This window comes from Uloborus diversus, chromosome 5 (genome assembly GCF_026930045.1).
Source record: "Uloborus diversus isolate 005 chromosome 5, Udiv.v.3.1, whole genome shotgun sequence".
NCBI classification, from domain to species: domain Eukaryota; kingdom Metazoa; phylum Arthropoda; class Arachnida; order Araneae; family Uloboridae; genus Uloborus; species Uloborus diversus.
In genome coordinates this window covers 177802515-177946693 of record NC_072735.1, presented here as the reverse complement: position 1 = coordinate 177946693, position 144179 = coordinate 177802515, and the positions used below count along the sequence as shown (strand labels likewise).

General features: G+C 36.3%; 2 protein-coding genes across 2 annotated transcripts; both read left to right on the top strand.

Annotated features, from left to right (window-relative positions):
- The first annotated feature begins 16310 nt into the window (after nucleotides 1-16310).
- Nucleotides 16311-16880, top strand: LOC129223296 (nedd8-conjugating enzyme UbcE2M-like). Its single transcript, XM_054857862.1, has one exon. The coding sequence runs from the start codon at nucleotides 16311-16313 to the stop codon at nucleotides 16878-16880; it is 570 nt and encodes a 189-aa protein (XP_054713837.1).
- Nucleotides 16881-74710: 57830 nt separating this feature from the next.
- On the top strand, nucleotides 74711-143222 carry LOC129223394 (glutamine synthetase-like). The gene is made up of 9 exons (XM_054857986.1): nucleotides 74711-74769; nucleotides 80340-80419; nucleotides 86392-86741; nucleotides 124019-124211; nucleotides 126936-127097; nucleotides 129977-130123; nucleotides 139279-139606; nucleotides 140362-140654; nucleotides 143012-143222. The coding sequence occupies exons 1-8, from the start codon at nucleotides 74726-74728 to the stop codon at nucleotides 140648-140650; spliced, it is 1593 nt and encodes a 530-aa protein (XP_054713961.1). The 5' UTR covers nucleotides 74711-74725; the 3' UTR covers nucleotides 140651-140654; nucleotides 143012-143222.
- The last annotated feature ends 957 nt before the right edge of the window (nucleotides 143223-144179 follow it).

Sequence of the window (144179 nt, the reverse complement as noted above, 5' to 3'; positions counted from 1 at the left end):
TTTTAGCTTATTTATCATTGATTTTGCGGCGAAAAGCGTAAGCTTTCTGTTTTTCGCGCGACCAAGAAAAATTCTGCGGGAAGACGTCCCATTTAATCCAGCTAATCAGAGAACTGGACGAACAATTTTAGGTGAAAATTAAATGTAAAATGTTTCATTTAACTCTGCAGAAACTTTTACAGCACTCAAATGTGTATTTTTCATAATTTTTTTTACTTTAAATCTCCGATCACGTTTTGTCAACTTCGCCGGTTGACCTTTTTTACCTTGTTTTCGGTCCGATTCCTTTCTTTAAAGCATTTTAGGAAGCATTTTACTATACAAACAAATAAATTAACCAATTTAGAGACATTTCAAACCAATTTACCACTACTGTGGGAAAAAATTTCAAATTTTGAATGGTGTCGGCGGGTTTTTACGAATACCAGCCATTTTACAGTAATAAGCACAATATTAAGGAATAAATAAACAAACAATTAAAGCCAAATGACTCTTAAGGGTCAACACAATGCAAACATATTAATAAAATGGCATATGATAATTTTAATCATGAATTTATTCGAAAATATTTGAGTGTACGTTGACTTTTGTGGCGTGTTATTTCTTTGTCTTTCTGTTTTCTGACCCATTTCAAAAAGAAGATCCGTCAATATTTTGAAAAAACCATTGGGTTATATTTAGAAGCACATAGGAATGATGTGAAAAAATATTAAACTTCATATTCGAATTCAGTTGCGAGTTATATTGTTTTTTTTTTTTTTTTTTTTGAGAGCCACTGTAGTTGAAAATATGCGATTTAAAAACGAGCGAAATGAAAGACAATAAAGATATTCACAAATCATTAACGTGGGGTTTTCATATTTTCGTATAAGTTTCGTTTTTGTAATCATGATTTATGTAATGGGTTCGGTTTTACGATCGCAATTTTCGCAAAAATTTCGTTTGCGCTATCACTGTTTGTGTTAACTGCTGTTTGCATTCAGAATGCTCTTTAATTTCTTAATGCTTCTTTATCTTTAATTAAATTTTGCTCTTTAATTTCTTGTAGCCTTATTGCAATTTATTTTTTCAAGGGTTGTTTTGGGAACATTTGCTCCGTCTATCGGTCTAGCTTTATACTTTGAATGATCCCACTTAGATACCATACAGCCAAGATATGTCTATTTATCGGAGCGTCCTTACATAGTAGTGACATAAATACTATTTTTTTTAGAAAAATGAGATTATTTTAGAAACTATTTTTAGACTACTGAATATACCAAGCCTTGCCTTCAATCTTCGAGTTGAACTGAACCATTGCTTCGGTCACTCGTATGGTCAGTGCTGATTCTATATTACCACTTTGTTTGGCACTCTTGGCTTCCTTAAGAGGTTTTCCACCTCCAGCTCAGTCACTTCCTATGCCGGGCTGATGAGTGCTAATAAGCACGAAACTGTTGTCCTCGGCTGGAATGACTGAGCTGGCGGTGTATTTCATGTATTTTTAGACTATTTTTCTTATAGGCTACAAAAGCTGTCGCTTTTTGTAACGGAAGTCAGTGGCAGCCCTGTATCACGTGTGTTTATTAGATTTCTTAAAAGCACAAAGAAAAAAAAACAATAAAAATTTGCTGACGCGTGTTTCAAGGTCACAAGGAACCTTTTTTAAATTTAGTTCCTTGCAACCTCAAATAACGTCTAAAATGTTTACTTTCCATTGCTATGTGTACTTGTTTTTCAACTCTTTTTGCGATATCTCTAGCGAAGTTCGAAAGGTCATTTATTACGAAACAGCAAGAAAAAAAAACTTGGCGAATTAAATCAGCGTGAAACCGAATCCTTTCATTTTCATTTCCCTTATTACTATCATTATATCACAATTATGCTACGCTGTCTCAGAAATGAAAGACGGCGAATGGAAAACCAGCACACCGAGCTCTCTCATTACGATTTTTCTGATGTTCTTTAAATTGGCTCGAACACAAAGTAATCGTTAGGGCTATTTCGTTCTTTACTTTCGATGACTGAGTCAGAGGGGGGGGGGGATATCCTCTGGAAGTTTTTTATTCATCGTTTGTTTACTTTTACGGTTGACAGTTAACGAAAGTCTCCAGGCTTTTCTTGAATGCATAGGTGATTGCAACGTGCAATTAGTCTTCATAAAAAGAGGCTTTTTCTTGTGCATTGCAAAACAATTTTGTTATTCTTTTGGGGAAGACATTACATGCATATATGTTTGCATTTTTTTTTTTTTTTTTTTAAGTGTTTCTACGTATGAGTTAATAGGTCTACTGCGTCGTTTGAAGTTTCGTGGAACACAGCACCAATTCATAAATAGTAGCCGACGCGTGCGAAGCATTCTGTCTTGAGAGCGGCAATGATTTTTTGAGCAATCACGATTGCTTATTGTTCTCACTTGACCTTTCTTGACGTTGTGGTTCCTTTTTCAGTTTGGATCAGCGGCTCTGCAGCACCACCGCCCACCGCCTCTGCAGGCGGCTGTCCCCCGGTCGTGAGCTATCCGCTTTTCCTGGTCGGAGGCGTCCATGTCCGGTACACACACGCCTACGTGCATACACGCAGGTGTATGCACACACACAATCCTGCACATGCATGCACGCGCGCCTACGCACACACAACTATACACACGTAACCACCCAGGAGGAGGGACAAGCTTGGGGGACAGGAGCCTTTTCTAGAAATAATAACTGCAATGAATAGGATCCTGTCGCAACTCGTGATTGCGAAATACATAATTTGAATTCAAAATGTCAGAATTCAAATTAATTAATTTATTTATTTATTTTATTTTATTTTATTTTATTTTATTTATTTTTTTATTTTATTTATTTATTTATTTATTTATTTATTTTCGAAAAACAGTTACAATTTGAGTTTTTTTTATTTTTTGTTTTTCCATTAAAATAAAATATTTCGGCAAGTAAATAAAATAAGCCATTAAAACCAGAACTCAATGCAAATTGAATGTAGGAGAAGCAATGCTAAATACATATGAGGCAGTGAGAAGCAAAGGGATGTAAGTGGACATTTTCAAGTTTTGAGTAAAACGCATTTAAAGATCAGATCCTAGGTAGGCTTTCATTGAAATTTTTTTCTAAATCATGCTGTACAGCAGCAACTACCAGGGCTATTAGTACCATCTCTTGCCCCAAGACAGAGGAGAGGTTCACCTACCATGTGTACTGATTATCTCCAAATTTTAAATTTTGCCACTTACATCCCTTTGCTTCCCACTGCCTCATATAAAAAGTTCATTATACAGTCAAACTCGCTTATAACGAGTCCTGATTTAACGAGAACCCCGTTTTAGAGAGGAAATCAGAAACGGTGCAATATTAAGTCTATGGAAGCATAATTCGCTTTCAACGAGCAAACCCCGCTTAAAGCGAGCAATATTTTTGAGATTCATAAAATTTCTATTGACTTTCAGCTCAGCTTATCCTTTTTCGGTAAATTTTCTTTCACATTCCAAAGTCTACCAAAATTCGAGATCAATCATAAATTCTCAGAACAAGCAATGGCAGAACTTTTTCTACTTTGTGGAGTAAAGAATCATTTAAAAATTATGTGTGATGATTGATGAATATCCCTCAAAAACAATGAATAGACATTCACAGCGAAGTAATCAACTTATTTGGTTCTGTACAGTGATTAAAAAGAAAAAAAAAATTAATTTGAATTTTGTCATCTTGAATTCAAATTATGTTTTTCGCAATCACGAGTGTGTGTTTGAATGTGTGTGGGGGGGGGATGTGTATGTGTAGGCATGTGTGTTTGTGTCTGTGTGCAGTCATGAGTGTGTGGGTAGTTGTGTGTATGAGTTTGTGTGCGTGGGGGGCGGGGTATGTGTATGTGTGTGTGCAGGCATGAATGTGTGTGTATTTGTGTGTATGTGTAGGTGTCTGTATGTGTGTGTATATGTGTTTGTGTGTGCGTGTGTTTGTGTGTGTTGGTGCGTGTATGTATGCGTGTGTGTGTAGGATATGGACGCAACCTGGAGACGGTTTTCGCTAGAGGAGCAGCATCGTGAGGCCGGCCGACGCGGCGGGTGGTGCTGGCAGAGGGTGGCGGCCGCGCCGCTGGGAAAAATGATAGCACGCCAAAAACAGTCAAATGAAAGCAATAAGCAATCGTGATTGCTCAAAAAAAGCCACTATGATGAATTTTTATGATTTTTTCACGAACTCTCTTTTTACAAGCACTCTGTTACAAGGAGCAAATATCGTGGTACCTTTGGGCTCGTCAAGAGCGAGTTCTACTGTATTTACAGTTCCTGTAACTCTCTTAATACGATCACGTTTAATACGAAATCACGGCTAAAACGAACATTTTGTTCGTTAAGTTTGGTTTGCTATCAAATTACATTTAAAATGTCACGCATGATACGTATATTAAATTGAAAGTATCGGTTGAAACGAACAAAAATTTCTGACCTGTTTACTTAAAATGTAAATGAATACTGTAACTTTCTTTTTTGGAAAATATTCATTATTTTGTTGCTTTTGATTATGGTGTTTTATATTTACTTGGAAGTAATTCAAAATGGTTCCAAACTCTTTGTTTGCGAAAAACGTCCGTGGTAGTTTCAACTCCAAACAATTGTACTAAAAAGTACTAGAACAAAAGGTTCATGTTTATTTCAAAGCAGCCTACAACTCGCAGTTGAAGCACTCAGAAGCAAAGGGATAAAAGTGGACATTTTCAAATTTTGGGTAAAACGCGTTCAAATATCTGGTGCTAAGGCCCCTATATATACGAGCCGACGCATCAGCTTAAGATCAGCCTTTTTGGATCGGAGCGCGTGTTTGAGTGGTTGTCTTTTCTGGCGAGTTATCGCGTTTGGTGATTGTTCACTGCGAGCGATTATTAGCGGCACGTGAATTGTTCATTAAATAAAGTATTATTTTCGGCAAATTTGGAGAAATCCGAAACTTTATTATGGTAACCCTGTCAGTGCAACAATGAAAAATCCGATCCAAAAAGGCTAAACTTAAGCTGATGCGTCGGCCTGTCTATATAGCGGCTATATCTGGTGCTAGATAGACTTTTATTGAAAAGTTTTTCTAAATCATGCTGTATAGCAGCATCTACCAGGGCTACTAGTACTATCTTTTGCACCAAAACATAGAAGAGGTTCACCTACCGTTTGTACTGGTTGCCTCCAAATTTTTAATTTTGGTGTTTGAAGCCCTCTGCTTCTCATTGCCTCAACGGGGTTGTTTCCTTCGGTCAAAAGTACTACTTTTAGTCACTGAAATTGATAGAATAAGCAAAAAAAAAAAAAATATATATATATTGTAACGGATTCGGTGCGACTTCCACTTTCTTGAAATGAAAACACAGTTCTTGATAAAAACACAGGAAATTTATTTACACTATGTACAGGAAAGATCTTCAACAACTGCTAAATTATTCATCAGCAATTAAGCAATTATCACACAACACCGTAAACTCTACGTTTACACACGTATTTACTTCCAAATACGAAAACAACACAGCGAAATGCCTCGCTATAAACAGAGCAAAAATGCACTCAGTTCGAAAATCTCAATCGAAACTCAACTGTTTATCCATCGCTAACGGCTTAAATACACCGAAAAGAATTTTCTCAAATATTCCACACGCTTCTCGAAATGCGTTGACCGTTATCAAATTTTATCAATGAACAAAAAGGGAATAGGGGTCGTATATTTTAGCCATATGAAAAAGGGGTTGTATATTCATTACGGGAAACTATTTACAGGTTACGTTCCTACAATAATTACTATTTACAGAATTTGTAACATTGCCCCCTTCCTAAGGACTGCACGTCCCGGGCAGTACAATCCCCAGAAAGGGTGCCGAACTTCTATCACAAGTTCACAATTACACACATTAAATTATAACTAACAGATACAGAAAACACAATAATAACAAGAAATATTACTAAACATTAAAAGCAAAAATTATCTACAACTTTTATGTTATCAACCATGATTGTTTACGTAATACTCATGAACTATGGCCATAGTATGGGGCTAACCGATCATAATGTACAACCCTAGGTTTTGCATTAGGTGATTTTTGGATCCTCACTACGACGTCATTTAGTCGGTTAACGACTTTGTAGGGTCCATCCCAATGCGACTGCAATTTGGGTGACAGACCTTTCCGTCGGATGGGATTCCATAACCAAACCTTGTCGCCTTCGTTGAATTCATGTCCAGTAGACCTTGTGTCGTATCGGGTCTTCATCTTCTCCGCCGCGATGTTGATTCGCTCTCGTGCGAAGTTATGAACGTCTTCCAACCGGGCCTGGAGATCCTGAATGTACTCCTCAGGCGATGAAGGCGCATCCGGAGGACGACCGAAGACGAGATCACAAGGTAGCCGAAGCTCTCGTCCGAAGAGCATCTGAGATGGGGCAAATCCGGTAGTCTCGTGGACAGCACTTCGGTAGGCCAGCAGGAACAAAGGTAGCTTCTTGTCCCAATCCTGTTGATTTCTGGATACCATAAGCGAGAGATTGTTCAGGATTGTGCGGTTAAATCTCTCCACCATGCCGTCCGATTGTGGGTGTAGTGGTGTTGTCCTAGTTTTCTCAATTCCGAAAATTTGACATAGGTCCTTAAACACAGCAGAGATGAAATTCCTCCCTTGGTCGGAATGAATCTGCAAAGGTGTTCCATATCTCGAGATCCAATGTTGAACTAGAGTCTCTGCTACGGTGGTAGCCTCTTGATCTGGAATGGGATATGCTTCCGGCCATTTGGTGAAGTAGTCGATGGAAACAAGAATGTATTTGTTCCCATCAGCAGTTCTTGGTAGAGGACCCAGGATGTCGATCCCAATTCGTTCGAAAGGAACTCCAACGTTGTACAGATGCAGCTTCCCTCTGCTTCTCTTCTTCGGTCCTTTACGAGCAGCACAGGCGTCACAAGAATGGCACCACTTCTCCACGTCATCCTTCGCCTTGCTCCAGAAGAAGCGCTCCCGAACTTTATTGAGGGTTTTCAAGACACCAAAATGTCCTCCAGTCGCACTACTATGTATTTCTTTCAAAACATCTGAAATCCTTGATCGGGGAAGTAGTAACTGCCACCTAGATGCTTTACCGTCGTCAGATTCCCATTTCCGGTGTAGCACGCCGTTCCGTAAATGGAGTGAGTTCCATAAAGCCCAGTATCTTTTTGTTGCAGGACTGAAGATGGAAACGTCCTGCCAGCTAGGGCGTCGACTGTCACTTTCCATGAACTCTAAAATTGGTTTTATGTCGGGGTCTTCAAGTTGATCTTTTCGAACTTGGTCATCACTCCATGGATCAGGTTCTGATGATGTTGGAGTCACTGTCACCTGATAGGCGGTAGGGCTAGTCGTTCCATACTGTTTCTCGATTCGGGAACAATAGTGGCAGTTCTCAGGACAGGGTCTCCTGGATAAAGCGTCAGCATTACCGTGAGATAACCCTTTTCGATGCTTGATTTCCATGTCATATTCCTGGAGCCGCTGTATCCATCTGGCTATCTGACCTTCCGGATTTTTGAAGTTCAAAAGCCAAGTTAATGAGGCATGATCTGTCCGAAGCAGAAATTTTCGGCCGTAGAGGTAATGATGGAAGTGTTCTACAGCTTTCACTATGGCCAGTAACTCCTTTCTGGTGACGCAGTAATTTCGCTCCGACTTTGATAAGCATTTGCTCCAATAAGCGATGACATGTTCATTTCCGTCAATTTCTTGGGATAAAACAGCTCCAATTCCCTCGTTGCTCGCATCAGTGTCCAGGATGAAGGATTTTTCAGGCTGAGGATAGGCGAGGATAGGCGTTGATGTTAAAGCCTCCTTCAGTCGTAGAAATGCGTCTTCGCATTCTTTGGACCATTCAAACTTTTGCTTGCTCTCCGTCAGCTTATGCAAAGGTCGTGCAATGTTGGAAAAACCCTTCACAAACTTCCTGTAGTACGTGCAGAGCCCCAGGAAACTTCGCAACTGATGGATGTTTTCGGGACGACTCCAACTCCTGACCGCAGATACCTTCTCTGGATCGGTTTGCACACCCTCAGAAGAGATGATGTGACCAAGGTAGTTCACTTCCCGGCGGAACAAATTACATTTGGACGGGCTTAACTTCAGATTGGCTTCCTTAAGCTTTTGCAGCACCTTCCTAAGATTTGCCAGATGTTCTTCGAAGCTGCGTCCCACGATGATGATATCGTCTAAGTAGACCAGACAGGATTCGTAAGAGAGTCCTCTTAACACTGTCTCCATAAGACGCTCGAACGTAGCTGGTGCATTGCAGAGGCCGAAGGGCATCACTTTGAACTGCCATAAACCTTGTCCAGTTGTAAACGCTGTCTTCTCTCGGTCATCAGGGTGTATCTCAACCTGCCAGTAGCCGCTCTTCAAGTCCAGGGTCGAAAACCACTTGTGTCCGGAAAGAGTGTCCAAGGTGTCGTCTATCCGTGGAAGAGGGTAACTGTCTTTCTTGGTGATTTCATTCAGTCGTCGGTAATCGACACAAAATCTGGTGGAGCCATCTTTCTTTCGGACCAAGACGATGGGAGAGGCCCAAGGACTGGATGACGGTTCGATTACATCATTCTCCTTCATCTCTTTCAGAAGGGTTTCAACCTCTTCCTTCTTAGCGAACGGTAGTCGTCTTGGATGCTGTTTAATAGGGAGGTGTTCTCCAGTGTAAATCCTATGCTGCGTTAAATTCGTACGGCCAACATCCTCCGATGTAGATGAAAACAGATGCTTGAAGTCATCCACCAATTGTTCCGCAGCAGTTCTTTGGTCTTTCGTTAATGGTGCACTCCCAATTAACTTCGATGTCAAGGACTCAGAAGACACAGTCTCAGGGGAATTGATTCTTCTAATGATGCAGTTTACTGGAGTACAAGTTGCTAACACTTCACCTTTCCGGATATTCCTTGGCCTTTCACTCACGTTGGCGACTCTCACAGGAATTACATCCTTAGAAAGGTCCACAAGCGTAGATGCTACCAGCACTCCTTTTGGGTTATTGCTTAAGTTGGGGGATTCAATGAGTCCAAATCGAAAACTATTGCTTTCTTCAATGGAGCCGGGTATTAATGATTCTGACCTTGAGGGAATTGATAAATCTGTTTGGGCAATTATTTGATGAGCGGATTTTACATCACTTTCTGCGGGAAAGACGGCTATGTCTTCTCTTATCGAGTGCAGCTCATTAGTCTTGAAGTCGAGGTTGAAGTCATACTTCTTTAAAAAGTCCAATCCGAGAATGAAGGGGTCTGTGATAGCAGCAACGAATGCCGTATGACGGTAAGTGGCATTTCCAAACACAATTTCTAAGTTCACTTTACCTTCAATCTCGATCTTGTCACCTGTCACAGTTTGGAGGGTAACGCAGGGCGGCGTCCATAGAATGTTGAGTCCAAATTGACGAGCCACATCTGCTCTAATGATTGTAACATTGGCTCCAGTGTCAATAATCAGTTCGCAGGGAAACCCGTTTACATATGCGTAAACAAACAGTCCATTACTGCCGCCACTCGTCGATGAAATCTGGAAAACTTTAAGATGGGGCTCATTCCAATTTGGCGACCTCTGCCCCGCGAGATTGCCATGGCTTAGTTTTCCTGGACCTGGGAGGGAGAGGTGTTCTTCCCTCTGGTTTCTTGGCGAGCTTCACAGTTTCTACGTAAGTGACCCTCGCCGCCACATTTCCAGCACTTAAGTGATTGTCCATTTTGGTACTTGGGAGCCGAAGTCCTTTTGAGGATTCCTGCAATTTCTTTTATTTGCTTTTCCAGTTCAGCAAAGCGTGACGAAACCGGATCAGGCTCATCAGTTTTCACGCCGCGGATTGAATGGCGATCCTTGCGGGTTGCTTGCTGGGCGGCCTCCAACTTCATCGCATACACAACAGCAGAACTCAGGTCTTTGACATCCGCCATCCGTAGAGCTTTCTGGATTTCCGGATCTCGAACCCCGTCGATGGAGTAGTTGAGTGCCAGGTTGTCTCGAACATCCGCAGGAGAGTCGCAAAAAGCAAGATGAGACAGTCTCTCGACGTCCGCCGCTAGCTCTTGCAGGGTTTCCCCGGTTTTCTGGAAACGGGACTTCAACTGGAGTCGGCTGAAATCTTTCTGGCACTTCTCACCGAAGCGAAGCTCCAACGCAGATGTGAGGGCGGCGAAATCCAGGCGCTGGCTGTCCGGAAGGGTCTGAAGAGTGTCCGCTGCGTCACCTCTCAGGGATGCTGCAAGATGGCAGGCCTTGGTAGCAGAGTCCCATCCGTTCGCTTCCGCCACTATCATGAACTGAGTTTTGTAAACCTGCCACGAAGTTTTCCCATCAAATGTGGCAAGTTTAATGGACGGTCGAGCCACCGATGTGGGAGCGCCAAACTGTACAGAGCTGCTTTCCGCGGTCGCCAATCTCCTTTCCACGTCCTTAACGATCTCTTCTTTAAGTAGATGAAATCTTCTATCTTCTTCTTCAAATTTATTTTCTACAGCATTGAATCGGCTTTCAACGGTATCAAATTTTTCTTCAATAGCATCAACTCGATGCTCTATGTCATTAAATTTATTTTCCATCACAGTCTTTACCGAAATAAGGTCGTTTTTAATTTCTTCTTGGTTAGACGTTAAGTCCTTTTTCAGCACCGTTAAATCGCTTTTTAACTGGTCTTGATTTGCCAACATACTTGCAGTCAGATCACTTTTTAATTGGTCTTGATTAGCCGCCAATTCATTTTTAACAGAGTTGATTGCATCAAGCAGTTGTTTTAATTGTTCATCCATTGCGCGAGTAATCACCATAAAATTAAAGTCCAAATTCAAAAAGTTTTTATTAAAAAATGTCCAAAGTCACACTTACTGCAAGAAAGTCCTGAAGTAGCCCCACGTTGGGCGCCAAATTGTAACGGATTCGGTGCGACTTCCACTTTCTTGAAATGAAAACACAGTTCTTGATAAAAACACAGGAAATTTATTTACACTATGTACAGGAAAGATCTTCAACAACTGCTAAATTATTCATCAGCAATTAAGCAATTATCACACAACACCGTAAACTCTACGTGAACACACGTATTTACTTCCAAATACGAAAACAACACAGCGAAATGCCTCGCTATAAACAGAGCAAAAATGCACTCAGTTCGAAAATCTCAATCGAAACTCAACTGTTTATCCATCGCTAACGGCTTAAATACACCGAAAAGAATTTTCTCAAATATTCCACACGCTTCTCGAAATGCGTTGACCGTTATCAAATTTTATCAATGAACAAAAAGGGAATAGGGGTCGTATATTTTAGCCATATGAAAAAGGGGTTGTATATTCATTACGGGAAACTATTTACAGGTTACGTTCCTACAATAATTACTATTTACAGAATTTGTAACAATATATATATATATATATATATATAATAATAACATGGACCCAGAAAATACTTTCATTTTCCTAACAGTTTTTTTTTTTAATTACGTTTTTAAAATGTCCGATTTTTCAAACAAGGCGTGGTCTTGATGACGTCACAAATGATGCACTTTGGCGCATTTTTCTACCGCGTTTCCACGTTATGATAATCAAGAAACGAACTAAAATTGCGATCTACGCTTGCTATCAGCCATATCGTTGCCAGAACACATGAGTAAAGATGCGAATTCAATATTTTGCTCAGTGAATGGCAACACTAAACGGCATTTCATCATTTGTGATGTCATCGGCAGAAGCGTAAACAATGAAATCGCACCGGTTAAAGTAATTTTTTAAAAATATTAAATTTAAACAAATTATTTTAAAAATGGTCATATCCTATGTTTTTAAGCATGCTTTTTCAGAAAAAAAATATACTTTCAAAATTTTGGAAACGACCTCATTGTAGTTATTTTCAGAAATGGTTTCATTTATTTATATTTTTACTTACTAATGCACAAAATCAAAACTAACAATCTTTATTATTGCAATAATTTTTTTTTTTTTTTTTTTTTTTTTTTTTGCTATGACTAAAAAGCGTTCCTACTGCAAAACAGAATCTTAAGTGAAATCGAAAACGTGTTTGATAACGAAATGGAAAATGTGTTTTTAATTGCCTTCTTTTACAGCAGTTTCTCTTTTGATACCGAGTTCAATATTGAATAACATCAAAGAACGATGTTATCACCGGAAGCGCAATCTGCGATTCCTTTTTATGCGCCACCTATCTTAATTCCAGACTAGAAAAGCAAAATATTTTTGATCTAGAATATTCGCAAAATATGCGTTAAAAATTTGTCTGATAATATAAACACTCACCATTTGCTTTTAATAGTATTTTTATGCACAGCAGAATTGCTGCAAAACATATTTCTCCTGAGTAGTAAAATTTTCCAGAGTGCAGCTTTTTACTTCCTTTTACAAACGAGCTGATGTGTGCATCACATGACTTCCTTTTACTCCAATTTAATGTCATTTCCCCATTGTTGGCAGTTTTAATGTGATTCAAAAGTTTACTCTCTAAATATCACCAACAGTGGCCAAATTGAAACCAGATTAAAAAAAAAAAAGAAATTTAAAAAAGGTCACCAAATTTGTTACCAAGTTGGCGACCAAAAGACTCTGGCTATATATTGCCAAGTGTCCGCCAAATTATAACACCACGTGAGTTTACATCGAAATTAACAACGATTTCCCCCAAAAAAGGGGCAAAAGACCCCTTTTGGAGCATACGAATGCAACCAAAAACGAAGGTGCACAACTAGACCCCACTAGGAGTCTACGTACCAAATTTCGACTTTCTAGGACATTCCGTTCTTGAGTTATGCGATATACATACACACATACAGACGTCACGAGAAAACTCGTTGTAATTAACTCGGGGATCGTCAAAATGGATATTTCGGGTGTCTGTACGTTCCTAGACACATATTCACGTGTGGTCGGGTTGAAAAAAAAACTCAACATTCATTTGGGGCTGAGCAAAACGGAAATTAAGGCTGATTTTTGGGTGAAAATTTTTTCGCGAAAACAATACTTCCTTTTTTGTAAAAGGAAGTATTGTATTCGTAAAAAAGTTTTCACTCAAAAATCGACCTTAATTTCCATTTTACTCACCCTCGAATGAATATTGAGTTTTTTTTTTTTTTTCGACTCGACCACACGTGGATAAGTGCCTATAAGAACGTATAGACACGCGAAATATCCATAATGACGATTCCCGAGTTAATTACAACGAATTTTCTCGTGACGTCTGTATGTATGTATGTGCAGATGTGCGTATGTATGTCGCATAACTCAAGAACGGTAAGTCCTATAAAGTTGAAATTTGATACGTAGACTCCTAGTGGGGTCTAGTTGTGCATTCGGGTGTTTCTAAAGGGGTCTTTTGCTCCTTTTTTGGGGGAAATCATTGTTAATTTCGAAGTAAACTCAAGTGGTTTTTTATTTGGCGGTCAAAAATAATTTCATTTAGAAAAATAAACAAATAGAATTTTCTATTGCTACAAAACAAAGCGAAATTTCAAAATTAAAGTACTTTGGTTGTAACCCAAAGTACCATACCCAAAGGCCATGTTGTAAAACGAAGCAACGAGAAGTGTTTCTTGTATCGAGGATAGGTCATATTACAGTCCTTACATTTGTTGTATAGATGAGCATACTAAGGTTAACAATAGAGCTTCACACCAACACTCAGTTAAAACTCTAGAGTCGAAAATATTTGAGCACTTCACTCGCGCTTTGTGGCAAGCATGGTACTGTCTGACCATCTATTACATGGAAAGGCTAATATCCGGTTTATCGGCGGAAATGGACGTATCTATTAGTTTATAGGGCTCTTAGTTGGTTTGTTTCAAATGTGCACTTTTGCTTCTCTATTATTTAGCCTTAGTTTTGTAAAAATGAAAATTTGCTTACAGCAGCTTATTTTAAATCTAAAGTTATTAGATCCATATTCTTACAGCAAAAATTAATTGATTTATTTATTCACAACGAAGTTTTGAGCGTACCATTTTGCTTTTACGTTCCTGAACGAAATGAAAATATTTTTTTTTCTTTTTGTTGTTTCCATGGTAACTATTTTTGTTTCCCCTATTTTTTTCTTGAAAATGCAATAAATGAATAAGGTACTAGTGACATTACAAAACGCGTGCATAAAAATCCCATCGTTATTTTCCCTTCTCCCCTGCCAGATACATTCAGATGGAATCGTCTTTACTTGGCAGATTGCCGAATTACATACAATCCGTGGTCGAACAGTAATCCAAAGGTTTCGTGAAAGATAGTAAGCAGTTGGGAGAAAAGACTGGGAAAATGGAAAAGTTATTGTTTTCCGTTTTTATTAACTTTTGTTTAAACAGAAAGAGCTCAACTTTAATTTATTTTACCCGCACGGCTTTGCCCGTAGTAGAATATTAAAAGGTCATTTCGTTCGCCTGTATGAATTTCTCGCCAGTTTTCTATGTTAATTTGCTTCCCCATGTTACCGTTCCACGTTATGATGATTTCGTAATTTATTCGTCCACGTTATGATAATTTGCTCGGTAAAATGATCTTAAATCTGGAATAAAACGAGCTGATGTGTGCGTCACATGACTTCCTTTTACTCCAATTTAATGTCATTTCTCCATTATTGGCATTTTTAATGTGATTCAAAAGTTTACTCTCTAAATATCACCAACAGTGGCAAAATCAAAACCAGATTTAAAAAAAAAACCGCCAAATTTGTTGCCAAGTTGGCGAAAAAACTTGGCGACCAAAATACTCGCGATATATCGCCAAGTGTCCGCCAAATTGTAACACCACTTAAGTTTATGTCGAAATTAACAATGATTTCCCCTCAAACAGAGGCAAAAGACCCCTTTAGAAACACACGAATGCAACCAAAAGGAGAGATGCACAACTAGACCCCACTAGGAGTCTACGTACCAAATTTAACTTTATAGGACATACCGTTCTTGAGTTTTGAGACATACAGACGTCACGAGAAAAGTCGCTGTAATTAACTCGGGGGTCGTCAAAATGGAAATTTCGCGTGTCTGTACGTTCTTAGGCACTTATCCACGTGTGGTCGAGTCGAAAAAAAAACTCAACATTCATTCGGGGGTGAGTAAAATGGAAATTAAGGTCGATTTTTGAGTGAAAATTTTTTCGCGAATACAATACTTCCTTTTTTGTAAAAGGAAGTAAAAAGAACAAAATCGAATTTTTGAAAAATCTTTACGATCTGTTCACTCCCTATTTTGCGAACTAATTTTGTGCCAAATTTCATGAAAATCGGCCGAACAGTGTAGGCGCTATGTGCGTAACAGACGGAGATCCAGACTGTCTGCTGTATTATTAGTAACTAGTGGCACCCGCACGGCTTTGCTCGTAATAGAAAATTAAAAGGTCTTTTGGTTCGTCTGTATATTTACAAATCATGTATGATGAATTTCTCGCCAATTAGCTTGTGCCCATGTTACGGTTCCACGTTATGATAACTTGGTAATTTACTCGTCCATCATATGATAATTTTGCGAGGGAAAATGTTCTTAAAATTGGAATAGAAAAAGAACAAAATCGAATTTTCGAAAATTTGCTTCGAGATGCACACCCCCATGCTACAAACTAATTCTGTGCCAAATTTCAGAAAAATCGGCCGAACGGTCTAAGCGCTATGCACGTCACAGAGATTCTGACATATATCCACGCAGAGAAAGCTTTATTAGTGAAGAAGATAAAGATAACCTTATTAAGTTTCTAGCTTTACAACATTGTCGATCATAATACTAGGGAACTTATTATTACAAAAACCGGCTTCCCTACGTATTATATCGTTACCGTCGCAACACACGTTTACGTCGCCGTGTGTTGCAACGGTAACGATTAGAGCCGCTATATACATAGGCCGACGCATCAGCTTAAGTTTTAGCCATTTTGGATCTTATTTTTCATTGTTGCACTGTTAGGGTTACTACAGCAAAGTTTCGGATTTCGCCAAATTTGCCGAAAATAGTATTTTATTTAATAAACAGTTCACGTGCCGCTAATAATTGCTCACAGTGAACAATCACCAAACGCGATAACTGTCCAGAAAGACAACCACTCAAACACGCGCTCCGATCCAAAAAGGCTAATCTTAAGCTGATGCGTCGGCTCGTATATGTAGGGGCCTTAGTAACGATTATATCAAAGGTCTCGTTTCAAAATGCGCGGAATTTATGTGAACAAGAGCAGCCATTATTATTATCAGTTTGATTAATCTACCGTGGCCTCACGGATATCAATTGATTCTGTCCACTTCTACTACCACTCCGCTAGTTTCTACTTTCGCATTCACAATCAAACTGTCTGCATCCATTGAGGATATCTACCAACATGTTGAGATGGAAAACGAGTTGGAAGCAAAAAAGGAAAGACGACCACCAACGAACCAACACGCCCAACAAAAAGTCTTCCTGGTCTTACTTGCGGATCTCCAAAGACATCAACGACCTCAGTATCCCGATGACTTGTGCCATCGACTTTCCCACCGCCGATGACCTTTTCAATTTCAAACTCACCATAACCCCAGATGAAGGATTCTTCAAGGACTATGGCATCGCTTTCAGCTTCGCGGTTGGTCAAAACTACCCATACGAACCACCTAAAGTGAAGTGTCTGACCGAGATTTACCATCCGAACATCGACTTGGAGGGCAATGTGTGCCTGAACATCCTCAGGGAAGACTGGAAACCTGTACTCACCATCAATTCCATCGTATACGGGCTGCAGTTTCTTCTCCTGGAGCCCAACCCTGAAGATCCCCTGAATGAAACAGCAGCCACCCAGTTGAAAATGGACTCCAAGGGATTTGCTTCGAATGTCCGGAGAGTCATGGCGAAGGAGATCCGAGCTGCTGATGTTCGAGCACTGTCGCATTCTCTCAAGTTTCGCCAAGTGGATTAAGATCTCGTTCAGATACGTTTGCGTATACTTGTAAATTTGCAGACAAGTTCTTTGATTTTTTGGGAAAATACAACGATTAGAAATCAAATGGAAATATTTTCAATGCATTGTAAATTATAGAATGGTGTATCAATTGTAGAAATTGAAATTAAAAAAAAAAATTGATTTGAATTTTTGACATCTTGAATTTAAATTATGTTTTTCGCAATGACGAGCGTGTGTGTTTGTGTAGGCGCATGTGTGTGGGTGCGTAAGTGTATGTATGCATGTGTGTGAGTGAGTGTTGTGTACGTGCGTGTAGGTGTTCGTGTGTGTGTGTAGGCGTTCGTGTGTGTGTCTGTGTATGCGTTCGTGTGTGTGTGTGTAGGCGTTCGTGTGTGTGTGTGTAGGCGTTCGTGTTTGTGTGTAGGCGTGTGTGCTATCTTGACAGCAATGGAAAAACTTTTTAAAGCTATTGGCGGTGTTTTCAAGTATTTGGCAACCATGAAATTTAGAAATTGAAGTTATTGGGAAGAGTTCGAAAGTTTTGAATCTGGCGATCTCTTTCAATTGGCGTCAAAACTTTGGCACCTATGCATACGCAAAGGAAGTTTTTCTTTTGCAAACGTAAACGAAGGGTAAAACTTAGGGTTTATTTACTGACAAAGTTGAAAAGGGTTTAAAGGATTAACAAGATTTATGCAATTAAAAGAGAATAAAACGTTAAGGAAGTTTCTAGGAAATTAAAGTACGTATTTTCTAGCCACACAACCATTTTTCAAAACTAAAAAAAAAAATGTATGTACCTTGGAGTGATTAACGCCTGAATTGTATCAGCGCCTGTTTCCTTCTAGGTTCAATTTTTCACCGCCATCTTGAACACTCTAAGCTCTACGGCAGATCAATTTTTGCTTGATTCCGTTTATTACTTCTTCATATATTACTGACACAATTAAAGAGAAAAACGTTCCATGGTCCCACCCTACTTCGAGATATTGACATCAATATCAAATCAGCACCTGTACACTCAGATCTACATGTTCACCAATAATTTTTGTTTCATTCCACACTTAACTTCCTGAGATATAGCAGTCACGCATAACGAAGAAAGCGTTCGATTGCTCCAACCACCTGGCGCCAAAAAATAATGGGCACTAATTCACATACATATGCGTTACCAAATTTCGGTCGGTTTCATGCAGTAGATTCTGCTCCAGAGCGGCCAAAAAAAAAAAAAAAAAGACGGTCATACAGTTGTATATACATATTTGTATGTACATAGCCGCAGTCTTAATGAAAAGAGAGAGCAGAAGTTGTGCGCAAAAACCGCAGCCTTAATAGAGAGCAGAAGTAGTGCGCAAAGGTCACAGCCTTAACAGAGAACAGAAGTTGTGCGCTATCAACGATTTTCTTTGGCGCTATAGCCGCAACCTTAATCGAGAACAGAGTAGTGTGCTATAGCCGCAGCCTTTATAGAGAGCAGAAGTTGTGCGCTATTCGCAACTCCAGAGCTCGAATACGCTACCTTGCGGTGATTAACAATACTAAAGAAAAAGGTAAGACATCCCATTCCACGTGTTTTCTTTGTGGTAAATTACAGGCTTCAGACAGTTTATGGTGTAAAATAATTTCAGAAGAATAGAAGAGAAAGCTTCCCACAAACACGATGAAAAATTACTGTCATTTACTAAGCGTCAAAGCAAGTTATAAGTTACGGCATTTGTTTGTTTTACCTTTTTCATCCTCCATTAGACAGTGGCTGCAGCGCCACCTATAGTTTATTGGAGTTGCAAATAATCACAGCCTTAATAGAGAGCAGAAGTTTGGCGCGGGTTCAGCTTGTAATCACGTATTTGCTGTAAAATTAATTGAAAGTCGAAGTGAGGCATGGAAATCGTTGCAGGCGTTAAACCTCCGAGAGGACCCGATCCGCTAAATTGACTTCTCAACAGACTGCCATCATTTTCCGAGGGTTGGTCTTAAAATAAGACATACGTAGAGGCCACGCGTGTGTGTCGCAATGCGTTTTTTTCCTGGCGACGACATTGACCTGACTTGAAAACAGCTGATAGCTCAGACACCGGGCTGAGTTTGTGGAGAAAATAATTCTACAGGAGGTGATTTATACATCTAAATAATAGCTTGAAAAAGTATTCAAATAAAAGGTCTTTTCTTTTCTTTTTTTTTTTTTTTTTTTTTAAGAAAATGAATTTAAAAAGCTCACCCGCGTTTTTCCTGCGCAAATGTTTCACACGCGCACACTCACTCGTTTATTCTGCCGTGGGCAGGTAAACGGCAGTATCTGCAGAAATATGTTTTCGATACATTTGAAGAAACGAGTTTTGGATACAATTCTAACAATAGGAAAATTTAGGAATTTGACGTTTTTTTTTTCTTTTTTTTTTAGCGAAGACCAAAAAAGCAAGCTTGTACTGACAAAAATGCAAAACAAAAAAGAAAATACCTGCAAACGGCAGTGTTGTTATTCTAAAAAACAAAATGAAAACAAAGACAAAAAAAAAGATTTTTTTTTTCTGCCTATATAAATATAACAACACTGCAATGCACTATGTGATTCTGAACCGTCACCGTGTCCCCTACCCAAGCGCGGGTCCAGAGCGGGATAGGGTCATGACCCTCCCCCTTATGCGGTCAAATATAGCCTGAAGCTGCATTTTGGAAACTTTTATATCCAAAAATTCTCCCCTAGCCCATTATTTGCACCGACAGTTGCACTTTTTACCCCCTTTCCGATATTGACCCCCTCCAAAACCAGAAGCTGAATACACCTATGTCCCTACCCCTCTGAGTACTTCTGAAATGCGTAATTGAGAGATTGAAACACCCTATACCCATGTAGGGAAGATGCGGGTACTGAGACAAGGAGAATAGTGAGAGAACAGCAATATATTTTCTGTTTGGATATTTTCAGCCTGGTAAAACTTTTAAAAAGTCAGATTGACGTACTGTGTTCGTCAGTACACAGAGTTCGTACGCTCCTTCAAAACTCCTCCAATACTCCTTCATTTAGGAAAATTTCTTAAAGGGCCCTTCAAACTCCTTCTTTTTGGTTATAACTCCTTCTTTTTAACCGACTTCAAAAAGGAGGCGGTTATCAGTTCATACCGTATGTATGTTTTTTTTTTTTGTTTGTCCACTCACAGCGTCTCACCTAGTGGACCGATTTTGATGATTCTTCTTTTAATGGATAGGGGATGGCTCAACTTAGGTCCCATTACTTTGTTTGACCATATTTGTTCGTTAGAAAAAAAGTTATGGTCAAAAAACAGTAAATTTCATGCAATTTCCCTATTAAATGATTAAACATAAAACCCATTGTTTCAACAATTTGGTGCCATACAACAATAATATTAATAGTAATTGTGGTGATAATTTTGAATGGAGGCTTCTCTGAAGCAAGCATCAAGTTTCTTCAGTGTCATTGCTCTATAGTGGGGGTAAACGTGGAAGCGAGGTTTATGCAGTGATTAGGATCTGCTTAGCCTTCACAAGGTTAGGTTTGCTTCAACTATAGTAGTATTTTTATCGTTATATGCAGTGATTAGGATCTGCTTAGCCTTGCTACTAGGTTAGGTTTGCTTCAACTATAGTAGTATTTTTATCGTTATCAAGTATATGCCAATAACAGATGATTTGGGCTGAGTAAGGAGATACAGGATTGCACAAAAAGCAACTATGCTGTGAAATGTAAATTAGTTAGGGAAAACGTAATATTTAAATGGTTATAATTAAATTAACACACAAATGAATTCCAGCGAGGAACAAAGATAAATTTTTATTGTCAATCGCTTAAAGTTTAAGGCGTGTTTTTATTCTTTTAGTATGGAGCATTTTTATGAAAAAATAAAGTAAAGTTTCGTTATGGTAACTTCTTAATATTTCTGCAATACATTTACACTAAAAAGAATAAAATAAAAAAATTTTGGAAAAAAAATAGAACCCACTTCAAAAGACTTCAAAATTGCTCTAAAAAGTGAAAAATAATTTTATTCTTTAAACACCATCGATAATACTTTTAAACATAATTTTTGAAGTTGGCGCAAAAATGATCGGTAAAATCATTCACAGCCATAACTCAGTTACAACTATAAATTAAATCAGGCCCAGTTTCTTCACTACCACATGCATTACGCATTGATGATAGCATATTTGAGTAACGATATAAATGTTTCGTTCCTAACTTTGGATGATTTTTTGATAACAATATGAACGAAGCATGGTTACAATGGATTTTACTTTTTGTTTTTGCGCCAACTTCAAAAATTATGTTTAAAAGTATTATCGATGGTGTTTAAAGAATAAAATTATTTTTCACTTTTTAGAGCAATTTTGAAGTCTTTTGAAGTGGGTTCTATTTTTTTTCCAAAATTTTTTTTAGTTCAAGACCGTTTAATCTTCCCCCATGACAGTAACTTAAAATTCTTCAATTGACAACTAACTTCTTCACTAGGGTGATTTTAATGTAGTAATTTCGTATATATATTTTTTTTAAATAAAGATGTGATTTACAAATTGATCATAGTTAAGTCATAAAAGTTGAAGGTGAAAATATTATTAGATGACTAAGACATTTCATAAGTGAAGTAAAACATGCTTAAATAGTGCTTGGCTATTTTTTCAAGTTTTACGATTGTTGTTTTCCCCTCCACCACAGCAGCAAAAGTCAGGTTGTCTAATTATTATTTAAATATTTGAAAACACATGAATACTATAGTAAGTGATTGTGTCAAAAAAAATAATTACTTAGTAAATCGCAGTTATGATATAGTAAAAAGGGTTATCCACAAGTGGTGTCATGCCTTTAGGAAGAGACTGGTTCATGACATTGTGACAAGGAGAAGAGAGAGGGTGACAAAAAGTGACATCACACAGTTATTGTAACAATATGTTTATAAAAAATATGACATGTTACAAGAGGAGGAGTTAGGTGGAGTGTGACACTTTGATAAAGGGGAAAGGTGGTCAAATATGTTGGAAAAAAGTGCGACATCATTAAGGACAGCCCGTTAGTACTCCTTCAAATTCTTATTTTACTCCTTCAAAACTCCTCCAAAACACCTTCATTTTATTTCTAAAATTGAGTACGAACCCTGTGAACAACATTATATAAAAAAAGTTTGCTTTCAAGTATCATGTAAGAAAAAGAACTATGTCATTAGGGGAGAGTGTTGTACCTTGGGACACTTTTCATATTTTATTTTTTAACGTCAATTGTTTAAATCAAGTTTAAAATCTAAAAGTCACATTAAAATGCCACAACAAACTTCTATGCAATACATTTTTTAAAATTCAGTTTGAAAATAAAATATTGCCAGCCATTTAAAGTAAAAGTTCCAAGCTGTCCCAAGGTACAACATCCTATTGTGTCTTGGGACGCATCCTGTTGTACTATTGGAAAGTCTTCATGATTGAGGGAACAGCCATATACTTGAACCAATTTTGCACCAGAAAACAAAACAAAAAATATTTTTTCTGTGGTAGTGAATTAAATCATGAATAATTAATAATGAGTTATGAATTATTATCTAATATTAAATGTATTTAAAAGACTACATTGGATTGGAACATTGTTCCATGTTCCTAAACATATCTTAATTATTAAGAACCATGCATATGTTGTACCTTGGAACGTGTCCTAAGGTACAAAATATTCGACTGTCCCAAGGTACAATCACCACGCTGTTTTAGAAAAACCAAAATGATGGTCAATCAGGATGCACTATCATTATTTTCTCATAAGCAAAATATTTAAAGTACTACTCTTTCATAACAAAATAAAATTCAGTTGATTAAATTTACAAATACTAAGACGGAAAATGAATTAAAAATGAAGAAAATTGACCTTGGAGTGATAAAATTTTCTTTCTCTCACAAAATTGTCAATTTTGCTCATTTGATGCTGATTTTTACTATGGCACCATTTAGTGGTGAAGGTTACAAAAACATGGCTGCTAAAAATAGATTCTTAGAAATTAGCAGTGTCCCAAAGACCCAATGTACAAACGTCCCACGGTACAGCACTCTCCCCTATAGTTAGAACTCATCGAAGTAACATTGTCTTGTCGAAGTACTGTTTGTTGCCTTGTTTCTAAACTGTTAGATAAACTTTACAGACTGGTGTTCTTAATCTTACATTAACCTATTAACCAACCATTTTCAACTCCGGAAAAAAAAAGGGAAGAGGGTTATAAGTTTCACGTATCTGTGTGTCTGTCTGTGGCACTCTAACGCCTAAACGGAAGGACCGATTTTGAAAAGAAAAAAAAAATGTTCTAAAGGAGAGTTGATCGAGAGTGTTCTTAGTTAGGTTGCATCTTTGGATGACAATAATTAACGAAGATATTAATTAAAAACCTCTGAAAGGTTTTTCGCCATTTTTGCAGTGAAAAGATAGTTAAAATTTTTTAAATTTAATAAGAAAATAAGGAAAAAAAATTTTCGCGTCTGATGGAATGTGTTTGGAACTTCCATGTTTCATAGAATTCGAATTATAACGTTTTTTAAAAGCAGATTTTAATAACGGCTAAGCCTTTTATTCACGCGATTGATAACGGAACTCGTTTTTGGCCGACAAAGAAATAAAACGCAATGATTTAAAATTTTTATCTGTTGCCAGTTTCTATTTAATAACAAATGAAATACTTGACAATGATTTTCTTTACCTTTTCTTTTTCTTTATCTTTATCTTTACTAATAATAAAGCTGAAAGTCTCTCTGTCCGGGGATGTCTGTAGGATGTCTGGATCTCTGTGACGCGCATAGCGCCTAGCCCGCTCGGCCGATTTTCATGAAATGTGGCACAAAGTTAGTTTGTAGCATGGGGGTGTGCACCTCGAAGCGATTTTTCGAATATTCGATGTGGTTCTTTTTATATTCCAATTTTAATAACAAAAATACCATAAGATGGACGAGTAAATTACGAAATTATCATAACGTGGAACCGTAACATGGGCACAAGCCAATTGGCGAGATACGAAATTATCATAACGTGGAACCGTAACATGGGTACAAGCCAATTGGCGAGAAAATTCACCATACATTATTTGTAAATATACAGGCGAACCAAAAGACCTTTTAATTTTTCTATTACGGGCAAAGCCGTGCGGCTACCACTAGTTAATAATATAAGGCTTTTAAAGGATTTATTCTACAGTTGCAACTCAGTCGGGATTTTTTTAAATTTGTAATTTTATCGTTGCTTGTAGCAGTAGAGTGATGTTAATTTCCTTTATCTGAGAATGGCATCCATTGAGTTGATACTTTGCAATGAGGAAACGTGTTGCTCACTGCTCCCATGGGGGTTTGAAATTTAACTCGGAGAAATTATGCATCGAATTACCTTTAATGACAACTATAGCCTGTTGATGCAAAAAAGAAAAAAAGAATGAATTAGTTTGAAAGCCCTGCAGCAACGAAATAAGGATACTTGAATAAAATTATGACTTTTATTGCTATTCAATGTCACATAAATATTTCCATTTCGTACTTATTCTATTTATTTATTAATTTTTGTTTGTTTGTTTGGGTAATTGTTTCATTGCTATGTGCTAAATGTAATAATGTTTTTCCACATTTCAAAACTTCAACATGCCTAGAAAAAAGGAAGTCAAATTAGTTATTTTGGAAGTTTTATGCAGGAAAGAAGCTGTTGTACTAGTAATAGACAAAGACTACAGCGAAAGCATTCCATTTTTATTATTAACACGCTTTTATTAGCTTCACCTGTATGTATGTATGTATGTATGTATGTATGTATCTTGTAACGGAATCTTGCAGCTCAAATTTCGCCCACTTCCTGCGATCGGATTCTTTTGAAATTTGGCACGCGACCTCAGACCCGATGACAATGCAATATTCTATAATCAAATTAATTTATTAACTCTTTTAATTGTTAGTTTCCTCCAATTTTAATCAATATTTTGGCGCAAATCCAACAATGTGAAAAAGGAAAAATTTAAAAAAATACATCAAAAAATGCTCGCAAAAATTATTTAAAAATATCTACAAAAACCTTTAATTTTTCTGCATCAGACAAAATTTGTTCCAAGATAATTAGAACATGAAATATAATTGTTTTTAACTAATTTCATGCCAAAATTTAGGTGAGCCTTCGATTGGAAATTCATTGCTGATCAGACCATTGTTGAACAAAACTTTTATTCAAATGCATCTCAAATTTTCAAAGTAATGTAGATATGATTTCCGCACACATACATCGATATGTTTTCGTAAAACAAGTTTAACTAAAAATAAGAAAATAAAATAATAGTTTAAGAAACTGAAAATACACGCCTTCGTAGCAAAATGAACTAAAAAGTGAAAAATAATCTTTGGATGATAGTAGTTGACCAATCACTTAATGTAGTACAAAAAAGCGTGGGGGGGGGGCTTCTTATCAGTTGTCTTGAATTTCTTCCGCCCCCCACGCTTTTTTGTATTCCATTAAAATTAAGTGATTGGTCAACTACTATCATCCAAAGATTATTTTTCACTTTTTAGTTCATTTTGCTACGAAGGCGTGTTTTTTCAGTTTTTTAAAATATTATTTTATTATCTAATGTTACATCACAAGATGATACTTTAAGCCATTTTACTAATCCAGAATCATCTGAATCATTACATCTCAGTCCCTAACAAATGCGTGGTAGATGTCACTACTGTGTGTCAAGACGACATGAAATTTACCTTGCCAAGGACCTTGCTGCTCATGCCAAAATCAGACGACAACAATCAATCCTATTTTTCCTGGTAAATTAATATTCTTTCAAAGTTCTCTAATTCAAACGAGCTGATGTGTGCATCGCATGACTTCCTTTTACTCCAATTTAATGTCATTTCCCCGTTATTGGCAATTTTAATATGATTCAATTGTTTACTCTATAAATATCACCAACAGTGGCCAAATTGAAACCAGATTAAAAATTTAAAAAAAAAAACGAGCTGATGAGACGAGCTGAACATCACGTGACTTCCTTTTACTCCAGTTTAATGTCATTTTCTCATTATTGGCAGTTTTAATATTATTCAATAGTTTACTCTCTAAATATCACCAACAGTGGCCAAATTGAACCCAGATTTAAAAAAAAAAATTAAAAAAACTCGCCAAATTTTTCGCCAAGGGCGACAAAACTTGGCGACCAAAAAACTGGTGGTATATCGCCAAGTGTCCGCCAAATTATAACACCACTTGAGTTTACATCGAAATTAACAATGATTTACCCCCAAAAAGGGGCAAAAGACATCCTTAGAAACACCCGAATACAACCAAAAAAGAAGGTGCACAACTAGACCCCACTAGGAGTCTACGTACCAAATTTCAACTTTCTAGGACATACCGTTCTTGAGTTTTGAGACATACAGACGTCACGAGAAAACTCGTTGTAATTAACTCGGAGATCGTCAAAATGAATATTTCGGGTGTCTGTACGTTCCTAGGCACATATCCACGTGTGGTTGGGTTGAAAAAAAAAACTCAACATTCATTTCGGGCTGAGCAAAATGAAAATTAAGGCCGATTTTTAAGTGAAATTTTTTTCGCGAATACAATACTTCCTTTTTTGTAAAAGGAAGTAAAAATATATGTGCCTTACTCTCACTGTTCCCACATATCAAGGGAACAGTGAGACAAAATTTTATTTCGTTTTTAGTTTTTCCTCGTTTCTTTTGTGAATTTAGTTTTTTCTAGATCCACTTTTATATTACCTATATCACTGTGACAAATATTGTACCACTTGAAAGCATATTTAATTTTGTGTTTTTTAATGATAAAAATGGTAATTGAATTTTTGTGTCTCACTGTACCCATTCTTCCCCTATATATATATATATATATATATATATATATATATATATATATATATATATATATATATATATATATATATATATATATATATATATATGTATATATATATATATATATATATATATATATATATATATATATATATATATATACATACAGGATCTCTTAAAAGAGGTAGGTTGCATCCCGACGACTCGAAATCATACAGCAATGCAGGGTCGAAAATGCTTTTCCAATGTGATTTTGACTTCAGGAAAAAATAGGCTTGTTTTGGAATACATTTGCCACGTAATTTATTTGTCAACACTTTGTGAGCACTTTTTAATATCGCTTGTACAAAAATAATAATAATAATAATAATAAATAAATAAATAAATAAATAAAAAATAAAAATTAATTTGAATTTTGACATTTGGAATTCAAATTATGTTTTTCGCAATCACGAGGGTGTGTGTGTATGTAGGCGTGTGTGTTTGTGTCTGTGTGCAGGTATGAGTGTGTGGGTAGCTGTATGTATGAGTGTTTGTGGTGGGGGGGGGGGAAATGTGTATGTGTGTGTAGGCAGATGTGTTGTGTAAGTGTAGGATATTGACGCAACCTGGAGACGGCTTTCGCTAGAGGAGCAGCATCGTGAGGACCCGGTCGACGGTGATGCTGCAGCAGTGTTGCCAGATTGGGGAAAATTTCCCCATTTTGGGGAAATCTGGTGATCTCTGGGGAAATTTTGGGGAAATGGGTTTTGAGGGGAATTCTTTGGGGAAAATTTTTTTATTGGGGAAAACCTGGGGAAAGAAAAAACCTCTGGAAAAAAAGAATTTTTTTCGTATTGAGATTCACGACAAGAAGTAGTTACATTGTTTGTATCAAACAGAGTTGGTTTAGCTTTGATCAACTTTATGGAATTATGTGGAATATTATGCTACGGAATTCGCATTAATGTTCTGCGAGAGTAACTAGTTGATATGTGAAACAGGTAAAAATAAGTGTGATGAAGAAAGTTCTTGGATAAATATATAAAAAAAATCATTTAAATATACATACAGAAGCAGAGTAGTAAATGCAAGTAGAAAAAAAAAATTTAGCTATTTCTTATCTTTCGGTCAGACGCTTGTATTTATGACTAGTGGCACCCACACGGCTTTGCCCGCAATAGAAAATTAAAAGGTGTTTTGGTTCCCCTGTCCAGATCTCTGTCTGTCTATCAGGATCTCTGTGACGCGCATAGCGCCTAGACCGTTCTGCCGATTTTCATGAAATTTGGCACAGAATTATTTTGAAGCATGGGGGTGTGCTCCCCGAAGCGATTTTCCAAAGATTCGATTTTGTTCTTTTTCTATTCCAATTTTAAGAACATTTTCCCGAGCAAAATTATCATAAGATGGACGAGTGAAGTACCAAGTTATCATAACGTGGAATTGTAACATGGGCAAGCCAATTGGCGAGAAATTCATCAAACATTATTTGTAAATATACAGGCGAACCAAAAGACCTTTTAATTTTCTACAACGGGCAAAGCCGTGCGAGTGCCACTAGTAAATAATAAACGAAATGAAATACTGCTTATAGTAATGTACTGGTATTTTATTTTCTTTAAACGCTGAGTTGTATTCTATGCTGCGTCCGAGTGAAACATAGTGAAGCAGTCTCCAAGACTATGCCTAAAGAATAATCAAGAGTTGCTTTGCTGCCTAGCTCGCTTCCCTTCAGATATTCTATCTTGAATTACACGGACAAAGAGGGTTATAATTAAACCACTATCCTTCCAATCTTGACACTATCTCTTAAAACTCAAACAATCCGAGTGTCGTTATTGAGTTAACAGCAGCAACAAGTCATGGAATCACCAGGAGTTGCTTTCAGCCCACCAAGCCTTTCGAAACGGCTCCCACCCAATTCAGAGAATGAGGTCTCAAAATAAACACCGTAGCAATAAATTCGTTCTTTTTTTCACCTTCGCTACATTCTTCCCCGTGACATTGACCGAGGGAGTAAACAGCTGTTTGTGGCAATCAGCAGGAGACTAGTTTCGTTCTCCGGTGGTGTTTGTTGCTGGGTGGTGGACCTCAAAAACCGAGAAGCTAATTTTGGAAACCTTCCTTGTTAAATAAACGACCCTTTTACACCGGGCTCCGTATTTTCTTTGGCTTACGTCTCCGCAACAAGCCGAAGATGAAATTTTATTTGTGAAAGTGTTTTCGAGTTGGGAATGACCCAAAAGCGCAATGTTTGTTATTCTCTGCTGAATTGAGCCGTTTCTTGGACTTGAATACACAAGTTTCTGAGATTTTTCCGACTGAGGAGGATATGGAGGGTGATCAGGGCGAAAAATGAAAATTTTCTTAGATTAGAATTGAAAAAAGTCTAATGCTGGTTTCATACAACTTAGAACAGGAATTAAAATGGAGGGAGAAAGCTCAATCATTGGCTTAGCAAAAGCTGACCCAAAGACCCCAAGTCATGTGACTCAACAACGACGAATGGCTGGCACATTTTGCGTGAAACAAGCAAAGAAACCTGGTTTCTTCCTATGCTTTGCTTTAAAATCTACCACGTGACTCGGGGTCTTGGTTTCATGAATGAAAGTCTTCATTCTCTCCATTTTATCTCTTCTCAATGCATACAACCTCTAACAGCCCCGAAATCCATCATGTGTTGAATGTTTCTGTGGTTTTACAGCATAATCAGCAAACCAACCAATCGTGGTCTTCTGGGTGAAAGTCATTTTTAATGAGAGAATAAATGTCAGCCAATGAGCACACACTGGTTATTATTTTCTTGTTTTTGAATATAATTCTTTTGTGCTTGAGTCAGTTTTTTGAACTGAGGAAGGTAATTTGAGCAACTTTGAAACAATAACTTTTTAATTATTTCTCATTGACTGATGTCTCAATTTTCTACATCGAAACCAAATTGTTAACAAGTAGTTTTCCCTCTTGAGATAAATTTATTTGATCGATATTTAGAGTTATACTAATGAGTAACTTTAGCAATTTCTTTTAATTAATAAATTTATTCCTTTATTTTACTTATTTAATTAATTTTTAGTTTTTGCGTATAAATATACTTTGATTTGAAACGTCTCGTAACTATTTGTCCTGCTACCGAATAGCAATCGAGTTTGATTGTAACAATTTATCACTTTTTGCATCCAACTTAAGCCAACATGACTACGACAATAATAACTAATGTTCACCATTGACGTATTACGCTGAGGAAAGTGTGAAAAGCCCGATCATGCGAGAATGAAATCAGTGTAACTTAACAATGGGGATAGGACGGATGAACTGGAAGCGGAAGCACTTCATTTTGTAACAGGTGGAACCAGCGAGAAGCAGCAGTAAAATTGTACTGTTCGCGCAATCTCGCTGATCCTACCTATTCCAAAATGAAGTAGTCCGTTTCCAGTTCGTCCGCATTCTCTGCATAGTCGTGTGTTAGCAGATCTCCTCTGTGCTTTTCCCGTCAATCCAGAACGAAATAATCTATCTGCTAGAATCTGCACTCTGAGTTTATAACACACTAGTGGTACCAGCACGGCTTTGCCCGTAATAGAAAATTAAAAAAGGCCTTTTGGTTCGCCTGTATATTTACAAATAATGTATGGTGAATTTTCTCGCCAATTGGCTTCTGCTCATGTTACGGTTCCACGTTATGATAATTTCGTAATTTACTCGTCCATCTTATGATAATTTTGTTCTTAAAATTGGAATAGAAAAAGAACCACATCGAATTTTCGAAATATTGCTTCGAGGTGCACACCCCATGCTACAAACTAACTTTGTGCCAAATTTCATGAAAATCGGCCGAACGGTCTGGGCGCTATGCGCGTCACAGAGATCCTGACAGACAGAGTTCCGGACAGAGAGACTTTCAGCTTTATTATTAGTAAAGAAAAATTGAATACAATGCGTAAAAATGCGTTACTTACACATTATTCGATTTACTTCTGTTGCTCAAGTTCAAACTTCATCGTTCTGATAAAAGGACTGTTTGTGTTTCCGAAACTCGTGTAGGAAATTTATATAGCAAATTTTTAATTCAGGTTTCACGCGAAGGTTTACTACTCATTTTCCTATAATTTGGACGATCAAAATAGATGCTGATCCATTTTGATGGAACGGCCCCCGAGGATAATAACTGTCTTTTCTAACTTCGCTGCAATGTGAATATTTTTCACGTGACTTCCCTCAGGAACGACGGAGGTCGTTGCGCCCTTGAAAGAAAACGGAAACAAAAGAAGGGCTTGCACGGTCAACAAAATGCTCCGAAATCGATGAATGTGAACGACCAGTGGTGGTGTCCAATGTCCATCACTGGAGTCGCCATTTTGGCACCCGAGTTGAGGCAGACAGTTTTTTGACCAACTCACATAGTCTGACCTTGGTTGACCTACCCTCATCAAGTATAAAAATGTGGATCAAAATATTGCAAACACAAATCATAAGGTTGTCGCAATTTTAAGTTCAATAATCCTCATATAAATAATAGCCGATGATCGAGTAACCCGCGTGTTTCAACAATGAAACTCGCGCCACCGCATGATAATTTGATAATGTGTTTTCGTGATGTTTGACATGCAGGGAAGGAAAAGACTTGACTGCGACGAGGCTGAACTCGATCCAGTAACTTAACTGTTTTACTGGTAAGACAGTCATTTTAGGGAAATGAAGAATCAAAAAAGTGTTTAAAAATTAACGTTATTCACTGGAGTTTAGGGTTAAGCCACTGGAGTTACGGTTAAATTTTAAACTATCAAAATATCACCTAACAGGCAATGCCTTTGTTAAAATGTAGAAAAGAAGCAAATTTCACCCGTCATACCTTGACGGGCGACTTTCTAGTTAATAAATAATCTTCAAAACTAGTAGCGTACATAGCCTTTGAGGCTCCCCCCCCCCCCCGCAAGATTTATAAGTGCGCCCCCCTCCCCAAAGAATTTTTTTTTTCATTTAAACATAGTGTTATTTTTTCAGAGCGTGTGACATCATACCTCTTGCACCCCCCCCCCGAGCCGCGGGGGGGGGGGGGGAGGCTATGTACGCCACTGTTCAAAATGTTTGCAGATTTCTTGAAGAATTTTGTAAAGGCATCACATAATCTGTCGTGTTTTGTGTGATAACACAAAAATAAACATCATTTGTAGGAAATTTAAGATCTAAATTAAAAAATCTGTTGATTCCTGCTAAATTTGAAGATACCAGCAGAAAATCTGCAGAATAACTCAATTATTGAACCTTCAAATCACGGCAACCCGATATGATTTGACCTGTTTTGCTTGCTTAGATAACCCTATACCATCGTGCTATTAATATTGTTATCTACATTTTTACTTCCTTTTACAAAAAAAGAAGTATTGTATGCGCGAAAAAATTTTCACTCAAAAATCGACCTTAATTTCCATTTTGCTCGCCCCCGAATGAATGTTGAGTTCCCCCCCCCCCCACCCGAACACACGTGGATAATGTGCCTAAGAACGTATAGACACGTGAAATATCCATTTTGACAATTCCCGAGTTAGTTACAACGAGTTTTCTCGTGACGTCTGTATGTGAGTAATGTGCGGATGTGCGTATGTATGTCGCATAACTCAAGAACGGTATGTCCTAGAAAGTTGAAATTTGGCACGTAGACTCCTAGTGGGGTCTAGTTGTGCACCTTCCTGTTTGGTTGTATTCGGATGTTTCTATAGGGGACTTTGCCCCTTTTTAGGAGGAAATTATTGTTAATTTCGATGTAAACTGAAGTGGTGTTATCATTTGGCGAACACTTGGCGATATATCGCCAGTCTTTTGGTCGCCAAGTTTTGTTTCCAACTTGACGACAAATTTGGCGGTTTTTTTTTTTTTTTTGAATTTGATTTCAATTTGGCCACTGTTGGTGATATTTAGAGAGTAAACTATTGAATCACATTAAAAATGCCAGTAATGAGGAAATAACATTAAATTGGAGTAAAAGGAAGTCATGTGATGCACACATCAGCTCGTTTGTATACAACTTATAAAGAAAACTTGAGGGCTGATCAGCCTAAGTCGAATCATAGACTATCATACTTCTTTTGTCAACTTTTAAAAATGTTCGATGTTTTATACATGGAACCCGCTTTTGACAATACTTAGTTATCGTTTACTTGCACGCATATACAGATACAAGTAGAGGAATTCAATCATGAATAAATGTAGCAATAAATAAATTTCAAAGCTTCTCTGTACCAGTTGTTACAACTGTGGGATCAGAACCCGGTCTTTAATACCATTCTGAGTGGTTTTCCTGGGTTAGTATTGTTAGTACTTGGTACTAACGTACTACTATGCCGAACCCGATTAGATGTTGAAGGGCCTTAGGTCAAACACTTTTTCTGGTGCCCCCTGTGTAGCCAAAACTTATAATTTTAGCTCTAATAAGCAGGGGGCCCTAAGAGACTACGACCTAGTTAGCCTATTAAGCCACATTTTCAATCCTAATTAACTATATGTAACGGCTGTTATGACCTCCCCCTCTGCAAATGTTGACCACAATTTATAGAGCCGCTATATAGATAGGCCGACGCATCAGCTTAAGTTTGCCATTTTGGATCGGATTTTTCATTGTTGCACTGCTTGGGTTACCACAGCAAAGTTTCGGATTTCGCCAAATTTGCAGAAAATAATATTTTATTTCATAAACAATTCACGTGCCGCTAATAATTGCTCACAGTGAACAATCACCAACGCGATAACTCACCAGAAAAGACAACCACTCAAACCGAGACCCACGCTCAAACACGCGCTCCGATCCAAAAAGGCTGATCTTAAGCTGATGCGTCGGCTCGTGTATATAGGGGTCTTAACAATTTATACCGCAAGCGTAGTCAGAATTATCTCGTGGGAACGCACGATTACTGGAATTACGTTCTTAAGTACAGTGAAATTCCGTTACAACGAATACCAATACAACGAAATTTCCTTTTCAACGAAATACATTTTCAGTCCCGATTTAATTGACATTACATAGTGTGAATTCCATTACAACGAAATTCTCGTTACAACGAACAGAATTTGCTGTCCCTTGAAGTTTGCTGTAACGGGATTTCATTGTATTATGTTTTACGTTTGAATACAACGTCAAGCTGTCCAACATTTTAAATGCTGAAGAGTGACAATGTGTACTTTGGTACTTATCCCTTCATTTTCTTGATCAGTCTTTATCTGCAAGGAAATAGCACAAGTTTTGATGTCAATAACAAACTTTTTGCATCAGGATTTTCCATCTTTGCAGTCACCCGAACTAAATACCGAATCTCTCTAGATGCTGAACTTGACACTCGACTGCAGCTATCAAAAATTATACCTAAACATAAAATGTATGCCAGCTAAAACAAGGTGTCACTCTTTCAATTAATTCCATGATCAATTTTGAATTTTATTCGTTTTGTTACCTATTGACTTCTGTCTGTTCCAGGGGTGCATCCCCCCCCCCCAGTTCAATGGCTCAAATTCCCCCCCCCCCAAAAAAAAAAAAAAAAAATTCTCAACCCTCTTTACCTTTTTTTGTTTTTTCGCTCTCTTTTTTATTTATTTTTTAAAGGTTTTTTTTAAATATTTTTTATTTAATTTATTGTTTTGAATATTTTTTATTCATTCGTTTTTTTATAATTATTATCCTTATATATTATTTCTGTAGCCTGTTTTTGGTTTCTACGCCAGATTTTCCTCAATTCTTGATCGATTTCTTTGATTTACACCTTATTTTAAAGCTTATGGTGCTGGCTACTGACGAAAAATAGACCCACGTTCTAAAAATTGTTTTTTTCAGCCGAAAAAAACCTGTTTTAAAGAACCAGAATGAGATTTTCGGTTAAACTTTTAACTTTAATTTGCGCTACGACCGTCAGAGCAGAATAGCTTGATCGGCAGAGCGTTCTCTTCGTAACCAGGAGAATGCGTGTTCGGGCCCACGTCCGGACAATCTGCAACAAAAAATTAGAGAAATATCGCGCATTACATGAACACTTAATTAAGTGAATAGCAACTATGAAGGAATAGAATTTATGAGAAGGAAACGCTCCTTGCTGATATGAAAACTTGAAGTGACTTTGTGCTAAATTACTTCGGAATAGTACCTTTTTTTTTTAAGCTTCGACTCTGGTAAGAAAATTAAAGCATAATGTAAGCGAAAACATAAGTAACAGGTTTAAGATTTCAGACTACAATAGAATTGTTTTTTATTCAGAAAAAAAAAATAATAAATCGTATATTAAAATATATATTCTTCTAATGAGTTTTTGACTCTTTGTACAAATAAAAAAATTACTACCTCAATTTGAAGGGTAAAATATATATTTTTTCTTCTTTTTGCAGAAAAACAAATAGCTTATCACATTTTTACTACAATCGAAAAGCTGCGCTTAAAAAAAGAGCATAGTTCAATTTATTTTGTATTTTAGCCGTTCTGTTAAATGATGAACACGTGCTGCCATCTAAGTCATAACGGTTCAAGCAGCCTGCGGTAACAAATTGTAAAAATTTTCAAGAATAAAAAAATGTTTCTTCAATATCTTATCTTATATATTATTCCCTTCTCATTTTAAAACTTATCAGGCTGCCTAATGAAGAAAAATAGACTTACGGTCGAAAAATCAAGTTTTCGAAAACGCCCCTTGCTGTTTCAAAACCTTGATGCTGCCTGTAGTTCTTATGCTTTTTTTAAAAGCAAAGTTCTAATGCAGTTTTCCATTTTTTACGTCGCTTTCAGCAAAAAAAAAAAAAAAAAAATAGCCCGTGTGTGTGTTCATATTTTAATAAATCTTAAAAGCACTGGGCTTAGTTATTCGGTTAAATTGATAAGTTTTTTTAGGCAGAGCGTTCGGCTATAAACTATTCGAACTTCGGGCAAGTTTGGGCTGTCCGAAAGAATATCAAATTTATATTAGTATTACGCATTACATGTACTCATAACATACAAACGTAATAAAATAAATGCAGTGGGATTGCTACTTGGTGTTTCGACTCCTTTATGCAGACTACAGTTATCATTCGGATAAGTTGACTGTTAATCGAAGAGTGTTCTTCCTTTTTTTAAGCTGTGACTACATCCAGACCACTCAGCATAATGTAAGCATAAAAAAGTATTAGATTTACCAAAAAGAAATCCTTTTTGTGCAGAAAAACATTTTCATTGTATGCTGAAATGTAGATGTTTCTAATAGCAGTGTTCGACCTTTTGTACAAATGAAAAAATACTACGCCAAATTAAAACTACGAGTTTCACCCAGTAAACCTTTAATTTTTTATTCGCGCGAATACGATATATAGCATTAAAAGTATTATCAACTTCATTAGCAAGAAATCATTTTCTACTCCTCTGCTTTCGGCTGAAAAAAAAATACTTTTTGTCTACGTTCGAAAAATTACACTTAAAAAACGGACTCAGTTCAACTGGTTTTGGTTTTGAATTTTAAGTGTCCAATTAAAAGAAAAACAAGTGCGGGCTTTTAAACCGTACAAGTTAAAGAAGCCTGCTATGGGAAATTGTTCAATATTCAAAAATAAAAACACATATTTTTTCAACCGAATTTATTACTTCTCTAGAATGTTTGTTTCAATCGCTACGTGAGATCTTCCTCATTCTTTAATCAAATTCCATGTTTTACGAAAAATTTTAAATCGTATCGTGCTGGCTAATGACAAAACATAGACGCATGATCTTATTATATTTTTTTTTTCGGCGAAAAACTTTTTTTACTGTATTTTATTACGCATTCTTTCAATGAACAGCATTCGAAAAGGAAGGCACAGTTGCTAAATTTGTTGGAGCGTCGTACTGTTAATCAGAATGGCGCCAGTTTGAATCCGTGCCACTAATTATCTCTTTAATGTTCCTTTTTTTCCGTCAGATGCTCACATGGGCGGACTGTATTTGCCACAACCTGTTTTTTCACATGCAAAATTACTGATTTTTCACGTGTCACTCAACCACACTTTTAATGATATTTATATTTGCATTGAAAATACGTACAACCAAAAGGGGAGCGATGATCAAATTATCACAACGTTGTATTTAACGAGGTTTTGTTACTGATGTCTTCAAATTGCAGGCCTTCTCTTGTGCGCTTACTTTTTTTCCGTTTACTTTTTTCGGTTTTTCTTCATAATATTCTTTTTTTGAAATTTTTAAAGAGCGAAATGCCTTATGAAACGTTTCGAAGTACAGTGCGGAGTTCCGCACGGGTTGACTAGTTGTTATTATTTTATTTTAAAAGTACTATGCTACGCCAATGACATACACAGACACACACAAGCTAAATAAATAAATGAAATAAATACAAACAGGAAAAAAAAATAATTTAAACTTAAGTTAAATGAGCCCAAATCCCCCCCCCCTGCCTCTGTGGGCACCCCTGGTCTATTCAATTTGATTTTCTTACTGCAGAATTTGAAATAAAATTAAGCATAGTTTACTTCGTTTCTATAGTTGGGACAAACTAAGGCTCCTTATATAGTGACTTTAGGGCAAACCTAACCAGGTAGCTACGTAATGCTGGCCTTAGGATCAGCGGAGCCTTCACAATGCTGCCAGGTTAGGTTTGCCCCAACTAGAGTGCTTTTTTAAAATACTAATAATGTTACTCCCTAATTAGCAAAACTTAATTTCATTAAACTCGATTAACTACAAACTACAAGTATCAATTCACTCTAATGACAGGGGTCCGCACTGAATATTCTTTACTAATAATAAAGCTTAGTCCCTCTGTCAGGATCTCTGTCTGTCGGGATCCCTGTGACGCGCAATGCGCCTAAACCGTTCGGCCGATTTTCATGAAATTTGGCACAAAGTTAGTTTGTAGCATGGGGGTGTGCACCTCGAAGCGGTTTTTCGAAAACTCGATGTGGTTCTTTTTCTATTCCAATTTTAAGAACAAAACTACCGTAAGATGGACGAGTAAATTACGAAATTATCATAACGTGGAATCGTAACATGGGCACAAGCCAATTGGCGAAATACGAAAATATCATAACGTGGAACCGTAACATGGGTACAAGCCAATTGGCGAGAAGATTCACCATTATTCGTAAATATACAGGCGAACCAAAAGACCTTTTAATTTTTCGATTACGGGCAAAGCCGTGCGGGTACCACTAGTTATCAATAAAAAGGGTCCGCTGGCTATAAAGTTTGGGAAGCCCTGGTCTAGGTTAAATTCTTTCAGCGAGTCGATGCTTGTAGAAGTTAGTAGAGAAACCAAGGGCGCTCATATAGGGGGGCTCAAGCTCCCCCCCCCCCTTAGAAATGAGAATTTCCTTGCTTTTAGTGCTTTTTTCTTTGCAAAATGTATAAAAATTTCTTTTCCAGCCATTAATGAATAAGTTATGAAAAATGTCAAATTTTAATATCTCTAATCTGTACTGAAATCGGTTTTCATGGGGAAAATATTCTGCTAAACCATGTTGAAAATTTTCAAGCCCCCCCCCCCCCCATAAAATGTTGCATATGGGCGCCCTGAGAGAAACACTGTGTGTGTGTGTGTGGTGTGTGATTGAGCGTAGAGAATTGCACCCAATTTTCTTTTCTCTCTCTTAGATATTCACTCTAATAAGAAATCATTTATTCATTTTGCCGTTACATAAGAGCTTTCAACATTGACACCTGCGGAACACTTGTGTAAAAAAGTATAGATGAGCTTATTTTGTGTCTGTCAAAAGCTGTCTGCTTCGCAGCTACCTTTGCCGCCATTAACCCCTTGAGGCAAAACATTTTTATAGAAAATCTGGTTTAAAAAAAGGGTCTAGATTTTTTTTTTTTTGTGTGTATTTGTGTGGACAGAATATGAATATGTAGGTTTTGTGTTAGTTTTTTCTCCCCGCAAAATCAGTTGTGGGGAGGGGGGATGTAGTTAATTTTAGGAAAATGGTATACAAAGTAAACATTTGATTACATAATGAATAATGAATAAATACCTTTGTGCTGAAAATTAGAACAGTTAGTAATCCAACGTTGTGAAGCACAAAAATTGCAAAATTATTGCACGTGTCTGCAATAATTTTGCAATTTTTGTGCTTCACAACGTTGGATTACTAACTGTTCTAATTTGATTACATGTTTATTTTAAATTAAAAAATATTAAAATCAAATGGAAACAAAATTTTATTCTTGGAAGCATAACGCATTAAAAATGGACAAAAACCATTTTCCCACCAACAACTGCTTTGTAACATATAATTCCTAACCAACCTATAAGTTAATCATCAAAGTGGACCACGTGGTAAGATGTGCATCAGGAGCCCTCCATGGTAAAGAAAATTTATTTATGATCTACACTAGCTACCATGGGCGCCCATATGCAAAATTGTAGGGGGGGGGGGAGCTCAGATATTTTAACCATGGTTTAGCAGGATATTTTCCCCATTTCAGAACAGAGTCATTAAAACTCGACATTTTTAATTTCTTATTCATTATTGGCTGGAGAAGAAATGTTTTTACATTTTTGCAAAGAAAAAAGTGCTAAAAGCGAGGAAGTTCTAATTTCTAAGGGTAGCTCGCCCCCCCCTTGCCCCCCTATATGGACGCCCTTGCTAGCTACTATTTTTACAAAAACAAATCTCAGAAGGCATTTGAAGTGAAACTGGCATGTGCAAATTAGCCAGTAACTTTCACCCGTTTCAGACACGGGCAAATGCATTAAGTGGTTAAGAAAGTGTTTAAGGAGTCATGCTTCATCAGAATATACTAGTCCAAACTCTGTTACCCTATGTCCTCCGAATTGTCTAATGTCTACCAGGTCAGTACTGGTACTGTTGGATACCCAACAACCAGGGGAAGCCATTCAGCCCTGTCTTACCCCTCTAAACCTAAAAGGACCGAAGATAAGGGGCCGGACATCCAATCCTGAGGATGTCCTCACCCTTTGGATGTCCTGAGGATATCCACGGGTTAAAGTATCAAAATCATAAATTTTTACCCACCGCAATCGGCGGGCGCTGCGTGGCAAACGAGAGTTGGCGAGCGAAACGTGGAGGCCGAGTCCATTGGTAAATGATTCAAATCTTGTGATGCTATGAAATAACGAGCTGACGTGTGGATCACGTGACTTCCTTTTACTCCAGTTTAATGTCATTTTCCCATTATTGGCAGTTTTAATCATAGACTAATAATAAGAATAGACCGAGCTATGGCAACCCTTTTGCTGCTCATAAACCAAACCATGTGACTGGTGGATATCCTAGCAACAGCGGGCGTTAATCGTAGCAGACGATCAACGCCAGCGCGAAATAAAATAAATAGAATTGATGGAACACGGAAGAATGATCTTTTATGGAGTCCGATTTTTAAATTTGTTATTCTAAGTTGTAAATATTTTGTTAATATAGTGAGTTTTTCGTTTAGATAGTACTGTGCATTTTCTGTAGTCAATTTCAATAACTCTATAAGCAATTAAAGATGCAAGTGCCAAAACGTTTACGCCATTACGTTTACGCCAACGCTGACGTGTACTTCCGAATGAAATAAAAGTTACTGAAAACTGTGATCAAAAACTAATTACTAATGTCAAAATAATGCATAACTGAAAGAAAAACAGTTCAATCTCTGCACCTGGAAAAAAATTATAATGAAAACACATTACGTCTTAAAATACATGTCGAGTGTCAAACTATAGATAATGTTGCCATCTAGCAACCATGCTGCCAAAGTTTTCGCCAAGCCTTCCACTAGTCACATGATGTATCCATGAACCAATTTTTTCATCAGCAAGTCTGGGAAAGCTCGGTCTACTCTTATTATTAATCTATGGTTTTAATATGATTCAATAGTTTACTCTCTAAATACCACCAACAGCAGCCAAATTGAAACCAGATTAAAAAAAAAAAAGGGAATTAATTTGAATTCTGATATTTTGAGTTCAAATTATATTTTTCGCAATCACGAACTGCGACAGGACCCTACTCATTGGAGTTATTGTTTCTAGAAACGGCTCCTGTCCCCCCAAACCTGCCCCTCCTCCAAGGCGGGTACGTGTGCATAGTTGTGTGTGTGTGTAGGCTTGTGTGTGTGAGTGTGTAGAATATGGGCGCCTTCGACCAGTACAAGCGGATAACTCAAAGCCTGCAAAGGCCGGCGGGCGGTGGTGCTGCAGAAGCCCCTGGTCCAAACTGAAAAAGGAACCGGACATCAAAGACGGTCAAGTGAGGACAATAAGCAATCGTGATTGCTCAAAAAAAAAAAAAAACCCGCCAAATTTGTCGCTAAATTGACGACAAAACTTGGCGAAATATCGCCAAGTGTCCGCCAAATTGTAACACCACTTGAGTTTACATCAAAATTAACAATGATTTCCTCCCAAAAGGAACAAAAGACCCCCTTAAAAACATCCGAATGCAACCAAAAGGGGAGATGCACAACTAGACACCACTAGGAGTCTACGTACCAAATTTAAACTTTCTAGGACATACCGTTCTTGAGTTATGCGACGCACATCCGCACGTACATACATACGTACATACAGACGTCACGAGAAAACTCATTGTAACTAACTCGGAAATCATCCAAATGGATATTTCGCGGATCTATACGTTCTTAGGCACTTATCCAGGTGTGGTCGAGTCGAAAAAAAAAAAAAAAAAACTCAACATTCATTCGGGGGTGAGCAAAATGGAAATTAAGGTCGATTTTTGAGTGAAAATTTTTTCGCGAATACAATACTTCCTTTTTACTTTCTTCTATATCTAATATATAGAAGAAAGTATTGGATTCGTGCAAATTTTCGAATTTCGAATTTTGACGGATTCGAACGTTTTGAGGTGTGCTGAGTCCATTTCGACCACTTTTTGGAAAATGTCTGTCTGTCTGTGTGTGTGTGTGTATGTGTGTGTGTGTGTATGTATGTATGTGTGTGTGTGTGTGTGTGTGTGTATGTGTGTCACGTCTGTGTGTGACCAGTTTTTTGTGGCCGCTCTACAACAAAAACTACCGCATGAAATCGAACGAAATTTAGTACACATATGTGCCCCTATGTGAACTTGTGCCCATTAGTTTTTGGCGCGAATTCCTCCAAGGGGGTGGAGCAATGGGACGTTTTTCGAGTTACGCGTGCTTGCTATTCCTCAGGAATTAACTGGCGGAATCAAACAAAATTTGGTCCATATGTTGGTATTAACAGGAACAGGTGCTGATTCAATTTTGGTGTCAATAACTCAAACGGGGGTTGAGCTATAGAACGTTTTTTGTCGTCAATTGTGACTGCTGTATCTCAAGAAATAATGAACGGAATGAAAGAAAAATTTATCGGCAAGTAGCCCTTAGTGGGTATAAGAACTGATTTTATTTTTGTGTCAACAGCTAAAAAGGGGGTAGCGCAATCACCCGTTCTTTTTTTCCATTGTGAGTGCCCTATCTCAAGAAGTAATGCTACGTTCTGGTTGAAATTTGGAATATATGTGAATCCATACGTAAACAGGCTTTGGTTCAATTTTGACTCCAATCGCTCCAAGAGGTGTTGATTTTTTTTTTTTTTTTTGCGAATAAAAATAGTTTTATTAATGCAACAATAAGAAAGATAAATCGTAATAGATTGTCGTCTGCGTATTTCTCGTGATTTTAATTGTATGGAAATGATCGGAAATATTATCTCAATGATTTAAAATTTTTAACTGTTGCCATCTTATGTTTTTTAATAAATAAAATATTTGTAATTAATTCAAGTAAGGCTTTTAAAGTAACTTTCAATTTTCGCTCTTTGTTTTGTTTTTACAACTAGGGGGCTATCGCCCCCTGCTCGCTATCGCTCGCCAACCCCCGGAACTGCTTACACAGTTCCCTGTGGATCGCTTCGCGATCCATGCTCGCTTCGCTCGCTCGCTGTATGCCAATACATTAGCCTAGCTAAAATTTTCCGTAAAAATTAAAGTTGGTAATTGCATTTAGGTCACCATCCATTTAACCAATATGAAAATTACGTTCATAATGTTAATTTGTCTGCTTTAGCCAGATTTTCGACAGTTTAACTTTGCTGTATGTAAGATGACTGCCTTGGCAATGTGCACAACTTTACCATTATAGATACAAAAGTGTCTGTCATTGCTTTGGAGAGATTGCACTTCTACCTGTTGGTCCGCGGAAGGTATTTTATTTCCCTTCTACCACCCATTGGAAAACCAATGAAGGCATTCCCCTATCCGCCACCTGGGGACGCGCCCTCTAGGGGTTACAGGCTCCCCCGAGGGATGTATTTACATTATTTACACTCTTATATATTTACATATTTACACTCTTATATATTCTAATCTGAGAAAACTTCCTCATATACACAATTAAAAATGTCCCGTTTGGGAGCCACAACTGACACTGCTTCAAAAGATCTTGTTCTTGATAATGCCACATAGAGCTGGCCATGACTAAAAACAGGCTCAGAGAGCACCAAACATATTTTCTCAAACGTTTGTCCTTCTTGTTGTTATTCGGAATCCTTGCCACGTCACGAACAAAAAATGGTTTAACTAAAAACGCGAAAACTCGCCAAGGCTACTTTGCTTGCACAATACTAAAACTACTATAACCCTAAACAAATTTGGCGAAACCTTTCAGCTGAGAATAAAAGGAATAAAGTAAATTCTTTCTCGGTTATTCATTTTGAACTGAACTGTCGTACTGAAGCAGAGAATAGACGACGCTCAAAGCGCCTACGCGTTCAAAACAACATTGCCGATGAACATGATTGTGGAGCAATGTGTGAAGAATGCGAATTTTGTGGTGCTCTTTATTGGCAGAAAGAGCGTAATACTGCAAATAAATATACTAAATGTTGCCATGACGGAAAGGTGCGGTTACCGGCATTGTGTGACGCACCTGATCTGTTGAAGGAACTGCTGACTGAAAATTCCCCAGCCGCTAAAAATTATCGGCAGCGAATCAGAGAATACAACTCTGGAAATGGCTCGTCTTAAATTGGATTCAAGAACGGTTTCCTGCCTTCTTTGAGCTTTTCTTTGCTGATTAAGGTTGAAATGGGCCACAGCCCGACTCAAACTCATCTCAAAAAAAAAAAAAAGTTCGTTGAGTATTCTGTGATTCAAGATTTCAAAACAACGTAGAAGTTTGTTTACATGATTTATCGGCGAAGTGTTGCCAACAGAGGTTTAGAAATTCACCCCTTCATTTGCCGGCACGTAAGAGAATTATATATATAGATAATTCAGACATTGGGATGGTCGTCAAGTTTTTGCATGTGTCATTTTGTTTTTGTTAGGAATATTGCTTCCTCGTCAAGCATGGAGAGGGATCAGAAAAAGGAAAAATATAGAAGAAAGTTCATGATGGCCACAACATACTAGTTTGTAAAAGGAAGTAAAAATGAAGAGTTTTCAAACATTTCTAAAGTTAAGTTTTCTGCTTCAAATATGCACTTTTAAATATTAAAATAAAACAATCCCAACACAGAGACAAATATGGCCGACTACGCGGTTTGGTCTCACGCAAATCATCATCTTGGCCGATATCCAAGAACATTTCCACGTTTCCAGTTCCCACCGAAAATTTGGGATCGGGATGATTGTCGAGGGTCACGTTCTGTGTTCATGAGGGGCACGTGGTCCTTCTGCTGCTTCATGGTCCTTCTGAGCAAGGGAAAAAGGCATGAAGGATATTTCCATTTATGTATGTCGTTTTCATTTTTGTTCCATCGAATGTGTCTCGGATTCCATTAAACTCGTGATAAATTGCAAAGAACGAGCCTTGTGACTTTCGATATTATGGTTCATTGAACATTACAAAAATGTATTGAATGATGCAAAAGAAACAAAAATTAATGTCTCTGAACTTTTCAAGCACCACGTTGTTCAATGTCTCCAATTTTTGTACTAAATATAGATAGACTAGCTGCGTTGCCCGGCTTTGCCTGGTCTACTATGAAAATAAAAATTGTGTCAAGTGACGTATATTCAACAATCAGGCTTAAATAAAAGAAAAAAAAACATCATCCAAAAATTTCCCCTCCAAACAATGATGACAGATATTAAAATACTTTTAAGAAATTTAAATGAGAAAGATGGATTTAAAAAGTGTAACCATGGAAACACAAAATAAAATAAGTTTAAGAATTGAAAATGAGAAAGATGGAAATAATGGATTCAAAAAGCGTTACCGTGGACACGCAAAATAAAATGGTTAAAAACTTGAATAGAGAACAGATTTTTGAACTTCATTTAATTCGCTTGTAACTTTTTTCTAATGGAGATAGAGGGTTAAACTTTCGACCTTAGGTCGAGTTGGATCTGGAGTAAAACAGGTAGCTCTTTTCAATGGTGTCAAAAAGAAAACTGTAGGACAATTCCTTCACTTTTTATTGATTTATTTAATTAAGAAAGTAGTGACTGAATTTCAGCTAAGCCTAAACAAATTCGAGCTAAAAACGTAAATAACTCCCGCCGCAATAAAGTTAGAGCGTTGGAACAAATTGCGTAGAACGCGAAAAATTCTTCCCTTTCCAACGATATATAATATTACTAATTGCGAGTAATTTTTCACCCCCATATTCGGGAATTTATGTGAAAATTGGGCCTAAATTGGAATAAAAAAAGAACTATTCATCGAATTGTTTTCGAACTGGTCTGCAATCGGCCGGGTAGTTCTCGAGTTCTGCGAGTTCAAACAAACAGACGCTTTTTGGACACTTCATTTTATACTATGTAGAGATACGACTTTAGAAGTTCAAACCAGCATGGGGAATGAACAAGGGCACAAAAGGACTTTTGGAAAAGATTCTTTATTTCGTACAGTTGCTAGTTCGAGCCCAGTATTTATAAAAAGAGTGTTCAGAAAACTTCAGAATTTTTTCATTTTTATATGGAAAAAAAAATGTCTTTTTGCACTTATTATTTGTCAGAGTTAAGTTTCAACTGTACATCAAAACCAAGTTATTCCTAAATAATTTGGCGCTTATTCAAAAATTTCTGGATGGGATAACTAATATTGGGATCGTTTCCAATATTTTAAAAGTACTTTTTTCTGAAAGAACATGCTTAAAAACATAGGATCTAACCATTTTTTAAATAATTTGTTTAAGTTTAATATTTTTAAAAAAATACTTAAATTGGTGCGCTTTCATTGTTTATATTTCTGCCGATGACATCTCAAATGGTGAAATGCTATTCAGTGTTGCCATTCACAGAGCAAAATATTTAATTCGCATCTTTACTCACGTGTATTGGCAACGATAGGGTTGATAGCGAGCGTAGAGCGCAATTTTAATTCGCTACTTCATTATCATAACGTGGAAATGCGGTAGAAAGATGCGCCAAAATGCGTCATTTGTGACGTCACCAAGACCATGCCTTGTTTGAAAGATCAGACATTTAAAAAAATTAATTAAAAAGTAACTGTTGGAAAATGAAAATATTTTCTGGGTCTTTGTTTGTTTGGTTTTTTTTTTTTTTGGCTTATTCTATCAATTTTAGTGACAAAAAGTACTACTTTTGACTGAAGGAAAAAAAAACCCATTGATCTAAATAAAAATAATTCGCTTTCATTTGTATTTTCATCATTAACGTTATCATTATTATTACTTTAACTAGAAAATCGCCCGTCAAGATATGACGGGTGAAAATTGCTTCTACATTTGAATGAAGCAATTATCTGTTTGGTGCTATTTTGATTAACTCTAAACTCCAGTATTTAGCGTTCATTGTTAATCGCTTTTTCATTTCTTCATTCCCCTGAAATGAGTCTTACCAGTAAAATAGTTAAGTGACCGGATCGAGTTCAGCCTTGTCACAATAAAGCCTTTCCCTGAATGTTAAACGTTACCAGGACATATTATCATGCTGTGGCACGAGTTTCATTGTTGAAGACGTCAGGAGCGTTACTTGATCATCGGCTACTATATAGTAACGATTTATTTCTATAGATTTTAAGGGAACTTTTCGAAAATCTCTTTTTTGAACATTCCCAGCGTTGCTCGAGTGTTAAATTTGACGGTCTGCTTAACAGCAGACTTTTCATTAATATATATATATATTTTTTTTAAATTAAGTTTTTTCATGAAAAAGACACCTACATATATGAACTTCATCAAAACTTATTTTTAATACAAAATTTCCAGATTACTAATTCTCATAATTTAAGGTTGCTTCTTTATCTTTATCTTTACTAATGATAAAGCTGAAAGTATGTCTGGAGGATGTCTGGATCTCTGTGACGCGCATAGCGCCTAGACCGTCTGGCCGATTTTCATGAAATTTGACTCAAGGTTAGTTTGCAGCATGGGGGTGTGCACCTCGAAGCGATTTCTCGAAAATTCAATTTTGTTCTTTTCATATTTCAATTTTAAGAACTTTTCCCGAGCAAAATTATCTTAAAATGGACGAGTAAATTACCAAGTTATCATAACGTGAAACCGTAACATGGGCAAGCCAATTGGCGAGTAATTCACCATACATTGTTTGTAAATGTACAGGCGAACCAAAAGACCTGTTACGTTTTCTACTACGGGCAAAGCCGTGCGGGAAAATAAAAATACATAACACTATACGTTGTAAATAATCTTAATTGTAAGTGTATTGGTGTTTAAGGTAACCAAACATTCTGTTTTGATCTGACAGTTCCGCTTTTAGGCAGCCTGTCCCGTTGTCCTTGCACATTGCGTCAAACGCGTAAATGTCCCATTTTCTGAAAAGCAAAAAAAAAAAAAAAAAAGAATTGAAAAAGAAAGCGGCGATTAAGTTATAAGTTGAAAGACATTCAAACTGTAATGGCTGTATTGATTGAAAAGAGATTTATTAATTGCAATAATGGTACAGAAAGTTTAGAAGAGTTTTCACTCTTTTCCAACTATATTACAGCAAAGAAAGTCTCAGAATGGAACACTGGAAATATTTCTACAGAAAGTCGATGGGTAGAACTACTTAAACATTCTCAAGCCAATCTTTACTAATAATAAAGTTGAATGTTTGGATCTCTGTTAGAATGTCTGGATGCATGTGACGCGCATGGCGCCTAGACCGTTCGGCCGATTTTCCTGAAATTTGACACAGAATTAGTTTGTAGCATGGGGGTGAGCACCTCGAAGCGATTTTTCAAAAATTCGATGTGGTTCTTTTTTTATTCCAATTTTAAGAACAAAATTATCATAAGATGGACGAGTAAATTACGAAATTATCATAACGTGGAACCGTAACATAGGCACAAGCTGTATTAGAATTTGTATTTACGTTAAAACCAATGCCTCTCCCCCTCCCACCTTTCGCTGCGCTACTTTGAGGAGGCCCGGAAAAGTAATTTGTGATGGCCCCCGAACCTTCTGTGTACGCTCTTGCGCACACACACATTAATGGGAATCAACGAATCCAACCCTTTCTTACAGAGCATCTCGCGTGCAGGCGTTTTTTTTTGTCCCGCACCAAGATCTGTCACTTGCGTTTTTTTCAAGAAGATGGATTAGCTGATCTTGCTCGAAGAAAAGCTGACAACCCTCCAATCTCATCTCTCCAGCTGCGCTTTTCATTCCTCTGGACATAATAAAGGAGAAAATAATAATACGAAGAACTGGAAAAGGACTTTGAAATCCCGCTGTTCAATTAAATCTGCATAGGACGGAAATTAGGGAGGAATATAAACGAGATATGAGTTTCGGCTTTCGATTGTTTACGCGGCATCACGTGATCGCCGCAAATGCCATCTTCCTCTGAATAACAGTGCTGGGAAAATCTCAGACCTTATACAAATATTCACAATGATAGTCATTAGAGAAGTTGATTGCATATGCAGCGCTTCAGTTTAGTTCTTCACTTCACTTCGGAATTCGGGAGCTTTAACCTGAGAATAATGCAAAAATAAATACCAACTCCGTAGAGGAGCAATGGATTTTTTTTCTTTCTAATTGGAGTTTTGATGCATACAATCGCAACCCAAACACAACTTTGACTTTGAAAAACATCTCTAAATTATTTACAACTTGGAAAGAAGGCTTCTTTTTATGAACAAGTAATAAACACAGCGTCTTTTTAACCGAAGATATAGAGAAATATTCAAGATGGATTTATTTCTTCATTGCAGTTAAAAGGTTGTGTTTGGAATATGTTATAATGAGAGCGGGGGGGGGGGGGGGTAGATAGAACAAAATGTTGTGTCTCTAGTGATACATTAAAATATGATGCTCTGTTTTTAAGATTTATATTTGTGTGTGTTTTATTGTTTGTTTGTTTTTTTCATCTTTCAGAGAATGCTCTTGTTTAGCGTTTAATGATTCAAGAGATTCACCGTAGTAGATTGTTGAAAAGCTTACTTTCGCGTTCTTTTTGGTAATCCAAAAGAAGACATTTGCCTTGGAGAACTTCTGACTTTGAAACCATGCTTTAGTGAATTAACATAATCTGACAAAACAGCAACGAAAGAGAATGAACTTTCTTTTTTTTTTTTGGCAATCACATTGCTTATTGTTTTCATTTGACCTTTGAATGGCGTTGCTTTGATTTTATTATAACCCCGCCTCCCATTTACAGACCCACCGTCGACCGGCCCCTCCCGATGCTGTTCCTCTAGCGAAAACCGTCTCCAGGTTGCTTCCATATCCTACTCACACACGCGACACGCATACATACACACAGGCAAACACACATCTACACACACATACACACACGCATACATACGTACATATGCATACATTCACACACCTACATACACATACACACACGCATACACACATATGCACCCACACATACCCACACAATCATGGCTGCACACAGACACAAGCACCCACATACATGCACACACACACACATACACACACCTACACACACATACGCACTCACACATACCCACACAATCATGCCTTCTGCACCCAGACACACACACACACACTCGTGATTGCGAAAAACATAATTTGAATTCAAGATGTCAAAGTTCTTTTTTTTTTTTTTTTTTTTGTCTCAAAAATTAGTTGGTCTTGGTCTCCCGTTCTTAAGACATAAATTCTATCAGAAGATTTGTTTCCATTTTTTGTCGTAAAAGATCGATAAAAGCCTAAATAACAAAGCAAGTTCTGTTTCAGACATTTTTATATTCAGATTGATATAAATATAAAACGTGTTTCGCGGACTGGGTCTCGCGAGAGGGCGCCGACCTTGGCCTCAAAAGAGCGCAAAAAAGGTGCAAAAAAAAAGGAGGAGGGTGGGGGCGGTGCTAAAAATAAAAAATTGAAAAAATAAATACTAAATATAAATTTAAAAAATACCTAAAAATCAAAAGATGAAGCCAAGTTTACGAGTTTAAAGAAAAGAAAAAAAAAAAAAACGAAGTCGCACAAACTTGTGAGCGAAAAAAAAAAAAAAAAAGTTTTACCAAAAAAATAAATAAAGCAAAATAAAGAAAGGTGTTCAGGCTTGAGGGCGCATCGGCCCGCGGGCCAGTCAGCCCCTGCCCCGAAACACTTGTATGCAATAAATCTTTGTTTCTCATTAATGTTATTTTTCGAGTTATTGTCAAATATGATGCAACAAGTATAAAGTAATTTTAACCTGTCCAAACAAGGTTTTGTCCCGCGTCCTATCCTAATGATGTTTACATCTCTTCGTGTTTGCTCTAAAACTGAAAAATAATTAGCTCGTAAATGGACACGCAAATAATTTGTGAAACAAGAAATAATGTTGCACCATACTCTAGTTCAGGAAATGAACACCAATAGACTAATTTTATAATTACTTTGTTGGTTTGGTTTCCTTTTTTGCTTCCCTTTACATAGTAAAGGAAGTACTGTATTCGTGAAAAAAATTACACTCGAATATATAGCCTAAATCTTCAATTTACTCACCCACGAATGACTGTTGAGTTGTTTTTTCGGCCCGACCACACGTGCATGTGTACCTAAGAACGTATGGACGCCCGAAATGTCCATGTAACGATCCCAGAGTTATTAATTACCACGAGTTTTCTCGTCACGTCTGATGAGCGTATGTATGTACGAATCTTGCATCACTCAAAAACTGTATAACGGAGAAAGTTACATTCGGATGTTTTAAAGGGATGTTTTACACCTTTTCGGAGAAAATCAGTGTTCATTTCAATTCAAACTCGAGTGATGTTATAATTTGGCGATATATCGGCCAGCTTTTGGTCACTAAATTTGTCATCAGCTTGGCGATAAATCGCTCAGTTGGAGGACAAATTCAAGTGTGATTGGGTGTGCGTGTGTGTGTGTATGTTTTTGAGCAATTACGATTGCTTATTGCTTTCGTTTGACTGTTTTTGGCGTGCTATCATTTTATTTTCCGACCGCCACCCTCCGCACCATCACCGTCGACCGGCTCCTCACGATGCTGCTCCTATAGCGAAAGCCGTCTCCAGGTTGCATCCATGTCCTACACACACGCGCATGCATGCACGCACCTGCGCTCACACACATATACACACAAACACATACACACATATACACCTACACACATACACACACAATTACATACAGACACCTACACATGCACACAAACACATACACTCACACATACAAACAACTACCCACACATTCATGCCTGCACACACATACACATACCCCCCCCCCCACATACACACATTCATACACAAAACTACCAACACACTTATGCCAGCACACAGACACAAACACACATGCCTACACACACATACACATACCCCCTACACACAAACACACATACCCCCCACACACAAACACACAATCGTGATTGTGAAAAACATAATTTGAATTCAAGATGTCAAAATTCAAATTAAGTTTTTTTTACCTCTTTCAGCAGCCATTGGCTAGAGACTGCAGCACCTCCTATAGTTTATTTGAATAGTCAATATATTTTTCCATTTCTAGAAAACGGATCAAGGTATTCAAAGCTGAAATTTTTATGGTACGGTAAACGTGAAGCTACGGACGACATTCAGCAAACCATGCCGACCTTGCATTTTGATACATTTACTAACTTTTTCCACATGGAATCAGTTTCAAGACTGAAAAATAAATAAACGAAAGAACATTTCCTTATTCGCAGCTAAAATCAGCTGTAAATAATGACCCTGGCTCGTTGCATTCGTGGGGAAGCGGTTTCCATGGAAATTAAGAAAAGAACAATGAAGTGAAGTGAAGGAATGCAAATTGCCGGCTTCGTCGCAGCATGATGCGGCTTTTCTGATGTGTTTACGGCCATTTTCCCGCTTTGCTTGATCGACAGAAGAATAAGATGTGGAACAATCAGCATCTAATGTAAAGAAAAGAAGGGGGAAAGTTAATATCAAAGGGGATATGTTTCGAAATGACCAGCAGTTTTTTTTTTGTCTCTCCCTCCCTCTGTCTTTCTTACTCTCCCTTCATTGTATTTATTCACTCAGCGAGACAGGATTTCGAATTGGTGTAATTATAATGTAATATTGCAACTAAACTTGTCCGGATGAGTGTTATTTAGTAAAGAGATACATTCAGGGCCCAATTTCCCAATAGGCAGTGTAGGCAGTTGCCTAAGGCGGTAAAATTTTCAGGGAGCGGCAAATTTGCTTTAACCACACATTTTTTATATTAATGGGTCGTTTCCAACATTTTAAAAGTATTTTTTTCTGAAAGAATGTGCTTAAAAACATAGGATCTGACCATTTATTAACACGCTTTTATTAGCTTCACCTGTATGTATGTATGTATCTTGTAACGGAATCTTGCAGCTCAAATTTCGCCCACTTCCTGCGCTCGATTCTTTTGAAATTTGGCACGCGACTTCAGACCCGATGACAATGCAATATTCTATAATCAAATTAATTAATTACTCTTTTAATTGTTAGTTTCCTCCAATTTTAATCAATATTTTGGCATAAATCCAACAATGTGAAAAAGGAAAAAAATTTAAAAATACATTAAAAAATTCTCGCAAAAATTATTTAAAAATATCTACAAAAACCTTTTATTTTTCTGTTTCAGACAAAATGTGTTCCAATGTTCCAAGGTAATTAGAACATGAAATGAAATTGTTTTTGACTAATTTCATGCCAAAATTTAGGTGAGCCTTCAATTGGAAATTCATTGCTGATCAGACCATTGTTGAACAAAACTTTTATTCAAATGCATCTCAAATTTTCAAAGTAATATAAATATGATTTCCGCAAACATACATCGATGACTCACAGTAGCTTCCCATCGGGGTGCCCTTGTCTTAATTTTAAGACATTACCTCGCACTCGTTTTATAAATAATTTCGTCGCCTGATAATTCTCCAACATAAGACTAAAAAACAGAAAAATAAAATAATAGTTTAAAAAACTAAAAAAACACGCTTTCGTAGCAAAATGAACTAAAAAGTGAAAAATAATCTTTGGATGATAGTAGTTGACCAATGACTTAATTTTAATGTAATACAAAAAACCGTGGGGGGCTTCTTATCATTTGTCTTGAATTTCTTCCATTTGTTGTCCAAGCAAAAATGTAAATAGACAGCACCCCACGCTTTTTTGTATTACATTAAAATTAAGTCATTGGTCAACTACTATCATCCAAAGATTATTTTTCACTTTTTAGTTCATTTTGCTACGAAGGCGTGTTTTTTCAGTTTCTTAAACTATTATTTTATTAAATAATTCGTTTAAATTTAATATTAAAAAAAAATTACTTAAATCGGTGCGCTTTCATTGTTTACGCTTCTGTTCGATGACATCACATATGATGAAATGCCATTCAGTGTTGCCATTCACAGTGCAAAATATTTAATTCGCATCTTTACTCACGAGTATTGGCAACGATATGGCTGATAGCAAGCGTAGAGCGCAATTTTAATTCGCGTCTTGATTATCATAACGTGGAAAGGTGGTAGAAAGATGCGTCATTTGTGACGTCATCAAAACCACGCCTTGTTTGAAAAATCGGACATTTAAAAAAAATAATTAAAAAATAACTGTTGGGAAAATGAAAGTATTTTCTGGGTCCTTGTTTTTTTTTTTTTTTTTTTTTTTTTTTTTTTTTGCTCATTCTATCAATTTCAGTGATTAAAAGTAGTACTTATGACCGAAAGTAACAACCCCATTGTACTCTTGAAACGGAAACGTTGACGTTGTGGAATTTTAAGTTTTTATTATTATTTTTATTTATTTTTTTTTTATTTATTTATTTTTTTTTTTTTTTGAACAATCACGAATTGCTAAATATCACCACTTGACCAAAGTTGACGTCACTCTGATTTTTCTGATGACAACAAGAATAAGTTGAGCTCGCTGTTTTAATATTTAATAAGAGGACAAATTTTCTTCGCCATGGTTACATATCATTCGCGTTCACTCAAGGTTTAACTTGAGCACAAAACTTAACTTTACTCTACGAACTCCACTGTCCACCGGCCTCCGCGAGCGGGACCACTCCTGGGCGGTGGCGGCTATGGCCTACGCTCACACACATTCTGACACACATACACGCACGCGTATACACATACAAACGCCTACACACACTCATGAGGCCTCTGAGGAGGGGCCCAAAATTTATAGATCCGGGCCTAGGTACAAACATTGCTCCGTGGAAGGTCCCGTACCGCACAGGGTGTCAGCTCAGCTTTTAGTTGACCCCTTAATGTGAGAAACCTTGTTCATCATGAAGTGTAGAATGAACCATACCTCGTTGATGCAATGGGTGTTTCCTTCAGTCAAAAGTAGTACTTTTTGTCAATAAAATTGATAGAATAAGCAAAAAAAAAAAATTAATTTGAATTTTGACATCTTGAATTCAAATTATGTTTTCCGCAATCACGAGTGTGTGTATGTAGGCGTGTGTGTTTGTGTGTGGGGGGTATGTGTGTTTGTGCGTAGGGGGTATGTGTATGTGTGTGTAGGCATGTGTGTTTGTGTCTGTGTGCTGGCATAAGTATGTGGGTAGTTGTGTGTATGAATGTGTGTGTGGGGGGGGTATGTGTATGTGTGTGTAGGCATATGTGTTTGTGTCTGTGTGCAGGCATGAATGTGTGAATGTGTGGGTAGTTGTGCGTATGTGTTTCTGTATGTGTGTGTATGTGTTTGTGTGTGTGTGTTTGTATGTGCGTGCGTGTGTGTGTAGTTGTGTATGTATGCGCGTGTGTGTAGGACATGGATGCAACCTGGAGACGGCTTTCGCTATAGGAGCAGCATCGTGAGGACCCGATCGACGGTGATGGTGCGGAGGGTGGCGGTGGGAAAATAAAATCAAAGGACATCAAAACAGTCAAGTGAGAACAATAAGCAATCGTGATTGCTCAAAATAAATAAATAAATAAATAACATGGACTCAAAAAATACTTTTATTTTTCCAACAGTTATTTTTTAATTAGTTTTTCAAAATGTCCGATTTTTCAAACAAGGCATGGTCTTGATGACGTCACAAATGATGTGCATCTTTCTATCGCGTTTCCACGTTATGATAATCAATAAGCGAATTAAAATTACGCTCTACGCTTGCTATCAACCATAGCGTTACCAATACACGTGAGTAAAGATGCGAATTAAATCTTTTGCTCTGTGAATGGCAACACAGAATGGCATTTCATCATTTGTGATGTCATCGGACAGAAGCATAAACATTGAAAGCGCTCCGATTTAAGTAATTTTTTTAAAAATATTAAACTTAAACAAATTAATTAAAAAATGGTCAGATCCTATGTTTTTAAGCATGCTCTTTCAGGGAAAAAAACTTTTAAAATTTTGGAAACGACCCCATTGTGAGATACTAGTGCAGAATTGCGTTTTTCTATATTTCATGCCTACAATATTTTTTCATTAGATGTAGGTATGTGTGCATGATCATATTTTATCATTAAAATTTCATGTTTCAATCAGAAAACCGAGAATTTTTCCTCTTCCAAAAACATAAGTTCAGAACAACTCCGCCCATATGACCCCTAGGAGGTTGACTTTTTTTTTCTTAAAGAAAAAGTTCAGTTGGAAATTTTAGAGAAATAGAAAAAGCAAAAAGTACCGGGCACTACCCACACGTTGGATGAACACCTGAAATTTCAGGGGCTTTCCAGACTCTTCGACTTGGTGTCAGTCATCCGTGGAGAGGTCGAATCAAGGTCGCGGTCTTCCCACGCGCCGGAGCAATATCGATCGAGGGAGTCACTGCAACCGTGATATGGCTCTATGTTGCAGGGGGAGGGTCGCTTGTCGCTCTCCTCGTCGTTCCACGACAGAGTTTCGAATATTTTGCAGTGCACAGCACTAGGTGGTAAAATCTAGACTGCATGGAAAGGGATGGCCTTAACGCTGACTGAAACATGAAAAAATAAAAATCAATTCAGTAACAAGGGCGGATCTAGAAATTTCTCAAGGAGGGTACGGTTGATTTTTTAAACGTATCTCTTTCTACTTATCTACTTAATTTATGATTGTGGGACCACTTTTGAATGTTGTCTTATATTGCGCTTGTTGGAACTTCAATTTCGAAAAATTACCGGAGGAAAGTTACTGAATCCATTCTTTCCCTTAACATTACCTGAGACATAAGATGTTTATAATCGCGTCTTTAAGACTTAAATTTTGCAATATAACTGGGGACAGGCATCCATACTCCTCCTCTTTATATCGCCAATGATCGAGTAAGATTGCCTTTTTGAAACTTCAATTCCGAAAAGTTTCCTGGAGGGAGATTCGAACCCCACTTCTTTCCTTAACGTCATCAAAGATATCATACACTTGAGTTTTAATGTATCAATTCGGAAAAATTGCTGTGCGGGGTCCCTTAAGGGAGGGGCGATCGACCCTCCCTTGTATCCGTCATTGTTCAATAAGGAACAAATCGCAATGAAAATTGCATACTCCTTCCTGTTTAGAGCCTGTGTAAGGTATCCTGTAAGTAAGTTTGATAAAAGACAGGGGTGCCCCCCTAAGAGTAAGGGCACACCCCCTTAATACCACAAAGACCCCCCCAAAAGAACAAGAGCCCCCCCCCCTAAAAGTCAGAAAAATACCCCTCAAACACCTCCTCCCCTAAAAATTTCGATGGTGCAGTCTGCGCCATGACCCCTGATAAAAATTAGGTGGGCACCCCTGATAAAAATAACGAAAGTATAAACACCTGTGTTCCTAAATGGGACGAGGGCTTTCAAAGTTAGATCCCTAGCTTGCTATAGGGAACTATCTGAATGGTTCTCTAAATAAGGCAATGGCTCTCAAAAAAAAAAAAAAAAAAAAAGGATGAAAATTTAATTTGTCATATCAGAGGGAGCTGTGGCTTCGAATTGAAATTAACTTCGACATCTTCAAGGGAAGGGTGTCAAAGATTAAGTAAAAAAGTTGCATCTCAAAAGCTGATAAATAACCATCATGTCTAAAAGGATAGTGACTCTCAAAATGGCAAATGTTTGAATTTTCGGTTATTTTTGCGGAATTTTGCATTCGTAAAAAGGATCTGATTTACAGTTGCTACTCCCATGAAAGCCCGGCCTTGTGGACCCCTTAGATCCAGGAGCTCCGAGAAATAATAGACCAAACGGAAAATTTTACTAAAATACCGTTTTATTTTATGTAAATGTGTTTCATTTTAAACTTGCTGCGTCATCCGGATATGTACAGTCTACAATGAAAATAAAAGTTATCTCAAGTGACCAGCGTTCAGTGTTGCCAGATTGGGGGAAATTTCCCCATTTTGGGGAAATCTGGTGCTCTCTGGGGAGATTTTGGGGAAATGGGTTTTTGAGGGGAATTCTTTGGGGAAAATTTTTTTTCTTGGGGAAAACCTCGGGAAAAAAAAACCTCGGGGAACAAAGAATTTTTTTCGTATTTAAATTCGCGTTTTGACATCTGGTAGTTATCATGTTTGTATCAAACAGCGTTGGTTTAGCTTTGCTCAACTTTATGAAATTCGCATTATGTGGAATATTATGCTACGGAATTCGCATTAATGTTCTGCGTGAGTAGAACAGGTAAAAATAAGTGTGATGAAGAATGTTCTTGGGTAGATATATACAAAAATCATAGTTTAAATGTACATACAGAAGCAGAGTAGTAAATGAGAAAAAAAAAAAAAGGTTATATTTCTTAGCTCTCGGTCAGGCGCTTGTATTTATGACAAGTGGCACCCACACGGCTTTACCCGTAGTAGAAAATTAAAAGGTATTTTGGTTCCCCTGTATATTTACAAATAATGCATGATGAATTTCTCGCCAATTGACTTGCCCACTTTATGGTTCCATGTTATGATAACTTAGTCATTTTCTCGTCCATCTTATGATAATTTTGCTCGGGAAAATGTTCCTAAAACTGGAATAGAAAAAGAACAAAATCGAATTTTCGAAAAATCGCTTAAAGGTGCACACCCCCATGCTACAAACTAATCCTTTGCCAAAATTCATGAAAATCGGCCGAACGGTTAGGCCCTATGCGCGTCACAGAGATCCTGACAGACAGAGAGAGATCCAGAGAGAGAGAATTTCAGCTTTATTAGCTTAGTAAAGATAAAGGACCAGAAAAAAAAAGGGGGGGAAGAAAAAAAAAAGTTGGGGAAATTTATAAGAAAATTTGGCTATTTGGGGAGAAAAAAAATTTTTTCTAGAGACAAAAATATTGGAGGAAGTCGATTCATTTTATGAAAATATTAGTGGAAAAATAATTTTTTAATTTGAGGAATTTTGATAGAAAACATCGCTTTTTTGGGGAAAAGTTGGGAGGGAATTGGGGAAATCTGGATTTGTCCATCTGGCAACACTGCCCGCGTACAGCAACCAGGATTGAACAAAAAAAAAAAAAAACTTAAATTTCCCGACAGATCGCAGAAAAGTAACTTTAAAGGAGAAATTTCAAATCCCCCGATTCCAGGAAAATATTCAAAACGAAAGTAAGAATATTATTTGTTTACAGTCGAGAAAAAAAAATGTTAACACATCTTTTTTCCCAATGATTTTATTCAAGCTAATGAGAACCGTGCTCGCGGTAGACGATAAATTTCCGATTTAATATGTTCTTTTTCTTAAAAATGCTTATAACTTTTCTTCTTTCGAATGAACACTGAACTGAAGAGTCAAGACAATAACTATTTCGGATAGAAGAGCCATTTAATGCAATTTTCGAGTCCTAAAATTAAAACTCGAACGATTCAATAACTGTTTGGCCTTTGACCCCGCCCCCGCCCGCTCTACGTTCCTTCTCAGGTGTCCAAGTACCTCCTTGACAAAGTTGGTCGAGGGAATACAGGGTGTTCTGTCTTAACCTGCAAGACCTTTATTTTCGTAACCGTTAGTCCTAGATGCTTACTTCCAATTGCAAAAATATTCAAAATCAGACGCAGAGTTAAGATACTAAAAGTTTGAAGCAAAAAAAAAAAAATAAAAATTAATTTGAATTCTGAAATTTTGAATTCAAATTATGTTTTTTGCAATCACGAACTGAGACAGGACCCTACTCATTGGAGTTATTGTTTCTAGAAACAGCTCCTGTCCCCCCCCCCCAAGCCTGTCTCTCCTCCTGGGCGGTTACGTGTGCATAGTTGTGTGTGTAAGTGTGTAGGATTGTGTGTGTGCGTAGACCTGTGTATATGCACGTAGGCGTGTGTGTGTGAGTGTGTGAGCGTGCGTGTGTGTAGGACATGGACGCCTCCGACCATCAGAAGCGGATAGCTCAGGACCGGAGCAGCCGCGCCGCGCCGCCTGCAGAGGACGGTGGGCGGTGGTGCTGCAGAGGCTTCTGGTTCAAGCTGAAAAAGGCACGGAACATCAAAAACGGTCAAATGAGAAGAATAAGCGATCGTGATTGCTCAAAAAAAATTAATTTGAATTTTATGCTCTTGAATTCAAATTATGTTTTTCGCAATCACGAGTGTGTTTATGTGGTTGTGGGGGGTATGTGTGTTTAAGTGTAGGGGGTATGTGTATGTGTGTGTAAGCAAGGTATCTGTATGTATGTGTAGGTGTCTGTATGTGTGTATGTGTTTGTGTGTATGTGTGTAGGTGTATGTGTGTGTTTGTGTGTGTATGTGTGCGTGTGTAGTTGTGTATGTATGCGCGTGTGTGTAGGACATGGATGCAACCTGGAGACGGCTTTCGCTGTAGGAGCAGCATCATGAGGAGCCGGTCGACGGTGATGGTGCGGAGGGTGGCGGTGGAAAAATAAAATCAAAGGACATCAAAACAGTCAAGTGAGAACATTAAGCAATCGTGATTGCTCAATAATAATAAAATTTTTATACGGGCTCTAGATCCCCTAACTTATTTTTAGGGAAATAATCCCCATTGAAAAATAATTCCAATACAAAAACTCTGACATTAGTACGACCAATATTCACAGAGATATGAACCGCAGCGTTTTGTGACTTACACTACTTTGCACTCGCCGTCAATAACACTTGTTGGGGGAAAATATAGAAGTTAACAAGGGTTTTTAAAATCATACGTGTGCATGGAGTGTGGTTTTTCAAATTCTTCGATGTTTTGTAGTGTGTTTTTGCGTATCATGGCATAACATTTGCATTTATTTTTGAATAGCAATGAAAGATATAAAGTATAGTTTCGTCAGTAGTATTAGCGTGTTCAGTTATTGTTAATTAGTTCGAAACGTGCTCGAAACGTTTCTGCTTCTGGAGTAGTTATTAAATTAACAAATAAAGCAATATTTGTTGGAAGAAAACTGGTTTTAATGATAATCGTCATATGTTTAATAGCGAATGATCGAGTAACGCTCCTGACGGCATCAACAATGAAACTCGCTCCTGGGTATGATACTTTGATAATATTTTCGGGTAATGTTTGACATGCAGGAAAATGCTTTATTTTGACGAGGATGAACTCGATCCGGTCACTTAACTGTTTTACTGGTAAGACTGTGTCATTTCAGGGGCATGAAGAAACGAAAAAATGGTCAACAATGAACGCCACCTACTGGAGTTTAGGGTTCATCCATCAAAGTTAGGGTTAACATTTTAACTATCAAAATATCGTCGAAGAGGCGATGGCTTCGTTCAAATGTAGAAGTAATTTTCACCCGTCATACCTTGACACGCGATTTTCTAGTAATAATAATAAACGTTAATAAAGCACAAAAATAGATCATAATGAGGTAGTTTCCAAAAATTTAAAAGTGTTTTTTTCTGAAAGAGCATGTTTAAAAACGTAGGATCTGATCATTTCTTAAATTGTTTGCTAAGGTAAATATTTTTTTAAAAATTCTTAAATTGGTGCGCTTTTATTGTTTATATTTCTGCCGATGACATCTGAAATGATGAAATGCCATTCTGTGTTGCCATTTTCACAGAGTAAAATATTTAATTCGCATCTTTACTCACGTGTATTGGCAACGATAGGGTTGATAGCAAGCGTAGAGTGCAATGTTTAATTCGCTTCTTGATCATCATAACGTGGAAACGCGGTAGAAAGATGCGCCAAAATGCATCATTTGTGACGTCATCAAGTCCACGCCTTGTTTGAAAAATCGGACATTTAAAAAAATTATTTAAAAAATGACTGTTGGGAAAATGAAAGTATTTTCTGGGTCCATGTTATTATTTTTGCTTATTCTATCAATTTCAGTGACTAAAAGTACTACTTTTGACTGAAGGAGACAACCCCATTTGGTTTTAAGGAACTCATTTTGAACACAGAAAGCATGAAATTATGCAATATACTGCATTTTTCTTTCTTTCTTTCTTTTTTTTTTTATTTAAGATTGTTTTTACAAATTCAGAACAGCAAAATTGCCATAAAATTTTCGAATTGACAGACTTACAGTAATTTAAATCGAGTTTTTGACTGCCATTCATTTTGGTTTTTCTCTCACAATCGATTCATCGTCAGAGTCGAAGCGCCAGGGCTCGAAAAAATCATGATATTTTCGAAAATACCCGATATTTTGATATCTATCGGATAATTTGATATATATCCGATATTTTCAACTAGCACAAACCAAAGTCTTCAAAATAGTAAATGTGTCCTCAAATCACTCTTTATTTTCTTATATTGTTATTACAATATGTAGACTTTTAATTATGGTTTCTATCATTATTTATATCTAATGTTTCATTTTACATTTCTATCAATTTTAATGGAATTCATTTCGCATTAGCTGTTTTACTCATTTTTCTTCTGGTAGCTACTTTTACAAAGTTACATGACTCAGAAATGAAAAAAATATGCATTATTCCTTGCAGTAATCAGTTCTTTTTTCTGAGCAATGTTTAATATTTGTTTAGACACTTTTAATGTGATTTAAAATTGTTGCATTACTAATAATTTTATGAATACAAAATACAACTAAAAGAGGTAGATTCCTTTGTTATGTTAATAATGTAACAATACATCATAAAAATATAGTACATATTTTTTTTTTTAATAATAAATGAACAATATTACTATGATTAATATACTTTTTGTATTAAAAATACAGTAGTTGAAAAAAAAATAAATATCGAAAATATCAAAATATCACGACATTTTCAAAATAAATATCGGATGTATATCGTGATATATATAGACTGATATATATCGGCGAACCCTGCTAATCGCAATCGCAAACTACTCTTTACTATCCGAAATCCTAAATCATCTTAATGTTCCTTAATTTGTTGTGAGTATGCCTGAATCCCAGCAATGCACTTAATTGTTCCTCCAGGCCCCGGTGCGCAACTTTTGCATTTCTATGTTCTTCGAATAGTATGTCCAAGTGGAAATGACCTTGTCGTTGTATTTTATTCTGTTTCGTGACAGAGTGCTTGTAGACCTGCTAGTTATTCGCGTTTGCATTCTTCTTCACTTTAACGACTTTAACAGACAACAATGGGATGAGAGAAAAAAAAAAAAAAAAACTCTTTTGCACCAACATGCGAATTGAATCGCAAAGATAGTCAAATGAAAACTTCTTGTTTTGAAAAATTTTTACTCTGCTGAATTCCTTCCTTCAAAGCATAATACTATTGAATCTTGTTATATTGACACGTTTTTCCTGCCTTAAGTGTTAATTCCTACTCCATTTAGAATAAAAATTCCATATAAAATGACATTTTAAACTGCCTAAAAAATGTTTCGTTTAGCAAATTAAAAAAAAAAAAAATATTTAACTTGGCAAAGAAATTTTCGATGTTTAGAACCAAATTTAACTTAATCACTTCGACATTTTTTTACGCACTAGAAATTCACCCGTCAAAGTATGACGGGTGAAAATTACTTCTTCTTTTGAACGAAGCCATTGCCTGTTGGGTGATACTTTGATAGTTGAAATTTTAACCCTAACTCCGGTGGATGAACCCTAAACTCCAGTAGGTAGCGTTCATTGTTGACCATTTTTACTTCCTTTTACAAAAAAGGAAGTATTGTATTCACGAAAAAATTTTCACTCAAAAATCGCCCTTAATTTCCATTTTGCTCACCCCCAAATGAATGTTGAGTTTTTTTTTTCGATTCGACCACATGCGGAAAAGTGCCTAAGAATGTATAGACACGCGAAATATCCATTTTGACCATCACCGAGGTAATTACAACGACTTTTCTCGTGACGTCTGTATGTATGTGCGTATGTGCGTATGTATCTCGCATAACTCAAAAATGGTATGTCCTAGAAAGTTGAAATTTGGTACATAGACTCGTAGTGGGGTCTAGTTGTGCACCTCCCCTTTTGGTTGCTTTCGGATGTTCCTAAGGGGGTCTTTTGCACCTTTTTGGGGGGAAATCATTGTTAATATCAATGCAAACTTAAGTGGTGTTATAATTTGGTAAACATTTGGTGACGTATCGCCAAGCTTTTGGTCGCCAAGTTTTTTCGCCAACTTGGCGACGATTTTTTTTTTTTAAATAACTTGGTATTAACTTGGCCACCGATGGAAATATTTAGAGAGTTAATCATTGAATCACATTATTTTTATTTATTTTTGAAAGTACAGTAATTCATTTTCAAAATTATTTTTTGGCAACAGGGGAAAAACAAACGATTTCTTTTTTCTTACTTTTTTTTTTTTACTTAAGTATTATTTTCCCGAAAGAATTTTCACTCAAAAATCAACCTTAATTTCCATTTTGCTCACCCCCGAATGAATGTTGAGTTTTTTTTTTTTTTTTTTTTTCAAATCGACCACATGGATAAGTGCCTAAGAACGTATAGACACCCGAAATATTCATTTTGACGATTCCCGAGTTAGTTACAACGAATTTTTTCGTGACGTCTGTACGTACGTATGTATGTATGTGCGTATGTACGTATGTGCGGATGTGTGTATGTGCGTATGTATGTCGCATAACTCAAGAACGGCATGTCCTAGAAAGTTGAAATTTTGTACGTAGACTCCTAGTGGGATCTAGTTGTGCACCTCCCCTTTTGGTTGCATTCAGATGTTCTTAAGGGGGTCTTTTGCCCCCTTTTGGGGGAAATCATTGATAATTTTGATGTAAAACTCAAGTGGTGTTATAATTTGGCGAACACTTGGCGATATATCGCCAGTCTTTTGATCGCCAAGTTTTGTCGCTAACTTGGTGACAAATTTGGCGATTTTTTTTAAGTTTTAAATCTGGTTTCAATTTGGCCACTGTAGGAAATATTTAGAGAGTAAACTATTAAATCACATTAAAATTACCAATAATGGGAAAATGACATGAAATTGGAGTAAAAGGAAGTCATGTGATGCACACATCAGCTCGTTTCGTTTCATCATTCCCCTGAAATGACACAGTCTTACCAGTAAAACAGTTCAGTTACCGGATCCAGTTCAGCCTCGTCACAATAAAGCCTTTCCCTGCATGTCAAACATTACCAAATCATATTATCAAATTATCATGCCGTGACGCGAGTTTCATTGTTGAAACACGCGCGTTACCCGATCCAAGGGCGCTCACATGCAAAATTTTAAGGGGGGGCTGAGATATTTTTCCCATGACTTAGCAGGATATTTTCCCCATAGAAACCGATTTCAATACATATTAGAGTTATTAAAGTTTGACATTTTTAATAAATTATTCATTAATTGCTGGAGGAGAAATGTTTTTCCATTTTTGCAAAGAAAAAAGTACTAAAAGCAAGGAAGTTCTAATTTCAAAGTAGATGGAGGAAAGGGGAGGCTTGAGCCCCCACTTGCCCCCTTCCCCCATATGGGTGCCCTTGACTCGACCAACGACTATTATATATATGAGGATATTTTAGAAAAGGTGAGCTATAATCTTTATATATTAATAGGAAAGCCGTTTTCACAGGTTGTTTCCTTCAGTCAAAAAACTTTTAGTCACTGAAATTGATAGAATAAGCAAAAATAATAGCATGGACCCTTCTTCTTTTCCTTTAGAAAATTCTTTCATTTTCGCAACAGTTTTTTTTTTTATTATTAATTTTTTTTTAATGTCCGATTTTTCAAACAAGGCGTGGTCTTGATGACGTCACAAACGATGCCCTTTGCCGCATCTTTCTACCGCGATTCCACGTTATGATAATCAAGAAGCGAATTAAATACTGCGCTCTACGTTTGTTATCAACCCTATTGTAGCCAATACACTTGAGTAAAGATGCGAATTAAATATTTTGCTCTGTGAATGGCAACACTGAAATGGGATTTCATCATTTGTGATGTCATCGGCAGAAGCATAAACAATGAAAGCGCACCGATTAAAGTAATTTTTTTACAATATTAAACTTAAACAAATGATTTAAAAAATGTTCAGATACTATGTTTTTAAGCATGCTCTTTCAGAAAAAAATACTTTTAAAATTTTGGAAACGACCCCATTGTTTAAGCATATTTATTTTAACTTTGAAAACCAAAATACGTTTTTTTTTTTTTTTAAATTATTATTCTTTTGAAGTTGAGCATTTACATGTGCAAAAACATAATCCCTAAATCACGCCTGTGGTTCTTACAGTATGTATTTCCGACTCTTTCGCTGCATGTTTGCATGGACCCTTTCTGCATACTATGACGCAGCATCCTTCCACGATCCAGGTCAAGTTCAGGAGTCGAAAAGGAAGAGCTCCGTGGTTGCCATGGTAACCCCCGCTGAGAGATCCAGGTGATCACGCTCCCCAAAACCGAGAAGTAAGGGAAAACTAGTTTCGAACGCGGTGCGTATTCTTCAAGTCATTTCAAGCACGATTTAGGGGAGCCGAGTTTTAACTGAAGGAGAAATGAAACGGCTGTTACCATTGGGTAGAGTGACTCACGTGACATTTTCTACATGACTGCATTCCACGTGGTAGTAAATTCGCGCGCAGAAGAATGATTGACATATATTAAGAATTGGGAGTAGCAAAATGGATCTAGTTCATGCAATTTTTTTTTTATTAGACTCAATTTGAAATTTAAAGACATCAATGCATTTTTTTAATGTTTTGTATAGAAACTTAAAAAGTTTTTTATCTTGTTATTAATTAAATGCTTTTTTTTTCATCTTGTTATTAATCATGATGAAATAAAAACTAATTCAATAATATAATCACATTCTTGGCAAGGGTTTCATCTGGGCCGGGCTGTAATTTACGAAATCCCCCCCCCTCCCCTCTTTCCAAAAGATGTTTTATGTAAATATTAAGTTCGTGCTATTTTTTAGAAACAACAACTTATTTTTATTTTTGCGTTGTAACTATTAAAAAAACGAGTTTAATAATTACGAATAAATTTTATGTAAAATTTGCCCTAGACGCATATGTAACGAGCTCCGTCCAAGCGCAATATTGTGCTTTGTTTTCGTTGACATTTAATGAATTAAATATGATTTAAGAAAAAAAGGGAAAACTTCAGAGAATTAATTAAAATTTATTTATTTTACTAACTTTGAAATCCACTTTGAATGCAATTCCGGGGCAGACTGTTGTTCCCCCCAATCTAGATACGCTACTGATTAATATATTAATCTCTTTCTAATATTGAAAATCTGTCAGTCATAAATGTTTTTTTTTCTTGTGTGTGAAGTAAACATTTTTGAATAACATAGAAGCTTAATATTTTCTACTATGTTGTAAATGCATTTGAAAGAAAGAAAGAAAAGAATTAAAAACATAGAAAAGAAAAATAATCTATAAATATTATTAAAAACTTGTTACAATGTATTAGCTTTAGAACCCGATCCCCTCCCCCCTCCATCTGTTCCATTTCATGAAACATTTGTTAACATTTATTGTCTTTAAAATCCATAAACTTATTAATATAAACGACACAGGGCAAATTCATAAACTGAATTTTGCCTTGCATTCGTTTTCCATGTGAAGAACTTATTTTTCCCAACAATATAGTCCTTTCTAAAAGTTGAAAAAATAATTTTATATTTTTATCATCCAAAAATTCAAGGGCACCCATATGGGGAGGGGGACAAGTGGGGACTCAAGCCCCCCCCCCCCCACCACCTCTTTAGAAATTACAACTTCCTTGCTTTAGTATTTTTTTCTTTGCTAAAATGTAAAAACATTTCTTTTCCAGCCATTATTGAATAAGTAAAAATGTCAAATTTTATTCGCTCTAAAATCTGTACTGAAATCGGTTTCCGCGGGAAAATATCCTGCTAAAACATATGGAAAATACCTGAGTCCCCCCCCCCCTCCTCTTAAAATTTTGCATATGGACGTCCATGTAAAAATTCCTTGTTATCATTCACACCTTAATTTTTACAATCACTTGTTTTTCAAAGCTCTTTCTCATCCCCTGTCTTGTAATTACATGCGTGTTTGTATGCAAAAATAAAGTCACATTCTAATTGCTTCTATATTTACATTCCCTAGCATAAAATCAAATGTTATTTCATCCATTGAGAATATTTTTCCACATTAATGTGTTCATAAAGCTAGTAATAGTAATTTCTTCTGCAGATAAAAATCTCCTGAACCGTTTTATTTATAATTATTTGAAACAAAGAGAATTTTAAATTCGTTTAGGTATTATTGTGTTGCGCATTGAAATTTTGTGGAACATTCAACTTCATTCTGTCATTTTCTGTCTTGGAATGATTTATGTAATTCAGAGTCTCTCAATTGGACAAGATACCTTGTTAGAGTAAAAAAGTTGCAACAGGTACTACTGTTTAAGAAAAGTAATTGATTTTTCCAGGGGTGCCCCCGCCCTCCCTAAGAGCAAGGGCACACCCCTCCCTCCCGAACACTTCAAAGGCCCCCCAAATTGGATGACCCCTCTAAAAAAAGAAGAAATTATTCCTTGAACAGCCCCCCCCCCCGAAAAATTTCATGGCATATTCTGCGCCATGACGCCCCCCCCCCCTCCTCCCACAGCCGAGGTGAGCACTCCTGATTATTTTGCTTCAGACCATTTTTTCATTTTCCCCAAACTCATAAAAATAATGGCAAGTGCTATTCTGCCACATTTTTCACAAATTTAAAACAAAACTTTAGCAATTATAAAAGCTCCGTTGTGACGTTATATGACTGTAATTCAGGGAAGAATTTGTTTAAAAAACTATTAGCGGTTTAAAAATTGTTTGACCTGCATTTTAAAATTGAAGCAATGCTGCATTAAAAAAAATAATAAGTTTTCGTTTTCCAGAAATTATTTGATAAAGGATAATTTGTAAGGGACGAAAGTGTTCTAAGATATTGTCTCAGAAGTGGCATCTAATCCCCCCCCCCCCAAATAGTTATTTTTTCATGCAGTATTCTTTTGTAACGTTTTTGTTGTTAATTGAGGCGAAAGTTTAAAATATGAAGAAACGGTGCGGCAGAAATAAATCAGATTTCAAAAAAAAAAAAAAAAAATGCATACCAATCGCAACTTTTCCGCGCTACAGTGGCGTGGAAATAAAAAAATAATGATTTTTTTCGCACCATTCTGTTGATCATTGCATTAATGTTTTCGGCTGTACTTTTTGATAACACCTATAACGAATTTTAATTCTGATTAAATTTTGTAATTAATCTTTGTTTCTCTGACGTCAAGTTAGCGAATGTTTATCAATAGTTTCTAGCATTTGCAAATCACTCAAAATAATCCAAACAGCCGTCGTCCATTTTGTTTGCTCACAAAGGAATGATGGGAAGGAAATCTAGTTTTAAACCGTCGAAGTAGCGGTTACAAGCCGAGCTCTGGAAGTGGGCGTTCCGTGACCGAGTTTAACGCCAAACCGGGATGGAGAATAGAGTAGTTTTTCAACTTCGAGGTTTAAGCCTTGGTCCGAGTTTTAACCGGAGTGGAGAATACCGGTGTAAAAGACACTTACTTCTTGACGAACTTCTATTGTCTGTGGTTATTGAACAAACTCAAACAGCAATTTCCGATTTTTTTTTCTCATTTCTAAAAACATAAAACTCTCTTCACGAAGAGTTAATATGTTTCCACGTAGCGGATGAAAATTGAGCCGAAAGTTTATTTCTGCAAGTTTAGGAAGGGGGCGTGCATTGGAAAAGGATATGCATTCACTTGAAAATTAATAAACTACGGTGTTCTCAGTGTGAACTGAAATTGATCCGTGTAGGCTAATGACTTTTGCGTATTTCGGATATTTATGTTTCAAAAATGCATTACTTATTTTTGCGAGGGCTTAATTTGCATGGGAGCTCACGGGAGCGCAACTCCCGGGCTTTTTTTTTTTTTTTTTTTTTCAATTTTATGCGAATTTTTTGAATATTAAACGGAATTGAATGGGGTTGTTTCTTTCAGTCAAAAGTACTACTTTTTGTCACTGAAATTGATAGAATAAGCAGAAAAAAAATTAATTAATTATTAAATAAATAATAATGAAAAAATAAATAAATAATAATAATAATCATAGCATGGAGCGAGAAAAAACTTTCATTTTTCCTAACGGTTAATTTTTAATTAATTTTTTTCAATGTCCAATTTTGAAAATAAGGCGTGGTCTTTATGACGTCACAAATGATGTACTTTGGCGCGTCTGTCTTCCGTGTTTCCTCGTTATGATAATCAAGAAGCGATTTAAAATTGCTCTCTACATTTGCTATCAACCCTATCGTTGCCAACACATGTGAGTAAAGAAGCGAATTATATATTATGCTCTGTGAATGGCATTTCATCATTTGTGATGTCATCGGCAGAAGCGTAAACAACTAAAGCGCACCGATTAATATAATTTAATATAGTAAGTGTTTCTTTGCTTACTCCAAGGCATTACTATTATCATTAAATTGGCGTAAAAGGAAGTCATGTGATGAACACATCAGCTCGTTCTTTCCAGTTACGACACTGGTCTTATACTTAGCTTTTCTAGTCCCGGAAGCAGTTTCAAAAACTAAATTCCGCTTCGAAACAATCAAATTAAATCGTTCATGCAGTGCTGCTTTTACTACCAAATATCGGACCGGACTTTTATGTACTTTATATATAACTAGTGGCACCCGCACGGCTTCGCCAGTAATAGAAAAATAAAAGGTCTTTTGGTTCGCCTGTATATTTACAAATAATGTGTGGTGAATTTTCTCGCCAATTGGCTAGTATCCACGTTACAGTTCCACGCTGTGATCATATCGTATCTCGCCAATTGGCTCGTGCCCAAGTTAAGGTTCCACGTTATGAAAATTACGTAATTTATGATAGTTTTTTTTCTTAAAATTGGAATAGAAAAAGAACCACATCGAATTTTCAAAAAATCGCTACGAGGTGCACACCCCCATGTTACATACTAACTTTGTGCCAAATTTCATGAAAATCGGCCGAACGGTCTAGGCGCTATGCGCGTCACAGACATCCTGACAGACATCCAGATATCCAGACATCCTCCGGACAGAGAGACATTCAGCTTTATTATTAGTAAAGATAAAGAAGATGATCGTGAATGGAGAATACTGGGAATGACACTCGAGATGATTTTATGACTTTTAGTGAGTGGAGAGGGAGCATTTTCCGGCCTCATTAACTCATTACGAATTCTCGGAAGTGTACTACATGATTTTCTGTTTCGGTCGCCGAACAGATCGATTTCTCCATTCAATTACATTTCCTTCACCTCGAACAATGACAAGCGTTTCAAGAGTAAAGACTACAGTGAAACCTCAATAAGTAGTCGACCGGTTAAGTGGTCACTCCGTTTAAGTGGTCTTTTTTCTTTGGTCCCGAAAAGGTCTCATTCACAATAATGTAAAATGATCCTCCTTTACTGGTCACTAAATTTAATTTTACCCGGTTAACTAGTCACTCAAAAATTGTTTTCTAAAATTCCTTTTCCTTATCGTATCTTAGAAAATAGTGTCGGACTTAGTTGAAAGGCTATTTGATAGTCATTTTTCCTTGAAATCTCGATCCTCCTTTCTGGTCGTTCAAAGCATACTTCTTGCTGTGACTCTGCCGAGTGCCAAGAGTATGAATCAAACTCCTTTCAGAAAGACATACAAAATCTAATACCTGGAGAAAGTTCGTCAGTATTTAACATCTGTTCCAGGAACTACAAACACAGAATTTAAAGCTTGATGTATGTAAGAAGAGATCATTCTTTTTCGTAAGCAACAACTTCATGAGTCAACATCGAAGGATTCTATTAATGTACTGTAACTACATTAAAATAAGTTGTTGTTATTTAGTAATGTATAAGTAAGAGAAAATGAAACAAAGTAACTATCATTAGTATTTTCCCCCCTTTTTAATATTTCTACTAATTTATAGACATTGATAACAGAAGCTATTGTTTTTCTCACAGAATTCTACTGCTATTCATGAATATTTGTAAGGCTTTTTTTTTCTTCCTTAATTTCCCACTCCACATAAGTAGTCACTCCGCATAAGTGGTCAAAAATTTTTGGTCCCTTGAGTGACGACTTAACGAGGTTTTTCTGTATTATTAAATTAGAAAGTCGCACTTCAAGGTATGACGGGTGAAAATTGCTTCTAAATTAGGACAAAGCCATTGCCTGTTTGTTGATATTTTGAGGGCTGAAACTGTAACCCTAACTCCATTGGATTAACTCTCAACTCCAGTAGGTAGCGTTCATTGTTGACCATTTTTTCGTTTCTTCATGCCCCTGAAATGACAATCTTACCAGTGGAACAGTTAAGTAACCGGATCGAGTTCAGCCTTGCCACGATAAAGTTTTTCCCTGCATGTTAAACATCACCAAAACATAGTATCAAGTTGTCATGCCGTGGCGCGAGTTTCATTGTTGAAACTCGCGGGTTACTCGATCATCGGCTATTATTTATGTGAGGATGCAAACAGCTCTGAATGTGGAACCAAAAACTCCGCGCGAAACATTTCATCCGCTCTCAACTACTAAATTGGTGTAAAAAATAATGTTCTCTTTAATCTTTTACTTTTTTGGAAAGTACGTAGAACTCCGTTTATCCGGACTAGCTGGGACCAAACACAATTCGGATAAATGAAAATCCTAATAATCCGGATAATAAGCAAAACAAATTCTTAAATAAGCAAGACTTACCTTTCATTACACCAAAAAACAGTGCTTTGTAAACAAAATTACATTAGATTGTTTCGCTTCAACACTGAATGATTTACAGTTCAGCTGCAGTGGTGTCGTACTAATGGTCTAAAGTACGTCATGCTGTTTGTTAGATGACTAATTTATTGCACGATCTATATAGGAGTTGTACTACATTTAACCAAAATAAAAAACGAATATTTGGCGTGCTTATAGTTCAGCTATCATAATTTAAAATGATCATCTGTGTGAAGATAAAACTTTTTAAATCATATAAATTTGGTCTGGATTAACCGGAGATCCGAATAAATAGGAGCCGGATAAACGAGGTTCTAAAGTAAAATGTTTTAAGGAATTACTATTATAGTTATCGCGTCGAAGAAGCGATATGTATCGATGTGTAGCGATTGTAAACGCTGTTGTGTTTAGGGGCTGTCCATAAATAACGTCACACTTCTTTTCAGTATTTTGGACCCCTTCTCCTGTCTTTGTCACAAAATGTTACACTTCACCTTACACTCTGTCACAAACTCACAATTTTACGCCCTCCCCCCTCAAGGCGTGACTTCATTCGTGAGTAATCCCGTATGCAATGCTGAAATCAATGGATGATTTTTTTTTTTTTTTTTTTTTTTTCATCTTTAGCTTAATTTTTACACCGATTGCAGCAACGGCGGAATCTTTTTTCGTCGCCTTTCTGTGCACATTATTGGTTGTACCTAATTTAATTAGGACATCCTCCTACAGCTGATGACTTACTGATAGCCTGTCATTTACTCTATCATCAAAAATTATCCTTCGCCATAAGGCCATTATTTGTTTCTATGGGAAAGCCCACAAAAAACTGCACCAGTTGAAGTTTGTCTGAAATCTATAGGAGAATTAAAACATTTGCAGTAATCATTTCTAAAGAATCGAAATAGAAATTTCAGTTTGATTTCTGGCATATAAGTTGTGCCACAGAGAGATGGCGGATGAATTGGAAGTTGAAACGGAACACTTCCTTTTGTGGTTGGTATGATAAGCGAAAACGCACGAACAGTGAAAACTGCTTGCGTGTTCTCGCTCATCCTACCTATTACAAAATTGAAGAGGGTCTGTTTCCGCTTCTAGTTCATCCGCCATCTCTCCGTGATTCAACTGTATTAGACTCTCGACTGCTTATAATAATCAGCTGAAAGGGAACAAATAGCGGAAATATCTATATCTAGGATCAAAAAAGTTGTCAATATGGAAGGAGTGCGAAAATTTAGAGAATCTCATACAGTCAAAAATCAGCTGTTTAAGGTACGCCTTCTTTTGCTTTGGAGTGCAAATCCGTCGGAGTTGTTGATGGTTTTAAGGTCCTTCCCCCCTTCTTCCAAGCCAGACAGATGCACTAGCGCAGCCAGAAAGACCTTCTGGTGGGGGTTTTTTAATTAAAAAAAATCTTCTGGAGAGTTTTTAATCAAAAATACCTTCTGGAGGGGTTTTCTGATCAAAAATAACTTCTCAAGGGAGTTTCTTGATCAAAAGTCTTTTCATATGTCTAAACTACTGTATTGGAATAAACATTTATGCTAAAACCAAGGCCTATGGGAGGAAAGGGGGTGTTAACCCCCCCCCCCCCCTTCTTTGCTGTGCTACTTGCACAGAGATAATGTTGCCGATTTTGCATGCTTGGACATCAAAATGTGAGTGATAGTAGATTCGAAAAATTGAACTTACAAATGTAAAGCTCTTCTGGAACCTGGAACTACGGATTTCCTGATACTTTTAATTGACGAAGCCTGGCGATAAAAACACTTGAATAGTTGAATTATTTATTTCTCGTAACAAATTTCAGTACTTAAAATAATGCAGCATAATTACAATAAAACTCGTCCATCTGTCCTCCGTTTATCCGCTTATCCAGATTTAATTTGTAGAGTTAAAATATAGTGCATGAGCATTTCCCGGGGCGCACCCGTGTGCATTAATAGAGTTTGTTTCCATTTACCCCCAAATCGACATTAGTGTGCTAGGTTCGAAAAAGTCATTATGGAGGGGCCAGACCCGCCCAGAGGCCATGTCAGCCTAGTTGGAAACTACTGGCCCGGGTCTTAGGGGGGGGGGACACAGACGTAAAAAAAAAGAAAGAAAGAAAAAAAAAAGGAAGAAAGAAAATAAAGGGAAAAACTATGAATTAGCGAAAACGTAAAGATAAAGAAAACTTTATTCTTTTTGTATTTTCTGTTGTGGCACTTAAAATAGAGTCAAATGTTTTTGGAAAATAGTTTTGATTTTTCCTTCTTTTTTTCATTTTCTTTCTTTCTTTTTTGGGGGGTGGGGGTAGGGGGGCCGGCGGCATACCTAGAAAGGGGCCCGCCTCGGTTCTGTGCGCTCTGCGGCCGTGGGAAGGGCCCACAATCAGAGTTTAGAAAGAGAACCTCGGTTTAGATTTTGAGCTTTCTTGCTTAGAAGGGGCGATGCAGTGGCTCTGAAATTGTGAGGATGGATCGGGAGAGCGATTCGCGGCGACAGAGGAGCACAGAGTGGTTGCCGACGCTTCTCCGCCCCAACGGCCTCTGCCGGGGCTGCCAAACGATCCGGCGGATCTGCAGTGAAGTGAAGAAAGAGCCCGCGGTGGACCTCCCCTGCCTCCAACGACGCGGGGGGAGGGGGGTCGGCACGCGCTCCTCGGTCGGTGACCGCCAGGGGTCCCCGAGTCCCCGCGATTACGTCACGACACATGCGTCGACCGCGATCGACCGGTTTTTCGGGCGCACTCGCCGCTCTCTCCCCCCCAGATCGGCTGCGTCGAACGTTCCGAGCGTTGGGGTTCTCGGCTGTCCACCACCTACTAGTCCGGGAATTTCTCTAGCCCGCCATCATGGCGACGAAAGCGGGGAGCCGCCTGCTGGACTACAACGCTATGTAAGTTCTTCCGTTGTTCCTTTTTCGCGTCCTAACATTTCCACAGCCCCTCCACCATTTTAGGGCGAAAAAGCATTTTTCTGGCAGATTCAAGTCCTCAAATCAAAATTCGTTTTTGAGGAAAGGGTAGTCCCCCAACAGTACCCCGTAGTTTACAGGCCTTGATGTCTTATTCAAACAGTGCTCCTACCAGAGTAATGAAGAAAAAAGCTACTATTAGATGAGATAAATGAATACTTTTGTGCTGAAAAGTAATGTAAGAAATAACAAGGTCAAAAAGCACAAATTGCAGATTACTGCAGAAACGTGTTTCGGCGATACAACGAACGCCATTTTCAATGCAAAATCCATAAGCTCATTACTTTTTGCATTGAAAAAGGCGTTCTTTATAACGCCGAAACACGTGTCTGCAGTAATCTGCAATTTGTGCTTTTTGACGTTATTTCTTACATTACTTCTAGTAGATGGTGTGAAGTGTAAATAAGTCTTCTTACATTACATAAAAAAATATTCTAAGTTAATATTCAAAAGCCTCAAGTTAAGAAATCTAATTGGCACAGCCTATGGCAGATCCAGCTGCTGGTTTTAAAACAGGGCCATTATTGAAGTGAGAGCTCATAAATTGGAAGAGCATAGGTCATAAGTGTAATAAAGGGTGTCCCAAAATTAACGCAAGATTTGAATTTGCCACCATTTTTTCCATAAATTGTTGGCAGCCATGAAAAAAGAACAATTTGACAGTTGAGAGTTTAGGGTTAGTAAAAATGGGGTGTTATTGTATACCATACAGCTAGAGAGAGTGAAACATTTCAATGACTGCATAAGGCATTTCCTAGTCGCGTACTCTCTCATTTCGATGATCAGAATTGGCACCCTAGATCGTGTAATTTAACATTTTTAAATTTCTTCTTATGGGGTTATTTGAATTCAAAGGTCTATGTCAACAAGCCCACAACCACCCGTGCATTACCGTGTTGCGATACCGAGCGCCAATAACAGTAACTGCTTGACCAGCCTCAACTTTCATTATTTTTGAAACAATTGTACAATAATGAAAGCGCGTTATTGTATCGTATAACGCTCCATTTTTGATTACCCTAAACTCTCAGCTGTCAAATTGTTCTTTTTTCAGGGTTGCCAACCATTTATTGCAAAAATGGCGGCAAATTCAAATCTTGCGTTAATTTTGGGACACCCTTTACTAGATCAGAAATAGGGGTTCGGGGCTTAACCCTGGTTATTTTTCGAACTCATAAACCCCCGAAAACGCAGTTATCTTCGGTCGATTTAAGGAGGCCCTCTGGACCAAGGTTAGAAATAAAATTTAAATCAAGACCAAATGCAATTGAATTTTTTTAATATATAACCTCTTGTATATTCGATTTATTAAAACACGGCGGCACAGAGAACTTATTCTACGCTACGATGAAGTCTATAGAATAGGTTTTCTGTGTACTATTTTTAACAAATGAAACATGCATGCTTTGCCCGTAGTAGAAAATTAATAGGTCATTTTGTTCGCCTGTATATTTACAAATTAATGGATGATGAATTTCTTTTTCGCATATAGTAGTTTTCTCGTCCACGTTGTGATAATTTGCTTGGTAAAATGTTCTTACATTGGAATAGGAAAAGAACAAAATCGAATTTTCGAAAAATCGCTTCAAGGTGTCACGCCTATCCTACGAACTAATTTTGTGCCGAATTTCACGAAAATCAGCCGAACGGTCTAGGTGATATGCGCGTAGCAGAGATCCAGACATAATGCTTTCAACTTTATTATTAGTAAAGATAATTCTTCCCTTCAATCGTGGTTTGGTCATGATCGCGATGAATTGGGATGAAACAGTTCGTTTTAATTCAAAATTACACCCGTCAGTTTTGGCTCCTAAGTATGGAACTTGGCGCGAAAAATCAAATGTTTTGTGCTTATTACGCCTAATGACCACTTATTTCTGACACTGCCCCTGACCCAACCCTGTCAGTTCTTGGCATAGTCTCATGGTATATTTGTATGATTGGTCTTGACTTCTTAAAGGACTTTAAAACTTGCATCGATTTTTATCATGCAGTTGGAGAAGACATAGGATTATTTATGCCATCCTATAGGCCGTCTTTTTCTGCTTCGAATCGGATCATACTTGTAAAAATGAATGATTCATAGACCATAATAAACCAATTTTTTAACTGGTGTGACAGAATAATATAATTAAAATTAAAAAAGAAAGATAATTAATTTGAATTCTGAAATTTTGAATTCAAATTATGTTTTTCGCAATCACGACTTGCGACAGGGCCCTACTCATTGGGGGCTATTGTTTCTAGAAGCAGTTCCTGTCCCCCCCAAGCCTACCCCTCCTCCTGGGCGGTTACGTGTGTATAGTTGTGTGTGTGTGTGCAGGCGTGTGTGTATGTGTAGGTGCGCGTGCGTGCGTGTGTAGGCTTGTGTGTGTGCGTAGACCTTTGTGTATGCAAGTAGGCGTGTGTGTATGTGTGTAAAGGCTTGTGTGTATGAGCGTGTGTATGTGTGTGTGTGAGCTTTTTGTGGGGGGAGGACATGGACGCCCCCGACCAGGAGAAACGGATTCCAGGGGGCAGTGCTCGGAGCCGCACCTGCAGAGGCCGGTGAGCGGTGGTGCTGGTGTCTCTGGGCCAAGCTGAAAAAGGAATCACAACATCAAGGATGGTGAAATAAAAGCAATAAGCAGTCGTGATTGCTCAAAAAAGAAAAACCCCAACTGATTCGCAAATGTAGAATCAAGAGAGAAAATTGAAAATCTTTTCAAGATCCTAATATTATTAAAAATCAATTACAAGTATTTTATTTGTCAACAAATAGAAACTGGCAACAGATAAAAATTTTCAATCATTGCGTTAAATTTCCTTGTCGGCCAACAATGACTTCGGTTACCAATCGCATGAATAAAGGCTTAGCCGTATTTAAATCTGCTTTAAAAAAACGTTATAATTTCAATTTCATGTAACATGAAAGTTCCAAACTCTTTCTATCTGAAGCAGAAAAAAATACTCTTTATTTTGGTACTAAATTTTAAAATTATCAAATATATTTTCACTACAAAAATCGCAAAAAAACTTTTAGGGGCTTTTAATTAATATCTTCGTTAATTAGGGTCATCCGAAGACGCACCCTAGCCTTTGTTTTCTGAAAAACTACTTTTTTCGAAATTTTCATTCACGACCGATACCGAACTTTAAAAGTTTTATACTTTTATAAGCCTGTTTTTTATTATTATTATTTTTTTTTCCAAATAATGTTTTTCCCATTGCCAGCTATGTTTTGCACTAATCTAAGCTTTATGTCAGTATTTAAAAAAAAAATACAGGTATAAACGGTGAAATATGAGGAATTTTTTCGATGGAAATATTGAATTTCAATAAAATTCCCATATTTTTTTCTAATTTTGGAACTGTTATAAAACTTTTAGTTCAAAAGAAAGGATTTTGAACTATTTTGAGGCGTGAGCTGTAAAATTAGCTTATGTTTTGCTCAATTTTCCCATTTTTGAAAAATTTTATGAGAAATAGATGGTTTTTTTTTCTTATATATTTTTTAATGTTATTTTTCCTCTTTTTTATTCCTTCTTTAATTTGAAAAAAAAAGTTAAATATCTGTTTTCCGGACGTTGACAGACCCCTTAATCAACCACCTAAAAGTTCTGTCCGTTTATCGCTCGGGTGGTGATTAATGGGACTTCCCTGCAGGGCCTGATTAATAAATAGACCAACTAGGCCATGGTCTGAGGCTCCTACTTTTTGGCCTCCAAATGGCTATTTTTTTTTTTTAAATAGATGTTTATAGCAGCAGGAGCGAATGCAAGGGGGGGGGGGGTCATCACCGTAGGCGCACCGTTAGGTGTATTGTAGTCAGCACATTCGAGTACAGTATATTTTTTTCTCTAGAGTACTTTCTTTCGAGTAGCGATTTCTTTGAAGAATCATTGAAGCACACAAAGCTTTAAGTTAAAAAAAAAACATGTTGTACTTGAGTGTGTTGATTACAATACATCCTATTAATAACAAGAAAACTGCAGCTGCTTTATACAGAAAATTTAGCCTGGGTACAAATGGGTACAAGTCATTACCATCACTTTAAAGTTTTGAAACGGACAAAAAAATCGTTCGTTCATCTTTGAAAATTTTTTTAACATTGTTTAACTATCAAATAGATTAATTAAATTAGGGAAAAAAAGCACTTACTAGTATACATAATGTCCATCTTGAACAATAAAATCATATGAAATTAGAAACCCTTTAATTTTGTGTAATGAAATCATGTGTGGAGGAACTCAAATGATTTATTCTATTACAAACGGATACGTACCTTTGAACCTTATTACTCACGTGACGGAAGGGAGTTAAATATAAACAAATAACTAAGTATCATGTTTTGGTGTATTGTTTACTTTATCCCAATGCCAAAGTTTAAAATTTTAAACATGACTATTGTCCACCTAGCTTGTACAAATCGAAACACTGTGCGTTATTTCGAATTCATATACTCGATATAAGTGCAAAAAGGCCATTCCACCGTCACGTGCGGGACAATCCGACTTGATATTTTCACCGACATTTTGTTATTCTGCCTTGTGCAGGTAAAGGGCAGTAACTGCAAATTTTTCATTTTTCATTTTTTTGCATATTTGTCATCTATTGTACGTTATCTTTACTGTACAAGCTCGCTTATTTGGTTTCCGCTGAAAAAAAGGCGCGAAAAAGACATCTAATTCTAACCTTTCCCTATTGTTAGTACTGAATCCAATACACGTTTCTTCAAATATCTTGAAACCTCATTTCTGCAGATACTGCCGTTTACCTGCACATGGCAGTATAGATATTAATATTTTAATTAGACAGGAGTAAGCATATATTCAGTAAATTACCGCCCAATTAGCCAGGGCTAAAGCAGAAATACAAGAAATACACCGCCCGGTCAGTCATTTCCAGCCGAGGACTGCACTTTCGTGCTTATTAGCACTCATCAGCCCGGCATAGGAAAGTGACTGAGCTGGAGATGGAAAACCAGCCCTGGCTAATGGGCGGTAATTTACTGAATATACCTTGCCTTGCGTTCAATCTACGAGTTGAACCGAACCATTGCTTCGGTCACTCGTTCGTCTGGGCTGCTAATTCTATGTTAGCTACCAGTTTGTTTGGCCCTCTTGGCTTAAATAAGAGGTTTTCCATCTCCAGCTCAGTCACTTTCCTATGCCGGGCTGATGAGTGCTAATAAGCACGAAACTGCAGTCCTCGGCTGGAATGACTAAGCTGGCTGTGTATTTCACGTGTAGGAGTAAGCATATTTTTAATCTTTACATTTGATACAAAGGTACTCCTCCTGACACAGTATTTTTTTTATTAAATGACTTTTTGTACTTATTTTAACCGTTGAAAAAAAATCTTATACTACTGCAAAGCATAAGGATTCGAAAACACAAAATGTGTATAATATTTTAAAAAATATAAGAAAAAACTAATGTTTCAATACATGACTGCAAAAACTTTAATTTGTCGGAAGGAAGCTGAATTTCTTTATTTTCTCTTCTTGCTAGTGACCTGAGCGACAGTTCTCCTCCTCCTTCAAAATGCAGTCGACTCAACTCATCGAAATCGGATTCCAGGTCCTCATTGAGTGAGTAAAATTAAATACTATGCACTATACCCCAGGATTGTTGGCATTCGTAACCGGACGTGTCCACTTCAAAATCAGTTGAAAACTGAGGTAGCAAGGCTTGCCGTGATCAAGCATTGGCAGGACTACTGTCTGTTCTCGAACTCCGCGACTAGCAGCTGCGAACGGTTCCAATTGAAAAAGGGGTGATGGTTTAAGGAAGCGCACTTCCCGATGCATTCAGTTATTGCTTGCTCGTTACTTCCTTCTTGCTATAACCCCTGTTTTGTTAAAATCAGAAGAGACCTGACGCATGCGCAAATTCGAGTAAGGTTTCGCGTTAAAATATCGGACAGTTGTTTCTTTCATGAAGCGTCGTTGTTTGTTGACAAAAAGTTCTACTTTTGACTGAAGGAAACAACACCATTTTGATGACACCTAGTAACAGATAGGCTGAGGAAATGATGAGTAATGGACATAATTTCCCTTTTCTCGTCAAAATGTGCAAAAGTTCTTTATTTTTAGATCTGAAACCCTATTAAATTCAAATGAACACTACCGACCAACACCTGCAGATGTCGCGGCGGCTGTTCACAACCTTCCACCACTGCCTTGCAAATAAGAACTGTCTCATAAAATTCACTCTGATAAAACGAGATGGTTGCACCGTAGTCATGGGTCGCGGCAACATCAGTTTTACCCGCCTAAAACTCTTATTATTTAAATCCAAACTTACGACTGTCTGGTACTGGACCCTTGTCTGTTACTAGTGTCGTTACCCTATTTTTAGTCACTGAAATTGATAGAATAAGCAAAAATAGATAAATAAATAAAATAATAATAATAATAACATGGAGCGAGAAAAAACTTTTATTTTCCCAACAGTTATTTTTTAGTTCGTTTTTTTTTAATGTCGATTTTGGAAACAAGGCGTTTTCTTTATGACGTCAAGTGATGCACTTTGGCGCGCTACTCCATTGTCGTGCTCAATTTTTACACTTTGCTGTCAACGGCGTTGCCAGGTTATGATAATTTGCGCTGTGCGCTAATGGCATCAGTGAATAGCATTTCATCACTTGTGATGCCATGTGCAGAAGAATAAAAAATGAGTTTAAATCTGTGCACCGATTAAAATAATTGTTAAAAAATATTAAACTTTGTCAAATTATTTAAAAAATGGGAAAATATGTTTTTAAACATGCTTTTTCTGAAAAAAAAATTTCTTAAATTTGGAAAACAACAAATTCTTTTCTCTTTTCATTTGTCGGCGGTGCAGGATTTTTTTCTTTTTGAGCTATCATCAAGCTTTAGCATGGCCGGTCTTTGTACCTGTAGATGGCGGGCCACGTGAAATCAGCAAACATAAGTGTGTTAATATTCTATTTCCCCGAGGACCGTCGGGAGTAACGGGTCAAACTAGGATTTTTTTTAAAGAAATTAGAATTTCCCCAAGAAACTCATTTATCTCTATTTCATCCTTTCTAGGACTGTAATCAATGGAGACATTATTTTGAAAAGGTTCGAAATTTGTTAAAAATAACAAGTTTGTGTTCAATAAGAAAGATATCTTAAATAAATACCAAACCTACGACTTGTCGAAAACAAAGTTTAAAATACGTTTAAAGAGTTTTCTATATTTTGATCTTCTAGATTAGCTTAATTTATTTTAAATGAGCGAAGTTAAAAATAGCTATTCTCGTAACTTTTTCTTTCCTCTTCCTCTTTTCTTGATTGAAAATAAAATCTTGTAACGAAACAACTGTGTTTGAAAAAGATTAAATGCGTTGGGGATAAAATATATAAATCTCAATAAAATAAAATTTCTAAAAGTGTTTCGCTGTGTTTGAAAGTTTTGAGCTTTCTAATTATAGAAGTGAAAAAGTTTCGTGGTGGAGTAAAACTTAGTGTAATAATGGGGTTGTTTCTTTCAGCCAAAAGTACTACTTTTAGTCACTGAAATAGATAGAATTAGCAAAAAAAAAAAGACATGGAACAAGAAAATAATTTCTTTTTCCCAACGCTTAATTTTTAATGAATTTTTAAAAATGTCCGATTTTGAAAATAAGATGTGGTCTTTATGACGTCACAAATGATGTACTTTGGCGCATCTGTCTACCGCGTTTCCATGTTATGATAATCAAGAAGCAAATTAAATTTTGCCCTCTACGCTTGCTACCAACCATATCGTTGCCAATGCACGTGAGTAAAGATGCGAATTAAATATTGTGCTCTGTGATTGGCATCAGTGAATGGCATTTCATCATTTGTGATGTCATCGGACAGAAACGTAAACAATGAAAGCGCATCGATTAAGAGTTTTTTTTGTATTAAACTCAGTCAAATTATTTAAACTATGATCAGATTCTATGTTTTTAAGCATTCTCTTTGAGTAAAAAATTCTTTTAAATTTCGGAAACAGCCCCATTGCTGTCTAGGTAAAAAGTGCACTTCCTCAACTCATCGTGGTAGAATTTTGCCGCTAATAAAATTATTGGAATCTGAGTTTATCTATCGCGATCCTTGTCTAAAAGATTTTAGCATTGCATTTGATTCTGTGATCTCTTTAATATTTTACACAATTTAAAAAAAAAATGGAAAAAAAGTGAAAAAGAAAAGAAATCTGTTGCACTCTCACAACAATGACAAATATAGAGTATAAACTTGGACAAAAAAAAAAAAAAAACACTTTAGCAGTGGCGTAGTTAGCATGGGTTATACGCGGGGCTGCAATTTGTGGGGTCACCCCACCCCCCGCCCACACACACACACAAACGCTAAAAAATAAATAAATAAATAAATAAAAGGTTTTAATATTTTATGTAAGCAAGAAGATCATAAGTACCGACAATATGAACCTAATCCTGAGCATAGTATTCACTACATGATGGCCCCGAAAAATTTTCAAATTCGTAGCCTTGAAAATGTATTTCAGCTTCATATTTTTCAGAAACTTTTTATTCCACTTTGGGTTTCACCCCCTAGACGGGTGACACCAGGGGCGGACCGTCCCCCTCCCCCTCCGAAGTGACGACACTGACTTTAATGATGTTTCAGGTTATTTACGATGACACTCTTAATAGCACTGCTGACAATAAGAAATAGTTACACAATTGTTAGAAAAAATACTGCCTATTTCGAGCTAGGGAGGGTCAAAGGCCTTCTTTCCTTCACTTGGCCATTTCAAGATTTTTGCCAATAACTTGACCTCTTTACAACAAACCCAAGCCCCACGACGTCCATTCTCATTTAATAAATAAATGATCGCTGTAAAAGTTGTTTCTCTGCGAGCAGAGTGTTGATGCACGGAAAACAACCAATCTTAACTCTTGAAATAGTTTATACAGTGAAATTACAACGAATACCAATACAACGAAATTTCCGTTTCAACGAAATACATTTTCAGTCCTGATTTAACTGACATTACATTATTTGAATTCCATTACAACGAAATTCTCGTTACAACGAACAGAATTTGCGGTCCCTTGAAGTTCGTTGTAACGGAATTTCACTGTATATATATATAGGTACTGCGATGAATGGCAGCCGCAATTTATGACAGATTTATTGCTGGAACGAATTGAAGCTTGATAGTTTAACGTGGAACGGGTAAACAGACATACCTTCTCTACTGTTCGAACTCTCAAACAGCTAAAATTTCAGTTCCTAACCCGTCGATCATAATCGGCCGGATGATGTGGAACCCGTTTTTAGTCGATTGCGACCAGTGGCGTAGAACCGTAGAAAATTATTGAACAAATTGAAAACTTCATTTAAGGAAGAAAAGGGAAACTATCTTAATCCATATTCTTCCTGCACCGAAGGAGGGAGGGGGGGGGGGTTTAGCGCCTATCTCGGAGAAATATTCTAAATTTACATCAAAAATCGCTGTCAGAGTAACGTTTAGGGGGACCGAGTTCTCTCCCGAATCTTCATCAAAACTGAAGTCGGTTTTAGCTTTTAGGTGACGTTAGGAAGTCGGAGTCTTTTCTCGAATATTTTCGGAAATTCAAGTTTTAAAAATACAATTTAAGTCTGTCTTAGTTCACTTTAAGGGAATGAGAAAGGTTCACTACGGAAATATTTCAACTTTGAACACTGAGAAGCGCAGTTGTAGTCACAACAAAACCTTACATTTCGAGCGTGGAAGGGGGGAGGTTGTGCTACTGCGAAATGACCCAATACTGTGAAAAGACCCAATAGCAAACAAACTAACAAATCAGGTCACTTTTTTCTTTTAAACACTCTGTATCATAATCATTGCTCTGTATCATAATCACAACTGAAGACAACTCCTCCACTTCTCCCCCGAATAGTAACAAGACCTCGGTTTTAATGGGACATGTGGAGTGACTTTCCATCGCCGTCCAACCAAGAAACCCGGAACAACAGCTGACTTGATTGAAATTTTGACAAAATACAGCAACACCATCAAAATCAACATTTTGTGTGCATAATTAAGGTTGATTGCAATTTGAAGAAAAGCATATAAATGATTTTTTCCCTTTAAGTACAATTTTGAAGAGAAAATGGTGTTACTTTAAAAACATAAATAATAAGAATAATTAATTACAAAATGATTAAAAGTTATTTAACATTTTAGAAACGACATATTTAATGTCACAATTGGTGAAGTGATATGGTCATAATCAGTTAATTGTCGGCTTTAGTAAATTGGTGGAAAACATAACTCGTCTTTTTTTTTTTTTTTGATTTCATTATAGTAAAAGTTTTAGAGGAAAACAAAAATAACAATACTTGTTCATAAAAAATTTAAAATTCTCAGAACCTAAATATTTATTTTTCTTTATTTCAGTCAGGGGAAGAATAAAGATTTGTGCTTGTAAATAAAATTGAGAAGGTTTTGAACATTTTTATCAATAAAACAGTAGGTTTTCCAGTTTGAGTCGGTAATAGAGGGGGAAAATTTAAGATGGAAGGCTTCAGTAAACCTACAGTAAAAAAGAAAATGTTTGTAGTCTCCAAATCATTGCTTTAGATCAGCGGTTCCCAACCTTTTTTCCCTGGCGAACCCCTTCCAATATCCAGAAGAGGTTGGCGAACCCCTTGTGTAGTAAGTAATAGGTAAAAAAAGAAAATACACACTATAAAATTCGGCATTTTTTTTTTTTCAGATTGATGTTACTCATCACTTCATAACAATAACAAACACATGACGGCAAAATATAGAGGTACAAACATAACTACAAACTAAAATGATAGCTCTTCAAAAAAAAAAGGCAAAATTCCACAAAAAAGAAACCCAATTAAAGCTTCAGTACTTTGAAAAAACTCTTAAAATGTGATATTTGGGTAACAAAGAAGCTAAGTTCAAAGTTTAGCTCAATTGTCTGAGTTTTAGTCGTGCATTAAGTTCAGTATTTAAGTTGCATCTGTATTTATCTCTAAAAATGTTGAAAATTCTCCTTCACATAAAAACGTGTTAAAAATAATTTTAAGTTTACTTATTACAATCGCACTTCGCGCATTTTCGCATACGACAAGAGTAGTGTTCGCCGCACTAAAATGATAAGTTAACTAAACATAAAAAAATAACCAAAGATATTTCATATGCTCGGACATGCACTATGTAATGTTTCCATCAATTTTAACTGAATTTTCTGATCAAAAGCTAAAGAGAAACCAAATCACCTGGCTTCAATTCCATCATTCTCAATGAAAGCGAAAAAACACGCGCCTCGTAATGACAGACTTAATTCTTGGAAAGTAAAATATGTCAGCCAATATGCTAATATTTTCGTGCAGAATGTATCGAATGTTTGAGAGACAACTGAATAAATGTTGAACAAAAAACCACTTGACCTCAAGACTTTACAACAAACAAGTATCCTAAAATTCCGCCATTATAATATTATTTTTGCGAACCACCTTTATCTCCCTCACGAACCCCCAGGGGTTCGCGAACCACCGGTTGGGAACCGCTGCTTTAGATTCATGTAGAGTGCTTTGATGCTATGAATATCTTCTTTGTACAGTGCTGATGAACTTTGTGGAGGAAGTGACGAAGCGGAAGAAGCCAAAAAACTACCGCTTCCACTACGAGTGGGAGAGCGAGTTCCTGTTCACCATGAGCCAGGGCAAGTGCACCTGCCTCATCTGCCACGCCACAGTCGCCATCAGCAAAAAGAGCAACCTCAGGAGGCACTTCACCACCATGCACAAGCAGTTCATTCAGCAGTACCCCGAGAACTCCTCCGCTCGAGCCATGAAGGTTGTGGAACTGAAAGCCGCCTTCCCACATCCAATGAACATGGACGATTGCGTCGTGACCACGCCTCCAAAACCGCCCACCCCGCCCACAAACTACTTCGACTTTTTCCCCCAGGTAAGTTTTCTCTCCGTTAACTACTGAAGGTTGATTTCAACAGTTTTTTCTTACTTTCCTTTTTCTCTCCATTCTTTTCGATAGTACAACTATCTGCGAATGACCTTACCAATTAACTTTAGCGCCCAGTTTCTCCACCAGATGGAGGCACCTGGACTTTCTTCGATGCGCAACTGCACTAGGGATTTAATTTTGCCAAGCATACTCGAGGGATCTTTTACATGATGCATAACCAGACGCCATGGGATGCTGTCGATTTTCTGCATCTAGAATATTCAACGCTTAGAATAATATGCGCCTTTGGGTGTATGAAGTCTAAGCCTAATATTTTGGAGCTTTAACAAGTTTAAAGTGCTTTTTCTGTTTCATCTTGAAAATAAGCTCAACTTGAACAAAATATTTTAACTCCTTGTGGTGGTAAAAATCATTTTTTGCCCTATGAACACGGGCAATTGCTTTTTCACCATGACTGTGAATCCACACACTCCGTCCAAGCATTTTTTAATTTTTATTTCTATCATTGAAATTTGTTTTTCCCGTGCAAATGAGTTAACTTTTTATTTGAAGAAGTTGGCTAAACCGTTTATTTACGATTACTCTGCAGATAATACAGTTGTAGAGGTTCAATGTAAGTGAAGCAAAAAGTAGTAATGAAGAATACATATCAAAATTTTTCGTTGCCCGATGTGCGCTTTGTTCTCCCAGTCGGGGTTAAAAAAATAACTAGAAGGAAAATATTTAGCTTTAGCCTTTTTTATTCGGTTGATAAATTTACTGTCCAACCACGGATTGCATGGAATTTTCAAACGTCCAGATAAGACGAATCTATGTGAATAAGGGGGAAAAGAGTAAAAATTTGATGCGCGTATTCCACTCATTTGAATGAGACTCTGCTTCTGCAAAAGCTGACATCGGTAAAAAATATTAGATTCGTCCATTTCCGCAATAAAAAGGATGTTTGTCTTTCCATACAATCCGTGGTCAGACAATAAGTAACTAATTTTATCATTAATGGGTAAATAAGCGTGTATTAACTTTTCATATGCGTTTGCGGGGAATTTTACTTAAAATTTTTTTATGCATCGATTATCATCCATCTTCAAGCACAAAACAAATTACCTGCCGCAAAAATGAGTATAGTTGTGCTTCGGAAAGATAGCGGAGGAACTGGAAGCGGAAACAGAACACTTCATTTTGTAATAGGTAGGATTAGCGAGAACGTGAGAGCAGTAGAAACCTGACTGTTTGCGCGTTCTCGCTGATCCTACATATTACAAAATGAAGTAATCTGTTCCCGGTTTTAAAAATGTCTCTTTTAAGTTTTACGCCTCCATTTAAGTCCACTTGAGGTAAATTACTCAATGCGACTAACCACAGCGCTGTGGGGTTTTTTTTTTCTATAAAATTTTACAGTAAAATAGGATATTGTGGTAAAACGTGTTGGCAACACACACATGGGCAGGGGCGGATGCAGGAAGAAGGTTATGGGGGTCACGCCCCTCCCCCCTCTTTAAACCGTCAACAATATTATCTATTCATTATTATTGTATGTGATCATAGTGGGGTTGTTTCTTTCAGTCAAAAGTACTACTTTTAGTTACTGAAATTTATAGAATAAGCAAAAAAAAAAAAAAACAACCTGTGACCCACTTCCCCCAATCAATTCTAATTTGAATTCTGAAACTTTGAATTCAAATTATGGTTTTCGCAATCACGAGTTGCGAAAAGACCCTACTCATTAGAGTTATTGTTTCTAGAAACGGCTATCCCCCCCCCCCCATGCATGTCCCTTCTCCTGGGTGGTTACGCGTGTATAGTTGAGTGTGTGTGTAGGCTTACGTGTGTGCACGTAGTCGTGTGTATGTGTGTAAAGGCCCGCGCGTGTGTGAGTGTGTATGATCATGCGTGTCTAGCACATGGACGCCACCACCCAGCAGCAGTAGATTCCGGGGACAGTGCTCAGGACCAGAGGAGTGGCGCCGCGCCGGTGGGCGGTGGTGCTGCAGAGGCCCCTGGTCCACGCTGAAAAAGGAACCACAACATCAAGGACTGTCAAGTGAGAACAATAAGCAATCGTGATTGCTCAAAAAAATAACATGGACCCAGAAAATTCTTTCATTTTCCCAACAGTTTATTTTTAAATTAATTTTTCAAAATGTCCGATTTTTCAAACAAGGCGTGGTCTTGATGACGTCATAAATAATGCTCTTTGGCGCATCTTTCTACCGCGATACCACGTTATGATAATCAAGAAGCGAATTAAAATTGCGCTCTACGCTTGCTATCAATCCTATCGTTGCCAATACAAGTGAGTAAAGTTGCGAATTAAATATTTTGCTCTGTGAACGGCAAAACAGATTGGCATTTCATCATTTGTGATGTCATCGGCAAGAAATGTAAACAATGAAAGATCATCAATTCGCAACTCCAACGAACTATAGGGGGCACTGAAGTCACTGTCTAATGGCGGAATTGAAAACTAAAACAAACGCACATGGTAACGAAGAAAATGCTAAAAGTGTTGTGATTTTTGTTCGTACGTATGATTTTTTCGCTTTATTCTTTTTAAATTAATTTTCAAAGTCTTGTGGATATTCTGGCCCAAGTAGAAAGAAATGAGAATTCAAGAAGCATTACTAAACGTCAAACATTAATGCAAAGTACGTAGTTCATAGTTCTAAGCAGCCATTTTCACGATGTTGAATTCGATATTTATCAATTCTTGATAAAACTAAATAATAATTGTGGCCTGACAAGAATAACAATTAATGCTAGAAAATTTAATATGACATTACAAATTATTACCAAAAGAAGATGATACTTCTTTGCTTTGCTTTGGCTAGCACTTGTTTTCCATTTGTAGCTGAGTTATTTCTCTCGAATTCCCGAATCGGTTAATTTAAAAATTTTCTGTTTCGATTTTTCTAATTTCTGAGTTACGATTTAATTGTGTCATGTTATGCAAATCATCAACAAAATTCTCACGGATATATGGTGGTAGTTTTCTTTTCAGTTGATTGACCATTATTTCCTTTCACTTATCGAATTCTGTAATCTTACTACCATTTTATTCCACTCATGATAAAAATTAAAAATGGTTTAACTAAAAACGCGAAATCTCGCCAAGGCTACTTTGCTCGCACAATACCAAAACTATATAACCCTAAACAAATTTGGCGATACCTTTCAGCTGAGAATAAAAGGAATAAAGTAAATTCTTTCTCGGTTATTCATTTTGTTCTACGATAATATATTCAAGAAAATATTTTGCATACTGTCCATTCCAACTAAATGCTGCTGTAAAATATGGTAAGTTTAATTAATTTAAGATTAAAAAAAACCCATATTCTTACGAATTCATACAAAACAATAAAATTTTTTACCTTGTATAACGTTATCCAAGTTTGTTAATCCAGTATTTTCGCTTTTACCAATTATTAAGGAAATAATGAAAACTAACATTATTTTGAGAAGCTCGAGAATACTCTTAGGGGACGAATTAATTTCTGTAGCTGAAAGCAAACTAAGACACATCGATTGCGTTAATAAATACTCAGAACAAACTGCCTGTGTTTACGTCAACAGACACACGTGGAACGCTTCATTTGCAGTTTTTGTAAATCACCGCAAGGTAGCGTATTCGAGCGCTGGAGTTCCGAATTTATTTTTTCAAAAATATTAAACTTAAGCAATTTTTTTAAAAGGTGATCAAATCCTACATTTTTAAGCATGCTCTTTCAGAAAAAAATACTTATAAATTTTTGGAAACGATCCCATTGAATAATAACACATAAATAACAGATGGGGCAAACATGACCTGGCAGAACTGTGAAGACTACGCAGATCTTAATCACAGCATTACGACGCTGACAGGTTAGTTTTGCTCCATCTGTAGATGAATAGATGTAGAATATCATGGTAATATATTATTACACATTATGTTCAAACACTTTATGGATAAAGTGTAAGTGTTTTCCGAAATCTGTTCGGTTTACTAATTATTTGTTTGAAATAACTGAAATAATACTTCCTCTCCTGCTTCTGGTATCAATCAAAAACGTTTGTGCCACAATAGGCGCCAACTTTTTTGCCGATTTCGTACTGTTTATGAACACCAAAACAGTGTCAGAAATTTTACTGCGTGACCCCTTTCACTCACACAAATAATAGGGTCTGGTGGGGGAAAGTGGTCAATGGGGTAAAGTGGTCATACGTCAAATAAATGACCATAGCTTGGAAATAAATGTTCGAATGAATGTGAAAATTTTATTTTAGATTCGGGGAGTTAGAAACTACATTTTTAATACAAAATTTCCAAACCTGGAAAAATTTTATTTGGTAAACAAAATATTTTGTGTAAATATGAAAATTTTAAAAATCTAAACACCTCTTTTTACTTCTTTGGGAAATTTTGTCTGTTAGAATTATGAACAGATTGACGGCACAGGAAGCTTCCTACATGTCTTAAGATCGCTTACTCATTAGCAGTTAGCTGAATATATTTTAGATCATTTTTTAGAACAATTTCAGTAAGATGGGGTAAAGTGGTCATAATATTAGGCTTAACGAATATTGTTCTTCTAATGTCACTTAAGAGTTATGTATAAGGCAGATATAAATTAAATATTAATTTCACTTAATATGTATTGTTTTTTCCGTAAATGGGGTTAAATATACGAGTATATACGTATGCATACGCATATACTCCTGTAGGCACGTATACAAACGTATTCACATTAATGCACCAATAAATACGTATATGGGTATCTGCGATATGGGTATTTTTTATCTATGCAGACTTACATTCGACTATGCAAGTATATACTTGCTTTTACTCGTATGTATACGAACACTTATATACTCAGGTAGACACGTATATACACGTACGTACTCGAGTAGATACTTACATACAAGCATATGACATACAAGTAAGTTTAACTCTTGTTTAAACTTACAACAGAGTTTAAACTCTTGGGAAAATTTTTACCAGGTGTTAGAGGGGAGGATAAGAAGCAAGAATCCCAAGGAACATATGGTCACAAACACAATGCTGACGCGCTACATGCACGCAAAGCCAAAGACTGATGGATGCGAAACAGGTCACAAATTTGTTACACTAAGACAATTTTGCACAACATTTTAGGTTGTAAGAAGGTTTTAAAGCGGTTGAAGAAATTTGCGGCCTGCAGCTGTAATGCATGCGTCGCAATCACAAAGCACTCTCTGTTTTAATAACGAGACTTTTGAAAAACTTTCATCCGTCGCTGCGCCTTTGTTGCGATGCGTGTATTAGAACTACTACGGGCCGTAACTTTTAAAAAGTGCTCTAAATATTCTTAAAAACTAAATTTTGAGTAAAATCATCTTTGTGTAAAAAATTTGTGACCTGTTTTGCATCCATCAGTTTCTGGCTTTGTGTGCATGTAGCGCGTCAACGACCATAAACTCCTTATTATTCTTTGCTTTTTATCCTCACTTCTCACACCCCTTAGATTTTTGCTCAAGAGCTTGGATTCACTCTGTAGGCATACATGTATGTAAGCGTATATACTCGTGAATACATATATGTACTGGTTGACGAGTATGTACGGACACATAAATGTACGTATATACGTTTTTTCAGGTATATAATTGTGCTTACACGTATACATACGTATATACTCGTGCTTCCATATATACGTGTATATACGTGAGTAGACACGTGCAAACACGCACTGGATGAATCCACGAATTAACTCGTGTATACCCGTATATACATTTATGTACAGTTATGTTATATACCCACATGTACACTTGTACATATATGCGTATATACGTCTACTATACACGTATATACTCAGATATGCACGGTATCTACTCATATATGAACGTGATTACTCATGTTTACACGACACGTATATACTCGTGAATACACGCATATATTAGTGCATATACTTGTTACCATAAAAATAACTGAAATATACAAATATTAGGGTTATTTAATACGGTTTTGCATTTATTTTTAACTATGACCACTTTACCCCATGCTATGACCACTTTCCCCCATCCCATGGGGTAAAGTGGTCATAAATACAAAGGGAAAAGAAAGTGTTATAAAACTAATTAAATCAATATTTTTTTTTCTAAACTTCAGTGTACTGTGTTTTCTAATAATGCAATGTAAAATAACAACAAAAAAAGTTGAGGTGTTTAAATTATTTGTTGTATTTATTATCCACCAAAGTTGAAAACCTCCGATTTTATGACCACTTTACCCCACCAGACCCTACTCTATGGGGGGGGGGGGATTTTTGATCAAAAATATCTTCTGGGGTTTTTTTGATCTAAAATACCTTTTGGAGGGGTTTTTTTGATCAAAAATGTTTTTTTTGATCAAAAATACCTTTTGAAGGAGATTTTTTGATCAAAAATATCTTCTGAAAAATTATTTGATCAAAATAGCCCTTTCATATGCATAAACTACTTTTATTAGAATTTGTTGTTTGTTAAAACCAATGCCTCTGGGGGGGGGGGGGGGGTTTTCACCGCCCCTCTCCCTTCGCTGCGCCACTGGTCAGATTAGTACTTTACTTTTTGTACTTTCTATGCAGGAGTTGCAAGTTTAATCAAAACAAAAATCTAGTATTTAACGTACTTATAGTTCCGTCTTTGCTATCACAATTTAAAATTATTATTTAAGTAAATAGAATTTTTTTAACTTGACAAATTTGATCCAAGTAAACCGGAGATCCGGATAAACGAGGGCAGTATAAACTAAGTTTTACTTAACGTTTAGAATCGTGTTCCATGTTATGTTTCTCAAATTTTTTAACACTTTTTTGATAAAATGGCGTATTATTTTCCAACACGGTATTTTGTTGGTTATTTTTGACAGTCCGAACAATTTCAAAATCCGAACTATTGTACCTTTAAAGGCCATTCATTAATTACGCAAGGCTGCAGAAGGGGGCGGGGGTTGGAAAAATCTCTACATACCCTTTTTTTAGGGGGGGGGGCGGGTCAAGTCCGTTCTTACGCAATATTTTCCCAGTTGGTATTTTATACCAGAAATCGCGCGGTCAATTGGTTTGGCAGAGATTTTTTTCATTTGCGTCTGGAACGAAAAAACGTATCAAGTGGAGCTGTATTTTGTTAAAAATTTATTTTGCAAAGAATGCAAAGTTTAAAATGCGTATCATAAAATACTCGCACTTTGTATGGCATGTTTTATTTTTAATTAGTATCGCATCATATACAGAAAAAAAAAGTCGAAAGAACATTTAGTCTAAATTCCAACTTTTTAGTAAATATCTCTTTACACAAAAAGATTTACTTGAATCTAGTAGTGAATTTAATAACAATTCCAGTGATGTGAGATTCGTTATTTTATTATTTTGAAAAACGAAATGGAATCTTACGTTTGACTAGGGGGAGGGTTTTTAAAAATCTTAAGTACCCTTACATTGGGGGAGGAGGTCAAAAATTGTCGAAATGATCTTTACGTAATTAATGAATGGCCCCTGACTTCCAATCAGTTCGGATTTTTGACGAATATCTTTCTATCAGTACATTCTTTTCCGTGGAACGAATGCCACGAAATCCAATTCCTCCTAACCCAATCCAACCACACTTTCTCCTTCGAGCTACGGAAGATTTTTCTACCACCATCTGACGAAATTCGCAGTCATCTTCTTCATCCCAGTAACAGAGAATTCGGAAAAATCGAATCTCTGGAGCAGGGCACGACGCGGCTCTTCCCGCCAGCGAATGGCGGGCCTCCGATCACGTGGACAATCCTTTCCGCTTTATATACACCGCCGGGAACACGGCAGAACACCGCAGTCACTGCTAACTTTTCGCCGGGAAATCTACAATTACTCTATGAATAAAGGAGCTCGTTTTATCATCATTATTTCTTCTACTTTGTTTGAAGATAGGCCGCCGTCGCCCTTTAGGTATAAACCTCCTTTAGACTTAGGAATCAGGTGAGAATTTTTTAAATTTTTTTTTAATTTATTCTAATGTATTTCATGCGACACATTAGTTTCGGTTTCAAAATGTTTTTGAGCCGCTGTCATTGAGTTTGATATTTATTAGTTAGTTTTCTCTGCTTCCGTATTTATTATTCGTTTTAAAACTATATATTTTTTTATTTTACCCGCACAGTAAGATAAAGATTTTTTTTTTCTGGAAAGCATCTGCTTTCCATATGAAAAAAATGAAGTGTTTTTTTATGTCGATAAAGTGTTGCGGAGCTAATTTTGTATCTCTTAAAATATTTTGATGTTTCCCTTTCATGTTCTAAAAGGATCAAAATTTAATATTGTTTTCTATAAAAAATACGTTTTATGGGGGGGGGGGGGAGAGATTATAATTTGTAATTATTTGCTTGCATTCTTTACTGTCGTGTTTAATCGTGTTTTATGATTTTTTATAATTTTACCTCTTCAATAAAATTAATAGTTTTACCCTGCTTTGCTTAAAAAATGAAAGTGCTACTAAGTGTAGTGAAAAAAATCGTTTGTTTTGTAGTGTTAAATTAACAAGTTGTTAGCTTTAACACGTTCAATATTTAATTTTTTAAAATTTCCATAACTTGTTGATATTTAAAAAAACTTAGGCGTGTATATTTAAAAGCTTTCGTATTTTCCATGCATTTTATATTTTATTTACGGTATGAGATTAATAGCTTTTTTAAAACTTATCATCTTTCTGAAAATTTCCTTCTTTTTGCTACTTCGAACTGCCACCGAATAAATTTGCATTTCTTGCCTCATGCTTTTCTTACTGTTCAAAATTGAATTTGTGATTAAAGAAAAAAAATATTAATTTGAATTTTTGGCATCTTGAATTCAAATTATGTTTTTCGCTATCACGAGCGTGCGTGTGTATATGATTGCGCATGTGTGTGTGCGTGTTGTTTATGCAGTGCTGTGTGTACGCGCGCGTGCGTGTGTATGTAGGCATATGTGTTTGTGTGTGTGTGTGTAGGAGTGTGTGTTTGTGTCTGTGCGTAGGCATGAGTGTGTGTATGTGCGTGTAGGCGTGTGTGTGTATGCGCGTGTATGTAGGACATGGATGCCACCTGGAGACGGCTTTCGCTATAGGAGCAGCATCGTGAGGAGCCGGTCGACGGTGATGCTGCGGAGGGTGGTGGTGGGAAAATAAAATCATAGGAATTCAAAACAGTCAAGTGAGAACAATAAGCAATCGTGATTGCTCAAAAAAAAAAAAAAAAAAGGTGAAAGAAAGTTTATATTTCTTTTTTCCTGCTATATATCACGTTTTAAGTATCTTCTTATCTTTCGTTAAGAAATTACAGTTATTGTTTGAAATAATAAATCTGACCTCAAAAACCAAGGCTTTTTATCTTGTCTCATCAAAAATAGATTATCTAATTTTTGTAATAAAAATGCAAATATATTTTTAAAAAATGTTTTACCAAAATTATAACGGCAAACATCATTTATGAAGAGAAATAGAATTTTATTGACAACTTTTTTTCTATCCAAAATTAGGTGTGTATTTTTAAGTAAGAGAATTGTACTTATAAATTTTCAACTACATTTTTGGAAGGGAAAAGCATTAAAAAAATTCGCGTTTTCTAGAAATATGAATTTTTCTGGAATTATTTAGGAATAATTATGTTATACATTTTTCTTGTTTAATGTTTTATGACTCATGCTATTGCCGGTCATTTGTCATGCTTTACATTGTTTGTTTAATTCCGGTTTTTAAGGTTCTTATGTTGGATGTATATAGTAGGGTACATATTTTTTTTATGTAATTCAAATCATGTATGCTATCGGCGTTTTTGATTGAAGGGAGATTTCAGCTTTATATTTATGCGATATTTTTCTTTCAGTTGGAAAAAGTCTTCCCAGTTGTAATTGTTGAGTACACGTAGAAAAAAAAACTTGCGTCATAACTGCAGAAAAATGAAAAAGAAATTCAAAAAGAAAATGAATAAATAAACACAGCTTTTTTATATACGAAAAAAAGACGATAATCTGTTACCAGATGCGTAATTCCCCCCCCCCCCCCCGCAGATCTTTCGTGACTTTCTTTCATCACGCAAATAGCAATCGATCTACAAATCACAAAGCGAATAAAGAAAGCTAACGGTAAAATGACTAATTCTTAGTAGATGATTGATCAAAGGCATTTCATCTTTCATTGATGTAATATCTTCCAAGAAATGGCATTTTGAGTGACTTTTTAGCAACTATCTGTAGCACTTATTTTCATTCGTGGGTGCCCGGATGAGTGGGGGGAGGGGGGGGAGATGAATGGCGCAGATTGCCCCAAAAAAGTTGTTGGATAGGTCATATGAGGGAAAGAACGGTAAAGCAGCTACCCCCTTCGAAAGGAAAAAAAAAATAGGTACACACACACACATATCTATATATCTATATAAATCCACTGAAACTACGACGAAAACGAAACCAACTACGGGGGAACGATCCTCCTTTCATATTGTTCTTGTTCTGAAAAATGAAAGGAATATTCTGCAAGCAGCACATTGCTTCCTTATCGATCGACTTCATTTCTTTTCGAATGCCCGGCAAGAAAATGGAAGCATCGTTTTGTGTTTTAAAAAACACATCGCCCTTTTCTTTTTTCCCTGTAGCTGAAACAATATTTTTTTGCCTTGCCAAGGCCAAGGTGGTACGAACCGAAAGTGTTAAAATTGCGGCTGCTATCGATTTTCGGAGTCAAAAAACGTAATCGATACTGTCGTAGCAGCTGACGTTTTATTATTATTATTATTCTTTTTATTTATTTGTTTGTTTATTTATTTATTTTATTTTTTAATTTAATTTTATTTTTTATTTATTTATTTTTTTTAAATTTAATGTTATTATTTATTTATTTATTTATTTATTTATTTGAGCAGATTTTTAGAAACATTTATTATTCATTTCAGGGTTTTGCTATAAATTTAACTAAAAAAATATATTCCTTGCACAGGAAATAGTATAGATAGTGAGAAGAGATTAATTTTAAATTTTAAACCATGCTATATAGCTGTGGACTAACCAAATCGCAGGCGATGTCAGTTTGTCAGAGACCTGAGGTGGAGAATCTGCGTCCCCGAGGCAGCATGCGAGAGTTGAGATGTAGGAACTCGCCTTCGGCATATTTTCGATATTGAAGTTCCAAAAACGTAATTGCGACGATCTTCAATTATGTTACGAAAAAGAGTGCTCTCCCTCGGAATTGTTTCAGAATTGTTGTCTTAAAAAGGTAATTATTTAACATCTCTTAAGAGTGAAGGATCGGAACTTTGTATAGGAAGTTTTTCGAAGTTTCCAAAGCTCAATTTTCGACGATCTTAGATGGGTTTCGGGAGCTTTAATTCGTAAAGTCTTTTTTTTAAATGGAAGTCCAAAAACAGTAATTATAGGACACCTTTGATGACATTCAGGTAAAGAATGGGGTTTAGTATGCACTCCTCCGGAATTTTTTAGAAATTAAAAATGGAAATTCCGAAAAAATAAGAAAAAAACCTTAATTTGAAAGGATCTTTTATGACGTCAGGGGGCGGAGGTTTGGGAACTGAATTTATAAAAGGGTAAATTTCCGAAGTCAATCGCCCCCTCCTTGAATACTTTCTGGATCCGTCCTTGCCTCCGAGAGCTTCTTGTGCGGCCTTAATAAGAGCTGGATGTTTTATAAATTGATATTTAACTACTTAGCTAAATGTTCACCTGTATATCAATTTAAAAATTGTAACATATAACGTAATCCGAACTGCGTGCAAAATAAGACATACATCCGTTGAACTATCGTTAGTTGTTGGATTAAAGTTCGGATAACAGAAGTAATAAGTCGTCAAATACCTGTAGCACAAATTGCAGATTGCTGCGGACACGTGTTTCAGCGTTACAAGAAACGTCTTTTTCAATGCAAAGGAAATGAGCTTATGGATGAAATGAAAGGTCTGTTGGAATCTTTTAATTTTAAGAATATTTTAATACTGTTAAGGTTTCCAGATTTTGGGGACCCCACATCCATGCTGTGAAACTATTATTTGAACCATACTTAGTAGATATAACTGAGGCTGGTACGGAAAAGCTACATTTAGAGTTGTTTTCAGTTCATTTCTTATCATACTAATAAAAGCACTAGTGGTTACGACAACTTCACAAGCTTTAATCTCTTGATATGCAATGGCGTAAGATACTTAATTTATTCCACGTGCCATTGTAGGCTGTACTGTCTCCTAAATGTCATTCACTTTGTGTGCCAGTAAAAACTTTTTGACGGCTCCGATACGTCATTATTTGCCAAAGGATTAAGAGAGGATACTATCTTTGAACCCCTTTTAGACTCTAAAATGGATTGGACCCGTCATTTAGGGGGTTAAGAGGAGCAATATTACACAGCCTTGGCTTTGAGAAACTTCGGTATTACCCTTGTGCAAATACAGAAATATGTTATGTTGTAGCTTGTGTTTAATGATTAATGCATTATTATTCTTATTTCTGTATAATGCAGTACGTTGATAAAATTGTACAAAAACTATTATAAGTGTTGAAAAGTTCAATTTAGAGGTTTTTCAAATGCTGCCGCCTTTGTTACCGCATCACTTAATGGTGGCCTCCATTGGGAAAAAAATATCCCCATCTCTGTTCTTGCAATTTTTTTTTTTTGAAATTTTATATAAAATGTTGCAAAATTAATGTTGTTTTCGAATTTCTCGATTTTTGGAAACATAGATCTGTGTTTGTACGCATCTATGTCTTCTCGCTATGTCATTTAATTTTTGCGTGTAACGCTGGAGTCAATTTAATGGTGCGTGTGCGTCGGTATTTTAGGAAAACAAGTCGCAACTGAAAGAAAAATTTGTTTTCGTGCTTTTAATGCAATTGAACTTAGTTGGCAAAAACAAAATATTAAACAAGTTTTGTGTAAGCCAACTGCAGTATTTGTTTCAGCAAAGTGTTACGTAGATAAGAAATCCAAAAATAGTCTGAAAGATAAATCCACATTAGTCGTTGATTCTAAACCTTTTATACTTGTCCGCCCCCTCTCATCCAGAAATGGGGTTATTTCTTTCAGTCAAAAGTAGTACTTTTAATCACTGAAATTGATAATAAGCAAAAAAAAAAAAAAAAAAACATGGACCCAGAAAATTCTTTTATTTTCCCAACAGTTGTTTTTAAATTAATTTTTTTAAACTTTCCGATTTTTCAAACAAAGCGTGGTCTTGATGACGTCGCAAATGATGCTCAAATGATGCACATCTTTGTACCGCATTTCCACGTGATGATAATTAAGAAGCGAATTACAATTGCGCTCTACGCTTGCTATCAACCCTATCGTTGCCAATACAAGTGAGTAAAGATGCGAATTAAATATTTTGCTCTGTAAATGGCAACACACAATGGCATTTCATTATCTGTGATGTCATCGGCAAGAAATGTAAACAATGAAAGCACACCGATTTAATTTTTTTTTTAAATATTAAACTTAAACAAAGTATTTAAAAAATATTTAGATCGTATGATTTTTAAGCATGTTCTTTCTGAAAAAAATACTTTTAAAATTTTGGAAACGACCCCATTGTCCTGCCCCTCCCCCCTTTAATTTTCGTGATAGTTCAATTCATAAACGCTATCCTGACGTTATAATTTGTTCAATAGTTTTGCTAAACAATACCATATTTTATGAGGCTTCGGTATTCGGCAATTCGACAAAATAGCGCTTCGTGCTATCTCTAACATCTAACTTATAACGTTTCTGTTTACTTTTAAGGAATTAATTTCTTCTACTTGTTACCACGAACACGGAAAAGAAAAGTAATTTGAAAAGAACAATCTCAAAAAAAAAAGAGGTAAAATTTTAGTTTCTATCGGATCCTCCGATCACAGTTAAAACAGGATTTTTTTTAACATGTACTAGTTAATGGATTCATAGAACCACCGTTTAATTGATTATCTGTGTTCTCCGAGTTACTATGTGAATATCCTTAAATCGGGGGTGCCATTGTCGGCTCGTAAGGGGGGTGGCTGCCCCCACACTTTCAAAACTAAAGGGGCCTTACCCCCTCACTTTTTAGAGTGAAAAGTTAATACAAATACAAATACAAATGTGACAACCAGCAACAGGCTCTGGGCCCAGCTAGGCTGGTCCTAGTCAATTAATTAGTCCCCAATGAAGATCAATGGCCCTCTTAAAGCTATCCACTCCCTTGCTCATTACCGCCTCTTCCGGTAAGCTATTCCAAGTGCCCACGACCCTGCTAAAGTAGTAGTTTTCCTGATTTCCAAGTTAGCCTGAGATTTAAATAGCTTAAAACAATGACCCCTTGTCCTGCTTTCCCCGCAAAAATTTAATCCATTTACATCTTTCATTTTGATAAATTTAAATAACTGAATCATGTCCCCTCTGACTCTCCTTTTGCTCCAGGCTATACTGTTAAGCCTATTAAGTCTGGTATCATAATCTAAATCTGAGAGTCCCCTTACTAATTTAGTTACCCTTCTTTGAACCCTTTCAATACAAAATAATTTCTTCAGATAAGGCGACCAAAACTGAACAGCATACTCCAAATGAGGTCTTACTAAACTCCTATATAAAGGCAGAAGAACTTTCTTAGATTTGTTTGAAATACAGTGGCTCCCAAAAGTCTTCGTACACCTACGACTTTCAACGAAATAGGCCCCAGTCCATTGGTTAAAATTAATATTTCGGAATAGGTATTTAATTATAAGATCTATGATTAATTTTTACCAAAACTACATGGAAAGTTTTTAAAAAATATTAAAACTTAATTTTTAAAAAATCAAAAACCAAAAAGTGCCGGAAATTCTATGTCACAAAAGTCTTCGTACACTTTATAAAATGTCTATTTATTATTGAATAATCTAACTTTTTATTAAGTTATTAATTGGTAGAATATCATACAGTATTCATAACACCTTTTAAACGTCTGGGAATAGATTTCGTTATTTTTCTTTCTTTTTTTTGCGTAATTTCTGAGTAAGTGTTCAACCACACTTCGAGTCTTACTGTTTCTAGCTCTATTTTCGTTTTAAAGCCGTATTTTCGTAATCTAGCCTATAGCTATCTCTAAATACGTTACATTAAGTTCAAATCTGGAGATTTAGGGGTTTTTTTCTGAGTTTTAGGACGATTTTTGAGGAACTAGACGCAAACGTTGAAAACCGAGTGCTTCATATCGTTATCTTGATAAAAAACAAAGTTGTTTCCAATAACCAAATTTTTGGTTAAGAGTTCAAAATTGGTTTTTAAAATATTTAAAGGAAAAGTATGATTCATTATTTCATCAAAAAATTCCAAACTATAAAGTCCTAATGCTGATATGCACCCTCACACTAGAACACCTCCACCGTCGTGATTAACTGATCCAACTAAGTTCGTAAGATTAAGTTCCTAATTTTTTCTTCTACTTACAATTATGCAAATATTTAACCAAAAATGTTGAATTCATTTTTATCTGTAAACACGACGTAATTCTAAAACGTTTTTAGCTTATTTATCCTTGATTTTGCGACGAAAAGCGTAATTTTGTGTTTTTCGCTCATTGCGCTTCGAAGGCAATTCTCTAACCTTCTGAGACACAAAAGTCAAAATTGGTTGACGTTCAGTTCTCCTACAACTTTCTGGTTGTGTGCGGAGTTTTTTACATCGATGAAGAGGCTCCATTATTGTAGCCTTAAAATAGCTATATGCTGTATTTTCGTGTAAATTTGTGCTTTATTTACGTTGGTTTTTCAATTTAATCACGAAAGTCATCTTTCAAATGACTGACCTGATTGAAACAGTCAAAAAACAATGGAAGCAAGAAAGTTATGTCAAAACGCACATTTCCTTTAGATTACTCTCTTTAAAATAACCAAGAAAGCTTTTTAAATGGGTTAGTATTTATTTTGTATCATTAAAAAGTATAGTCACAATTCACAAAGCAATTCCTCTTCCCTCCTGCTATTACTTATAGGTGTTATATTTTCTTTCTCGCTTTCTATAACCGACTTACATAATATTGAACTTAAGGCCAATAATAAATATATCTCATTAAATCCTGTCTCAATTTCTTGAGAAACTGAATTGATCAGTTTATTCAAAATATTGATTTAATATTTTGAATTCCACACCTGGTTTTTGATGTGGGATGTTTTTCAAAAATAACATATCTTTATAAAAGGTTTCCATGAAAGCATATGATACACCGAGTTGCTAAAATGTGTTTCTAGTACATGGTATCAATGAACACTTACCAGCTAAACATTAAGTTATAACATGAGCACAAAAATGTATTTAAAATGACATGGAATTTACGCGTAAAAATTGCGCAGTCTCTACACTGTACGGGCATCTCATACAAGATGCACTATCATAACATAGATTACTCAATTTCGAAATATTTAACCCATGTGAAGATATTACTTCTTTTAGTAACTTCGTTTAGGCAAACACTTATCCTCCATCAGTTTTTTCTGTTCTGAAATTGCAGGCAAATGATTTTCTAAGTTATCTAAATTGAATTTTCCCGTTTTTTATTATTATTAGTGAAAATTTTGGGGGTGCAACCGCCCCCTCTCGCACCCCCTATTTGCCGCCCCTGCCACAATAACTACTTTTTTCACACCAGCACATTTGATCTCTTTAAATTTCTTAAAAATAGTGTTTCCTTTTCCCACAGAAATTACAATACCGTCAGTGGAATGCATTATTTCCTTTAAATATCATTCCCCTGTCAAAGTGAATGCCATTCCTTTGCCCTATCCAAATTGCGCTGTTTAAGGGAAAATGACCGCTATGCATATATGTTTACTTTTTATTCTATTTTGTTTTTGGCTATATTTCCGTTAAATCATTCATTGCCTTGCGAAGAGTTGATGTATATTTTAAGTTTAGTTAATTCGGAAATGAGTAAAAGTTTTGCAAGAAAGGAAACGAACTAACGTGGGAGCTTAGTCACGCCGTGTCATTTTTGGTTGATTTCCTCGGCGCAATGCATCCTGTTTGTTTGTCATTTTTTTTTGCGGAAGGAGCTCTCTCCTAAAAAACGAATGTGTGTCATGTCTTTACTACATTTCCTTTGGCGCTCCATTTGACTCCGTTTTCCACGGGATCGATCTGAGGCACTTTATATCACTGTTTCGGAACACGTGGTTTCCAAGCGTAATTTTCAGACTCCCAAAACTCTCCGATTCGTTCGAGGAGTTTTGATGCCTTCTACCGAAGACTCTAACAAAGTAAATACCTAAAGAAAAACAACGTTAAAAAAAGCACAAATTTGCCAATTACCGCAGACACGTGTTTCGGCGTTACAGGGAACGCCTTTTTCAATGCAAAAAGTAATGAGCTTATGGATGAAAAGACATCCGACAAAAGTAAATACCTGCCTAATATCCATCAACGTAATAAAAGAGGGCTTTTTTGGTGATTAAAAATCCCTTAAGTATCACGATCTTAAAGGATTTTAGATCACAATCGCGAAAACAAAACCTTTTCATTTTCACGATTATTAAAAATGTCGCTCGAATTTTAATATCATTTTCCTGCCAAGGAAAAAGTGCCAAATTTACAGACTTGGCGAGAAATTGTAGGTATTACACAATTTCACCGTCTGCATTTGGCAAGACACCCATCCTACTGCACGCGTGAAAGATGTCTTTCATTACTCACCGAAACTCGCTAAATTCGGCAAATTTTCTTGAAATGTCGAGACTTTGAAGAGGAGAGCTTATTTAAAAATAAACGAAATTTTCATTATGGAGTGATAACTTATAAAAATCGAACCCTATCATCCTGTCAGCAGGAACAGACAACCAGAAACCCACGAATCCGTAGCAGCCAACGCATAAAGGCACTGATGTGTGAACCGTGAAAAAAATCGTTTCAGCAAATACATTGGAAATCATTGAGATTTTATAATGCTATTAATTCTGTAAGCACTGTTCCTTTATTGTATCTTTGTTCATTAAGCTCATAAAGAAGTAATAGCTCTTGGAATCGAACAATCCTTGTTCTTGTTTCATCAAGGTCATTTTTGTTGGATGCAATCATTCGTGGAAAATCCCTACTTTAAGCTTCTTTCCCTTTCAATTGCAGCCATTTGAATTTTCTGCGGAGCCATGTTTTAGAAAACTTACTTTCAAAACGAAACTTAGTTTGAAAGCGAAACTATTCCTTCTTTGAATCTTGCAGCTTTTAGCAGTTTTGTTAGAAACTAGTGGCACTCGCACGGCTTTGCCCGCAGTAGAAAATAGAAAGCTCATTTGGTTCGCCTGTATATTTACAAATATTGGATGATGAATTTCTCGCCAATTTGCTATGTTAATTAGCTAGTCCGCTTTATGCTAATTTGCTCGTCCACGTTTATGACAATGCGCTCGGTGCAGGAGAATTAAATCCACCAATAGTGGGAAAAATGAAATCATAGAAAAATAACAAATTCGAATTATTAAAAATCACTTGGAGGTGCACACCTCCACGCCACAAACTAATTTGGTGCTAAATTTCATGAAAATCGGCCGAATGGTCTAGACGCTATGCGCGTCACAGAGATCCAGACTGAGAGACTTTCAGCTTTATTATTAGTAAAGAAAATCGCTTTGAGGCAAGGGCACCCATATAAGGGGGGAGTAAGTGGGGTGCTCAAGCCCCCCCTCCCCACCCCCTTAGAAATTAGAACTTCACTACTTTTAGTACTTTTTCTTTGCAAACATGTAAAAACATTTCTTCTCCAGCCATTAATGAATAAGTTATTAAACATATCAAACTTTAATAACTCTAATCTGTACTCAAATCGGTTTCTATGGGGAAAATATCTGAGCCCCCCCCTTACAATTTTGAATATGGCTATGGGCACTCTTGCTTCGAGGTGCACACCCTCATGCTACAAACTAATTTTGTGCCAAATTTCATGAAAATTGGCTGCAGGGGCGTAGCTAAGGGGGGGGTTTTGGGGACAAACCCCCCCCGAAAAGTTAGTCTCAAAAAAAAAGAGAAAAAGAAGAGAGAAGAGAAAGGAAAAAAAAAAGAAGAAAAGGAAAAAATTCCAAGCGATTACACACACACACACACACACACACACACATATATATATATATATATATATATATACACAAGAAGTAACCCCCCCCGAAAGTCGGGTCTAGCTACGCCACTGATTGGCTGAATGGTCGAGTTGCTATGCTCGTCACAGAGATCCAGATAGAGAGACTTACGGCTTTATTATTTTGTAAAGACTAGAAAGTCGCCCGTCATGGTATGACGGATGAAAATTGTTTCTAAATTTGAACGAAGCAATTGCCTGTTTGGTGATATTTTGATCGTTGAAATTTTAGCCCTTAACACCAGCGGATTGACCCTAAACTCCAGTAGGTAGCGTCAGTTCGCAACTCCAGAGCTTGAATACGCTACCTTGAAGTGATTAACAATACTACCGAAAAAGGTAAAACAGTCCATTCCACGTGTTTCTTTGGGGTAAATTACAGGCTTCAGACAGTGTGTGGTGTAATGTATGTAATTTCAGAACAATAAAAAAGACAGTTTCCCGCAAACACGATAAAAAATGACTGTCATTCACGAAGCGTCAAAGCAAGTTATAGGTTACGGCATTTGTTTGTTTTACCTTTTTCATCCGCCATTAGACTGGCTGCAGCGCCACCTATAGTTTATTGGAATTGCGAATCGTTTTGGTTCCTTCGTTTTCCTAAAAATGAGTCTTACCAGTAAAACTGTTAAGTTGCCGGATCGAGTTCAGCCTTGTCACAATAAAGCTTTTCCGTGCATGTTAAACATTACCAAAACGTATTATCAAATTATCATGCCGTGGCGCAAGTTTCATTGTTGAAACACGCGGGTTACTTTATCATCGGCTATTATTTATGAGGATTGGCGACTGTTCACTTTTTAACCGACTTCAAAAAGGAGGCGGTTATCAGTTCATACCGTATGTATGTTTTTTTTTTGTTTGTCCACTCATAGCGTCTCACCTAGTGAACCGATTTTGATGATTCTTTTTTTAATGGATAGGGGATGGCTCAACTTAGGTCCCATTACTTTGTTTGACCACATTTGTTCTTTAGAAAAAAGTTATGGGCAAAAAACAGTAAATTTTATGCAATTAAAATATTGTAGCGAAGTTCGCACTTTTCATTCGTGGATAACGGTGGCTCAGTGGTAGAATTCTCTCCTCCCACACGAGCGACCCGGGTTCAAATCCCAACTAGGACAAAGTGAATTTTACTAAAATTTCGTTTCTACTGTTTCCCGTATTTTCTCGAATGTTCTATTAATTTCTGTATCTTTCCAAGTCTGGAAAGTTCCAGCACTTTCTCAAGTTGTATATAAGGAGATGTAAAGTAACGTTCATTCGTGGTTCTGAATAAAGATCTCGAGTTGAGACTAACGAGTATTCGCTTCATTTGGCTTTCGCTATCTTCATCTACGCGACAATATGAAACTCATTGTTATAAAAGTTTGGTGCCATATAACATTAATAGTGATTGTAATGATAATTTTGAATAAAGGCTTTTCTAAAGCAATACAGTGATATAGAGCCGAACTTCTTACTAGGTAACTTCTTATTTTTACTGAAATATCTACATTTACACTAAAAGGAATGAAATAAAAAATTTTTGAAAAAAAAAAAAAAAATAGAACCGACTTCAAAATTGCTCTAAAAAGTGAAAAATAATTTTATTCTTTAAACACCATCGATAATACTTTTAAACATAATTTTTGAAGTTGCGCAAAAACAAAAAGTAAAATCCATTGTAACCATGCTTCGTTCATATTTTTATCAAAAAATCATCCAAAGTTAGTGTCGTGTTTAGCAATAACTATAAGGATACGATTCACACACGACAAACATTTATTTTACAATTCTACAACATGAACACTACAGATGCATAATCTAATAATTTTGCGAACAAGAATGGAACTCTAACGGAAACCATGGCAACCGCAATTTAACACAGCTTGGTAAAATATTAATAAATACTTGTTGCCAGGTTCAAGACACAACAGTCCCTCTGCGACTAAATATAACGTTACAAACCAAGTCTCTTAGGTGCTTTCCTAATTCTGGTCGAGCGTCGCAAAGGCACAGTAGTCGGGGAAGGAACTTCTAGGCTCGGCTCAGGTGTAGGCACAGGTAACGGTGTTGATGAGGGTTCTGATGCAGGAATGGAACTATCTGGCTTTTCTACCTCACTTGAATCAGATATTGCCTCTGGTTCCTCAGTACGTTCTGAAATTTTAGGAACACAATTTTCAAGAGTTGATTCAGTTGTCTCCAAGAATTGTCCACACTTCCTTAGTTGGTCAACATGTCGTTTCCATACTTCATTTCCGACTTGTACGCTATAACTCAAAGATCCATCACGGTTGATCATAGTACCTATCTTCCATTTAGGCAGTCCTGCATAATTCCTCACGGCTACTTTTTCCCCTTCGAGAAACTCACGTGTAATTTCTTCAGTCAAGCAGTGAGAGCTTTGCTTTTGCATCACATGTTCTCTTACATTCGGTTTCAAAATATCGAGCCTGGTACGAATACATCGTTTCAAAAACAGAAAACTTGGAGTTTCACCTGTTAATGAGTGTGGGGTTATTCGATACTGCATCAAATATCTTTGGAGTTTCACATTAATATCTCCAGGTTCACTTTTACTAGATTTCAATGATGCTTTAAAACCTTGAACCAATTTTTCTGCTTGCCCATTCGTAGCAGGATGATAAGGAGCAGAAGGACTATGCTTAATGCCATTCATTTTCAAGAATTGACGAAATTCGTAACTTGTGAAACTTCGACCATTATCGCTCACAACCGTCAATGGAAGTCCATAATGGGCAAATATAACTCTTAAGTATTCAATTGTTAAGTTCGATGTAATATTCTTCATTGGCATTACCTCCACCCATTTAGAAAATGCATCAACAACCACTAGAAACATTTTCCCCATAAATGGACCAGCAAAGTCGACATGAATCCTTTGCCATGGACCATTCGGCCATTCCCACGGATGTCGCTTAATTCTTGATGGGTCATTTCTAGTAGACACGCAAGCAGCACAATTTTGGACGAAACTAGTTACGCTCGAATCTATACCCTGCCAGTAGCAGTAACTTCTTGCGAGGGCTTTCATTTTAACAATTCCAGGGTGTCCTACATGGAGCTCCTCCAAGACAGCTTTATGGTACTTCTGGGGAATGCAAACTCGATGACCATACATAATGCATCCTTGTTGCAAAGAAAATTCGGATTCTTTACCTTTCCAGGGTAAAGGCAGCTCAGTTCCAGTTCGTAAACTTTCATAAAGTTCAAACAGTTTGCTGTCAACTTTGGTCGCTTTAGCAATTTCACTTGCCGTAATTGGAAGCACTTCAACTTGTAAAATGTTAGCTGCATCTGCATCTGTAATATGCTCTACCTTCCCGGTTGACAATGGCAATCTTGACAGAGCATCTGCGTTTCCGTGATCCTTAGTGTTTCGGTACCTAATAGTATAACTGAAAGCTTGTAAAAACAGTGCATAGTGAACCATTCTTGTAGCAGAAAGACATGGTAAACTTTTATTTGGAGCAAAAATTGATACTAGGGGTTTGTGATCAGTGACTAAGTGAAAATGGCGTCCGAACAGGTACTGGTAATATTTCTTTACTGCCCAAACAATACTTAGAGCCTCCTTGTCAATTTGAGAATAATTGCGCTCTGTTGCTGTCAGGGATCTCGAAGCAAACATAATCGGCTTCTCCGAACCGTCTTCAGTAATATGGCTCAACACAGCTCCAATTCCCACTGGTGATGCGTCTGTTTGCAGTACAATGGGTAGCTTCGGATCGTAATGGCATAATACTGTTTCTGATGATATTTCTTTTTTTAGCTTCAGAAAAGTATTTTGACATTCTGTGGTCCAGCAAAATTTCGTTCCATTCTTAAGTAGCTTATTTAGTGGCGCTACACAAGTGGATAAATTTGGTATGAATTTTCCATAATAATTCACTAACCCTAGAAAACTCTTCAACTCGGAAACGTTCTCCGGAACAGGCGCTTTCAAAATTGCTTCAGTTTTTTCTTGAGTTTTGTGCAGTCCAAATTTGTCGATTTTGTGACCACAAAAGTTTACGGAATCTTTGAAAAATTCACTTTTACTCTTGTTAACTTTAAGTCCATGTTCAGAAAGTCTTTCTAATACTTGTTCTAATCTGCTTAGATGTTCTTGATCGTTACGGCCCGTTACGGTGATCAGTGGCGGATCCAGCCAATTGTTTTGGGAGGGGCCATCCGAAATTTTTAAACAAACTCCCCAGGGCCGAATTGAGCTCCATTGTGCCACTAGGCAAATTTGAAATCTGCCCCCCCCCCTAAAAGAAACAAAATTTCCTTGACTCAAAAAAACGTAAAAAAAATGTTCCCCACATTCAAACTGTCAAACTTATGAAGAAATGAACGCGTTTCACATTCTGAGGCGCCCCGATGAAATGATCACAGTGTTCTCCCAAAAAATTTTTTATTCGGCAAATTTTGCGGACGATTCGGCAAATACCATGATTGAAAAATATTTGACTTTTATAAGATGTGTGAAAGTAATCATTATTAAATTACAAGAAAAAATAGTCTCTGTGGAAAATGAAAGAATGCTAATATTTTACTTTCAAGAAACAATTTAATTTAAAAAATGTGTTTTGTAATAGCAAATTTGCCGCCCTAGGCAGCTGCCTACTCTTCCTATTGGGAAATTGGGCCCTGATAACTCCCCAAAAATTTTATTAAAATGAAGTTTTAAAAACTCTATTTTCGGGGTATCGAGACATTAGGTGAGGGGGTGGATTTAGGAACTCCCTCGAAAAAATTTCAAAATTTAAATTTCTGAGTAGTTTTTGAAAATTAGGAAACTAAAAACGCATTTTGTCTTTTTGATGATGTACGGAGAAAGGTCAGGTTTCGGGCGCTTGCCCCAAAATACTTTTTGAAAATAAAGCTTAAGAACCAAAATATTCTGTCATTATACATTGAGAAGTTAGAAGAGGAGGGGTGCTCTTCAGCTGTCCAGCCTAAAAATGCACCGTTCGGTAATGTTTGCTTACATTAAAAGAAGTGTGAAGCTGCTTAGAATCCTTCCTTCCTGGAAATATTTTACCTTTGAGGCTCTAAAAATTCGATTTTTAACTATATTTATACATATTTTAGAAAGGGATGGAAGATTCGTGAGCTCCTCCGAAAACTCCTTTTAAAGCTATCATCACGATATAAGCGAGGGAGGGAGGGGGTCCTATCAAAAATCGTTTGTAATTGAAGTCCTAAAAAATTTCATTTAAGTTGCTTTTAAGCAAGTTAAGTGATAAGGGCTGGATAAGCTAGTTTCCGTTGACATTTTTTCCAAATAAAAGACTTAAAATGCAATTTTTGGCTATCTATCAAGGCCTTTGTGAAAGGGCATGGGAAAAGGGGGTTCTCTCCGTAGTTTCGAAATTAAAGTCATAAAAACGAAAATTTAGGCTCTCTTTGGTCTGGTGAAAAATAGGTATACTCTGAGAACAACAGCATTTAGAGATCTAGAAGTGTCTGTATTTGGAATCAAGAAATGATGTAATAAAGGAGACAAATTTTGGAAATAAAAGTTTTGCTTTGAGGATAGGGACATAATTTGTCTCCCAATTAAGGTCTATAATTTTTCAGTAAAACACATAAGTTAAATTTTGTTATCTTCTCATAATATTTTTTTCTTTTTTTTTCTTAAAAAAATTCCTACAGTCGCAAGGCTTTGGGAGGGGCCATGGCCCCCATGGCCCCCCTCTAGATCCGCCCCTGACGGTGATATCATCCAGAAATACATGCACTCCTGGGATTCCGGATAACACTTGTTCAATACTACGTTGCCAAACAGCAGGGGCTAAGGCGATTCCATAGTTCATTCGTTTGTATCTGAATAAACCTTTATGTGTATTTATAGTAAGTAAATGACGATCCTTTTCATCAACCATCATTTGTAAATATGCCTCGGTTAAATCTATTTTAGTAAAAGTCTCTCCGCCAGCCAAATTCGCAAAAATGTCCTCGATCCTAGGTAAGGGATACTGCTCAATATTAAGTCCAGGATTTATTGTCACTTTATAGTCTCCACAAATTCGCAATTTTCCGTTTTGCTTTACAACAGGTACTATTGGAGTTGCCCAATCACTATATTTAACTGGTTCGATGATATCTTCTGACACTAATCTAACGAGTTCAGCTTCAATTCGTTCCTTTAAAGCAAATGGTACCGGTCGAGGCTTGAAAAATACTGGCTTGACACCAGGTTTCATTTGTAGACGACAGCTAAAGTTTTCTAATTTTCCTATCCCTGGAGTAAATATTTTCTCATGTTTTTGTAACAATTCTACTAGTTTATTGCTACGGGAGTCGGATTTGTAAGCACAAACAGTCTTAATTTCTTTCCAGTCAAGAGAGAAACTTCTTAACCATTCTCTTCCAAATACTGCACTCACTTTTTCATTCACTAAATAAATCTTCTTGTTGCTACTTTGATTCTTATACCGAACTTTGACATGTGCTTCTCCAGCGGGTATGATCACAGAGTTGTCAAAATTACGGAGTATCATATTCGTCGGTTTAATCACTACCAATGGACACAGTTTCTTAAAATCAGTTACATTCATGCATGTGACTGCGGCTTCAGTATCTAATTCAATGTCACACTTTTGGTCTTCAATAAAAACTTCCAAATATATTTTATCTCTTGCTTGTGTAGCAGATTTTACATTAAGAACAGGGGCATTGTCAGAACACGATTCAATTTGTTTCACAATTTCAGTTTTATTTCTTTTTGAGCGACAGACCTTCGCCAAATGTCCTTTCTTTTGGCAAATTCGACATTCCGTGTCTTTGTGTTTACATTCATGGGCTAAATGAAGCGTACTCTCACACCTATAACATTTGCGAGATGATTTTGCTGCTTTTCTTTGAAATTCTGGTTTTTTAAATTTATTCGAAACAGTTTTAGCAACTTTATCTTCCGAACTATACAGTTTATTAATATATACCATTTTATTTTGAATTTCATGCACATCACGTTGTGCCGATTCCATAGCAAAAGCAATTTCTTTCGCCTTGGCGTAATTCAAATTATCTTGCGCCAACAACTTCTTCTGGATGTTGTCATTTCTTAAACCCATGACTAATTTATCTCTTAGCATTGTACTTAAATTGTCGCCAAAATTACAGTTCATCGACAATTTTTGTAATTCAGCGCAATATGTAGTAATATTCTCACCTTCTAATTGATTACGCTTGTAAAATCTGAAGCGTTCCGTCATCTCCAACGGTTTTGGATTCAAATGTTCAGTTAATAGTGTTACAATGTCATCATACTCCAGATCAGAAGGAATTTTTGGCGTAGCCAAATTCTTCAATAATTTGTAAGTAGTGGCTCCCATTAAACTTAAAATGGCTGGTACCTTCTTAGTTTCTTCAATCTCATTCACTAAGAAGTAAGACTCAAGTCGTTCTACGTAATTTGGCCAATCTTCCACTGCAACATCAAATGACTCAAAATTAATGCTGGAAGATCCCATCATCCTCGTCGCCAACTTATTGTCGTGTTTAGCAATAACTATAAGGATACGATTCACACACGACAAACATTTATTTTACAATTCTACAACATGAACACTACAGATGCATAATCTAATAATTTTGCGAACAAGAATGGAACTCTAACGGAAACCATGGCAACCGCAATTTAACACAGCTTGGTAAAATATTAATAAATACTTGTTGCCAGGTTCAAGACACAACAGTTAGGAACGAAACATTTATATTGTTACTCAAATATGCTGTCATCAATGCGTAATGCATGTGGTAGTGAAGAAACTGGATCTGGTAAAATTTATACTTGTAGTTGAGTTATGGCTGTGAATGATTTTATCGATCGTTTTTGCGCCAACTTCAAAAATTATGTTTAAAAGTATTATCGATGGTGTTTAAAGAATAAAATTATTTTTCACTTTTTAGAGCAATTTTGAAGTCGGTTCTATTTTTTTTTTTTTTTCAAAAATTTTTTTGCACGCATAGTGTGTAGAACAGGAAAATTTTCCTTTTTTTTTTTTTTTTGAGTAATCATGAACTGCTTACTAACCTCACTTAACCAAAGTTGATGTTGCTCTGATTTTTTAGATTACCATGACGACGAGAATAAGCAGGGCTCCCAAATGGTCCGCTTTTCCCGCCAAAGTCCGTTTTTTAGAGTAAAGTCCGCTTTAGACCGCTTTTTAACATTTTGGTCCGTTTAGTCCGCTTTTACATTGTTTTTACTCAAAAATCAGACGTTAAAGATTTTCATTACACTAAAAGTACTGTGTGCTGACGTTTGTTACGTCCGAACACGCGGCCGTGGCGCCATTTTTCTATGGAACCTGACTTTCTGGTATTTCGCTTCAGATTGACGTCATTACTCCTCCTTCAACCGCTGTAACATGGAAATCTAGCAAATGGAGAGGTTTGGGGGAGGAGTTATGATGTCAAATCAAAGCATTTTGCTACCGATATTTCCTACGGGTTCGTATGCCCTTGAAAAACCTTGAAAAAAATCAAGAATGTTTCATCAGTGCAATTTTCTGAACTTGTGTTCGATATATAGCATCGCGAAAAATTACTTCCTGTGTTTGCGAGTTCAATCTTTTTGCATCTTGTTAATATTTTGATGTTTTTGACAATCAGAAGTTATTTTGACATACCTGACCAATGATTAGCTTATTTTTTGTTTAATTTTAATAGATAAAAACTACTTTTTTTTTTCGAAACCATGGCAACATTGAACTTACTCTCACTTCGCGGAAAGTGCTTGTCGTGTTTGAGATTTCAATCTTTTTGCATCTTGTAAATAATTTGATATTTTTGTCAATCAGAAGTTATTTTGACATACTCCACCATAGATTAGCTTATGTTTTGTTTAATTTTAATAGATAATTAACTACCTTTTTTTTTTTTTTTTTGAAGCCGTGGCAACATTGAACTTACTCGCACTTCGCGGAAAATTGCTTGTCGTGTTTGAGATTTCAATCTTTTTGCATCTTGTTAATGTTGATATTTTTGACAATCGGAAGTTATTTTGACATACGCGACCAAAGATTAGCTTATTTTTTGTTTAATTTTAATAGATAATAAACTAATTTTTTTTTTTCGAAACCATGGCAACATTGAACTTACTCGCATTTCGCCGAAAATTGCTTGTCCTGTTTGAGATTTCAATCTTTTTGCATCTTGTTAATGTTTTGATATTTTTGGCAATCGGAAGTTATTTTGACATACGCCAACATAGATTAGCTTATTTTTTGTTTAATTTTAATAGATAATAAACTTTCTTATTTTTGGAACCGTAGCAGCATTGCACTTATTCGAAATTCGCGAAGAATTGCTTCTTGTTTTGGAGATTTCAATCTTTTTGCATCTTGTACATATTTTGATATTTTGCGCAATCGAATGTTATTTTCACATATGCTATCCTAGACCAGCATATTTTTTGTTCAATTTTAGTCATGTTTAGTTTTAGGGATTTTTTTTTTGGGGGGGGGGGATTATGCCAACAGTGAACATACTTCGCGAAAATTTGATTCTCGTGTTCAAGATTTCAATCCTTTTGCATCTTGTAATTATTTTAACATTTTTGAAAATTCAAGCTGTTTTGACATGTGCTACCTCAAATTATATTATTTAATTTTATTTTTAAAAACTAAAACTTTGTACCCTTTTTTTTAATACTCATAATGACTATTTCAATTTGAAAATATAGCTCTATGAATCTGAATTTACACATTTATTTATTACATTAAGTTATCCAGTAAAAGCAGGCTCAAATTTACATTCAGTGTATCAATCGCTTAAGCAGCATTTGTATATTTTTGGGTGTGGTGACTTCAATGAAAAATTTTCTTTCTCACTAATTTTTATATATACTTGAAGACAGTTACAATATTTTTTGGTAACAACTAATACATACATATGAAGAAATAATTTGCAAACCTCTAAAATTTTTGAACTTAGTCAGTCAGTAGCGTTGCCAGTAATTACCTCCTCCTTTGGTGTTTGGTCATAAACTCTCATATGTATATAAACTTACCATACTTAGGTTGGAAAAATGTGTAAAAACCAAGGGCTGTGGAGGGGGAGGTGGACTCCCTGGCATCTAAACTATATCTGCTGTATATCATGTATATCTTCTTGTCTTGCGGTACCTTATATCAACATGAATTCTCTTTAAACTGGTTATGTGAAAATTTTTGTAAACCATTATGTGCTAAGGTGCTTACTGTAATAAATGTATCTAAAAGGTTTTTATTAGGTATGCACTGATTCATCGGTCACTTAGGTGATTATTTTTGATTAGCCAGTTTTTATCTGTTACTTAGTAGAAAATTTATTTTACAATTCAAGTTACTCTGTAAGATGATCAGTTACATGCTTGCTTGTCACCCCCCCCCCCATCCAAATGTTTGTGTAAATAATATAATTCAATGGATAAAAAGTTCAGTTGTACAGAAGGTAATAAGGATTTATCATTAAAAATCATTATTATAGATAATTAATGAATTATCTTCATGTATTTATTGCCAGGCAGCTAATTTGCCTTTTGGTGCTTTCCTGAGTTTAACTGTGAATGGTCCTCCCAAGGTCCGCTTTTTAATCCTAACTGGTCCTCTTTGGTCCCCCTTTTGATTCAAAATGGTCCTCTTTTACCCTTTTCTATGGCTAAAATGTGTTGAGAGCCCTGGAATAAGTCCAGTTCGTTGTTTTTGATATTTATTAGGACTAGTTTTCGACGCTATGAATACAAATCGTTCGCTTTTTCGATCATTCATCCCCCCCCCCCCCAAACTTTATAAAAAACAGATTTTACATTAAAAATCGATGTGCAAAACCGCCTTTTTTTCAGGAAAAACACCTATAAAGATGAATTTTCATGACCAAATTTCACCCAAATACAATATTTTCAGATTTCTATGATTTAAGACTGATATGAAATAAAAATATCATAGCACATTCATTTGAAGGAAAAGTCATTAATTTATTTTATTAAATCTTATTAATTTAATTAGATTAGTTTTATTGATTTAATGTGTAAATCATAGTTAAATAATTCTTCAGCATTAGGAAGCGTTACGTGTTTGTAAAAATTATTAATATTTTCTGTATTTGACAATAAAATGTCAGTATTTGACAGGTGTTTGACGTCAAAAATCAGACCCATTCAACTTGGCAGCTTTTTTTTTTTTTTTTTTTTTTCATTTTTAACCCCGACACGTAAAGGAATTGGGTTATACGTTTGACGTGTCTTGAATGTATTTTAAAATAGTATCAATATAAAGAGTTTTTTCCTGCGTCTGATAGTATGTGTTTGGAACTCCCATGTTATCTTACTAATATTATATATGCGAAAGTTTGTCTGTATGGATGGATGTATGGATGTATGGATGGATGTATGGATGTTTGTTACTCTTTCACGCAAAAACTACTGAACGGATTTTGATGAAACTTTACAATAATATAGCTTATGCATCAGAATAACACATAGGGTAGTTTTCGTCCCGTTATGGGGGGCAAAACCCCCTTAGGGGGGCAATAAAACACAATTTTTGTATAAATTCTCTAATATTGGGATGAAAAAATACTTGCACATATTTACATTATATGTCCATCGAAAGCTCTGATTTTTCTGCTGAAGATGGCACCTGTTCGAAATTTCTAAGTAGAATAAAAAACGAGTTATGAGCTTTTTAGATCCATGTTCGAAGGCTTTCCTCAACTCAATACAGTATTTAGTGTATCATCTCAACTCCCTGTCGATAGCGACAATTGTTGTATTGTTGACTTTCTTTGCTTTTCGTGATTGTTCAAGGCTTTTCTCAAGTCAAATCTTGAAGTAAGTTTTTTGCACAAGATTGGCAAATAATACATGATTTGGCTGATGATTTTCCATTTAAACGGAACTTTAATGTAATTAATGGTTTTTATTATTATTTATGCTGATTGAACACTTACTCATTATCCAAACAACCAGCAGATCGCCAAAATTTTTGCAGAAAGATTTCCGTAGCTGATGCATTTGGCAGTTTTTTCAACGTTGCTGTTTTTGAAGCCGAAGACTACGTCATAATGTTTCTCAGCTTTCACCATGTAAACAAAATATCGCCAATCAAAGAATTTTCAAAAGACTTTTTTTACTGTGTTAAATAATCCAGCAACTAAATTAGGCAAATCCATAAACAGCACAAAAACTTCCATTAATTTTCCTTTTTGCACAATTTCAAACAATCACCAAATTTTATTACTTATTTTGGTAACATTTCGGATGAAACTGTTTAGCGCCATTTTATGGTGACCAAAAATATCTCAGCATCTGGCGACGATATCTCTGTAACGAAAATTAATATCATATCGTTTTACAAAGTAAGGAAAGAATGGGGGAGCATCATCGAAGGTACCCCGAAACGACTTTCGCAAATTCGGTAAAATCGCACCAAGAGCCACAATGATTGAAATCTCCCGAAATAACTAAAGCAAGTATAAGGGGATTACGAGCGCAGCTACTTTTTTTTTAATCACTTCGTACTTCATTAGCCATACAGAGAAGGTTTTAGACTCCGTGTTAAAAAAAAAGTATCAACAGATTAATCTTTTTAAACATGAGAAGATTAATTTCATGTTTTTTTAAATTTGCATATGCTTAAATATAGTGCTTTCGGTTCTAAATCAATACTACTTTGTTCTTTATACTTATTGCTATTTTAGTTTTATGGGTAAGGAAGAAACTCGATTTTTAATCACGTCAAAAAGATGTGTTTTAAATTCTTTCACTTAAAACAGAAAACAAAAGCAAGTAACGATTTTTTCTAATAATTATTACTGACCCAGGCAACGCCGGGTATTTTTGCTAGTATAGAATAATTATTATTTTACTTTTTAAAGCAGATTTAAAATACGGCAAAGCCTTTATTCTGCGATTGGTAACCGAATTCATTGTTGGCCGACAAGGAAATTAAAAGCAATGATTAAAAATTTTTATCTGTTGCCAGTTTCTATTTGTTAACAAATAAAATACTTGTATAATTGATTTTCAACACCGTAAGGCTTTCAAAAGGATTTTCAGTTTCTTTTGATTCTACATTGCGACCCAGTCGGGGTTTTTTAAAATTTTTTATTTTAAAAAATAATTTTTAGTCTTGTTTAAAAGCTTGGTTTGTTCAGAAATTAAATTTTAATATCAGCAGTATTAATTTTGTCGACGTTTCTCAAGCAGATTCGGAACTCCAGCGCTTGAATACGCTACCTTGCGGTGATTTACAAAACTGCCGATGAAACTAAAACATTGCCACGTTGCGTTCCACGTGTGTCTGTTGACGTAAACACAGGCAGTTTGTTCTGAGTATTTATTAACGCAATCGATGAGTCTTAGTTTGCTTTCAGCTACAGAAATTAATTCGTCCCTTAGTAGTATTCTCGAGCTTCTCAAAATAATGTTAGTTTTCCTTATTTCCTTCTAAAATATGAGTTGATTGAAAATAGTGAAAGCGAAAAATGGATTAACAATCTTGGATAACGTTATACAAGGCAAAAAATTTTATTGTTTTGTATGAATTTGTAAGAATATGAGTTTTTTTTAATCTTAAATTAATTTAACTAACCATATTTTACTGCAGCATTTAGTTGGAATGGACGGTATGCAAAATAATTTCTTGAATATATTATCGTAGAACAGAATGCAAAATCTTTCACCGAGAAAGAATTTACTTTATTCCTTTTATTCTCAGCTGAAAGGTTTCGCCAAATTTGTTTAGGGTTATAGTTTTAGTATTGTGCGAGCAAAGTAGCCTTGGCGAGATTTCGCGTTTTTAGTTAAACCATTTTTAATTTTTATCATGAGTGGAATAAAATGGTAGTAAGATTACAGAATTCGATAAGTAAAAAGAAATAATGGTCAATCAACTGAAAAGAAAACTACCACCATATATCCGTAAGAATTCTGTAGATGATTTGCATAACTTGACATAATTAAATCGTAACTCAGAAATTAGAAAAATCGAAACAGAAAAATTTTAAATTAACCGATTCGGGAATTCGAGAGAAATAACTCAGCAACAAATGCAAAACAATAAGCGCTAGCCAAGCAAGGCAAAGAAGTATCATCTTCTTTCAATAATAATTTGTAATGTCATATTGAATTTTCTAGCATTAATTGTTGTTCTTGTCAGGCCACAATTATTATTTAGTTTTATCAAGAATTGATAAATATCGAATTCAACATCGTGGAAATGGCTGCTTAGAACTACGAACTACGTAGTTTGCATTAATCTTTGAAGTTTAGTAATGCTTCTTGAATTCTCATTTCTTTCTACGTGGGCCAGAATATCCACAAAACTTTGAAAATTAATTTACAAAGAATAAAGCGAAAAATATCATACATACGAACAAAAATCACAACACTTTTAGCATTTTCTTCGTTACCACATGCGTTTGTTTTAGTTTTCAAGTCGGCCATTAGACAGTGACTGCAGTGCCCCCTATAGTTCGTTGGAGTTGCGAATAAGTGATTGTTTGTTTTGATTACTTGAACGAAACATTTTCAAAACCAAGTGTTCCTTGTTATCATATCCCCCTCCCCCAGCTTGCACAGGTTCCCGAAAGTTACACAAGTTAAAATGGTTGTCTGAATGAACTATTACGAATATGTCGATTTTGTGTGAACACATTTGTGTGGAGAGAAAGAAAAAGAGAAAGAAAATGCTATTTAGAATTTCCGAAACGAAAATAATAAACTTCCGTGAAAATTTTGAGATATTTAACAACAGTTCCTCCTTTTTATTCTAAAAATACATTTCCAGACGTCACCGTGTTTGTATGCTTTACCCGTAAACCTTTTTACAGCAGCGTTTGGATGTTTTTTAAAGACCCTTAGCTATATTTTTGTTTGTGTGAAAAGAAATTAAATGCGAAATGATGCCAAGGCGTTTTCACCACCAAGTTAGTCGCGTTCGTTATGCTTGAATTTGAAAAATCGTCATTAAGTTTCATTTTTTATTCAAAATCAAAAACTATAAAGAAAGAAATGAAAAAAGAGGGGGGGAGCTTGTTAAAATAGCCTTGTGTTGTGTATTAAGCAATTCTGGGTTTATGATGCCTCTTAGAAAATTTGGCACCGATGAATAACTCGAAGAGTTTCTTCAGAATTCAGGAGGATCTCTAGAGTTTAGACGAAGTTAGTATTAAATTTCGCAAAAATGATTAATTTTGTGAAATTTACTCTTTTGTTAAGATCTATCGAACAAAATCTGAAGAATTTAAATTTCTATATGTCTAAATAAAAGAACAACGATAAATTTATCAGCATCAAAACCATTGAGTAAAATTATATTTCCTTACTGGTGCATACGGGCTACTTTGGATCACTTTTTCATCTTTTCCCACTGATTTTGCTACTATTCCCATTTCTAAGCTGTACTAACCTTTTTTACAAATCTAGAGTACGCTTGATTTTATTTTTAAACAGTTATCATTTTATCATAACAGTTATCACTTATCATTATACAAGTGTTATTTCTCTTTTGAGCAATCACGATTGCTTATTGCTTTCATTTGACTGTTTTAATGTGCTATCATTTTATTTTCCCGCCAGCACCCTCCGCAGCATCACCGTCGACCGGCTCCTCACGATGCTGCTCCTCTAACGAAAGCCATCTCCAGGTTGCGTCAATATCCTACACTTACACGCATACATAAACGCACGTACACACAAACACATACATACGCCTACACACATACATACAGACACCTATACATACACACACAACTACCCACACACTCATGCCTGCACACAGACACAACACATACACATCCCCCCCCCCACCACAAACACTCATACACACAACTACCCACACACTCATACCTGCACACAGACACAAACACACACGCCTACATACACACACACACAACACATACACATCCCCCCCCTCACCACAAACACTCATACACACAACTACCCACACACTCATACCCGCACACAGACACAAACACACACGCCTACATACACACACACACACGTGATTGCGAAAAATATAATTTGAATTTCAGATGTCAAAATTCAAATTAATTTTTAATTTTTTTAAATTTGTTTTTTATTTGGGAGTGTGTTACCCTTACCCTTTCGTTTTGTTTACTTTTGCCCAAGATTGTACTCCCTGTTAAAAATCACTGTATAACTAATTAGAGCCAAAGAAAGACTTATTTACTATTTGAAAGAGAAATACTGTTATATGAAGTTTGAGCCACAGATATTTGTTTTGATAAAAGTTTTAAAATGAGTGTATCTTTATATGCCTGGTTATTGTCTTACAAATTGCCGACGGAAAGCAGTCATCTTTTCATTAGTATGAGCCCTTTCCATTGTACAACAACAACATTTCTCAAACTTTTCAGAAAATTTTCCGTAACTTTTAAGAAGTAGATGCAATGAGTTGACTTCTTTGTTACCACCAACAACTAACTTCCAATGGGGTCGTTTCCAAAATTTTAAAAGTATTTTTTTCTGAAAGAGCATGCTTCAAAACATAGGATCTGGCCATTTTTAAAATAATTTGTTTAAGTTTAATATTTTAAAAAAATAATTCAAATCGGCGCGCTTTTAATGTTTTATGCTTCTGTCCGCTGGCATCACAAATGATGAAATGCCATTCTGTGTTACCATTCACAGAGCAAAATATTTAATTCGCATCTTTACTCAGATGTATTGGCAACGATGTGGTTGATAGCAAGCGTAGAGCGCAATTTTAATTCGCTTCTTGGTTATCATATCGTGGAATCGCAGGAGAAAGATGCGGCAAAGTGCATCATTTTTGACGTCATCAAGACCACGCCTTGTTTCAAAAATCGGACATTTTAAAAAATTAATTAAAAAACAACTGTTGAGAAAATGAAAGTATTTTCTGGGTCCATGTAATTTCTTTTGCTTATTCTATCAATTTCAGTGACAAAAAGTACTACTTTTGACTGAAGGAAACAACCCCATTCCTCTTTATCCTCCGTTGTAAAAACCATGCCACTGTGGCCCGATGAAATTAAGCCTGTAATCACCCTCTTTATCTGAGGATGAGAGTTCCCAGTTTTCTTGTGATTTTCCTGTTCAGAGTTTTACTTTTAGCTTTTCTTTTCCGAATTCCTCTGACGAATTTCTTCAAGTTTTTATGCTGAGCCAAACCCGGTCGTAATTTTCAGGTTTAGAGAGCTGTTATCATTGTGAAAATTTTGAATATAAACCATAACGGAAATGAAAAGTAAAAATATATCCCTCCCCCCCCCTTTTTTTTTTGAGTTGCTTAGTTTTGCAGCCATACGCGTCATATATTTTTTTTATGACAAAACGATAAAATGAGCTTGTGAATCCTTCTCCATTAAAAAGGAAAAAATCTTAGTGTTTTTCCTTTTTAACGGAAAAGTGTCAGTGTTTTTATATCTCCCAGATTCCAATTGAAAAAAGAAAAGAATTTCATGAAAAATGTACGTTTGTTTTTGAAAATACGTCAATGATCTTGGTTAAGTATTTCTCTTTAAATACCTACTGTTCGTTTTGGAAAAAAAATGTGTGTGGAGGGAGGTTTTTTTTATTAAGTAATTGAAATTTAATTAATTAATAATTAAAATTTAATTATTAATTAAAATTTTATTAATTACATTTTTATTAATTAATTAATTCTTTTTAAATTTTAAAGGTGGTTAGATAAAATGTCTTTGTTATTTGTGTAATAATATAAGTAAAATTAATAAATATTAAAAGTAAGTATTTTTTTCAATAATATCGATATTCACTGGCGCCAACTTATGTTTTTTTTTAAGGGAGAAAGGGGGCGAGGGGCGATAGGTTCCGTCAACGTCTAGAGGGGGACGATGGGATCAAAAAGGTTGGGAACGACTGAACTAAACCATTTTGCCGATTGATTTACTGTTTAATCCATGCCATTCGCTTGAGAGTTTGCTGTTTTATCCGCAAAACAAAAAATTAAAAACTCGAAATTTGACTTTCTATCTTCTTTCTGTCAGCTTCTAAATGATTCTGTTAGTGCTTCTAATTTTTCCGTTCTTGCAACGCTTTTAGAAACTTTGCAAATCAACCTGTACGCAGTTTATAAAATTGAGAACCCAACAATATGAGCTTAAATTTTTCAAGCATACTGAAATTGAGACCAGGCTAGAGAGACTGTAGCTCTAGTCTGTGTTTTGGAATTTCAGGTTTCGGTATTGCCATCTAATTGGAATTCATTTGCAGGTAACGCTGCGCGAAATGGCTAACTCCACCATGTCTTCTAACTGCCTGTTGAACAAGCAGACGACTCAGAAATACTTGAGCCTACCCCAGCCCGACGACCAGATCCAGGTGATGTACGTGTGGATCGACGGAACCGGAGAACAGTTGCGAGCCAAAACCAGGACCGTGAACTTGGTACCTAAAACAGCCGAAGGTAAGCTTCACTGTGACTGTAGCTTGCACTGAAAAATATTTGACGGTACAGTAGAACTCCAGGGGCCTCCGTGGCTCTGTGGTAGAAGCTTCGTCTTCTAAGCCGGAGGTCGTGGGTTCGATGCCCGCCGGTGCCCTGGGTGTTATTTCCTTGTCTTGTGTTGTAAATCTTTCCTGTGTGTGCCAGGAGGCAAGGCGCTTGGCAAGCAGTCCTCTACTGTCCGGCTCTGGCAAGTTGAGCTCCCTGCGCCTAACACGTCCTCTTCTTACTGATTGCTCTCCCTTGAAAGAAATGGGCTTGCTTAAGGCCATAGCTCAACTTCTCAGAGATGGACAGTATGTATGTGAAACTGTTTACTGTCCGTTCTCGAAAGCAAAGACTAGCACTCGGGATAGATTCCATTTTAAAAAGGGGCAATAGATTGAGGATGGGCACTTTCCGCTCGCATTAGCTATCTCTGTCTTTTTCGATGCTACTGTCCAACCATGGATTGCTTGGAATTTTCAAACGTCCAGATAAGAGGAATCTATGTGAATAAGGGGGAAAAGTACAAATTTGATGCGCGTATTCCGCTCATTTGAATGAGACTCTGCTTCTTAAAAAGCTGAGATCGGTAAAAAATAATAGATTCGTCCATTTCCGGCTGTAAAACGGATGTTTGTCTTTCCATACAATCCGTGGTCAGACAGTACTTTGGAAGAACTGCTGAACACGTCATTTTGCATCTTTTACTTTCGGATTTCCTTCCCTATTTTGATAAAATCAGATTAGACCTGACGCATGCGCAAATTGGTGTAAGGTCTTGGCTAACGAAACAGTAGCTTCTAAATAAATAAATAAACAGTAGGACCCCAATTATCCGAATCAATTGGGACCGGAGCTCATTCGTATAGTGAAAAATTCGAAAAATTGGATTTTCTCTGAAAAAAAGCCTTTTTTTTTTGTTTAATCATATTATGCAGGTTAAAAATGTTATTTATTGTACACTAATGCACCATTGCAAACTTTGATGTCTCCCAAAAGTTATTTATTTTATCTGCCATTTCAGAATCTGCAAGATGTCATTCATTTCATGAGCCCTTACTCTTTGATGTCTCCGAAACGCCATTCGTTTCATGTACCATTTGGAGACTCATTGATGTATCAGAGACATCATTCAGGTGGAGTGCCATTCAGAATAACGTCTCCGAGACATAATTTTATCACGAGGGGTTTAAAGCTGCTGTTATTACAATCCAAATGTTGAAGCAACTTGTAGCAGCAGCAGTAGCATGGCATTTTCGCTTTCTGCTACGATTTAAAAGCATCCTGGAATTGCACTTCCAATTATTTAAATTTTGATGCAACTTGAAAATTCTCACCATAAAATCTGCTTATTGTTTTACCTTGTAGCTCCTAAAAGAACTTTTTCCGCATAGCAAAAGCATTCCTTCTAACCCTGAAACAAGTTAAAAGCTTTTCTAATTTATTTTTTTCCCCCCCATGAATATAGAGTAACAGCCCAGTAATTGGCATGTCACCACTGATTGGCACTTCCAACAAAAATGTCTCAAAATAAAATTTATATCCAAAACTTTAAAAGTAGAAGGCTATATACCAACTTGAATGTACATTTACTTTACCGATTATAACTTCCATTCATGTTACTAAATGGTAGCAGTGGCTAGAAACGAGAAACAATTGTGGCTTCTGTCAAATTAGCCATTTTTGTTGGAAAAGCTTCTTCTCTGGCTTAAGGGGGCATGCATTAAAATCTAACTTGAAATATATTTTGCATTTTGGTTGTTTCAAGTTTTGTTTACTAGAAAGGTGTTACTTTGAGTGGGTAGAAGTATATTTTTGTCCCTTTTTGGATTTTTCAAGTTATGATTAATGTCATTTATGGGTTCTTCAGTTTCGCTGGTCCCCAGTAATTGGCACATGTGCTTATAGTCAATAATGTGTTGTGCAATGTGTCACTAGTTTGATTTCTGATACTTTTGCAGCAACAATATTATACAGGTTCTACTTTTGATTTGAATTCTACGGAATCTACTGCTAAATTTTTAAGAGAAATTAAAAAAAAAAAAAAAAAAAGATATTGCGAATGTAAAGAATCGTTTCACTTTTTATGGTCCCTTAGAATCATCGAGTTAATGTTCCTTTTTCTGTGGAAACAGCTATAATTTGTAAAATCAAAACTGAATACCAACTGATAAAACAGCAATAATCTCGATATTTTTTTCCCCATGTAAAACTCCAACTTTATTTTTATTTCTCTGAAATACTTTTTCAACGTCAAAATGTGTGATTTAGCATTAATTTATGTAAAATTACCTACTTTAAATTAATATTAATAATGTTTCTTATGATGATAAAATTTGTATGTAATCTAAAAGTGAAAAATAAAGTGATTTTCCAGTTCTATTAACATGTGCCAATCACTGGATCACACGGTGTCATACACTGGGGTATCAGGTGCCAATTACTGTTGATTTTGGTCACTTTTTATACATATATTTTTATAAAAGTATCTTTTCAAATATTTTTGCTTTTAGTAAACTAAATAGGTGCACAGATGTGCATTCTTTAATGCAAAAATATTTGTAAGTGAATATTTTTTTTTTCTAAGTAATGAAAACAGAAATAAGTTTAAGGACAAACTCCCTAAGTGCCAATTACAGGGGTCGTTACCCTATCTTGAAACTTCATGTTTTATAATGCGACCGTTTTTTGTTCTTCTAGAGTTGCCCATCTGGAATTTCGACGGTTCCAGCACGTATCAGGCAGAGGGTTCGAATTCTGACATCTACCTGCATCCTGTGGCTCTCTACAACGATCCATTCCGAGTTGGCAACAACAAATTGGTGCTCTGCGAGACTTACAAATACAACCACAAGCCCACTGGTAAGTCTATTTTGCTGTAGACAGATGACTGTTGGCGCCCTCAGAGACTCCAACCTAACAAATTGCATGGTTCATCGGTTTTAAACGCTCTGATAAATATGAGCAAGTGGGTTCATGAGGAACTTCATTCAAATATAAAATAACTGATTTAAAAAAAAAAAAAAAAATGCCAAGCACTTTTCATAATGCACTCAAAAGGACAAAATAATTTTTCTGGGTCAGGAAGGACAATACAAGAATTCCTGTAGTTTTCGAAAATTCCAAGAAAATGACACCACAAACAAAGAAAAGTGCGGCTCAAGTCATGAAGATAATTTCTCTTTTATCATTATCTAGCTTTCAATCATAACTTTGAATGTTGAAACATGCATATTTTTCTTATTAGGAAAGTTTGGTTTGAAATGACTAGAACCGCACTTTTCTTTGTTGTGTCATTTTCTTGAAATTTTCGAAAACTACAGGAATTCTTAAATTGCTCTTTCTGACCCAGAAAAATTATTTTGTCCTTTTGAGTGCACTATGAAAAGTGTTGGTATTTTAAAAAAAAAATCTGTTATTTTAATCTTTTTAGTGTCAGTGTATTTCAGAAATAGAATAATTTTACCCTCACGAAACGTCACCTTATTTTTTCATATAAATGCTCGTTACTAAAAGGGAAAAAACCTAGATACATGTATAAAACTTTAAGCAGTTGGCACTAATATTGAATCCTTGTTCCTCTCTAGGATTTATGCTCGCTCATTTCATGCTAACTTCAGAAAAGCCTTGATTCAAAATTTTCATTATTTGTAACAATGGGTTTTATATATAAACATTTAATAGGGAAATTACATGAAATTTGCTGTTTTCCATCCTAACTGAAATAATTATTTTATTTTAGAATTTTAATTTTCAGCTCTAAGATGCACCTTCAGATTAAGCAAATCATTCAGTGAAATCCCGAAGTCTCTAAGTGGTCTAGTTGCAGACATATAAGCAAAACCAGGCCTCAGATTTCTCCGTGTCAATCAGGCCAAGTAAAATGAAAGTGCTTAAAAAAAAAAAAAAAAGAAGAATGCATAGTACACAAACATAAATGCTAATCAGTTACAAATTTTGCCTCATTTGTAACAAAAAACATAAACATTTTGTCAACAGCAAATGTTCGTTACACTTTGCACAAAAACAATATAGAGTAACATGGCAATGTTATGAATAACAACCAGTAGCACTCTACTTGTAACGACGCTACTGTAGTTGCTTCTTTTTTTAGTACTTTGTAGAGCGAACTATTTTTTTTAGAAAAAGAGTAGTGAATAGTGAAATACAAAAAAAGTAGTAGTTTCTAACGATTTCTGGAAACTAGTTTTAAAATAAAGAAGCAAGGTTCAAACGAATTTGACTGTGCGAATCTTACGCCACGCGAGTGCATCAGCAGATTCAATGAGAAATATGACTCATGAAAGTACGAGCTGACCTCAGATACATCATTTTGATACTATGCGTTCTATCTGCTTGACGCCATTTGTTTGGCATTGTAATTTTCATATTTTCCCGAATATTCGCATTGAGCGTGAGTTAGAAAGAAAAAAATAAGCAATAACTGCCAATTTAGTCGTACTTTTGTATTTTCTTGACAACCAAGAATGTCTCGTGGATGAACGTTTTATATTTCAATGGAATTGTTCCAATATTCACCAAACATGGAAGCTATAGTAAATGTTATAGAAGAGATGATTTGAACTACCCTTGCCGGCTTACAATAAATATTACAGTGTTGTAGAAAAGTATGAAAACGGTTTTTTTTCGTTTCACTATCAATAGCGTAACTATGGGGTCTAGCGCCCCTGGCGAACTAAAAAATTGCGCCAACCCCCTCAGGGTCGCCCACATGGGAAATCGCCGGAGGTCATTGTGACCTCAAAAAATTTTTTTTTGGAGAGGGGGGGGGGACATTTTGATTAATTGATTCGACAAATAGGAGTAACATTGTAATTTTTTTTCTTATTTTCTTTTTTAAAATTGTTTTCAATGATGCCCAATGTTCTTTCTCACTAGATGTTGTATATGTGTTTATATATATTTTATATATATATACCCCCTCTAGTTCTTTTTCTTGCGAGGTTTTTTTTTTTGAGCAATCACGATTGCTTATTGCTTTTATTTGACTGTTTTGATGTCCTTTGATTTTATTTTCCCACTGCCACCCTCCGCACTATCAGCGTCGACTGGCTCCTCACGATGCTGCTAATATAGTGAAAGCCGTCTCCAGGTTGCATTCATGTCCTACACACACGCGCATACATACACAACAACACACACACAAACACACACACAAACACACATACAAACACACATACACACACACATACATACAGACACCTACACATACACACACAAAAACAGACACAAAACTACCCACACATTCATGCCTGCACAGAGACACAAACACATATGCCTACACACACATACACATACCCCTACACACAAACACACATACCCCCACACACGAACACACACGCCTACATTCACACACTCGTGATTGCGAAAAACATAATTTGAATTTAAGATGTCAAAATTCAAATTAATTTTTTAAATTTTTTTATACATTTTTTTAAAGCTTTTTCAAATTATTTGATTAAAAAAAAAACGGTCGAAATGCCGCCCCCTTGGCTAAAGCCACTCCTGCCAACCCCTAGTTACGCTGCTGTTCACTACTTTCGCTCACACTAATTGATTAAAGAGACGTGAAGACTTCCACATTTCATGCATTCTACAAGTATAACTGAAACGGCCATTCCGAAAAGTCAACATATTAACATAATGATTTGAGTACATTCGTATTCTTAGTGAAGTAGTTGCAATTTTCAAAGTAACCACATCTTTTTTTGTCGATGCAGAATCGAACAAACGCCGCACTTGCGTCGAACTGATGGACAAGGTGAAGGATGAGAAACCCTGGTTCGGCATCGAACAAGAATATACCCTTCTGGACTGTGATAAACACCCCTTCGGTTGGCCGAAGAACGGATTCCCAGGACCCCAAGGTGAGTGTCCTGCTCAGTATCATTGACCGAAATTCCAAACTTGTTGCTCTCATCTTCTTTATCTTCGCTTACTAATAATAAAGCTGAAAGTATCTCTGCCTGTCAGGATCTCTCTCTGTCCGGATCTCTGTGACGCGCCTAGACCGTTCAGCCGATTTTCATGAAATTCGGCACAAAGTTAGCTTGTAGCATGGGGTGTGCACCTCGAAGCGACGTTTCGAAAATTCGATGTGGTTCTTTTTCTACTCCAATTTTAAAAACAAAATTATCATAAGATGGACGAGTAAATTACGAAATTATCATAACTTGGAACCGTAACATTAGGCACAAGCCAATTGGCGAGAAAATTCACTATACATTTTTTGTAAATATACAGGCGAACCAAAAGACGTTTTAATTTTCTATTAAGGGCAAAGCCGTGCGGATACCACTAGTTACTAATAACAAAGCCGAATGTCTGGATTTCTGTCTGGATGTCTTTGACGCGCATAGCGCCTAGACCATTCGGCCGATTTTCATGAAATTTGGCACGGAATCAGTTTGTAGCTTGGGGGTGTGCACCTCGAAGTGATTTTTCGAAAATTCGATTTTTTTTCCCTCTATGCCAATTTTAAAAACATTTTACCGAGCAAATTATCATAATGTGGACTAGCAAATTATCATAACGCGGGAGAACAAATTACCATAACATGGACGAGCAAATTACAATAGCGTGGGCGAGCAAATGAACCTAGTAAATTGGCGAAAAATTCATCATCTATTTTTTGTAAATATGCACGCTAACCAAATGACCTTTTAATTTTCTACTACGGGCAAAGCTGTGCGGTACCGCTAGTTTTAAATTAAAACTGCTTTTAAATTCTTGAAGCTAATTAAAATTATCAGGGCTTCTCAGTCGGAGTCGCTTAAAAATGTACCGATTTTGACTTTTTTTTTTTAATTTTTAAGGCCTTTTCTTACATTAAAAAAAAATAATAGAACCGAAAAATCTATTCCATTTAGCATCATAAATGTTCTTTACTTTGCGAAGTAGTACAGACTTCTGGAAAACTACTAGAGAGGGGAAAAAATCCGTTTCCAAGGTACTTGGAACTCCTTGGATTTTCTACATCCATCTTGGAATTACTTCTGAATCTAAACTATCACAATTTCCATCATGTTTGCAATTTTTAGATGAAGAAATCATTTCAGTTTGCTGACAAAATGCAGGAATAACTTTGGCTTCCAGTTGTAATCTCGCGGGAAAAATCAAGCAGTTTTTCGAAAAATCAAGAATTTAGTTTTATTTTATTTATTTATACTTAATTTTTATTTTAGCGCTAGGATCACAATGACAATATGAGCCAGCACTGAAGCGGCTTGTTTTATTCGTTTGGAAAAAATTCTCCCCCCCCCCGCCAAGCTCTCTTTCGTATCTATTCTGTAAGCGCAATCTGTGTAAACAGACGGCTCTGAATAGGATTGATTTCTGATGAATAACATGCAGATCTAAACCGCCAAATAAGTCATTAGTTAATGGGGTTTAAAATGGGTCCTGAAAATACTTGCATTTTCCCAACAGTTATTTTTTAATTGATTTTTTTAAATGTCCAATTTTTCAAACAAGGCGTGGTCTTGATGACGTCACAAATGATGCATTTTGGCGCATCTTTCTACAGCGTTTCCACGTTATGACAATCAAGAAGCGAATTAAATACTGCGCTTGCTATCAACCCTATCGTTGCCAATACACATGAGTAAAGATGCGAATTAAATATTTTGCTCTGTGAATGGCATTTCATCATCTCTGATGTCTTCGGCAGAAATATAAACAATGAAACGCACCGATTTAAGTATTTTTTTAAAATATTAAATTTAAGGAAATTATTTAAAAATGGTCAGATCCTACTAAAATATGCTCTTTCAGAAAAAATACTTTTAAATTTTTGGAAACTACCCCATTGCTGAAATAAACGTGCTTACGATCGAATTGTGCGGTTTGAAAAACTTTTGATTTTGCGATCGCGTAAAGGGTTCGTTTCACGATTTCGGTTTTTTGCTGATCGTTGCTTTTATTCAGAATTATTATGAATAAAATTTGGCTATCGAATTGACTGTACCTTTCTTACAGTCGTTATTTTAAAAGGAAGTTCGTCCAGACGAGTTTATCCCCCCCCCCCATGTCAACATCAATTTTCTAGCAACAGCTTATCTCTCTCTCAGTTGTCTCAAGCTTCAAATAAATTCTATAAAATCACCAGAAAAGCATTAATATACGTTAGTTTATTGGAGGGGAGCGGAATAATTTCTGTCAAAAAAGGGGTGAGGCGCAGGTACAACACGTGTAAAAGCAGCTGTAAATAAAATTAATTAAAATTTGAAAACTAGATAAAAATAAATTTGAATGTACAAATGAAAATAAATTGTCAAAAAAGCAACATGTGTCATTCCCTCCTTTAATTCCATTAATTATTATAATTCGATTTTCGTTGCGACCCCCTCCCCTCATTACTTTTCTCTCCCTGAAGTGCAGCTAATTCCAGACATCCGTTTAATTCTATTCATCAAAAAAAAAAAAAAAAAAAATCACACCATCTTTTTGCTTCAACAATAATCGAGACTACAACATGAATAAATAGTGCGACGAGGGCAAATAGTTTTCCCTGCTTCGAAACATAGTCCAGGATCTGAAGGGGGTTGAGCATACATGGAAAGGCTGACGCAATATTATTTCTGATTATTGTTACAGGCACGATGGTGATTATGAAACCACATGTCGTCGCCCCTCTGGGTGGTCGACAACCCTGGGGGAGGGGGGAAAGCAGTGGAGGAACCGTTTTCTAAAACACTCATAACTCGCGAACTATTTGAGATAAAACACTGAAAAAAGTGGCAATCGACGCAACAAAACAAGTGCTTCATAAAAGCTAAATATAATTATGGACCTATCTTTGTTGGTTTCTGAGTAAAATTCCATTTTTCGCAAACAAGCAAAATTTTTGAATAAAATGCGCAAAACAAACTTTTTTGACCAAAATAAATTCCGAATCAAAATTGCTTGATTTTTTTTTTCAAATAATGTCCAAAATATCATTATTCAGTTTGTTCAAATCATTTAAGTACTGTTAACGCGTTGAAAAACAAAATGACAGTAGCAAGCTCGAACACGATTTGCATTATAGTTCAGGATCTGAAGGGGTATTTTTAATATGCATGGAAGACTTGACGCAAAACTATTTCTGATTAATGTCACAGGCACTATAGTGAATATGAAACCACATGTCTTCGCCCCCTCCCTGGATGGTTGACAACCCCGGGGGAGGGGGGAAAGCAGTGGGGGGAGCCGTTTGCTAAAACACTCATAACTCGTGAACTATTTGAAATAAAACACTGAAAAAAGTGGCAAAAGATGCAACAGAACAAGGACTTGAAAAACCTAAATATGTTTTTGGTCTTATCTTTGTTGGTTTTTAATTAAAATTCCTTTTTTAGCAGCCATGCAAAAATTTTGAATAAAATACAAAAAGCTTTTTTTTGTCGAAGATAAGTTCTTTTTTAAAATTATTTAACCGTTTAGGGAATCAATAAAACCTGAAATGTCATTATTCAGTTTGTTTAAAACTACTTAATTATTACCAACGTGAGCGTTAAAAAGCGAAATAGAAAATGCAAGCACTTGCCTAAGTTAGCGCATTGAACAAAACCGCAGTATGCTAAGGAGAAAAAAATAGCCTTATTATCCTTATGACGAACTATTCATTCTTCAGTTTACAAACTTATTCTAATTGCAAAGTATTTAACTATGGCTTTAATTTTGTTACATACTGCTTTAAATTTGAGAGGACTAGGGAACCAGGCCCAGAGTAGTTTCAATTCAAATATAATTTTAATTTATTTCTATTAATTTGTGTTTTCAATTTGCACAAAAGAGTATTGCGGGTACTGTTTTGCGGATATTGCTTTTTATAATTTACTCAACAAAGAACAATGAAACAAAAAATAATATGTACTAAATCAATATAAAAAATGAGAAGCTTGAGCTTTTATGAAAACGAATATAAAATTATACACTAGAGTTCTAAGAAAACTAATTAAATAAAATTAGTAAAATAATGCGCATTAAAAAGTAATTGTAGAATATCAATATGCATACATAAAGCATTAATATATCAGAAATTCTGAAAGCTGGATCATACTCTTTTTTGTTGACTTGTAATTGTTCTATTGAATCGTTCTCTTCTGAGTATTTTGTAGTTTATGGGTTTTTGCTTTAGCCTTAAAAGCACAGTATTTACAGCAAGATGAATTATTAATAAAACAATTACAAGATTATTTACAGCTTTTTCCTGCGCAGGGTGGAATTAAACTATCTGGTAACACTGGCTGCATCATAAGGTGTGGGGCTTTATTGATTTATTTTCATTCAAGTGAAACCCAAACTTGGTTACATCTAAAGGCACTGCTAAGGTACAGGGGAATTGATTCAATAGTACAGTATTGAGCAATACTTCTTAGCACATGTTGGAAAAAATTGCAGGAGCATGGTAAAGAGCTGATATTATATTTATTTCTGATGGAAATGACAAGAAATTATTGTAATGTACTTTCCGGAACTTCTGGTTTTCAAGTTATGAAAACGACAGTGAGATGTAACGATCGTGTTTAAGGTCCACTCGTGTAGTTTGACAACTGGAGAGAAAATTTTATTATTTTTCATTTGGAGACCTGCAAAATCTTTGCTACATTTGAAAGTAGTTTGGGACATTATGGAGCAGAGTCATTCATTCTATCGATAACTTGAACTTTGTTCTTAAAATAGGGTGCTTCTTCCAGAGTTTTGCTGCAAGAAGTATCATTTTCAATTACATTCACGAAATCGGACCTCACGCTTTGCTTCAGTGAGCCATTCTGATGAACCTAACCTAGCATTGGGCTTATTGTATGGGAATGATTTTTAGATGTACTAACGTCACTTTTGAGCTAACGTTTCCCAGGTTAAATGTTTTTTTGGTTTTCTTTTGCTGTTTTGCTGTGGCTATTGAAGACATTGCCATTGCAGGACTTCTCTGGATAAGAGACTATTCACATTTTCTTGAACGTTCCACTGAAATTTTCATGCTGCTTATGTGGCAATAGCCTCGCTCACTATGTTTCATAACTCAGGTGTAAAATCTGCAAAAGGGTTATCCTGATCATTTATCCTTTCCGTAATTACTTCGTACTTGCAAACTTGCATGTTTTAATTTTTAAAAAAGTCCCATTGTGACATATACTAAGCAGATATAATGCGTTAAAGGTTAAGTAATTACTTAACTGGGACATTGTTTTGATAATATTACGAAATAAAACCACCAAAACAGGAGAGCCACAAAATTTACTTTGGTTTATGTCGAGTCTTCAAGGTACATTCCGCAAACTTGTTTTTTTTTTTTTTTTCCTTTTGTGAATTACCTCAAATGCTTTTTGAGCTTGCTTTTATTTCACTTTTCAATGCTTTGATAATATTTAAGTAATTTTAAACAAACTGGATAGTGATATTTCAGATTTTATTGGTTCCTTAAACAGTTAAATAATTTTGATAATTTGAAAAAAAAAAATGCGTATTTTATTCAAATTTTTTGCTTGTTTGCGAAAAATAGAATTTTACTCAGAAATTAACAAAGATATGATCATAGTCATATTTAGCTTTTATGAAGCCCTTGTTTTGTTGCGTCGATTGCCACTTTTTTCAGTGTTTTGTTTCAAATAGTTCGCGAGTTATGAGTGTTTTAGCAAACGGCTCCCCCCACTGCCTTCCCCCCTCCCCCGGGGTTGTCGACCATCCAGGGGGGCGAAGACATGAGGTTTCATAATCACAATAGTGCCTGTGACATTAATCAGAAATAATTTTACGTCAGGTCTTCCATGCATGCTCAAAATACCCCTTCAGACCCTGAACTATAATGCAAATCGTGTTCAAACTTGCTACTGTCATTTTGTTTTTCAACGCGTTAACAGTACTTAAATGATTTTAACAAACTGAATAATGATATTTTGGACTTCATTTGAAAAAATAATCAAACAATTTTGATTTGGAATTTATTTTGGTCAAAAAAAGTTTGTTTTGCGCAATTTATTCAAAAATTTTGCTTGTTTGCGAAAAATGGAATTTTACTCAGAAACCAACAAAGATAGGTCCATAATTATATTTAGCTTTTATGAAGCACTTGTTTTGTTGCATCGATTGCCACTTTTTTCAGTGTTTTATCTCAAATAGTTCGCGAGTTTTGAGCGTTTTAGCAAACGACTCCCCCCACTGCTTTCCCCCTCCCCCGGGGTTGTCGACCACCCAGGGGGGCGACGACATGTGGTTTCATAATCACCATCGTGCCTGTAACAATAATCAGAAATAATATTGCGTCAGCCTTTCCATGCATGCTCAACCCCCTTCAGATCCCGGTCTAACAGCATTGACTGAGAAACAACTTTTACAGATTCCCCCCCCCCCCCGGGCCTGTTGATTGAGTCTGTTATGGTGATGGGGCTTGGCGATATTGTGGGTCGCCAAAAGTGCAATGCATGGTTGCTTAAACAAATTAACAAAAACATCGAGCTTGTTAGTTACATCGACTTTTGGAGTATTATACTAATTTATTTAACTCCAAAAGCTTTTTTAAAGTTCCTATTATAGAAATTCGTAATATATGTGATGAAAATTACTGTATCACATACATTTATTAGTCTTTTTTTTAATTCTTTTCAGTCTGATACAAATTTTTACATTGAACCTAAACAGTGGCGCAGCGAGGGGGGGGGGCGTGAATACACCCCCCCAGAGCCATTGCTTTTAACATAAATGCAAATTCTAATACAGTTAGTTTCTCATATGAAAGGGCTGTTTTGATCAGAAAAAAACTCTCTCAGGATATTTCTGGCTGCGCTAGTAAACTTGATTACAAAAGAAAAAAAAAAAAAGTTGGATGCAAACGCAAGTAGCTTTTGTCAGCTTCGCTTCGATGAAATCGGTTTCTTCCTCCGAGAAGGTTTTACGAAAATGGGCAAGAATTGACATTTTCTTGCGATCCACACTTGATGTTATACAGTACATTTTTAAGATGGAACCTGTGGGACAATTCCTTCACTTTTTATTGATAGATGTAATGAAAAATGTAGTGCTTAAATTTCAACTAAGCCTGAAAAATTTCCAGCTAAAAACGCAAATTACTCCCGCCAATTAAGTTTGAGCATTGAAACAAATTGCGTAGAACGCGGAAAATTCTACCCTTTCCAACGATATGTAATATTAATATGTGCAAGTAATTTTTCACCCCCATCCATATTCGGGAATTTATGTGAAAATTGGGCCTAAATTGGAATAAAAAAAGAACTACTTGTCGATTTTTTTTTTTTTTTTTTTGAATTGGTCTGCAAACCTTTCCGGTGCTAAAAGAAAGATAATGTGAACATTTCAGCGAAATTGACCGGGTAGTTCTCGAGTTTTGTGCGTTCAAACAAACAGACACTTTTTGGAGACTTCATTTTATACTATGCAGGGATACGAGAGTGGTTAAAAAAGTAGTAACTTTTTATTTTTACTGAAGCGATTTCGCTAGTACCTTTGGCGCTGATATGAGACAGACACATAGAGGCATGTGGTGGTCGGTAACTTTCAAAAAGTTACTTGTGAGGGGGACAAATTTTTTTATTAGAAGTATGATGAGGAGCCCGAACGATCTTTTACTGCTCTAAACGTATGCTCATAAAACTGGGATATCGTTGTAGAATGTTGATGTTGTGTGTTTTTACGAATTTCTGTGGCATCGTCTGCGTTCAACATTCAGAAGAAGCAGCAGCACTTGTTGTCTCTTTCGAATTCAACCAGGGTGTCCTAAAAATACTGCTTGTTTTCAAAAATTTATAACAGGAGAATGGTTAATGATAAAAAAGAAATTCTTGCAGAAAATTCATGTGGTGGGCGCTAAATTTATCCCCCTCAGAGTTCCAAATTTTAGTTCAAAAATCTTTCGAAAGATGACGCTGCACATAGTAAGCCGGTATGTCAAAAAAGAAGAATTGAAATTCACCGATTTTTCCTCCGATTGCGACATGGGATTACAGTGACGATTGTTTCAAAATATTGCTTTGTTCTTTTGCTCATTATTTTCGAAAAATTATGTCATTTTCTATATATATATATATATAAATTTATTGGCTTACTAACTGCAGCGCCATCTGTTGCAAAAATTTTCAACTAAAATTTAGAACTCAGAGGGAAAAAAATTACGCCTACCACATGAATTTTATGCAAGAATTGTTTTTTTTTATCATTTAATGTTTTCCTGTGATAAATTTTTAAAAACAGTCTTTTTCAGGGCACCCTGTATCTTCTGTACATATTGTCATATTGTCCCGAATCTTGCGGTGAGAAGGAGAGGGTCTTCCTTCAGTGTCATGTGCAATCCATCTTTTCATTTTCCGAAAGCAGCGGAACAGAATCATCGGATACCGTGTGACGAAGGCAAAGCCAACTTGCCTTCTCCTGGTAAACGATCAATATATGTTGCTCAGTACTAGAGTTCTACCAAAGCAAATGGTTCATGCCTTCTTGTAACTTGGTAGAAAGTGGTAGATGTGGCAGGTGGTTTTATTGTAGGATGTAAGTTGACCCGAAACAAAAAACAAAAGGGCATTTCTGTTATGTTTTTGTATTTTTGCATACTACCCTTGTAAATAAATGCTCAATGTCAGTTGCACGACTTTGTGTGTGAGAAACGTACTCTGATTGAGTGAAACGTTATTTTAATCTCTTCTGAATTGGAATAATAGTTTGCAGTTCCTAATATCAACGTAACATACGCTGAGCTCCTCTGATTGATTAGTTATTTCTCAGATGGCGCCACTAGACGTTGTTTTAAACAGTTACATTAGTGGCGACATCTATGAAATAACTTATTTACTAAAGCGAAAGATCTACTATAGTTACATTGTCTTTTTTTTTAATATAGTGTTCGCCCAGTGGTCGAAAATCAAACCATAGTAATGAATTCTTAAAATTTCAGAAAAACAAAAATAAATTTTCATGTTCTTAACAATTTTATTTGTAGTCTTATGCATTCGTTCATTATGAGTCTAAGAACATACAAGTTTATATGTACTTAAAAATATTTTTATATGTTATTATGTCGTTTTTCCACTAGGACCCTACTACTGCGGGGTAGGTGCAGACAAGGTGTACGGCCGTGACGTCGTGGAATCTCACTACAGGGCGTGCCTGTACGCGGGCATCCCCATCTCGGGCACCAATGCCGAGGTGATGCCCGCCCAGTGGGAGTTCCAGGTTGGACCTTCGGAGGGCGTGGCCATCGGGGACGACCTCTGGATGGCCAGGTTCATCCTTCAGAGGGTGGCCGAAGACTTCGGAGTGGTGGTGACCTTCGATCCCAAGCCCATCCCGGGAGACTGGAACGGGGCTGGAGCGCACACCAACTTCAGCACGAAAGCCATGAGGGAGAATGATGGTATCAAGTGAGTACCGTTTCCCTTAAGGTCTGTCATGGATTCAGATTACAAACAACTTGTGGTACGCATATAGTTCTCTGTGGTCTTCTGATAATCCCTCAGGGGCATATTCATCATTAACACAATCGATCGAATCGAACACGATTGATTGTTTTAAAAATGAATTAGACCACAGACTCTTAGACCACAAATAGACGTTGTCGAAAATACCGCTAGCTCTTTTCTTCCATGACTTGTTGTTTGAAACAGAAACATGATCGTCACGTGATCTGTATGTCACTGAGAGAGAATTGCGGCAGCTCTGTTGTAGCATTTAGGGTGATTGTGGTCCTGGAACATTTCCTGGTTTTTTGAAAGTTCGCTGCTAAGTCTTGACTCGCTGTCGCTTCAGAAAATTTGATGAGTCCCCTATTAGTTGACGTGGAAGGTCGCCTGCTCGGAAAACGTTCTTCCATTTGCAAACTTGAGCTAGTGTTGAATAGTTTAGCGTGAGCAGGGTAGTTACAGTAAAAAGTGCTTTGCAAGTACTGTTGGTTCTTAGTATTTAAAAAATTAACTCATAATAAAATATTTTTTTTCTGAAATCTTTTAAAGACCATTCTCCTTGTAAAAGACTTAAAGTTTATTTATGGGGACGAACCTGGTTATGAATCGCTGATGTTTCTGTAACATATCAATCCGATTTAGCTCTTCTTCTTATAAAAATAAAACTCATTTGTCGGAAAATTACATTGTTTCTAAATGGACTCTCTCCTTCACAGGGAAATCGAGAAGGCCATCGAGCGTCTCTCCAAGCACCACGAGCGCCACATCGCGGCCTACGACCCGAAGCAGGGCAAAGACAACGAGCGCCGCCTGACGGGCTTCCACGAGACGTCGAGCATCCACGACTTCAGCGCCGGGGTGGCCAATCGCGGCGCCAGCATCCGCATCCCGCGTCACGTGGCCGAGGAGGGAAAGGGCTACCTGGAGGACAGGCGACCCTCCTCCAACTGCGACCCCTACAGTGTGGCCGAGGTCATGGTCAAGACCGTCTGTCTCGGAGAGTGAACGGGTAAGTTTTTCGGCCGCACGCGCGCACCAAGTATCAGAGCCGAGTCTCCGTCTTGCGTGCGAAATTAGGTGCAGGGTGTTGGAAAAATAATTCCTTTCCTGAACTTTCCCAACGATCTAAACCCATGTAGCAGTTGTTTTTGAAAGAAAAACTTAATTTTTAAAAACTCGTCGTTTATTTGAACACTCAATCATAACTATTTACAGAATAATAAAATAAAAACAGAATCGTTTAAAAATAAAAACTATCTCCATCTATCAACTTGATAGTCACCCTCACTCACTCATTACAAACACCACCTCCTTTCATCTTCATGCACGTGTCTTATGCACTACGACTCGGCACGTGCCGATCGCCGATTGGCGATGACGTCAATCGCGTCAGCCCGCACCCAGCCGACGTGCAAGAACGAATTTTCATGGGAATCTATAACTTTTCTCTCAATAGCCAACACAGGGACACTGACAGTAACTGATCTTTTTTGCTCTAGTTAATAAATTATTTCATACAGGTCGCCACTAATGCCACTTTTTAAAACGTAACGTCTAGTGGCGCCATCTGAGAAGTAACTAATTAACCAGAGTGGCTGATCGTATTTCACAATAATAATGATTCTGGTCCAGAAAGGGTTACAACTGTTGAAAATATTTATTTTAACCTGTTAAAATGAACGCATCTTAAACTGTTGGAAGTTTTATCTTACCCCGGTTTTATTAAATTTTTCTTAAAATTACAATTGCTAAAGAGGTCGGGTTTTTTCTACTTTTACTACAAGGTTGCACACAAATACCAACAGGTTATGATGCATTAATTTTAACAGGTTATGAAATTAATTCAACAGTTTTGACGATTTCTGGACCAAAATCTTTATTAATGTAACATACGATTAGCTACTCTGGTTAATTAGTAATTGCATAGATGGCGTCACTAGACGTTACGGTTTAAAAAGGGGCATTAGTGGTGATATCTATGAAATAATTTATTAATAACATTTAAGAGCGAAAGATCTGCTACTGTGGTTAAATATCTTTTTATTACAATGCTTGCTTTGTCTTGGGTGGATGTAATTGTTTTAAACAAATGTTAATATACCAATCTAGTGATTGCAATACCGAATACCGGTATTTTACGATTTCATAATACCTTTCCATAACACCTGTTTTCACTGAAGTAAAATACGGTATTTTCGGTATTAGCTGAAAATAATAAATAATTTTAATTTAAGAGTTTTCAGTTTCACTCTCTAGATATATACTTTAACTTTAAATGAACACTTCTTTTTCCATGATACAGTACCAAAATCAATCAAATATGTAAAAATTATTTTGCTTTAAAAGCACAATCTAATAGAATATCATTAAATAAAAATAGCGGAAAGATTGCTACATTATATTTTTATTACTGAATAGTGAGATGAATCGAATTTTCGTGCGCTTATGTGCTTTATGGTTCAATTTTTTCCATTTCCTTAATCACTTGATTTCCCTTTTGCAAAAGTTAATTATTTCAAGTGTCATTTCGAATGTATTTTTCCTATGAACAATTTATTCCAACCATCATAATACTTTGATATTTTTTAAAAATATTTGTCTCAACTGTACTGAATTTAGACAAAAACTTTTTCTTCTTAGAGTAACAAACAGTAATTTGTTGTCACCGGTATTGGTTTGTGGGCGTGCCTTGCTATTTAGCTTCATATTTGGCAAGATCAAATTTAGAAATTAAATACTGTGCCTTGCCAGAAAAGACAACCACGCACACCCCACTTGTGACATCCCAGGATGAAACAGTTTGTTTTAGGAATCTGACATTTTAAAAAAATAATTAAAAATTAAATGTCGCGAAAATAAAAAAAAAATGTGGTTCCATTATTATTGAGCAATTACGATTGCTTATTGTTCTCACTTGACTGTTTTGAATTCCTATGATTTTATTCCTCCCCCCCCCGCCTCCCTCTACAGCACGACGCTGCTCCTCTAACGAAAACCGTCTCCAGGTTGCGTCACTTACTTGCCTACCTTTACACATACACACAACTACCCACACATACACGTTGCCCCCCCCCCCCGAAACAAACACACATACACACAACTGCCCACACACACAACTAACCACACAAAAACACACATGCCTACACACATACCCCCCACACACAAGTGATTGGGAAAAACATAATTTGAATTCAAAATGTCGTAAGTTCAAATTTATTTTTCTTATTATTCTTTTTGCTTATTCTATCAATTTTGGTGACTAAAAGTAGTATTCTTGACAGAGAAAAAACACCCCCCATTGTTCATATTAAATCATGTTCAATGTGGCGAAGAATATGTACAATCTATGTTTTTCCCGCATTCCAGGATCATCGTACCTACCGACTTGTCGATACTTGTAGAGAATTGTCTCCTTCGTAGGTGTCGTCTGCCTCCCCTACCACTCAACGCACCTTCCTTTTCTGTGGACTGTGGTTTCTTTGGACCATTGAGCCTATTTGTGAATACGAATTAGTTCAGATGTGTATAATTCATTCTTTTATAAATACGTTAAAATAAAAACGAATTTTGTTTCGTGGTTGTAGCTCTGTTGTGTTCTTTTCTTGTTTCTGTAGCAAAAAAGCACTTCTTCATTAATTGTAATTAGTGATGTAAAGTACCCGGGTATATATTTTTAGGGGTAAATACCCAGGGTATATCCCCGGGTAAATACCCGGGTATTTATTTCAAAAATTTATATTCAACTAATACTTTTCTGTATGTCTTCCATATGCAGAAATTTCCTCCACACCACGGACGGATACAAGGGAGGGGCGATCGCCCCCTCCTTGAGCCGAGAGACGGGAAATTTCTTCATGTATATTTCAATACTGAAGTTTCAAAACCGTAATTTTACATTATAATTTTACATTATATTCGAGTCTTTAAAGCGCAATCGTAGTACATCTCTTATTACTCTGGGGATAGGGGCACGAACTTTCTACAGGAATATTTTTGAAATTGAAGTTCCGAAATCTCAATTTTAGACGATGGATGATATTAGGGATAGGTAAACGAGGAGTTCAATGCACTCCTTCGAAAATTTTTAGAAATTGAAGTTCTAAAGAGTAAAGAGTGAAAACAATCGCCCTCTCCTTGAACATTTTCTGGATCCGCCCTTTCTCCACACTTAGTTCAATTGTTCAGGTGTATTTTGTATCACACACACACGCACACATAATATACATAAACATTTAAAATTCATTTAAAATTTTTAATCTTTTATTTTAGGGTTTATGTAGAAAAAAGAAAATAGTCACCTTTTAATACTACCTTAAAATTTTTTTCAAAATGCGCAATTACTAGGGGATTTACCCTGCCTTTGGATAAATACCTAAAAAAATATTTACCTTCCCACCCTACAGGGGAGCAAATGTAAATGAGCAAGGCAACAGAATAGAATATTTTGCTTTTTTTTTTTTTTGCTTATTAATGTGAAAACTGTTTCTATATTTTCCATGTTATCACTTAAATATCAATAAAATAAATAACACCA

What these genes read in the sequence shown, in the direction of transcription:
- LOC129223296 (XM_054857862.1), top strand. Translation starts at nt 16,311, where the DNA reads ATGTTGAGATGGAAAACGAGTTGGAAGCAAAAAAGGAAAGACGACCAC.
- LOC129223394 (XM_054857986.1), top strand. Translation starts at nt 74,726, where the DNA reads ATGGCGACGAAAGCGGGGAGCCGCCTGCTGGACTACAACGCTAT. An exon ending in ACTTCGACTTTTTCCCCCAG is followed by an intron (nt 86,742 to 124,018) that starts GTAAGTTTTCTC and finishes ATTCATTTGCAG; the next exon opens with GTAACGCTGCGCGAAATGGC. An exon ending in ATACAACCACAAGCCCACTG is followed by an intron (nt 127,098 to 129,976) that starts GTAAGTCTATTT and finishes TTGTCGATGCAG; the next exon opens with AATCGAACAAACGCCGCACT.